This window comes from Carya illinoinensis, chromosome 8 (assembly GCF_018687715.1).
Source record: "Carya illinoinensis cultivar Pawnee chromosome 8, C.illinoinensisPawnee_v1, whole genome shotgun sequence".
Classification (NCBI taxonomy): domain Eukaryota; kingdom Viridiplantae; phylum Streptophyta; class Magnoliopsida; order Fagales; family Juglandaceae; genus Carya; species Carya illinoinensis.
This window is the reverse complement of record NC_056759.1, coordinates 5,238,976-5,356,396: the sequence shown is the minus strand read 5'-3', so window position 1 is coordinate 5,356,396 and position 117,421 is coordinate 5,238,976. Positions and strand designations below refer to the sequence as shown.

Sequence of the window (117,421 nt, the reverse complement as noted above, 5' to 3'; positions counted from 1 at the left end):
TCATTCAGGCTCCAGAGTTCACGCTCAACGGGAAGCATCGGATACTCTTGTAAGCATATACATGACTTCTTCTATGCATATTCTGGCGAAAAGAACGAGTTAAAACGCTGGAGAATTGATTTTTTGAACAGGCACAGTCTCTCTGAAGTCTGAACCTTTTATCAAAAAAGTTGAAAGATTCATGGGGTTTTCCTTTTTGTCAAAATGCGCTGCCCATCTTAAAAGCTCACGTGTTTTTCATTTTGTTGGGAGGGCAGGGAAGAAGTATCTGTGTCTCAGATGTTATTACACTTTTGTATTTACTTTGGACAATTAAAAAGATGCAAGATCCACGTGTGTTAAAAGCATGTTTAAGATTAGCACTTGGTTTCTAGGCTGCTGCAGGCTAAAGTTATTCCTTTCTTGTTTTTTGTAATCATTTGTCAAATCTGTCCAGTTTCTTTCATTTATATCACTTCGATGAGGAGTAGGGTAGTATAGAAACCTCACGGGCCTACGGCGGTCGAAGTTTGGAGTCGGTCGAAATTTGCAGAGAATTGATCGGCCGGCAATATAAATTTAATAAAGAGTTTTATTACGTATAAATAAAGTCACATACTAATTTATATATCAATATCGATTTATTTATATTTAAAATTTAAATTAATACTGTTTTCAATAAAATTTACTTTTTTATCAATCACATTATATTGATGCATTTATTAATACGCAGTTATACTTATAAGTAGATTTTTCCTTTAATAAAACTGATTTTGACCGATTCAGTCACAGTTTAAATCAGGTTTAAACCACCGAACCAACTAATAATATTATATATATTATGTAAAACGAAGTTAATTAATACCATACTTTAGAAAAAAAAAAATTATATGAAATGACATCGTTTCATTTTGATCTTTCTCTCTCTCTCCAATGCCATCACTCTTTCTAGCGCTATTGTTGCCCCATTGCCTTCCATCTCTCCCTCCAATCCATTTGGACTGTTTCAGGCTCCCTTTCTTTCTCTCCCTCCAATCCATATAGTCGCTCTCTCCGGCCCTATTGTTGTCTCTCTTGCTGCATCATAGATTTGTCAATGGAGTTTTTTTAATTTTCCTAGTTTTTATAATGATTTTGTTGTGAAATTTGTTTATGTATTCCTAGTTTTTATAATGATTTTGTTGTGAAATTTGTTTATGTGGTTCTAAAGGGCAAATCAACGGAAACACCAATGAACCGATCATAATTGGCCAAAACTACGTTGGCTAGTTCTGTCCCCCTTAATTGATGAGTTTCGGTCGGTACCACCCTCTGAAAAACATGTTAGTTTGATTTCGAGTTTAAACCAAAATCGTATCGATAGTGTCTGTTTTCACCCATAATGAGAAGTATTACAGACACAAACAAATAGATTTTATAAAAATAAACACATTAATAAACTGATATGATTCAATATGATCTTTTAGATCTATTTTACAATAAACATAATTTTATAATCTTATGTACTACATCAAGCCACGTCAATTGTGAGTTTTCTTTTATATAATCCCTAAATATTTCTCTACTTAGATTATCCTTTTCTTGATTCTTCGGCCATGAGCATAACATCAACCATTCTGTAGGAATAGGGATCCTAATTCCAAAATCCCTTCACCTTAAGCCTCTAAGATGAAATTGACCCGAAGTGCGAGCGATTACCCTTTCTGTCATGAACAGTCCATTTCTTACAGTATTAATGGGACCAAAACATCAATTTTGCTAACAAAAGGAGAAAGCTGTGGGTATATCTAATTGCCAACAACGTCCATTCTTGGTGGCTTTTCGACCATAACAGTTGAAGGAAAACAAAGGCAGCTCGGAAATTAAATAAGCATTGTCATGGTCAACTCAGAAGAAGATATCTTATTAATCCATGGCAAACCTTTTCCCATTGGCGGACCCCATTAAACAATCCATGACTTGAATGGTTCTTTCTAGCTCCACTTGTCCACCTTTGCTTCTGAAATCATTCATGAATCAACTAATTTTCTTAATTGACAATATTCGAGCTACCGGTGTGGACCAACTGAAAATTGGTGCATGTACCTTGCCTCGATGCTTCCCGTACATTCCTGTGATATTTCTAGGGGACCCCAAGCTACATATCAACCTGCTCAGAAAGTTCCAAGTCTTTGGGTCAGTGCGACTAGTTTTTATTCTAGAAGTATAGATCATCCTGATCTCCAATTTTGCTTTCGCTTTGAAATATCCCATTCTTTTAACAAATACCGTGATTAGAGTTAAATATCGTGACACCCACATGGGATGTATATCTCTCTTCAAATTAATACCATACAATTCTTTAAAAAAAAAAAAAAAAAAAAAAGAATAAGGTTGCTTGTATGGCCGTCACCCCATGTTTTAAACCAAATGGCCCGGCCACAAACCCGGGCATCCACCCTGGAAACAACCAGATTGTCCGCCAAGAAAACCCACTCATGCCGCTAACTACTAAGGCGGTGTTCAGCTACCAACTAATTTAACCAAAAAAACACTGCAGTTGGGTGTGAACGTCGGCCCAAAAAAAAAAAACTAAAACATGAAAGGTCAAGATGTTTCTTCTCAACAGCAATGAAAAGTGTGGTCATTTATTTTGAATTGGACGCGGTTCATAGGATTCAGTCATTCAGTGTTTGAGAGTAGTACGTAGAACCGACTCAGTCACTTCCCCCAAAACCCACCCTTGTGTCTTTGACCCACTCCAGTCCTCCTTGGCCACCAATAAAGACACTCTTGCGCTAAACGTGCTCCACTCTCTCTCTCTCTCTCTCTCTCTCTCTCTCTCTCAATAGATTAAATTTATTTTTTATCGTTTTATTATAAGTTAACGCAGCCATCATAAGTTTCCCACCACTTGTCACGCAAGTTCCTTCTCCTTCTCTCGTTCCTTATATAACAAAACGCATCACACCCTCCTCACTCTCACTCATAATCCATCCTTCAAAAATCAAAGGCTCTCTCTCTTTTCCTCTCTCTCTCAAGAGTGTTTTTAGCCATTAGTTAGAAGAGTTTCAGTTCCTTGGTTCAGAGTTTTCACTTCATTTGGTCTCAGTTGAATCAGAAGCAAAAGGACAAAAAAGATGGCGTTGGAAGCTCTCAATTCTCCAAACACAGCCACCCCTCCGTTCCACTTCGAGGACGCCAACCTCCATTTCCTTGAGCCATGGACGAAGCGCAAGCGTTCGAAGCGAGGACGGTTTGATAACCCACCCACAGAGGAAGAGTACCTTGCTCTTTGCCTTATCATGCTCGCTCGTAGCGGCGGCGGCGCAGCTACCACCTCCTCGCAACATTACCAATCTCCTAGTCCTCCCGTGGCGCCCGAGGTGGCGACTACATCTGCCCCGAAAGCTGTTTATAAGTGCTCTGTTTGCAGCAAGGCCTTCTCCTCTTACCAGGCACTTGGTGGACACAAGGCCAGCCACCGGAAACTCGCCGGTGCCGGTGGAGGCGAAGACTCTTCCACATCCTCTGCCACCGCCACCGCCACCGCTGCCGGGGCAAGCACCGTCACAGCCTCCAACAACATCAGCGGTAAGGCTCACGAGTGCTCCATCTGCCACAAGTCCTTCCCCACTGGCCAGGCCTTGGGTGGACACAAGCGTTGTCACTACGAAGGAGGCAGCGGCGGCGTCGCAAGCAGCGTCGTAACCACTTCGGAATGTGTGGGATCCACCCACAGCCGCAGCCACAGCCACAACAACCAACACCACCGCGACTTCGACCTCAACATCCCCGCTTTGCCGGAGTTCTCGCTTAATTTCTTCATCCCAGGGGAAGACGAGGTGGAAAGCCCTCTGCCAGCGAAGAAGCCGCGCGTCTTGATGCCACCAAAACTCGAAGTTTCTCATTAGTTAAATTATTACTTTACGTCCTGTAAAAGTAGGATTTCAGGGAATTTGGAATCGGATTTCTTATTAGTTTTTTCGTTATTTGTTTCTTAGTTTTGGGTGTATATATCCCTCTCTCTGTACATGGAACTTCAACTCTTTTCTTATTTGCTCATCTCAGTTTATGATAAGTGACAATTCAATTAATTAATGTAATTCCGTTCATAATTTTTCCCATATCTCGATTTGTTGAACTCTCAAAAGCTCCTCACCTGTCTTGCACACAGAATTGCCATGCCCACACTATCATCATGAGTTGGCGTAATAGCCTCGTGAGCGGCGCGGCAGGGACTGATGCCAAAGTCTGAACTTGTTCGAGTCATGCCTCTTGCGCACGTAAAGATTGTTCCCGAGTGGGGTGGGTATGTGACGGTTTTAACCTGTTTAGTACAATACCCAGTGTCCACCTCCACTTCCATGATCAGATGCACGAGCAAGTGCCGATCGACTAATAGTTGCCCGATATTATGATATTATTTTTAAAAAACTTTGTAATGTGGTGGGTTATGCTGATGAGGACGAGAGGTGGACTGCCTTCAGCTGGAGTTTGTGCTTGTCTGCGTGTGGATAAGAAGATGGCTTTGGCCTTTGGGCGTCGGCACGCTGTTCTCATCTGGAACCGATTAGGATGACAGACAGGTGGCCTTCCTGCAGTTGGCGTCCCTGTATTTTTTATAAATGTTTTGTTAAAAGGTCTCCTTTTTCAGGATGCGACTCTTGTTTTTCATTTAGTAGTGTCAAACTTCTTGGTAGCCACGACACCACTGTTAGCATATTCAAAAGAATTTGGCACGTATTCCATGCGTGAAATTGAATTCCTTTGCTGTGTTTACCTACTAATCATGTGCAAAGATCAAAGAAATATATATAATTTTAAGCTAGCAAAGGTCAGCTGGCAGCCTGATCGCCAAACTTTGCGACATATCTTCCTACGTACACAAATGCGACATTAATCATGCTCATTGCCTCATTCCAATAGGAGATCTATCTGGCGCACTCACTAAGATATGGTCGAAGGCAAACTAGTTTTCCTATGGGCGGATCATCAGTAGGCATGCATGCATCTCGGTGGCTGAGATTTTAGCAATAAGATTTCGTATGAAATGCAGAGAAGAGACGGCTTGAAACCACTAATATTAATGTTCAGTATGAGTAAAACTTTCCGAGCTTGCACATATATATATACTACACATATATACTGTTTAGTCGACGTTTGCTCAATTCCTTCGGTATCTATCATGCACGTAAAATTTAACGAATGGGTCCTTTTTTAGATCAATATAAAAGCAAATCAATTAAAACATGGTTCAATGGAATCAACTTGAGCTCTCTTCATCAAAATGCAAACAAAAAAACGATCACATGGTGTATTCAATTCCTTGTCTTTTCCTTTGATGCGGTTTCGGTCAATTCAGGGCAGCCTTTTGTGAATCATTTTATCACATAAATATTATATATATATATATATATATGCATACTTGTAAGATGAGTGCTTCGACCGCAAAAAAAAATATGATAAAATTAAACTTATAAACTGATATAATTTCATATGATATATTAGATTTATTTTACAATCTAATTTATTAAGTCAAACCACGTCATGAGTTTATGGGTTTACTTTCGTAAAATCTTTTTATAGTTAAAATATTTTTCTTTTTGAAATATTAACTTATTCACCATGAAACTTTTCTAGGATAATTTCAAAAACCACTTAATTATGTGTGTGTATTGTCAAATTGTAAGGGTTCAAAGCTGTTTAATTCCTAGTGACTAGTATTAGTTGTGTGTGAATGCCAAATTAGAGTATATCTGTATATGATCAAATTTCTATCCCACACGCAAAGACGGAAAGTCAACGACTACCTTTAAGCTGTATACTGAAAATTAAGGCCCTGGCCGACCGGGGTACTAAATATAGTGGGGAATATATATATATGATATATCACACCCAAACTCGTGTTTCACGAACCCTTAATAATTAAGCTAATTTTATTACTCATGAAATTAAAATTAGTTTATTAATTATTTTTCAAATTTCAAAAAAAAAAATTTCCATTGGTATAAAATTACCTATTAATATCTATCAATATTATGAATTAACTCGACCGACCCCATGATCTTTGATGTCTTATCTTCTTGTGGCCGCTGTCATTTTTTTTTTCCCCTCCCTGATTGGCGGTTGGCTTTGATATTATATAATAGAAGACTCTAATTGCATATATATTTGACAAAAATGTCTAAAACCAAGCTTCGATCGTATCCTTATATTTTATTAGTCGGTCGGCTAACTGATCACTTAAGCTAGTAGATAATGATCATATGGGTTGGCAATGGGATGTCCTACATATATATCTTTATATACGTAATATGTATGCATATATATATATAGGGCTGCTCCGATCCGGATAGACACTGAAAGAGTACGTATACTACGTAACCACCTAGTTAATGAAGACAGTTCCCATGATTCATTAACAGCCAGCGTATATTAATTGATTCATCAGTATTTTAGACATGACTGAAAGAACACCCACTCAATCAAGATAATTCCTATATATATATATATATATGAATAATCAGCTTGTAATTATGTCTATCTTATATATTCAACTTAATATCTTCCTAATGGTGAAGTACTGTCTGTCGACCTGAGCTGGTGATCGCTCGAAGAAAATATATAATATCATCAACAGTTTAACGTAATAGTTAGCGTTATTTAATAATAAAATATTATATATTTGTAACTATCTTTATCTGGCTCTGAGCTATCCCAAAGCAGAAACGTCCTCCCTGCATGCGTACGTGTTAAACTGAGAAATACTTGTAGTTGTGAATTTACAAGTTACCTATGATCACTTAAAAAAAAATAAATAAATATAAAACTTATATAAAAAAAAATTAAATTTTTAACAACAAACTCAACTTTTTTTTAAAATGACTATACAGTATTTACACATTTTATGATTTAGCATTACTTTTTCTATTTGGATGTTTTGTTTCCGCAGGAATAGTTAATTATGTACGTTGGCGTTTACGGTGTGCACGGATGCGATTAACTTTCGCAGGAGATCCAAATCACCCTTTTCTACGAAGAAAATGCATGGAAGTTTAGCTGCTCATGTAGCAACGCATTTCTTAATCAAAAGTACGGTACTTGATTATATTCAAAATTGGCACTATTGCATCTAAAAATTTAGTATGTACAAATAAAATCGTTTAATAATCTGCATACTAATATTGATTTATTTATATTCAAAATTTAAATTGATAATATTTTTAATAAAATATATTTTTAAATTAATCATATTAAATTGATGCACATATTAATGTGCAGTTGTGTGTACAATTAGATTTATATATATATATATGTTGATACGGATCACGTTAATTTGAACATGAGATACCTTCGTACTTACAACTAGTCCGAAGTCTTAAATTTCATAGAAACTTCTGAGTGTTCCCGCGGCAATGTCTGAGAAAGTATAAACGGACCAATCCGTAGAATTGGATTCTTCCAAGAAGCTTCGATATTTATAATGTGTACAACATGCAGTAGTACTTCAAGTCCCTTGTACCATGCATTTGGCATTTGATGTTACCCTCCGACACTAAAATGTACTTTAGGGAAACGACGTACGTACGTTCACATTTGGTAATTGCCAATACATGCGTAGGCAAAGAGAGCACCAAAAACAGAACGGTACATTTTCGTTGTCCAGCTGATTGCACCTTTCGCACTACTAATTTTAATGTACACGTTATTCACACCACTTTTTTCAAGTACAGTTCGGGCAAAATGTTAAAAACATTTGCAGAGTAAAAAATATTAAATATTTTATTTTTAAAACGTTGCAAGTCCTTGTAAAGAAAACACATTAAGAGAGAATTATTTATTTTCTACTAGTTATTTTTTGTTAAAATGATTTTATTTTCTCATCACAAATAATAATTTTTATCATAAACAACTCGTCACAAATAGTTATTTTTATTGTAGTGACACTAGTTCGACAATTTTACTAGCTACTAAGGACATCTTCATTAGCTTGGTCAAATTAGATGCTTGCTCAAATTTTACATAATTTGGCTCAAAAACCCTTCACATTGAATTGGGCAAATTCAAAATATTATTGACTTTTGCTATAACGAGTGGCTAAATATGAAAGATGATTTTCATTCACCAAATATTAAAATATTATTTTCTCACTCCAACCAAGGTCGAGGGATATGGGAAACTACTAGACGCGGGAAGAAATAAGCTGGCCCTCCATTTCAGTAACCGAACTCCCTTTCTCTTTTTCTCTCTCTGTCGCTCTCGATTCACATAGACGGTACCCCTCCACGACCCACGGTTGCGCCCCTCCTCTCTCTCTCTCTCTCTCTCTCTCTCTCTCTCTCTCTCTCTCTCTCTGTAAATTTTCTCAAATTATTTTTTTTTAAGCTCTCGGTTTTAATTGGTTTCATGTCTATCGATTTCTCAGTTGTTACTATACCTCAGTTGTCTATCGATTTCTCAGTTGTTAACTTGTTCCTATACTTCAACACGGATGTAGAAGTGGGATTGACAGTTAGGTTTTTTGATTTTGGGATTAACAATTAGGGTTCGCTTGATAACTCTATTTTTCGATAATTGGATTTGGATTGAAAAATGGTTTATGTCTCTCTGCTTGATAAGGTTTGATACTAAATTTGGTTTCAGTGTGGGATAATTCCTTTTGCATATTGAGTGAATGTTCAGACGAAAGAGTGGGTAGTAGCAATTTAGCTATGTTTTGTTTTGGGAGAGAGGAGATCCTTCTGACAATTTTTTTTTTAATCTTTCAAAATATCAGTGACGATGTCTTTTAGAGATAAAGAATGAATGACCTTAACTAGGCAAATTCAAGCATATACCAATATGTGTTCAACTCTATGAAGCCACAAGTGGTGTTGATCAAGTTTATTATAAACATTTCACATATTCTAACTACACACTCTTTTGGCATTGTTGGGAAGTTCTAATAAACAGATCAACTCAAGATGCAAAAGAATTATGTTATAGCTAGTATGTTATAGTTTGTATCGTATTATCCTTTTAGTATATTTTATAAGTTAAAATTATTGTTTTCAGAACCTGTTTAAACAAAATAGTTAATAGTCAACCTTTCTTTTTTTAAAGTATTGTGTGTGTGTAGAAGTCAGTAAGTATTTTGTGGTTAATAGTCAACTTGTATAATTTTTTTGCCTATTTCTTTTAGTCATTTTGGCTTACTGTTTTGACTGTCTCCCTTGCTTACTTGCTGAATATTTTATGAATGATGGATTCACACTTATTGGATGATCCTTTTTTCACCACACTCTTGTAAAGTGGTGGAGAAGGTATTAATAACCCCCCATGGCTCGTGTCTTGCATGATAATGTTGAGTTTGAGGTTGCAGTGACAGAACCTGAAGGGCAAGTAAGGGCACAAACTAAACTATCCCAACGGGGTGTGTCCTTCACCGTGGAGGAAGACAACCTCCTTGTATCAGGGTGGCTCAACATTAGCATAGACGCTATTAGGGGAACAAATCAAAAGTCCACCTAATTGTAGATAAGAATCCATGATTATTTCAATATTTATAAAAAACCTAATTGGCCTGAACGTTCTATAAGGTCGTTGACTATTCGATGGTCAACTATCTAAAAAGCCACAAACAAGTTTTGTGGTACTTGACCCAAGTTGAATCAATGCATCCAAGCGGTACCAATGAACAAGACAGTGTATATTTCTAATTATCATAAATTTAGATTGTAATATGTACTGATATTTTTATGATTGGTGTTTAGATTGACAATGCAAAGGTATTGTACCGATCGACACAAAAAAGTAACTATAATTTGAATTATTGTTGGAACTTATTGGGACACCGACTGGCAAGTGCATATGGATTATTTGCCAACAAAGAGAAAGACGGAAAGTGATAGGAAGATAACGATGATTGAGCAATGGGAGGAGGCAAGTCGAGCTGATAAGGACAGGGCTGAGATAATCTCACTTAAGAAGAAGAAGATGGAATAGAAATTATGATGTTGAATGTTGATAACATGAATGCAGTGCAGAGAGAATACTTCAAGTCAATTCAAATTGAAATCCTAGAGAAACATAGGAATGAATTGAATGAAATGTAATAGCTGGAGGAGGGAGAAGTGCTTTGAAGAGTTAATGTTTTGCATACCTGGTAATATATTGTCCATTGTAAAAATATTTGGTAGTTGCTGTTTTTGGTTAATATACTAAAGAGTTGATGGTTTTGCACACCTGAAATTCCTAGTAGTTGCTATTTTTGGTAAAATTTATGAGATTAATATTGCTTAATTCTATGTTTTGTAGCAGGTACTGATTTTTTTATGGAATACTATTTTTTGGATGGAAGACTATTTTTTGAAACTTCATGACTGATTTTTTGAATGTATTTGGTAATACTTGTAACTGCTGTTATGTGTAATCTAGGGGTTTCTTTTTGTGCTATTGTATATGGTAACGAAGTGCAGATTGTAACTACTATACATTGTAACTGTGAAGTGCAGATTTATGTAGGTGTTTTTTGTAATTAAGATGGTGTTGAAAGTGCAGATTTCCTCTAGACGTTTATGTAGGTGTTTTCTTGATCTTGATTTATGTAAGTGCAGATTTTTTTTTTACATGAATTCTCATGTGTTGCTAAATATTTGATTAAGATATTTAGTAATTAAGAAATTTCAATAGAATTTTATTACGATTAAATGACCTTAATTTGAAAATGTGTTTTTATAATATTAATTTAATTATAATATAATTATTAATAATATTAAATTGGTAGAATTATAAAATGTGATAAAAGTAATTTTTTTAAAAAATATTAATTTAAAAATATTTTATTATTATATAGAGAATAAATGATTAATTCAACATGGAGATTGAATTTAAATGGAATAAACAAATGTAAAAAAATATTAATAATAACTAAATTTAAAAATGAATTTGACCAAGCCAATACCAATATTCTAATCTTTTAAGAATACTACTATAAGATCATCTTAAACTTATTGCTCGTATGACTATCTTTATGTGACACCACCACGTGTTTATTATCGCTCATAGAGGGAATTTAAGATTTAAGTCTTCTTCTTTTATGTTTTCAGACATTCTTTTATTTTGAATATATATTTTTTAATAAAAAATCAGGTGAAATAACGGAGTCATACCAGGTGAAGAGAACTAAGCTCGAAGTATAATAGTATTGTTTCTTAAACCCATATATCAGTACTGTTTCTGGTGGCTCTTCCTTATCGGAAGTACCACTTGAAACGATAACTTTTGGGATGACAAATGACGAGAATTAGCAGCTGCTTTTTAACGTAGTCTTCTGTGGAAATTAGACCACTCGGGTTGGTTTTTGCCCATGTCGGATGGGATCGATGATGAGTCGGTCGACACGTGGACTCTGTAGTCACCACCTAATGTGCTATATATTCTCCGCACTTGAACCTCCATTTGCATGTATAGATTCCATTCATCGTTACATACGTGGGGCGGAGAAAATGCTTTATAATTTATATAATAATTTATAGTTTTCCTTTGATTTGAGTAGAATGAAAATATCTTTAAACTATATATTTATAAAAATGATAAGTGTCCATTAAACAAGTCATGATATTTTTCAAAAAAAACAATAAAAAAATCATGATATGCACAAAACTTTACCCGACCTTGAAATGGTTAATTACATTCAGTGCCACCTCGATCGGGCTGTGCTACCTCGATCGGGCTGTGCTATAGGGTTTAAAGAAAAAACAAATTTACTTTAATTATATAAAATTTATATAATTTTAAATAAATTGATATTAGTGGCCGGGCTTATTGTAAGCTCCAATAGAGAGCTAACACATCAGCTGTTGAGTGTAAAATACACGTACGTTTATTCCATATGTTGATTTTAGATTTTACAATAGGAAACCTCGGTATAACAAAATCATAAGACTAAGGATTTCGTAAAATTCTTTTAATTTACATGGGTGGTGTATTCATTAATTCGCCATGATGCATGTAGCGTAAAGTCACGTGGCCAGCTGATCAACATGCTACATGTAGCGATCGATAATCATGATGCATGTACGTGTGCTAAAACTCACAAAGCAGATTGAAAATTCTAGTTTTCCTTTTCTCAAAACAGAAAGATGTACGTATGACTATCGAAACTGTAATATCTCATATGATAAGGATAAATGTAGATGGTAAGTGAGATTCTATATTACTTAAAAATGAAAAAATTCTTACTCTTTATAAAATTTTTAATTAAGGTCTAATTATATCATTAACTAGTTTTTTTAAAATACAGGCCGTATAGTTTGAAACTTCCATTCGGGTATTATAGAAACAACCAAATTTTAACAAACAATCCAACAATAATTGTTAACATGCACGTGTGCAAATTACTTTTCAGAATAGTAACACATAATATATAGGAAAATTTTATTACATGCTCATAATATATGCATCACACTCATAATATTTTCATATCGTAATATATGATACATTTATCGCTATTAGATTGATCAATAGTAATAACTGTGCCACATCTTACATAGTAAAATAAAAGTAAGATAAGAATATGATGTATAACATTACTTAATAATATATAAGTTCCTAAATGACATCATAATAATTAAATAAATATTCTATTTTCAAAATGGTGTGCACAACAATTAAACGGTAAAATTTGATTTGTAAGATTTAAATTTTAAAATTTATTTTTCAAATCAAATTATGTTATGTAAGCACTTTACTAGTGTGCTTTACCTGCCAACTTAAGAATATGATTTTTTAATTAAAAATGACAAAATCTATATATAAATATATATTAAGTTGATAAATGTTGTTATTCATCTAAAAAAACATGTAAAATCAGCTGCTGCTGCTGAGAGTTATGCTTTACTTAGAGCTGTCCAATTATGCGTTAAGCTAGAGATGGAAGAAGTGGTGTTTGAGGGGGATGCAAAACTTGTCATTGAAAATGTAAATGTTGGTATTTCAGATTCCTCATGGCTGGGTCAAATTGTTGAGGATATTTGTGTAATCAAGTCTGCACATCTAAGATGGAAATTCACCTTTGTAAAAAGAGAGGCTAATTACTTAGCAAAGTATGGCTTTAATTTACATGTTGAAACTATTTGGATAGAAGAAGGTCCTTCGGAGATCCTTCCTTATGTATCCTTTGATAAGTCTTGTAACAACTGATTTAGTAAAGGAAGCTTTGAATGTTTTCTTCAAAAAAAAAAAAAAAAGAATACCACATTTGAATCGAGTCAGAACTGAAAAATATTTGGGTGTAACTGATGGAGTACAAATCAATTGAAAAATAAAAAGCCCAGCAAAATAAATCCGTTAAACTTACTAGTGGGCTCAAACTACGGGCCTTTGTTGCCACACCAATTCCCCCAACTAGAGTTTCTTATCCATTCTGGCTTCGTATATTTATCAAAAGAAAATGCTATATTATGTATATATATAAAATACGCAAATTATAACTTTGAGCTGTATGTTTGAGGTCAGAGTAGAGAGCCCATTTATTAAAGAATAATATTGTATATAGCTGTAGAATGCTTAATCGTGATTCAATCGTTTTGAAAAAAAAAGTATAATTTATTATTAAAAAATTATTATTTTTTTTAATATAAACTCCATATTTACTCACATTTTTAAAGAAATTATATCATGCTTATGAAATACACGACTGTAAATATTAATTCTCTTTACCAAATATTCGTTAGTCTTTCTATTTTGTTGGCGGACAACTGAGGAAAAGAAGCAATAAATGAAGACTTATACGCCCATCTGTTTTTTTATTTTTCTTCTTAATTGAAGACTTATATATATATATATATATATAACCCATCCATATCTCATTGATTCTCGATTTTTTTTTTAACTCTTAGACTTGTATCGTTGTAATTTGTTTTGCTACAAAAAGAAATCGAAAAAAAAAAGAAATTGGATGTTTAAATATAATTAAATTATTTTTATACAGATGCATGAGATTCTTTGTTCTCAAATAAATCTCAAGACGTCAGATTCAAGATTCAGCTTAATTTATGTTTTGCATTTCCTCGTTTTTATTTAATAATTTTACATAAAATTAAACATATCCGGGCCTACAAATTCAATTGGGCCTCTAATCAAATTATATTCGGCCCCTCAAAATTCATCCGAAACCCATTTACTTCGGCCCCCGTGATGGGAGATTATAGTTCCATCCATGTAGGTGCACGAGAGCTGGTAAGGAACGTGCCACGCGACGTGTGTTGTTGGTTGTGAGAAACGTGGCTCATTGTACGCATTAAGCGCACATAGCGCATGTCCAACATTTTTAGGGTCGTTTTGGCAGCACAAATGTTCCAACCTATTCTTAAATATTCTCAAAATTTATCAATATTTATTTATCAAACATTATTTAAATATAAAATATTTTATAATTTCAGATTCTCAATATGTTCATGTCGTCAATACCTAATCATTAAAACTTTCTAAACTCTCAAATAAAATATAAAAAAATATATTTTTTTAAATTTTTAAAAATAACATATATAATTATGCAACTTGGGGATCTTTGAAATACTTGAAGCAAGATGAATCTTTGGAATACTTAAAAGAGAGGTTTCGATAGTAAATTGAGATGAGATAAAAATTAAAAGTTAAATAAAATACTATTAGAATATTATTTTTTAATATTATATTTATTTTGAGATTTAAAAAATTTGAATTATTTATTATATTTTACGTAAAAATTTTTAAAAAATTATAATAATTAGATGAAACGATATTAGATGAATAGAAAAGTTTCTTGTATTCAAATAACTCCCGAAAAGATTTCTTTTCATTCTGATGCCCAAACCAATCCAATTTGCAAACCAATCCAATTTTGCAAAGTGGATTGGTTTGGCGCCATCGGAATGGTTCAAGAATCATTATGCAAATGAGTTCGTTGTAGGATGGTTTCGACCATCTCATAGGCTAAATATGTAATAAAAACATTATGTATTATCGGCTAGCTTTTGATAATTTCACGTACAATAAGTAATGTTATGAACAAGCTATAAATACACAAATTTCATGCAAATTTCTTTTGTAATAAAATGAGCTTCACTAAAAAAAAAAATTAATTTTTATATTTTTTTTAGTAAGATCTATTTTTTTACAACAAAAAAAAAAAATACACGAGATTTATACATTTAGGCTTATATATATTATTATTATTTAATAATAAAACCTAAGATTATGGGTGGTGTAAATAAAATTAGTGTGTATATATATATAATTTATTTAAACTCTAACAATTTGTAAACTCAACGCATGCATATGGAAAGTCTGGCTGCCAAATACCCAAGACAAGTGTCAAACACAAGAAGATGCTTTGGCATGCACCATAAGACGAGACTCGTTTGGCCAGTAATTGGCATCGTGTGCTGACCACGAGGCATTGCCAGGTGATGCCTCCGTAAAGATATGCACACCAAGTGTTCGAAATAAGGCTTGCAACGTAAACAGATGCTCACCCGTTGATTGAATAAAGATTCCTCCTATGCACAAAAGCGTACATACTACATATGGACTTCGTCAATGTTGGTCATGCACCAGTCATCAGGCCTGCTGCTGCTGATTCTTTAACATCCTTTTCCGCAATCAACAGCGAGACCACAAAAGCCAAGTTACGTCCGAATAGACTAGAGTTTGGAACACCAGCATACGGTCGTAGCCACGAGTAGGCGGACATTAATTGGGAAGAGATGGATAAAAGGGCCTTCCTCGTTTTCAATTAAGGGCTAATTTGGATTCAGTGAGTTTTTTAACTCATTTTATTATTATAATTTTTTAAATTATTTATATAAAATATAATAATTAATTTAATTTTTTAAATTTAAAAATATTAAAAAATAATATTTTAATAATATTTTATTTTATTTTTATCTAAGAGCATATCATTTTATCTCTAAATCTAAACGAGTCCAGTAATAACAGACTCAATTTCTTTTAAAACTATTTTCACAATAGAAATGTTTTCACCAAAAAAAAAATTCTTTATGATTATGTTATATTCCATAAGAGAAGTGCTAGTAGGTAAACATAAATCTTATATTAAAAAAAATTATAAGCTGAGTACTTAATATGATATTTAAAATTACAAAATCTTTTTTAAATTAAAATAGCTCTAACCTAATAAAAAATTAAACAAATAAAAATTAAAAAAAAAACATAAATCTTTAAAAAAATTAATATTTTATTATTAAATTCTAGAAAATTGTTAATGATCAGTAAGTCTATCTTTTCTATTGGAGTAATGCTACATACAGTTACTTTTGCGTACTCCTTACGTACTCTACTGATATGATTGGCTGGATTAATTTTTTTTAATATACAACCAATCATATTATTGGAGTGCACAAAAAAATTTATAAAAATAACTACACATAAAATTTTTGTATAAAAAATGCCTTCGCTTATAATATGCTTCAAAGAAATTGTAGAAAGAATAGTATTTTTAATAAGATATTCGAATGGTGAAAGGAAGAAGGAATTGTGCGGTGCACGTCAGACATCAGTCCTGCTGCTGTGGAAGTAGGTTCCACGGCATCCTCCACCAATTTTACTTTTTTTCTTTAACAAAAACGCTAAAAAGGAATAAATTATGTATTAGCCTCATGGAACAATTGACTCGCAACAAATAAAAACAGCGGCGGTTTCAATCCATTCGTTTTTCCGCTTCTCTCGCATCCCTATTCAAAGTCCAACCATCAATGGATTAATGGATTATTCAAGAAAAAAAAAAAAAAACCTTATTCTTTATTCATAATATAATCCAACCTTCAATGAATTATTACATTTAAGTAATTTTCTTATTTAATTAATGGACTATTTGACTTATACAATTTGAAGTATAGTTTTTCTTTAGTTATTCTATTATCAAGTTTGTGTGTATAATATATCATATATTATTAGTACTATTTAATTTGTAATATTCAAATTTTAAAATATTTTAAAATAAAATTATATCACGTAAACACTTTACTAAATTTGTTATCCATACCACCTTACAAATATATATTTATATTTTTTCTCCATTAGAATTTGTATACTCTAACCTCCAATTTGGTAAAATATATTTTTCAATTTTAATTTAACAAATAATAGTGTTATTTATTCCTTCAATTAATCGAAATAAATGCTACTGTCTATACTCCCCCCCCCCCAGTCTTCAAATAAATTATAGACTTTCATTTGTGTTAACGCCGTGTTTTGCATGCCTTTTAATCGGACTCTCATCAATTCAGATCCTTGGGGCCTGTAAACATAAACAGAACACCGCAAGACGATGGCTGTGGTGGTGGTCAATGAGCCTCTGATACCAAAATCAATATCGCCTTAGAGTTTAGTGCAAGAAAATTTGGAGTTCAGAGTACCTAGAGATTGCCTTTTATACTCGATTTTTGGGATCAATTGGCCATGCTCTATGTTATGGGGATGTGTCTTTTTAACAGTTCCATCAGTCAAATTCCTTTAATGTAGCGTGACTTGTTGTCTCATTCGTCCTACAGGTGCATGTCGTCAGTCTTTTCATTCCCCATCTGTTAGAAGATCAAGAGCTACTCGTGATTTACTCTCACCTGTCCGCCCAAAGCTACATTAGGTGGCATGTTTCCTCTTCTTTTGAGTTATGGTAGATTTTCCGCACGTTTGGAGTCGTAGGTCGACTTCTGCTCCAAGGCCAGGGTCCCTTGATGGGGTTATCTCTTTGAACTAAGATATATAGGCAAATTCCAATAGCTTTACTTCATAGAGCTTAATTTTCGATCGACCCTAGGAGGATGACTCTATTTTTAACAGCCCGAATAAAAAGGTGTCAATGTTTTTCTCAACTGATCACAGTCCACTCAAAAAGTACTTAGGAATCTCGACATTTTTACAAAAATTTTATACTTAACATTATTCATTTACAAAAAGAATATATGCAATAAATTTGGAAATTCGATATTGGAGAGATTATTATAAGTGGGCTATTTTACTTTGAATTTACGTCTAAATTGTCTATTAATATTACAAGATTAATTACAAAAAGTGCATACGCAAAATTTAATCATTGCTTTTTTTTAATAAAAATAATCTTATATAATTAGCCAAATATTTTATCTAAACTAAATGTATTAAAGAGACTTTAAAAGAGAACTGTTATAAATAAAACAGATTATATAATATAAATTTATAAAATTTAATAAATTTATTTTATAATAAAAATAATTTTATAAGACATACCACAAAAAGCGAGTTGAATATATAGATTCACTTTTACCTAATTACTTTTATTTTTTGCTCCAAAAAACTGAAAGTAAGAGGTACAAGAATCGATGCAAGTCCTTTAACAAAGACCAGAGGGTTTGTGGCAATACGGAGCCGCCCTTGCCCCGAGTTTGGAAGATATCGATATTCTCCCCCACACTTCCCACCTCGACAACCCCACCACCACACCCTGAGCTCTGGTGTGGGTCCCCGCTCGCACCGTACACTATAATCCATCGTCAACTCTCAAATTACCCGGTTTTTTCTCCTTAACTCGACCATGGTCATTTCTTAACACGACCAAACACAACCGCGAGTGTAATTTCTGGCTTTCTTCGATCCAATGTTTGTCTCTATATATCCACTTATTAATGGTTGGTTTTCTCCTTCAGTCTCACTCCCTCTCTTGGTCCGCAATCCGCAGCGTGAAAATCCGTCAAAACCATGAGCTGCAACGGTTGCCGCGTACTGCGAAAGGGCTGTAGCGAGACATGCGTCCTGAGATCGTGCCTTCAGTGGATCAACTCTCCCACCGCCCAAGGCAACGCCGTTCTTTTGCTCGCCAAGTTCTTCGGCCGCAGCGACCTTCTTTCCTTCATCTCCGCCGTCCCCGAATCCCAAAGACCCTGTCGGTTTTCCGATTTCTGATTCCATTTTCTATTTATTTTCCTTACTGCGAAAAGAAATTTGTTTGTCATGGTAATCGTAGTTGATTTTCCCTTTGCTTTTGTTTTTTTTTTTCCCTTCCATCTTCAGCTTTGTTCCAGTCCTTGTTGTATGAAGCCTGTGGCCGCACCGTGAATCCGGTGGATGGTGCTGTGGGACTTTTATCGCGTGGCATGTGGCACTTATGTCATTTGGCGGTGGAGACGGCCCTCGCCGGCGGTGATCTCACACCTATAGCGGATATTGTAACCGCTGGAATTTCCCCGGACGCATTCGGCATGGACGAATCTGCGTTTGAAACTCTTTACAGTCCATCCGCGCCGTCCATGAAAGAAAATCAACCGGCTGATCCTCTTACTCTCTCGCTGGCACCTAAGCTCTCCAACGATATGAGTGCCGCCCTCAAACGGTCGGTCCCATGGAGAGTCAAGCGCTCTATGGATTTGACAAAGTCGTTCAAGTCCGAGGATTCGGAGATGACGAGCCTTGGAAGCCCTGGCAAGGATCGGAAGCTTCTAAATTTATTTGTCTGAAAGAGAGAAAGAAAGGAGTTTGTCTCCGATGAAGTCCTGCGGTGTAGAGATCAGTGAGCAATGTGAGAGAGAGAGAGATAGAGAGAAATACAAATAAAAACATTTTAGTCACGTTGGCCGGAAATTTCTCCGGCGAGTTTTTGAACAAGTTTGTACTGTTGAGAATCCCGTTGTCGTTTTCTAGGTAGGTTGCCTGCTTGCATGGATTTGTGAGGGCCGTACGTGTCCACTTGGGGGCATGGGCACCTGAGATGAGTTGAAGCCGCGATTTTTTTTCTGTCAAGCATGCAAAGTGCTTCGATTCATCTCAGCGGTATATTCCCTTTATCTAACGGCAACGCTACTCGTTTATAATTTTTTTTTCATATTTTTTTAATATATTTAAATATTTTATAAAAATAAAATTACTTTTTTAATCATTAAATTAAAAAAATTTTAACCAACGATATACTGTAGCCGATATCTATAGACGGCATACAAGCTTTACTCTTTTTTTTAATGGATGTGCTTAATTTATGTCCATAAATACGAATAAAAAAAATACTCAAACATAATAAATAAATATTTTAATAATTTTATTTCGTACAATAAAAATACCTTGAAAGAGGAGATCGATGGAAGTGGTTATATGAGAGAGTAAGGACAGTCGCGTACTAATCTGTATACAAATACTGATTCATTCATATTTAAAATTTAAATTAATATTATTTTTAATAAAATTTATTTTTTAACCAATCACATCATATTGATACACAAATTAATACATAATTATACTTATAATTATATTTTTCCTATCTGAAATGCTGACGTGGGTCAACAAAACAAAAGGCATTAAAAACTAACGTTCCCAAATTTAGATATTGTAATAGCTATTCATGTTACACGTGTTTGATTGAATATTGTAATCTTTTGCATGCTTGTTTAAGCTATATTGCATATAAGACAAGTTTTCTCGAAATTGTAAACAAGCCTTTTTCATTATGAGTTAGAAGATTATTTTGTGTGATAAAATTTATAATATCAATTTCGTTCTAAGCACGAGACATTTTAGTCATTTCACTTTTTAACATATATAACGTGAAATGATCCAAGTAATTTATGTTTTAAACTAAATTGATACTAATTATAAATAGAGGGTATCTTGTAATAATAGTAGAAACCTCCCCGATCTACTTTAATAAATTTCGAGAAATACTATAAGGAAGTATTACATTATATATATTCATTTAATTAATATGTAATTTATCATTTTTATTCTTAAACTATTTAAATACAAATATTTAAATATTAAAATAAAATGTCAAAAATTACAAATGACATATTGATTATGTGGATCATGTGTGTAGTACTGTAAGATTTCAATATAAAATTTCTCATAAATCTTATGCCAAAAATCAACAAAATTGATATGCATTTTAGTGTGTAATATTTCATGAGTAATGATAACTACTCATCATTTTTCGTGATATATTTCATAACTATATTTTAATATGGGAATATATTTATAAGATGGTGTTATTTTTATAAGTTATTTTATAAATATACTTTCTATCTTAAAACATAATTGTAAAATATATTACAAAAAATGGTATATATTTATCATTTTTCCTTATTTCATTGTTGTATAAGAAGAAGAATACAAGGGTACATAACAAGACTTGAAGAATGAATTTTGGGGGACCGCCGGTGGGGGGTGGACCTACTGTCCTAACAATGAGGGTTTAGATTTTGGAAAGAAATGAAGATGGTGGGTCCGCAAGTGGCAAGTTATATAAGATTTTTGGCAAAGCACAAAATGGTGCGTTGAAAAAGACACTGCTATCCTCCACATGAAATGGGTTCCACGCCATCACCACCTATGGTCCTATTGCATTGTATTGTACCTTGAGCACACGAAAGGACACCCAATTAATGTCGGTTATGGTGTTCTCCAGTCCCTTTCGAATCGCCGCGTATGTTGTGGATCCCACATCTCTTCCTCCATTCGACCATGGGTCATATTTGCAGATAATGATCTTGTCTCTCGTACTTTAATTTACTTTAGTTAGTGCTACCATGCCGCGGGGATTTTGATCACTGGCGTCTTTACCGTGTAAATTGTATTTTTTAAATGTTTTTTAAACATATTAAACATTAGAAAAAAACTAATATTAATAGTCAATTTTTTAATTATTAAAAAATAAAATATTAAATATATATATAAATATATATAAATAGTCAAATTAAAAAGACAAATTAGCGACAATATCATTTTCTTTTACTTTAAAGTCAAAAGCAGCATCAAATCCTCCGTCAATTAATTAGTTTTATTTTAAATTTACTGTTATTGGAGTTGAACCAGCTCTTATCTTTGAGATGAATTATTCATATAAGTGCGTACTGGGGTTTCACTCTTAATTATTAATAAATTTTGTTCTTATTCATTAACAAGATCTCCCATCAATAATCAGATATAAGGTGTTTGGTACCTTATCTTCTTCGTATGCTCCTTTTAATTGGAACGCTAACACCATTGTTGCTAGTAATTACCCTTATTTGAAACGATTAATAATTATTATTTACTTTTGAAATACGGACAATGGTACTTTATTTTATTATAAGACTGTAGCGAGAGATGTAACTAGTCCATTTTGATTTGGTTTTATATAAAATTTAGAACTAAAATAGTATGTATTGATTTATTATTTTCAAAAACCAATAGCAAATTGGTCTGGTCGTGAACAGCATAGAACAGAAACCGAACCGCAGGGATTGATACAGGCCAATTTTGAAACTAACAGAATGGGTCCAAGACTGGACGTCCTGGACCCGTTATACTGGTTTTTCGATTAATTTTTACACCCCAATCCATATGTTATATAAAAGAGATATATATATATATATATATCTATATATTTACACAAACAATTTTAATGACATAAAATTTTATAATAAGTCAAGAGCATCATGCCATTAATATTTTTGGATTAGCTAATAGTTTTCCTATTTAAAGACAAAAAACCGTTCCACCTTTCTTACAAGATCATAAGTTCTAAAAAATAAAAAATTTCATATACAATCACTTTTGTATATAATTGTCTAGCAATGTTTTTATGCGGTATTAGCCAAAAAATCGAGATAGCAAGTCTTCTCTCTCTCTCTTTTCTCTCGGAAGGGGAGTGAGGTGAAGTGGGGTCCACGAATATTCTAACAGAATTAGGAGGTGGTGGAGTAGTGGGAAAAAAGTGTAACGGTTTTTTAGGGAAAAGTGAAGGCAGTGGCATGGTGGTGGAGTAGTGGAGCAGAGGAGGCACGGTTGTTATCAAGAGTTTGACAGGGTAGGAAGAGCAGCGAGAGGAGGAGGTGATGGAGCGATGGCTGAAAAATAAATGAACTGGAGAAGAAATGGAAGTGTCTGAAGTTAACAGAGGAAGAGATTCAGAGTATTGATATGGAAGATGAAGTATCGGATGAATTGAAATATAAGAGAGATTGTAGTGTGGTAGGGAAGGTATGGGTTGAGAGAAGCATTCATAAAATGGTAATAGAGAACACAATGACAAACGTCTGGAGGATCAGTCGAAAGGCTCAGTTCCAAGAGGTGGGACCAAACACCTTTGTGATAACCTTTGCAAATCAAGCTGACAAGCAGCGCATACTGGATGGAAGACCATGGTTATTTGACAACTAGATATTTGTAATAATGCAGCTGGATGAGTTCACTTCACCACAACAGATGGAGTTCAGAAAAGAAAGAATGTGGGTTCAATTGCATGATTTACCAATAGTGTGTATGAACAAGGTGAGAGGGGAGAAGTTGGGAGGGACCATTGGAAGAGTTTTGGATGTGGAGACGCAGGATGATGCTAGTGGTTGGGGGCCTTTTATGAGGATTCTAATAGAGATAGACCTGAGTAAGCCATTGGTAAGGGGGAGGACTATAAACATCAAAGGTAAGGTTTACTGGATACTTGTAAAATATGAGAAACTTCCACATTTTTGCTTTAAATGTGGATGTATTATCCATGGAGAAATTGGTTGTTTAGGGACTGAAGAGGGGGAGGTTCAGTTTGATGTGTGGATGAGGGCAGGCGTGAGAGCAAAATCATACAAGAGAGGGGAAAGTAACAATGGGAGGGGGGAACTAAGAAATATAACAAAAGGAGCAGATAGTGTAGGGGGGAGAGAGAAAGATACAAAAGTTGATGAGGAAAATTGGAGTAAAAGAGATCTAGTGCAAATGATGAAAGAGGGTCTGAGTAGGGAAGATGTGGTAGAAGAAGAGGGAATGGAAAGACTGGTGTCAGGAGTAATAGATAGAGTAAAAGAGACTGAAATTAATAGAGAGAATGGTAAGGAGAAGAAGGAAGGAGAAGGGGTAGTGGAGGGGAGGGAAATGGTGACTGATGGGAAAGGAGATAGCAATTTGGTGTTAAGAGATAAAGTGGTAACAAAAGGGGCGTGGAAGAGAAGAGCAAGGGAGCAAGGGGAGAGGGTTAATCATCAAAGTGGGTTGAGCCTATCAAAAAGAATGTTTAAAAATATGAGTGGAGGAAAGGGAGAAGAGAGGGAGGGAAAAAAGGCAAAAGTCAATGGGGGTGAGGAAAAAGAGATAATTCTAAATGAGGTGGAGGCTGTTGAACAGCCCCACCTATTATTATGAAAACATTAAGTTGGAACTGCCGAGGGCTTGACAACCCTCGGACAGTTCAAGACCTTTGCCAAATGGTAAGGGAGAAGAGGCTAAATGTATTTGGCAAAGGTCTTGTTCTTAATGGAGACAAAATTGAGAAGTGGGAGAGGAGAGAGGATAAGAAGAAGGGTGAATTGTGAGGGATGCTTTGTGGTGGAACCAGAGGGGAGGAAAGGGGGCTTAATGCTTCTTTGGGATCAGTCAATGAGTGTAGAAATTATGAACTATTCTAATAGTCATATCAATGCATGGGTTACTAATGAAGAAGGAAGGGAAAGATGGTTGCTAACTGACTTTTATGGACAGCCCAATTCGAGCCTAAGAGTTGAATCTTGGCAACTATTGGCTTCCATGAAACCTTCAGAGTGAGTGGGCTGGTGTGTGATGGGGGACTTTAATGAGGTGTTGACACATGATGAGAAAAGTGGAGGTAAGCAAAGACAAGAGAGACAAATGATGAGGTTCAGAGAAGCACTAGATGATGGTGGGCTTTTTGATCTGGGGTGGAGAGGTGACAAGTACACCTGGAGTAACAAGCATGGGGATGACACATTTACAAAAGAGAGGCTGGATAGAGCAGTTGCTAATCTGAAATGGAAAGGAATTTTTAAAGAAGCATGGGTAGAGGTGTTAGCAGCTAGATGTTCAGACCACAAACCACTTTTGTTATGTCTGAACCAAGAACCTGCAAGAGTATGGAGGGGGAAGAGACTGTTCAGGTATGAGACAAAATGGTCTCTTGAGGATGATTGTGAGGAAGTAATAAAGAGAGTTTGGCAAGTGAGGGCAACAGAGAAAGCATTTGGTAGGGGCTTGCAAAGGTTGCTGGAGAGCAGTAAAGGTGCATTGATGCAATTGAGCAAAATGGTTGAAAATGATAGAAGGAGAGACCTGAAGGACAAAACAGAATTACTTAAAAAACTACAAGAAGATGAAGGTTGGCATAACAGTGAGGAGATCAAGAAAGTTCAAGCTGAGATAGGGGTCTGCCTAGAGATGGAGGACCTAAAGTGGAGGCAAAGAGCTAAAGTGGATTGGTATAAACTGGGGGATCGCAATACTCAGTTCTTTCACAGCTATGCCAATCAAAGGAGGAAAAAGAATAGCATTAAGCAAATTTATGATGGTCAAAATGTGAGGCATACCAGTCATACTCAGATAGAGTTGGTGTTTAATAGTTACTTTCAGGACTTGTTTACTTCATCTCTGCCAAGTTCTGAGGATATTGATGAGTGTCTAAGGGGAGTTGAATCCTGTGTAACAGCTGAGATGAATTCTTCTTTAACAAAGCAATTCATTAGAATGGAGATTGAGGCAGCTATAAAATAAATGGCTCCACTGAAATCCCCTGGACCAGATGGGTTTGGGGCCTTTTTTTCCAAAAGCACTGGCAGGTGGTAGGCGATGAAGTGAGCAAAACAGTTCTTGAATGGTTGAATGGTAACTCCTTAATTCCCTCTATGAACCACACTTACATAGCTCTTATTCCTAAAGTGAAAGAACCAAGAATGGCCAGTGACTTTATACCTATCAGTCCATGTAATGTAGTTTACAAGATTATGTCTAAAGTGTTGGCTAATAGGCTAAAGAAATTTCTGAATGATGTAGTCTCACCAAACCAAAGTGCTTTCATACCAGGGAGGTTAATATCAGATAACATAATGGTAGCATATGAGGTGCTCCATACTATGAAAGCAAGGAAAAAAGGAATAGTTGGGAGTATGGCCATAAAGCTGGACATGTCCAAAGCTTATGACAGAATTGAGTGGGGTTATTTGGATGCTGTAATGGAAAAATTGGAATTTTGCAGAAAGTGGATAGATTTAGTCATGAGAAGTGTCTCAACAGTAAGCTACTCAGTTTTAATCAATGGGAAGCCTGGGTCAAAATTCTTTCCTAAGAGGGGATTGAGGCAGGGGGACCCTTTGTCCCCATATTTGTTTATACCATGTGCTGAGGGTCTTAGTTCAGTACTGAATTAGTCAGACAAAAATGGTAGCATGAGAGGGGTAACTTTGGCTAGAAATGGAACTAGAGCGAACCATCTGCTTTTTGCAGATGATTGCATTCTGTTTGGAAGAGCTAAAGCAGAAGAATGAGGAAAAATTCAAGAGATGCTTCTAAAATATGAAAAGGCATCAAGCCTGTTCCTAAATAAGGAAAAGACAGCAGTGGTCTTCAGTACAAATTCAAGTTCAGAAGAGAGAAAAGAAGATAATGGAGCTAGGTGGAAATGTAATGAGAGGGAGTTATGAGAAGTATTTGGGGTTGTCACCAGTGGTTGAGAAATCGAAGTACAATTCCTTCATGAGTATCAAAGAAAGGGTGTGAAAAAGAATAAGTAACTGGAAAAACTCCTTTCTATCCTTAGCTGGGAAGGAGGTGCTGATAAAGGTTGTCTTGCAATCAATACCAACATACATTATGAGTGTGTTCAAAATTCCAAAAAATCTTTGCAATGAGCTCAACTCATTAACGACAAAGTTTTGGTGGGGTAATTCAACAAAGACTAGTGGAATACACTGGTGCAGTTGGGGAAAACTTGGAAGACCAAAGGGGAGATGGGGGTTAGGTTTCCGAGACCTAGAGAGTTTCAATTTGGCACTGCTAGCCAAACAAGCATGGAGGTTCCTACAGAATCCAAGGAGTTTGGTGGCAAAAATTTTCAAGGAAAAATATTATAAATCAGGTTCCTTACTTGAGGCTAAATTAGGCCACAGACCTTCATATATTTGGAGAAGTGTATGGGGAGCACTGAAGTTACTGAAGGAAGAATTAAGATGGAGGGTTGGAAATGACAAGAGCATAAGGATATGAGAATATAAGTGGTTACCAACACCATCATCATACTGTGTTCAAGCTCCCATTTATGTTCTGGATGCAAGAGCAAGAGTAAGTGAACTCATTTCTAATGGTGAATGGGATGTACAGTTGATTAAAAGTATTTTCAGACAAGAAGATGTGGAGTAGATTTGCAGTATCCCAATAAGTAAGTCGAATGCTGATGATAGATTGATATGGGGGTGCATAACAACTGGCATTTTCACTGTTAGAAGTGCTCACCAATTGGACATGAGCAAAAAGGAAGCTTTAAAAGGTGAGAACTTAGGGAGAAGAGAAGGGGACAAAAGATGGCAGAGTATATGGGACCTGAACATTCAAGGAAAAGTCAAGTTATTCATGTGGAGAGCAGTGAAAGATTTATTAGCAACAAGGAGCAATCTGGTCATGCGAAGGATAATTGACAATTCAAAGTGTCCCATTTGCAAGGTAGATGAGGAAACAATAAGTCATGCACTCTGGTCATACCCAGCAGCAGCTGATGTTTGGGCTGAGTCCTTAAAGGTGACACAGAAATGGAAATCTGAGGAAACTGACCTTTTAGTATTTTGGGAGAAAATGATGGAAAAGACTAGCAGAGAAGAGTTAGAGGAGATTGTAATGGTGATGAGGAGTATATGGGTGAGAAGGAATAATTTTATTTTTGAAGGGAAATTTGCAAGCCCAAGTCAAGTAATAAAAGGAGCCAGAGAGGACCTAAGATTTTTTCAACAGATTAAGCTTAAAGTAAGGCAAGGTAATGATACTTGCTCAGATAGGAGGGATGTGAGGTGGAACAGACCAAAAGAGCTATCTGTTAAGGCAAATTGGGATGCGGCAGTTGATAAAAAAGAAAGAAATGTGGGTATTGGGGTGGTTATTAGGGATGAGGAAGGGGAGATTTTGGTAGCAACTAGAGAACATATGAGTTATGTGACAGATGGTGCAATTGCTGAGAGTTTTGCTTTAAGGAAGGCTATGGAAGTGTGTCGTGATCTTAATTTCAACAATATATTGTTCGAAGGTGATGCACAAAACATAGTGAATGTTGTCAATGTAGAGACAAAGGACATGACTAGGTATGGTAGTGTCATTGAAGATGTGAATAGTCTGTTAAAGGGCAGAGAAAAGTGGAGTGTGAGTTTTGTGTTCAGAGAGGCAAATGAGGCTGCACATGTATTAGCTAGAGAGGCATTACTTTTTCATTCCGAGATTGTTTGGATAGAGAAGGTTCCAGATTGTATAAGGAGTATCATAGTTAAAGAGAAGTCTTGTAGTGAGAATATAATTCAATGAATGAATACAGAGGTATTGTTTTTCAAAAAAAAGATATACTCGTATTCTTGCTTTAGTTTAAAATTTCAAATAAAAAGAGATAAAAGTTTACAACATTTAATACTAGAGTGAATTATATATAATGAGTAAGAGCATCCCCATCCGGGTCTGCATCCTTCCTCTATCCCGATAATTTAGGAAAATTAGTAGAGTTTTTCACAAAAATCCCTCCCCATTTTGTGGTTAGGGTATACGATCTATATAATGATTCCCCATTTTTGGGGATCTTTGAGCAAATATAAAATAGGCAATTGCTCTTTCACATTTTTGACTGTTCGGTGCGTTGGACTGTTGGTTTTGAGGAGAATTTGGTGGATTAGGTGCGTTGAATTTTTCAATTTCACATGGATATTTCTCTTGATTACGTTGATGATTTTGGGCACTTTTTTCAATTTGAGATTTTTGCTCAATCATTGCTTTGATATTCAGTTGGATGAGGATTTATGGATGTGGTTTTTTGCTTATTTTGGCGTCTCAATCCTTGCTCTGATATGTATGATTGCTGGAAATAAATTGTGCATGTTTTATGTGTAATCCCGTAGCTTCTTGTGGGATTTAGTGATCTTTCTAGTTACAGTTGGTTCATCTTTTTTATTTGTTTCTGCTTATTGAGTTATTGAAAGCAAAAATCAGCTGAGGAACTCATGTAAATATTCACAAGTGAGTTAAGGGAAATGAGTTGCTTTGGTGTTGTGAAATAACTAGTTAGTTGTTAAACTATCTGGAGGGGGTTTCTTACGAGACTCTTAAGGGGAGTTGTTTCTATGATTGAAGATATGAGACAACTTGATGTTTCATGTGTGTTCGATAATTGTATGCTAATTGCTCTTCGATTTCAAGGTTGGGATACATTACTTTGTATTCCAATTCCTAAACTGTAAGAGGTTGGTTCAGTACTGTTTTCCATCTTAGATTTCATTCTTTCTCTGTATTTATCTTCTGGTGATTTTGTTGTGTAATATCTTCTGCTCATTTGAAAGCCTCTCTTATGTTGAAGTAATTTTAATTGCCCTTTGGTTTGGTTCTAGGGAGAATTTAATTACTTGACAAAAAAATTATCCCTGTGCAAGTTTGTGTAAATTGATGTTTGTGTAAATTGCTGTTTGCATTTCATTTGAGAGCCTCTTGAAATCTGAACTTGCTGTTTGCAAAAATTGCCTCTCGATCATGCTTAATGCATTTCCAGTTTTCACTAAATTGTTGTGCCTTATCTCTACTCCATACTATTTTTAAATATATTTGAATATTTGGGAATTGGGATATATGGTTAAATTTTATCAACACCTTGATGACAAGGTGTTCATGCTTCTGTCTAGAATGTTATCATTCCTCTGGTTTAAGTGATTGTCTTTTTTTCATTTGTTTTTTTGAAATTGAAGATTCTACCTTTAATATTCAATATTCACATTGTTTGGCTTTTCTTTGTAGTTCTTCTTCATTTTTAAAATTTTTTTCTTTTAAATCGTGGCTAGCTTGTTCACTGCCTTGCCTTTAAATTTTTTTCTTTTAAATTGCTTTGCTTTTTCTTGTTTACTGCCTACTTTGTTTACTCCTTAGGTTGTTTGTTTGTGAAAATAATTAAAAGAGATTACCAATCTCTTTAGCTCATATTCCTAATCTAAATGCTTTTAAGAATGATAGACTTTTATAATATTTATTAATTAGTATGTTTGATGGTTTAACGAAGGGAGGGAATAGAAATGATGATTTGCATTTTGGGTAGTCATGTTGTTTTGGGCATTTCTTTTACAGCTATATATATATAGCTCTTCTAACATATATATATATATATATATATAAGATGTTTTATTTAGGTGTTGTCTTCGCCAAAAAATCCAGCTATGATATTTCTTCAATCTAGCTGTGATATCTCTTCAATCTAGCTGTGATATTGACTATGTAACAATCTACTTTTTTTCTTATTTTCGTGCTGTCTTTGACAAAATATCCAGTCCTGTATTGCTTCATTCTAGCTTTGAATTGGCCATGTAACAATCTACTTTTCTTTTTATTTCATTTGTGTCTTTGCCTCACAATTCATGGAGAATAAGTAAGATCATCATTAGTATTTTATTCATATTATTTTATTGTGCTTAAACACTAGTGGCAATAGAATATAAGGTCTCTGCTAGTGTATTACCCGTGCATGTAGAGCTGTCTCTTATGTATACCATTGGTTAGGCCCTTTTTATTTTATATACTCTTCATTGATCAGGTCCTTTTTTATTATCCTTTTAGTGGAATTTGCCGTGCATGAACTAAATAGGTCTCTACTACTTGTGTAAATCCATCTGTTATCATGATTACATAGCCCAACAATCTTTAATTGTTTGGATTCAATATAGGATCTGAAATTAAGTTTTGTTGGCGATGAAATTGATGGTGTTATATTTAATAGTTTGAGTGAGAAAATTCATGATATAATTTTGGTTACAATTTTTTTTTTAACATTTGCATTTAATTGGTTCAACATGACTTTCAATGATGTACATGTGGTCATTATTTAATTTTACTTTATCTAACAACACTTCCATTGCTCTTTCCAAAGGGTAATTTATTATGTGTTGTTGGGTCATTTGCAGTGTTTCTTATCTTTTGGGGGAGGGGGCTATTGTTAGGCTGTGATGATGGTGTTATAGTACAGTTCAAGTCACAAGTGTTAATGGGGCTCCATCGATATGGTAGGGTAATCCTCACCCGGATGACCATATTGCAGTTTGTGGTACTTTTCACAAAAGGCAATCGGGGTTCGGGTGAGGTTTTGTAGCCATTCGAACGGGAGGCTTCTTACTTACACATGCTGTTAATATTTACACAATTCTGAGTCTTTTGTCTTATTAATATATTCTATGTATTAGTAAATGGATGGGGATGCTCTTATTTAGCATTATTGTGATTTGCATGTTGTTTGGTTGATGTTTTGTATTATGTTGTGATAGAGAAATAATGTGTAAACTAAACCCCCTCGGCTGTGATGATGGCAACCGCATGTGGGGATACGGAGAATTGTTGGTCATTTTCTCAATGGTTAGGTAACCCGAACGATCAACAAATATTGGCAACTGGTAGTTATAGCTATAAGTGGGTGGCGGAACTTTTCCAGCTGTCACCATTCGGTTCTTGAGCTGGCGACCCCAACTAAACCCCAAATTTCAAAATTTCTTATTCTAACTTTTCATTCATATTTTAGAAATGGATTCACAAGACTCTGGATATATGTACTTCACCAACCTCCTTAGTCAAGATCCTCAATTCGATCACACTTACGTTGGGCAAAGTGGAACCTCTATTATGACCTTTGGAGACTCTCCACCCCTACCTCCTAACGAGCCTATCGGCGTTAGGAAATCAGTCAGGGGTGCGAACTTCATCCCCGAAGAAGACAAGTTACTTGTCTCCGCATGGCTAAATTGTAGCCTTGATGTCGTCCAGTGAACAGATAAAACACTCACAACTTTGAAAAAAAATCTTTAAATACTTTCAGTAATATAAAGAAATCACATATGAGTGGACAATAAAGTTTTTAACACATCGGTGGTTGGTTATTCAAAAGGCCACAAATAAATTTTGTGCGAAACTAACTCAAGTTGAATGGTTAAATTAAAGTGGCATGATCGAGTAAGGCAAGGTAGAATTTCCATACTCTTACTTATTTTATGAAATTTTTTTTTTTTTTTGTGGTTGGTTTAACATGGATTTTATTTATTTACATGCAAGTTTGACAAGGCAAATGTTATGTACCAATTGCTCCAAAAATTCAACTTCCAATTCGAGTATTGTTAGCACCTGTTGAAAGACCAACCTAGGTAGATTTGGCGCGCCACAAAGGAGGATCCAAAGCGAAGAAAAACGATGTCCCTGTCCCCGTCCCCAACCCCGACCCCAACTCGATGTTCTGCCACTACGGAGGATTCAATTTTTAATTTCGAGACGGAGAATGTGATAGAGAATGAAGTTATTGAATTTGACCAACCAAGGGAAAGGAAAGCTGAAAAGGGAAAAAAAAAAGACCCAAGGTAGGCAAGCAAAGGAAAATTTTCAACTCAGAAAAATGAAGTATACACTTTTGGAGGAGTGATGCGCTCAGGAGAAGAGTTTTATCGCCTTAAGGCCGAGAAGATGGAGTATGACAAGTAGAAATAGGAAAAAAAATTATGTCTTGAGGATGAAAGATTGAGGTTGGAGGCCGAGAAGATGATAATTGATCCGAAAAAAAAAAGCAAAGTAAAATTCGTCAAGAGGACGAAGGACTGAGGTTGGAGGCTGAGAAAGTGGAGCTTGCGAAGAAGGAATCAAATCAACGCATTATGATGATGGATGTGAGTGTGATGCCAGAAGTGCAGCAGCTATATTTCTAGCAACTCTAGAGGGAAATCATGGCGAGACGCAGTCATGCAGCAGATTTGGATTGCTTGTATATGGTTGTATTTCTTATTTTATGTTTTAGACAATGATATATGTATAAAAAGTAATGTAAATATTTTTTTGTACTTTTGATGATAGTGTAAATTGATATTTTTGTATAAGTAAATTGGTCATTACAATTTCAGAAACAATTATAAATTACCTCAAATATAGTCCACTATTATACTCAATGAAATACGAGGCCAAACTTGATTACCATTAATATAGTTACTACTAACATTAAGGAAATACAAATGCAAAGCAGATTAACTCAAACATAGTTTAAAATAACATGAAGGAAGTAATAAAATATAACGCGACCTCAACTAATGTTGGAAATATAATAGCCATTGATGTTCAATTAGATCTTCTTAAAGCTAATGATGTACCGATCTGTCTCTAATATGATGATGACGCTGGATGAAATTCGTAAACTCAATTGTATAATTGCGCGACAATTCCGGGAGGTAATCATCAAGTTGATTATACTCAATGTTCGGACTCTCACTATCATCACGCTCGTTTTCAATGATCATATTATGTAGAATAACACATGCTTTCATTATATTTGTTAGTTCCTTCACTTTTAACGTTCGGGAAGGTCCACAAATGATAGCAAATAATTGTTGAAGTACTCCGAATGCACGCTTGATATATTTTCTTGTGGATTCTTGTGCTTTCACAAAAATTTTCTTCTTATTCCCTCGTGATAATGGAATCTTCACAAAAGTTTGACATTTAGGATAAATACTGTCCGCTAGGGGTGCTGCCCGCATCATGCGGGGCGGGTGCACCCCTTCCCCGCACCCCGCCCCCGCCCCCATGAGGCATGGGTGGGGCCCCCCGCTCTGGTGCCAGGGGGCGGGGCGAACACGCCTCCCGCCCACTTCAAGAATCTCATATTTCAATGGGCTTAAAAAAAATTTTGTGTCTAAAAATATTATTTTTAGACCCAAATTATTATATAATTAAATCGTAAATTAAAATTTATATATATAATAATAATTTAAAAACTAATAACATAAAAATTATGTTATTAATTTTTAAATTTGTTAAACTTGTTCACAAGAATCACAAGAGAGTGAGACTTGTTCATCACAAGATTGCATATGCCATGTGCACCTTAGGCCTCATTTATATAGAACTCTAAGGCCATACAAGAGTCTTACTTGAGCAATGTGGGACTTAGTGATTCTTGTGAACAAGTTTAACAAATTGTAATATTATATATATATACAATTTGTAAAATATAAAATATATATTTATAAATATAAATATAAAATGCGGGGTGGGGGACCCAGCATGTGCGGTGCGGGGTACCCCGTCCGCCCATGCGGAGGCGAGGCGGATGGGGGCGGGGTCCCGCTGCCCACCCCTACTATCCTCAAGGTAATACCCCATAGTGTAGTCATTGTCATTGATTGTGTAATTGACTGGAGGAGCACATCCTTGGACAAGTTCCGTAAAAATAAAATATCTCTCAAGGACATTAATGTCGTTATATGAAACGGGCATACCAAAAAATTCATGCCATACCCAGAGATCATATGAAACAACTGATTCTAAAATAATAGTTGGTTCACGGATGTGGCCAGAGTACATACCTTTTCAGGCTACAGGACAATTTTTTCACTTCCAATGCATGTAATTAATGCTTCCCAACATTCTTGGGAATCCCCGTTGTTCACCAACGACAAGCAATCGGGCAATATCATTGGCATTTGGTGACCGCAGATATTCATCTGAAAAAATACTTAATATTATCTCAGAGAATTTTTTGAGGCTCTTCATTGCGGTACTTTCACCAATACGTATGTATTTATCCATAAAATCTCTAGTAATCCCATACGCCAGTATTCTAAGTACTACGGTTATTTTTTGCATAGAAGAAAAACTGAGTCTTCCGGCATTATCTCTTCTCTGGATGAAGTACGGCTCGTAAGACTCTACCTTATTTAGAACACGGAGAAATAGGGGACGACTCATCCGAAATCTCATTCGAAATAGATTTAAGGGATATACTGAATTTTCTGTGAAATAATCGTGAAATAGGCACTCATGCTCCTGAATATGATCACGCCGAATAAACTTACGATGTTAGCGATTGCCACAATGCCTTGATGACTGTCCATCTCCTAATTAAGAATATCGCTATCATCTTCAGAGGATACTTATGTCAACAATTTGCAAAAGAAGGTACGAGTCATTTGATGAAGGGAGTGGGAGATCAGAAGATATAATAGAATTTAGGTTCTATAGATGAAATGAGACTTGAGTTTGTGAGAATGTGAATGTTAGCAATATACATATTTATAGAGGAAAATGTTACCATTACATATAAGACAAAATATTACCGTTTAAGAGAAGACAAAAAAAATTATATTTGGAGAAAAGACAACAAATATTACTGTTGAAAAAAGGACAAAAAATATTATAGTTAAAAAAATGACAAAATTTTTTATCATCAATACGTGACTACGGATCTCCATTAGCTAAACTGATAAAGAGTACTAAATAAAAAAAAAAATACCCTATCACGTTAGAAAATGCACTAACTAAAAATAAAAAATTATTATTTTTATAATACGAATTTCGGTTTGAAAAAAATACTATATTGGATAGTCAAAATCATATAAATATTTAGTAGAAAATGATATTTGAAAAATAGATAATAAGACAAAAGAGTTAATGGTTAAGATTGTAAATGGAAGAGAGAGAAAAAAGTAATAAAAAAATAATAGAGAAATATTATTTAATAGAATAGAGATATGGATGAGGAATGAGATGTAGGAAGTTTTTAAAAAATGAATAAAATTTAGAGATAAATTTGAAAAAATGTGATTTTGAATTAAATTATAGGGATGGAGATGAAGAACCGGATGGAGATGCTCTAATGTTATACACCATACTACTATCTTACTTATATTTTACTATATATGATATGATATATTTAATACCGTTTAATAATAAAAAAATATAATAAATAATTATTTAATAATAATAAATATATTATATCTTATTTAATAAAATATAAATAAAATAATAATATTGTGTATAAAATTTTTTATATATAATAATTCTTTTAATAAAAAATTGATTGTTCTTTTAAGTAGCATTAATTAATTCCCATCACCTAAATTTTTTATAAGAGTGTACATCAATCATGTGTTGTAAAGTAACGAAAGAGATATACACTTATGACTTGCCGCGTAAGATTTTATCTGGAAACGAATAAACTATATATTTCTCTCCCAAGCCTAATAAATTCAGCTTCGCTCTCAACATCTTAGTGGGGTGGCTGACGCAAGTAATTTTGAAAAGAAAAAAATTTAGTTATAAATATAATTATGTATTAATCTGTATATTAATTTAATATAATTGATTAAAAAATAAATTTTATTAAAAATAATATTAATTTAAATTTTAAGTATAAAAGAATCAATATTGATATACAGATTAATACGTAATTTTATTTATATGTAGTAAAACTCTTATAAAAAATACAGAAAGTGAGAAAAGGGAAAGAAACTTTTTTTTTGTGACAGAAAATTATAAAATAAGTTTTTTATTAATCATTCTTATACATTATATACTATATTTTTAATTTTATTTTTTTTAATTTTTTTAAATTTATTCTTCTTAAATTAATTGAATTATTTTACTTATTATCTATATATCAAATATTTAATAAAAAAAAAGTATGGTTTGTGAGATTATGTTTAAAATTTTTCATTATAAAATTATTGTCCAAATGAAGAGCAACGTCACGTTACGTTTTTCAGCCACAAAAAGATTCTTCTACAACGATTTTCATTGGCCACAGAAGTAGATAAGAACTAGCTTTGCTTGCTTGCAGTATGCATGGCCTCTCAAGAGTTTATCCTTTTAGATTATTCTTCTAAAAGCATTCATTCATCATGGACTCATTGAATGGGAACTTCATCAAGAACTATTGCGTTAAATAGATCGAACTGCATGGAACCATTGAAATATACACACACACATTCCCTCAAGCCTATAAGAAAATTAATAAATGTGTACAATCTTAAGAACATCTATGAAGCTTCTGCCATTTATCATTGTAAATACATCATCATAACATACAATATTATTTCCTCTGGTTCCAAGGATCCTAGGAAACAAGGTGTACAATTATGTGGCAACTACCATTACCTGCATTACTGCAATTGTTGACTGAGGTTCAGTTGAGTTGGGATTGAGTTGAATTATATCCCATTGATGGTTTGCTGCATGTCCATTGCGTATGAGGACATTAAAGTGTCATGATAGCCAAGATAGTAGTGCACTAAGAGTAAGAGTTCCATGATTCAGGAAATCTAAATGCATTTACTACATATGAAAAGCCATTAGCCTCCGACACTAGATAAGAAGAATGATTGCCAAGAGAAAAAAAATATGTAAAAAGAGATAAGAAGAATGAAAAACTGTACAAAAAATATTTAAAAAGAGATAAGAAGAATGACAAACTGTACAGCAAATTTTACAGCAGGAGCCCCCAGTGGCCAGAGATAAAAAGATGAAAAATTCTTTTAGGAGAGAAAAGTGAATGAGCGGAAGTCATTTGCAATATCAAAGAAGAACATAGCACCCGTTATAGAAGAAAATGGCCTCAACATCTTCGCTGATACAAGTATCCAAAACGACCAAGATAGGACGATAAATAAATAATCTCTAAACAAATGAGTGCATCTCCATGGCCATAAAGATCTCACCAAAGCCATACCATGAGAAAGCACGGATCATTTTGCATCTAACCCTAGACCTACCACAATCCACCACCCACCAGGGCCACCACCACTCCAAGAAGGTTATGACCTGAAATATTTGGAAATTTCTGCATATAAAATCTGATTTCCCTTTCAAAGAAAAAGTTATATGCAAGACCAATTCAGAGGATTAGAAAAGGAAAATCACCTTCGATAACAATAAACAGATTGATGATCCCATTGCGCCAGCATAACATCTACAGCTGAATAAATAGTATTATTCGCATTTTGGACATCAGCCTGTAGAACCCAAAGAACCATATAAAAAAATAACTAAGCCACAAACACGCCAATTTTTTGGGCGGCAGACACGTTAGTGCTCACTTTTGCCCCCACCAACAACTGGAAGGCGGAGAGTGCTAGCCTTCAAAGCTTCAGTAGCCCCCAACAAAGAACTGAAGTAATCTCAGTCCATGAGAGCCCACTCTTCCAAATATGTCATCTGCACCCATAAAGCACAATTTGACTGAAACGCAACATTTAGTGAGAAAGCAGTACCAATAAAACCTCTTATGCACAAGCATGCAAGCATCTCAATATCTTCATGTCATCACGAAGAGATAGAAACTCTAAAGAGTCAGCTGATGTTACAATTTTTTCAGTACACAAGACTTGTGTAACAGTATTAAAACCAACTGACCCAGGAGAAATTTAGGTGTAGCATAGACCATACTACTATCACGAATTGCTTCCCTAGCTCGCTGCTCATCCACAATTATTCAAATCTTAGCTAAGAGTTCAGTCCCTGATCATGGCCTTTCCGGAAAGGAAAAGTCTAGTTGCAAGCACACTTGTGCACTAATATGTGCATCAATTTATTGTGATTAGTCAAAAAGTAGATTTTATTGAAAACAGTACTAATTTAACTTTTAAGTATAAAAGAATCAGTATTAATACGTAACTTTGCTTGTATGTAGCAAAACTCTTCCGAAAAAGATCCTGGACAATGTGCACGGAACGGAGGTGGTTCTCTTGAGTCTTGACAATGGAGTGAAATACAGCATTAAGGACAACTTTCAAGACTTGCTGCATATCTAGTAATTGAATCATTTGACAATCCACCAATAATGATGAAAAACATGGTTTAACCCAAATACTATTAAAACTTCTTTTAAATCTTGTACATTTTTAAACTTCTTTTACTTTTAAATTTAAAGTTTTAAAATTATGTTATATAATGTAGCATTTGATGTGACATTTGAATTCGACACCTTATTAGTCGGTGGAATTGAGGTGTACATGGGACACACGAGGAGTTTTTAAAGAGGTCTGAAATAAGTTACAACTCATGGTAAAAAGAAAAATGAAGTGTCAATTTGAAGAACTAAATAGGTACACTTACCTACAAAGTTTGTTGTTGGGAATTTGGAATCACATTGCTTTGGAGGATTAGCTTTTTAGATAGGCTCGTTGCTTATGTTGTCATAGGATAAATGCTTTAGCCACAAAAAGATTCCATATAAACAAACTCACAAATTGATATGACTTAATATGACCCGTTAGATTGTAAAATTATTTTTATTATAAAAGAGATTTAATGTATCATACGAAATCATGTTAGTTTGTGAGTTTATTTTTGTGAGATTTTTTTTATAGTTATAACACTTCTCTTATCATAGAGTTTCATCAAATCAAGCAAATACAGACTGGCAGAACCGAATCCTAATCCATTATCTTTCAGATGGTTAAGAAAACCAAAGCAGTTTCTACAGTTTATCGTTGAACCCAGAATAACATTTCAGTCAAATGCATCTAAAAAATATCACGAGGACTCGTACACATGTCATTTACCCGAAGACATTGAATTCAAGCGAGCTTTCTATCATGGAGCCAGAAATGAGCCTTTTATGATTCCAGGGAAAGGCAACTGCAATGCTGCATCATAGCTTCATTTTCTGAACAGGAAGTCGTCATACATTTGAAGACTTGAAGACTCATTGATTACAAGGAGCCAAAATGGTATAGAACCTTGAACTAAAAAACGGATATAGACTTATATCTGATAGTCACCAAGTATACCAACTTCATTGAAAAGGCACTTTTCTGCTTGTTTGATCATTAGCCCGCAAAGAACTAAATGGACGTGAATGGCAAATAGGGGTGAGCCAGCTGCAAATTGACCCCAAACTCCAAAGTTCCCCCTCCCCTCTCCTCCCATTTTTAAAGTTCCGATCAAGACTCCTGTTTCATCCAATTACAGGCTTCCAATCAGGGGAGTGAAAAGTAAAGCCGGCATTAAGCGAGTCAAGTGGTGTTCAGATGGCAAATGGGAAAGCAGGCCAGAATCACTTGCCCGCGCTAAATGGTACCAACTCAAACGAAAGAAAATCCAAGCCCCGACAGAGAGTTGGGGTTTTCCCATGCGCATTGTTTGAGACTAGATGACCGCATTTATCTGCATTTGCTACAGTTCTGAAAGACAAAGGGCAATCGCCTATTAATCTTGTATCTGATTCTACTTTCTAGACCTCTTGTTGAACTTCTGTCATGATTCCAGGAGTTTTGAGTAGCCCTGGCATTCCCAATTCTAGTGTCATTGATGTTGTACCAGTTACTGCAGGAAATAGGTACTGTGACAGACTTCGAGGTGAGACCCAAGTAACTAGATCATAGAGTAAGAGAGGACTGCGGACAAGAAACCAATTAGGTGCAAAGTCAATGCCTCAGAGTCGTGCATTTAGTTTAGTCAGGCTTAATGAGTCTGTACTCCATGCGGATGTCATATTTACCCTTTCCATCCCTTTGTAGGTGGCACTTCCACTTGCAGCTTGAGCACAAAGGTAAGACAGTGACTGCAGCCATGAAACTAGGCTGGGTTTGCGTGTGACATCGTCAGACTCTGCAACCTGTGAATATAGCTCATTGAGAACCATATTCTGACCATCTTTGGGTAGCTGGACGACCAGCTGTGCCAACAACTTCATCAAGTGCGGTAGCACCTGGACAAATAAGTAAATGCAAACATTAAATAAGTGTCTTTTCTCTCAAACAATATCAATATTTGTATCTTTTCAACTTTCTAAACAAGAGTGTCTTGTATGCAATCTTGTATACTTGAATCGTGTCTTTGCACTTTTGAATAAATTATTACTTTTTGATAGGTGCTTTTTAATAAAATTCATCACTATACATACAAGAACATGCAGAACAGAAATTCAGGAAAGAGGGAGTTATTTTCTACTTCTATCTCAAGCACATTCAATAGATCTGAAGTCAATTGATAACTTCAGCTGAAATATATAGAACCCGTAATTGGGACACAAACAAAATTGAAGGAAAAGAAACGGAGGGAATTGACACAAGAAGTTATGAGTAAGTGGCGTTAACTAAATAAATATAACCTGTATATCAACAAGGGAGATAAGCCGTAGAAGCAAGTCTAGAATTTTCTTGCAAGGCTCCGACTCTCCATGCCAATTCTTCCCCATACTGACCTCTTGAGAGAAGATGTCACTGCATAGTGTGTTGGCTTTTTCCACAAGACTGTGGACGCAATAAAAAATGGCTGGACTTCCAGCAGGAAGATAATGAACCAAGGCTGCAACACCTGAAGCCATACCCTCAAAAGGAGTGATGCTGGGATATCCCTACATTACATCAAAGTTAGTATCCAATCTTTTGCTGGCAAGTGCATGATATGCTTTCAATAGGTTTTGTTACCGATAAAGATCTCTGCATGTAATAGAAAGCAAGCTGCTCCTTTAATGATACTCTTTCATCCTGATCAGAATCCTTCCCTGAAGATATGAGTGCTGAAAACATGGAATGTGATGCTCTAGCTACTTTTCCATTTGGATGTCCCATATGTCTAATTGCATTTGATAAGGAAGTAAAATGTTCACCATGATATAGAATGCTGAGGTTCTCGTAAAATTTGATAGTTTAATTCAAGGATACAGAAACATAGTTGGAGCTACCACCTTCCTAAGTACAAAAATAGGCACACGTTCGATGCAAGTTGGAATGACACGTAGGTAAAACAATATGCGAGCAGTTTGCACACCATCCTTGTACCATACATATTCCATCTTTTGAGAGGAGCATAAATCTACAAAACAACAATTCAAATCTTAGCATGGATTACGTCTAAAGGGAGAGAGACAAAAAGAGGGTGGGGATCATTAGGGACCTTGAAATGGCAGATATAAAGTTAAACATGTAAACTACAGTTTAAATGGCATATAATCCATACCTGGTCCATTTGTCAAATCCGTGTAAGAAGGCATAGATTCCACAAAGGAGACTATAGCAGATTCATTCTCCTGAACACTCCCTACAACCCCTCGAATTGTATCCATATACTCTGGTAAACGAATGCGGCGGAAGTACTCTAGACAAGAAAATGAAACTAATATGCGTACCGGTATGTCCTTGTGTGTTTCCTGGCTGAATTTTGTATTTAATTTGTATTTTGTTACAGCCAACGCAAAAAATACAACCATAAGGAAAGCAGATTCAGCAATTTTCTCCATATCCCGAAGTAGCTCATCCTCTCTACCTTGAAGCAACAAAGCTGCCCGCCTATGTCCCAAGTAGATATCTTGACAGTAATCCCATAGAAGATTCTCCACCACACATTTGCTCTCTACATCTACTGAAGTATACAGATTGCAGAAAACACCAGTTATGACACCTGCTTCCTTAAAGGGAACACTATCCACATGTTTTTTTACCTCATCATGCCTCAGTCTTACTGAGTTGGCATGTGGGAAGTCAAGTAATTTTGTATATAATCGTCTTAAGGGAAAGATTTCAGTCAACAATGCAGATGCAAGGCATATAAGCAGAGGGGCCTTTGAAGAAACCAAGCCACTTCGAGCAAGTGCTAATGAAAAACACTGCAGTAGAAAACTGTTTGTAAGATCATTACCCAAATTAGTAACACCACTTCTGGAAATAATATTTCTTGCAACAGATTCTATCCGATTCTCTGCAGAAATCCTTAGTCCGGAAACAGTCTCTAGTCCCAGACCACTCATTGTGGATTTATTGAGAGCCCTCAACGCTCCAGCTGCAGCCATGACAACAACAAACGGAACATAGTTTGCCTTTGAAGTCTCTAAAGCTTCATGGGCAAAAACATTAATTTTCTCAAAAGAACAGACATTGATCAAACCAGATAACACCCATTCAATCAAATGCAGAATCATGAGCCCATGAGACACACTACCATGAAGCCCACCTTCTCTCCCCCAAATTCCCAATAGAAAATCTAAAATCTTAACATAATGAACATTCACAGAAGAAGATAGAGCATATCCCATCCCCGCAAGGATATAAGAAATAAGATCTTCTGATGAACCAATCAACTGGTACTCCTCCCTCAACAGCCTACAGATCATATCCAAGCAGACTATTTTAGAGCTTTCAGACACAGAAGGCACCAAAGATAATGCACCAAGAAGGAGAACGCCTTCAGAGAAGAAGAGTGGACTCTTTATAGAATCAGACTGAGCTTTGAAAAGTTGAGAAATGATGCCCACAGTGGAATCAATCATAGCCAGAGAGGGTTTGAAGGATTTCCTGACCCAGATATAAAGAAGCCTTAGAAAGAAAGGATATGATTCAGGCGGAAGAGAGAGGTTTGCAGAGGAAACGATGGAAAGGATAATCTTAGCTTGCGGGTCAGCGACATGAAGAGACGTTTGGGAGTTGAGAAGGGTTTTCAAAGACTGGAGGTGATGGGGACGAAATGATTGGTGTTGAAGGGAATCTCTAAGCTCAGCCCAAGCTTGAATAATAGCTCGGGCCGATGAGGGAGAGGAATATGAAGAGCCAACGTTGCTGCTACCGCCACTAATGCTTCTCAGCCATTCTTCAAGGAAAACGGTATTGGCTTGTTTTGCCATCTCACAATTTCCAACTGAAAAAATAAAAAAAATACTACATTACTCATCCCCACAAAAGAAAAAAAGGCTACAAATATCAAATTTAAAGATGTAATAATCCCGAATGTTCGCTACAGGTAGAGCTGGTTGAAGTTTTACAGTCAAGTGATCGTATTACTGAATAGCATACAAATTCGATATATTCAACGAAGCACGGTACAAAAATAACTGAATTTGTACCTTGTCAATAAAATCGCCCATAATAATGTCCTTGGAATCACTTTTATGTAACAGTGCTGGTGGAATACAGATATTACTTATTGGGTTTTTCCCATTCATCTCTTACTGAAAGTTCTATGATGATTAAAAAAAAAAACTCTTCAGAAGCATTTTAAACATTGTAAGGCTGTGCAGAATCGAAGAAAATAAGCAAAAAGCTTATACAAACCGATTTGAAAGCAGAAATATATGAACTGCATACCAGAGAAGAATACGCTATCTCAATAAGAGAGAGAAATAGAGAAGAATTACCCATCAGAACAACACGAAGGTGCAAAATAGGAAAATTGAGAGAGAGAGAGAGAGAGAGACCTTTGAGATTATACTGGGTGAACTTCAGTTCTTTCTGGGCTTCGTCCGAATTGAGTCGATCGGGAGGGAATTTCTTTGAAAAGAGGGGGAGAAAAAGGTCGTGGAGAACTTCAGATGTTGGAGTTGAGTAGAGTTAAGAACTCGGAGGACCAGATTGCATAAATCCTCGACCCACCGGAGTTTTTGCCAACAAAACTGCTACAGGTACCCGGGGTTGGGTACCTTTGGCGTAATCGGCTGATGTGGCCGATATATAAAAAATAAAAAAATAATATCAGTCTCTCAAGAAACCCAGCGGAATCTGCACCCAAGAAGAAAAGAAGAAAAACATCTACAGTCTCAAGAAGTCCAGTCGAATCTGCGCCCAAGAAAATTTCGTATCCGACTTTTATCCCAACTCCTGTACACCCAGAAGAAAATTTATCATCACTTAAAAAATTTCTTCACTTTCATCATCTTTCCCGGATTTCCAGGTAACCAAACATATAATATTGAACCCTTTACAGAAATTTCAAGGAGAAAAAATAAAAGAGAAAAAAATATTTTACTGTTATTTTATTACCAATCATGTTGAACTTTGAAGATAGGATGAGAATTTGTAATATAAAATACTCACTTGTGTTCGTAGAGAAGGTGATCCACGGTCTCACCGAAGAGAAAAGAGACAATCTTCAGACAGATACAGAGAGAATTAACGAAAGCTTTGGGAAGGAGATAATAAAGCTTGATCTCAGAGAGAGAGAGAAGCTTCGGTGAGAGTAGCAGCTATTATGTGAAAAATCAGTCTTGGGTTTTGTAATAAGGAGATGCAGATGAATAATAAGGCTGAGTTCTTGGAGAAGATTTAGCACTTCAATATGATGTATCTGAGTAATTACTTCAAGCTTTGATAGGTCATTATATCTTGGAATGGAGATTCCAAGATGTGAGAAGTAGATTATTACCCTGTTTGCTCTCTGTGACAAAGGGAAGAGAGGAAGAACTGGTGTACACGAAACACACCGTTTTATTTGTACACGTGGAGGGACGTGTACCCGGTGGGTTTCATTGCCGAGTGCAAATAGACTTCTTCTTTTGCCAATGGGCTAGCGTTTTCTTTTGCAAGTGGTCTTATAAGTGGCCTGGTGTCCTGGTATAATTGGCATCACGTCAGTTAACTTACCGAAGGTCTCCGGTTCGAGACTGGGCGACGTCATTCTTACTCACATTATGTATTTTTGTTTACATTATATATATTTTTAATTTTTTTTCCTTTTCTTTTGGGCTTTTTCCTCAAAGGATGGGCAAAGCCTTTTGACATGTAATCGGTCCGGAATTTTAGCTATCAGTCTAATGATTTGATTCGATCAATATGAGTTAAGAATTTTTTTTCCTTTTCTTTTTTTTTATAGATAAATTCATACGAAAAAATTAATTAAATTAATAAAATCAAAATTATGTAAATTCTTTAATGTGGCTTATGTAATTAATTTATTAAAAAATAATTAATTATATTTATAATGTTAATAGTTACTAACTTAATACTTTAGGAGAATATATATATCTATATATAATAACATATATTATCATATGATTTATTGTATGATATATTAGTTAATTGTAACATATATTATTTTACATTTTATATGGTTAATAGTGATAGTCTGATAGATTAGAAAAAGTACATAACTACAAATGCTATAAAATAATATTATATATATAAATATTTAAAAATTTTATAAGTAAGTGATTTGGTTGGTTTCAGTCCAGTCTAAAAAAACCACACCCCTAACCAGATCAAATACTGAAATTTGGAAACACCATAGATCGAGATCGAGTAGAGGTGAATTCGGTTCGGACCGAATCATTTGGTCTGGTAAGTTTTTCTGGTCCATACCGAAAAAGTTTAACCCCTATGACCATTAATCGAGTCTTTCCGACTTGAATGCATGTATAATTGGTAATTTGGTACTCTATGTTATTAATTATAAAGAAATAATATTTACAGTTATGAAATGTGTAAACGCTGTGCATTTTTTTAAAAAAAAATAAATATAAAACTCACATAAAAGAATTTGTTTTTCAATGACAGATCCTATTTTTTTCTTTAAAAAATACATAATACTTACACAACTTATGATTGTATCTAATATTAGTATTAATTATAACTTATATATAAATTGAGAATACGGGCTCAAAGTACAAACCGACACTTTAACAAAAATCGGTGGCACTGATAGTCTGATACAACTTCCGGTATAACTTTTTCGAGGACTGATGTGTTGGGTTAGTTAATTTTAAAAGCTTTGCTTGGTATGGAGAAATTGATCTAGTGCCGTAATTAGATGCGGGGAAATAGATCAAAACAGTTGGGGAAAATAAATGAATGTATTAACTATCTTACCTAGCTGGCTACTTAGGAAAATGCTTTTACCATCTCTTTTGTACGTAGTACCTGTGATCTAGTTATCTGTTAATGCTTGATAGTTGTTGATTACGTATGTGGCCGGCCATGCTAGTGATCACTGAGTAAACCGGTGGACTGACTTATTTCTTTTAATTTTTTCTATATTTCTTTGAAATGTTTCCCCATATATATGATTATTGATTGCTAGTAATAGAGCAAGCAATGTTGCTGCCTAAATAGAAGATTCTCCTGACAAAGGCAAAACCGAAATACATAACAGAAGATAAAATTGTAGAGTACTCAGGAATGATTCTTTGTAACTGAATGGGTGCAAATGTGTAATTTCCCTTATCATGTATAGGCTTGAGAAATGCCTATAAAACTGTATCAGCCTTTTGGCCATTTACTGTGAGAAGATGAGACTAAAATGGTGCTCTGTGAAAACAAATATTGTCTGTGGCATTGCATCGAATATGTATTGTGCATTGTCACTCTGTTGTTTTCTTCATGGTATCAGTTGACGTCTAGGACTCAAGTCCCTTTCTTCTCTCGATCCTCATGGCCTAGAACAAAATTCCCACCCTTAATCACATTTACTGTGAGTATATGAGACTAAAATAGTACTCTGTTAAAACAAATATTCTCTGTAGCATTGCATCGAATATCTGTTGTGCATTGTCACTCTTTTGTTTTTCTTCATGGTATCAGTAGACGTCTAGGACTTGCATCCCATTCTTCTCTCGATCCTCATGGCCCAGAACAAAATTGCCCCCCTTAATCCCATTTACTGTGAGAATATGAGACTAAAATGGTACTCTGTGAAAACAAATACTCTCTGTGGCATTGTATCGAATATCTGTTGTGCATTGTCACTCTGTTGTTTTCTTCTGCCCGAAACAATAATAAGAGGATTGGAACATGGAGTCTTGTCACGAGTCTGTCAATTTTATGGAATTCAAGGTATTTCATGATGTTTCTATTTATTTTTTCAGAGTTCACAGAGAGTGAAAGGCCTGCTGCATGGCAAGACGAAAAAAGTTGTTTTGGGGGGTATTTCTTGAGTTCGCTCTCTAATCTAAATTAAAAATAAAAAATTAGAACAAGGTAAGCTCCGGACCCTCTTGTTTTTTTCAAACGGAAAACAAAGGAATATTTCATGGTCGACCCAAATATGAGGAGACAGACTTAGAATGCAGTAGTTGCTTCTCCTTTGATCAAAGTCATGAATGCATGCACGAATGTTTAAGAGATCAGTCGAGGGAGTTTATGGGGTCACAAATTAATCACTTACTCGATCGTTTGGACTGCCCAATTTTATAAAGTGAAGTAATTCAAAATATTAATTATTCGGTGATAGCTAGCTAGGAGGACAAGTGCCGTTTGATATGTTTCTCAATTTATAATACTTTTGGGTACAATTGATGCATGCATGCATGAATGCAGACGTCGAGACTACTTCAATGCATGCGTGCGTGAGTGCTGACTACTGAGGGCTTTATCGTGGACAATATAAATTTACAAATTGATGTGACTTTATGTGATGCATTAGATCATCTACTTCACATTAAAAGTAACTTTATAATATAATGTAAAGCATTAACTACGTTAATTTATAGATTTATTTTTATATAATCTAAAATACTTTATATATATATACATGCACGCATGCATGACTGCAGGTTTAATGCATAAAAAATAAAAATAAAAACTACTACCATTCCTGCTGCTAGTAGTACTTGTTTAAACTGATAAGCAGGAATACTAGGTCAAGACCAATAAGAAAACTACTTTATGGAAAATATATACAGCTAGCTAGCTTTCTCCAAAACAGATATATAGTAATTTTTTTCATACGGAGAGAATTAATCATTTATAGGACAGCAAGATATCATGAATCATGATTACCTTCCCTAAATGAATGCATCAAAAGCTAAGCTAGCATATTTACCTTCAATTTTATCGCAAGTACAGAATGCACCAGCTCATGTGTCTTATGGGTCCTACGTACGTTCCTGATCTATTTTCACATACAATACGACTATTGCACTCGGACTCAATAGATTTACGTATTATCTATATTTTTCAAAATTTATTAATATTATTATTTTAATTTAAGTCGTTTCTATTATTTTGAAGTGATTTATTGAGGCGACCCCAGCCCTAGATCATAGGGCTGAGCAACCGGGTACCGGACCGGGTATCCGAGTATACCCGGCCCGGAATCCAGATTCCAAATTCGAGCCGGAGACCGGCCCGGATATAGCCGGGTTATGACCCGGACTGGAACCCGGATTGATCCGGATTTTTACAACCCGGAAATCCGGGTTCCGGCCTATACCCGGGTTTTTTTTAACAAAGCCTATATTATTAATTTTTTTTCAGGAAAAAAATATTTTGACACTCTTTTTCAGGAAAAAAAAATATAATGTTCCTTCAAAATTTCTTCCATTTGCTCATTACAAACTCATTACAAAATTTCTTCCATCTGCTCATTACAAACTCATGACAAAATTTCTTTCCTCTACTCATTACAAACTCATCCCAATTCATTAGAGAAGAGAGATCACTTAGTAGATCATTGGGCAATTGTTCAGACAGGCATGGTATCAATTGTATCAAGTCCTTCTCGATCCAGATCACGAAAAAGGCAAAAACAATATAAATTAAAAACAAATGATGATAATTAGTACAACCCAGTTAACATATTCATCAGCCTCATCTAATTAATTATGAATCTGGACATTGTCGTATTTCATGTCAAACAAAATCGGGTGGGTCATGTCTAGAAGAAAATGAAAAGAGCCAAGAATCACACAAGTTCCCATACCCACATCACTTTAGAAATGATTCCAAAGCAATACAGAGCCACTTGCTCCATACATATTGGGAATAACTGCACATTCCATGGATCAATCATTTTATCAAAAACCATAATAACACCTACATATTATATAAACAAGTACTTAACAAAGCTAAAGAGCACTCACTGCCCAGTTAGGAAGCAACGCCAGCACTCACTGCCCACTTAACAAATACAACTACCACGTTACTCAATTAAATTCATACATCAAAAAAGTCAATCCAGTGAAGCCTCAAAGGCTATGGTTCTATCAATATGCAGAACCAGGTCTTCAAATATCTGAGATATGGGGGCCCCTAGAACCAGCAAACAAGCACAAAATATGCAGAACCTACATGATAAAACCAGATCAATAAACTCTTTGGAACTCAACCAAGGACAAGCACAAAATCTCTTACCTCCATTGAAGATTAACCAAGGATAAACTTTTCAGCATGAATGGGAATGAAGATATTTTAAATGAGCAGTTAAAATTATATAGATAACTGCCATTTCATTTGGAAAATTCCACCAATACATGGAAAGACCAGCAGAGGAGCACAAATTCTATTTTTTATACTAGTCAAGGAACAACAAAAATTTTTTCCGTCAATAGCTGGGCTGTTAACTCTTAGAAATTCAGCTGACAAATTAAACACACTACCATCAGCAAATCCCACCTCTACCTGACATAAAGGTTCAGAAACTTAAATAACGGAAAGTAACATAATTCATCACGAGCCTCGACACATCAGAGAATTTAACATAGCCATCCTAGCCTAGCACTTTAGATATTATCAAACTTCCCACATCATCTTATAAAATCACGAGCCTCTCTTGAAGTTTTTGTGGTCCTGAAGTTTTTATTTCTTTTTTGAGCAACTTTAAAGTCGTGAAATAATTCATGGAAGTTGGAGGTTTCACTGTTATGGTTTTTGTTTTTGTGTTGGACCAAACTGTTAGCCAGAAATTTCTCACTGTCTTCTGCTTTGAAACTATAAAAGTTTTTTAAAGAAAATAGAAAACTGTAACAGGAATCACAAAAGTTGTAACAGATTATGGCTAATGTCAGTGAAAAGAAGCAAAGCTTCTAAAGAACAGGTACAAATACAAATACTCAGGGACAAAAGAAGTACAAATCCGAAATTCTGAATCCAAATCTTTTTCTTTCTCAGTACTTTTAACTTTCTTTCTTGAATCCCCTCCTGCGATTAACACGGTGAATGATTATATGTATATATGTATTCTTCCAGCTAATATATGCCAACAAACATCATATATAATAGACCAAAAATAAATCACACCCAAAAACAAATCACACCCAAAAACTAATCACACCCAAACAAATCACACCCTCTAAAAAAACCACACAATAAACTAAAGAACCGAAATGGAAGAGTTAAATCAAAAACTAACCTGATTTGTAGTGTTTCTGAGGATGACCAGATGAAAGCGACGACGGGATGGCGATGACCGGACGGCGACGACTGGATGACGGCGACGATGGGATGGCGGCGACGATCGGATGAGGCTAGGGTTTCTGGAAGATTCGTTGAGAGAGAGAGAGAGAGAGAGAGAGAGAGAGAGAGAGAGAATCAGATGGGGGGGATCGGGAAACAAGGGACCAAGGGTAATAACCCAGTGCCAAAATGACGTCGTTTTGGCACTGGGTTTGAGTTTAAAAAAAACCCGAACGGGCCAAAAAAAATCCGGCCCAGTTGCTTAGTCCTACTGGATCATGTATTTTGTTGTTAATGTGTCGATAAATAATGATTCATGTTAGGAGATTAAATATAAGATTGACGACATCGTCCCTTTAAAGCAAATATTATCATGAATTCATGATCCTCTATGTTTTTTTTTTTTTTTATAAAGGAATTAAAGGCAAATGAATAAGAAGAAAAAAGTACATCTCTCATGGATGAGTACTAGGATGTGATTAATTTGATGAGATTTTCAAAATACCAAAGTGTTCATTTAGGTGGTAAAGCATTGGATCAAGGATATTTGAGGAAGAACCAAAATGCATGGGTGGTACTTATGATTTTAGCTTGAGGAATAAGAAACTTCATTTTGGTTGTGGTGACTAGACCCGTCACGTACTTAAATGCTGGTCAATATTGAGCTAATTTCTGTGTCTTTTTCAGATTCCATTTTGGCAGTCACCCTCTAGAAATGGTTACGGGCCGATAACTTTATTCTAACAAGATCCCTACGGATGACCGAGAAATTAACTAAGAATTATTACATTTCGTTGGATTATATAGATGAGATGAGATGAAAAATTTAAAAATTATAAATAGATTTATCAATCATCAATTACAACATATTTGTAAATGGTAATGAAATGATTTAAATTAATATTTATATAGAGTTTTGAGAAAGTAGAGAAAAAAAATTGAATAAAAAAATTATAAAGTTAAAAAATAGTTATAATATAATTTTTTAACATAATTTTTGTTTTGGGATTTAAAAAAAATTGAATTGTTTTTTTTTTTTAGTTTGAGTTGTAATAATTAGATGAAAAAGTTAAAAATTTAAAAATTTGAAATTAAAAAATGTTTATGTTTGAATGACATTAAAATGTTGAGATGAGATGAGATGGAACAATATAGTTTGAAAGGTTTGTGAAACCAAACCATGCATATTCTCCCCATGTTTTTCGCTTGTTTTGTCCATTATGTTTTTTTAATGGGAAAACTAGTAATATTTCAAAAGTTAATAGCGTTAATATATAAAATAAATAATAAAATCCATATAGTCTCATTAACTTAGATTTTTGGGACATGTTATTTTATATGGCATCAAAATAGTGGTCCAGATCAAGCAAAACAACCTTTAACAGGGTATGTTTGGGTAATGAGATGAGATGAGATGAGAATTATGTTAATAGTAGTGAAATTGTTTGTAAATAATAATGAAATTATTTAAATCAATATATTTTATTGAGTTTTTTAAAAGGAGAAATAAAACTTGAATAAAAATATTATAAAGTTAAAATATTATTTAAATGTAACATTTGTTTTAAAATTTTAAAAAAAAAATTATATTATTTTTTGTGTTTTGTTTTGAAGTCTGAAAAAATTATAATGAATTCGGTAATGATTAGACGAAAAAGTTAAAAATTTGAAATAGAAAAAGATTTTATATTTGAATAATATTTGAGAAAGAAATTATTAAAAAAAATAAATCAAATGTTTTCATCTCATCTAGAGTGTTCAAACATGGCCTAAATCTACACCTCAGTGAACAAGATCTTTAGATGAAATGAAAAAAATAAAGCGTCTCGAAAGAGTTGAAGTTCTGATGTTCTTGCTTTAGTTCTCATGAACCACTATTCCGCAATATATACATAATAAGAGGATAGTATCATAGTAATTACCTCATTTCTCAAGAGTTAAAAATGCATTGAAGATTGTGATCCAAGAGAATAATTAATATAATCAACGTGCAGACATATATATATATGTACTGGTAGTACCAGTCATTCCGCGCGAGGATTTAGAAGAGATTATTCTAAATAGAATAATTAAAGTGAAAAGATCAAGGTGACAATCATATATTGAGAGGATGAAAGAAGACAACTACATGATCGATAAACACAGTGAATCAACAAGAGAATATGATTACAAGCTTCTTCATTTTTTTCATACTTCTTACTCCATGCATATCCACTGTTGAAGAACAGATCTACATCGTGAGTAGCCTATGCAAATCCTCCATTTTCAGGATGGGTAGGAGGCGAAGGTCTTGGAATATGTGGCACGAGAGGAGTCCCGTGTTCGATAGGTCCATGTTTGAAGGAAGCCTTTGAACTTGGTACCGGATCAATCGGGTGGTAATCACCCAGATTTACATCACCTATTTGGCCGCGCTTCTTCTCAGAGCGCGAATTGTGGCCATTTTCCTGCATTTTTTTTTTAAATAACAGATCCCATAATTTCAGTGGAAAAAGAAGAAGATCTGTGCCCGAAATATTGATTACGCCAAGAGGATTTCCGAGCCGCGCTCAAGAGTTACACTGAATGTACCTTCAGCCTCCTGCTCGCTGTGGTCATTGGCATAGCATCGCCGCCGACATGTTGGGCGAAGACCATTTCTGGAATAAAATCGATATATATATATTGTCAGCATTTAAAGTGGTAAGATCAGGAGAAATGAGATCCAATTTTTTAACACAGATCAATATTACCTCCTGCTGTCCATTGAAAGGACAGGCTAGTAGGTTATGATCATGTTCATAGTTCCAATTATAGCCAGTGATTAACGTTGATGTTTTATACATGCATTATCATCAAACTAATTCCATGTTGTTGGAAATCTGAAAGAGACAATGGTACATCTTTTTTTTTTAGCACTAAAAAACATGCATCTTTAAACAATAGCGAAATGAAACAGATGGAACTGGTAATCATGATAGTCCATATATTGGAGCCGGCCGGTGCAAACAACTCTGTGGTTAACTGAGCCCATCTTGTCGTCATTAATAATAGAAAGAGTGTTCCATCCGATTCATGATTGATCTTCTTTGTCCAAGTTTAAATGATGAAAGACTAAATAGATTCTTAGTCATGCAGAACAGGACATGCAACCATCGAAATGAACAACGAGAATACAATTGCATGCATTGCGTTATAAAGTGGCCTGGGGACCAAAACAAATAAACAAGAGACAAAAGCATCAACGAAATCATCATAAAATCATGACACCAGAATTTCAGCAAAAAAGAAACAGAACAATGCAGAAAAACAGAAGTAACACAAAGGGAAAGTATGTACCGTGAATAATAAAGGAACTAGTTCTTATACCACTTGAGAAGTTGAGAAACAAGAAAGCTGTCCCCAGTACCAAGAACAAGACGCATAACCCAGAAACCTTCATAATGTCCCACTAAAGGGATCTCAACACACCAGAAAATACCAAATGAAAGAATGAGCTCAGAAAAAGTGCTCCAATGGCTTAAGGACTACTAAAAACTCCCCCATTTTCAAGCAACTTAGCCCACTCCAAAAATTAGACTAGTAGAACGAGCTTTCATCTCCTAAAGATTGAGAGAACTCCAAAGTCCACCAGAAAATCCGGGGAGGAAAAGGACGAAAGAACCGCCTAAAGACACTGAAAATGTATTAATATGTATGCGTGTTTTTAAATAGGAGCAGTAAGTGAGAAATAAGTAAAGGAGACCATGTCATATGGATTTCCTTTGTCTTTCATTGCCGTGAAGATGCAGAGAGAGGAGTTATTGCCTACATTTAAAAAGTTGCAGAAACAGTGGGGAATGCAGCGCAGCAGCAACTTTAATTGCGCGGAGTCGTGGTGGAATGAGAGCCGTTGGGCACGTCTTTGAGGTTCTTACAGAAAAGCCCTCGCACCTCTGATAAAACTACACCGCCAGTACTTTCATAAAAGTTATATTTTTTGCCTCTTGGTTGTCACCGTCAGGGGGGTGTAGCTCATATGGTAGAGCGCTCGCTTCGCATGCGAGAGGCACGGGGTTCGATTCCCCGCACCTCCATCCCACCTCTCCATATTTTTGAATTTTTCATGCGGCACAGCGCCACCGTAGAAATGCTGAATGATGGGCGGACGCCTCTTGTTGCTTCGGGCTTTTTCTTATTTCCTACCGTAAAGAAGAGAGGCATCGGAGTATGGGATTGCAGCAAAGATGGGTTACATGTCTGATTTTTGTGTTTGAATTTTATGAATTTGGCACCGAAAAAGAAATATATAAAAGAGAAATGTTTAAATTTTGTTATTATAAGAAAATAAGAGTTAATCTAATTGGTAATTTTTGATAATAAGATAAAAATATAATATATAATATAATTCAACAGAGAATGATTTCACTCATCAGTAGTTTCATAATATTCAAAAAATTAATAATACTTAGTTACGAAAAATTAATTATTATTAATGATATTCAATGATAATCTCATTGCTAGGGGGATTTTGCTTGGAGGTGCAAGCCCAACCCAATTCATGGCGACACCATCTAAAGATAAGCTGAAGTCGACTTGACCCCTCGTCGGCCTACCTGGAAAGACCTCAGGCCAGCACGACACGAACCGACCTGATGGGTTGGGTCAGCTAGCATTCAGAGGACACCAGATCTTCCTCTGTCTAGACATAGAGCATAGAACATATCACATTTATGGGACTCAACATCCCAACGCCCCCCCAACTGCAGTGGTTATGCTATGTTAATTGTCTATATCAAGAAGCCACGTCACATTAAATGAGCTCTATCAACAAACGTTTTTCCACCCAATCGTAGGGCATGGGTTGCTGACCAAGTACAAGTATAAGAGCAGTCTTCTAGGCCCCATATTGCAGGTTGGTTTTTCTGAGAACTCACGGGACTCTTTATAAGACTTTACTCCATCTAAAACCTTTTGCTAACTTAAGTATTAGAAGTTTCGTCCAACCACCCCCCCGATCGCTAGATCCAAGAGTATTTCACTATATGTAGAAATAACTTAAAGACCTGAGTCGCCAAGGACTCAATAGTCAATTCAAAGGTATACGAAACACGTCGGGACACTCCTGTCATTAAAAATTAATATTTAGAAAAAGAACTGAAGAATTCCAATGTAACGAGAATTTTATATAAAATAGAAAATCATATTCGTGACTAGTAATTTTCCTTTTGTTTTACATAAACAGCTCTCTCTTCAGTCTTCTGCTCTCACCCAGATTCACCCGATCAGGTGTCTCTGAGATTAACATTCCCAAAGAGAGTGGCACATCAACAATATCATGGACCTTTCCATCATGAAGCCCCTCGAGGAAGGCGAGGTACCCTCTCTCTCTCTCTCTCTCTCTCTCTCTCTCTCTGGAATTTTGAAATTTTGAGTTTAGATTTCTTTTCTTCGTTGAAATTTGGATATGCGCGCGCAGGAAGAGAGTATGCATTAGGGGGCGGACGTGGAAGCGTTCCAGGCTATCCTAAACAGAGACATAGACGGAGATGCCTCCACTTCTAACAACTCTGATTCAGATTAAGGTGCGTTCTCTCGGTTTCTCAATTTCTCTTGTATGCTATGCAATTTTCTCATGTTCTTAATTCGAAGTGTAATTCATAAAATTTCAGGGTACGATGCGCTATATACACGAACATTTCGTTCTTTTTTTCTTTTTCCTTTTTTAAAAGTCCAAGATTGCTCAAATTCCCATCAGCACATGTTATCAGAGGAATTGAATATGATCAATGTTTGCTTAGAATTATACCAGAGCTCACTTATCAAAAAAGAATTATTCCCGAGTTCAACCGACAAACTAAAAAAATAGTTTCCAAAAACTTTAAAAATTGAGGATTACTGATATAAATTGAAGCCCGTAGCGGGCTTCGTCTATGGCTGACTATTAAATGAAAATCACGTTAATTAAGAACTACGTAGGTTTCAAATATTCTGTGGTGCAGATGATATATGCTCTGCCTGTGTTTAGTTGTTGGTTTTGAAGAAGCCATGTTCAATTCAGCATTTTTTTTGCCATCCACTGTTTGCTTTTAAAGGGAAATTCAGGCTTTAAGAAATCTAAATAATAAGTAATCTATAGAAGCAAAGGATGCACCTTTTGTAATTGTGCATCGCACAGCCACGTTCTAGAGTTCCAGTCGTTGTGAACTCTGTTCTTAATTTTTGTGCTAAATCTCTCTCTCTCTCTCTCTCTCTCTCTCTCTCTCTCTCTCCCCCCCCCCCCCCCCCCGGGGCGGCGCCCCCACCCCTTCTCTTTCCTGACAAGTTGATGTCGCAGGGACCCTTAGGAACTGGATTAAAAATTATTTGCATGATGGACATCTTTTGCTTAATATATGATAGGTCAAAATGTTCACTAAAATCGATTTGATTTCTTACCAAGTTGGATCGCGACCTAAATCGAATAGTTTTTTCAAACCTTTTTTTAAGTAATGGTATCTTCATTGACTTTCGACACTATTAGTCATTACAATATTTCTCACTCAAATTCCATACAGTCCAGTGATTCCCACTCATTTGCACAACTTCCTCGGAAGGGTGCTAGCTCCTTTGCGGATCCTCATGTTACCTCTTCAGTTGTTCAATTGCAGGCTGATTCAAGCTATCCAACTATAGAAAATAATGCGCAGAAACCTCAAGTGGTGAATTGCCAGTCAGATTCTCTCGGAGTGCTAGCAAGTCGAGTGTCTTCTTCCAGTTAGAGCACTATCAATCAAGAAGGGGAGCAGTCCTCAATTCCTACTCAAGGACTCAATAAGCAGCAGCAACAGCATTTGCACTTTCCTCCCATGTATGGAAATACTGGTAGTAATTTTCACCCATATGCTAGGACGAGTGTCCATTCTTTGACATCATCTGTCAAACCACAACCTCATGCTGCACAAGCAGCGTAAATCTCGCAGCATGAGATCATGAGTTCAACTCAGTTAAGTGGGACAACACAGGGCATTAACACAATGGACAAGCCTAAGTTTCAAAGGCAAAACTCTATGATTGATCTAAAGAGAGTTCAGGGTGGATCTGCTTCTCACTTGGCAAATAGTTCAACATCACAACAGAATCTAGTTCCTCGGCAATCATCCACTACTAAAAAACAAATTTCTGCCCCTTAACCATCAATGGCCAGTGTAAAACAGGAATCACTTGATCAGGTAACCGAGCTGCAGCACATGCCCCCAATGTTCCTCATCTACATGGATTGTCTTCTCATTATGCTGCGCAGCTTGAACAGGAAAATGCAGCTTCTGGAATTTTAATGGATGACGCTTTAGAAAAGCATCCTTCAAGGATGGGTCTGCCGACACAATCGGATCCTGATGTCCTGGTAATCTTGAGTTTTGTGTTTTTTATTTTCTGTGGTGCTTTAAATTAATGGGCTGCCACTATAGATCTTAATGGGTTGTATTTCCATGATTTTTCTCATATCTTTTTTCTATTTATAACTAAGTGTTCCTCCTGTATACGTTATGTGTACTTGGGCTACGTTTTTTGCAGTTTTCAATCAAATATTCAATTACTTATAAAAAAAAAAAAATCTTTTTCTTTTACATTTTATCGGTTAGGATCTCACATCACATCTGCAACCTCTCCTGCACGAACACCTTCCACAAAGCCTTCTATTGGCCAGAAGAAACCACTTGATACACTTGGTTTGTCACAACCTCTGCTAAGGTGGATAATTCTTTTTCTTTTGTTTTACACAGCCTGATGATGACTATCAATGCTTTCAAAGTGATTCTGTCATCCCCCATAGCAACCCTTTTATTGAATTCTTTGTTCATGTATGATTTGTCTGATACCGTACAGTAAGAAGCAAAAAGTATCCAGGGCCTTTTGGGATCAAAGCATTGAACAACTAAATGATGTCACTGCTGTCAGTGGAGTAAATCTTAGGGTATGCTATTTTTCCACTTTCAGCTCTACCTATTGGTATCAGCTAAATAAATTTAAAAAATTCAGTGTAAAGCAGACGACCTCAACACCTTCCTGATATTTTACTCTTAAATAGGAAGACAAAGAACAGTTATTTTTTGTGACCAAGGAGGACAGTCAAGTTTCAGAAGCATCTCGAAGAATTGTGCAAGAAGAGGAAGAAAGACTAATTTTGCAGAAAGCTCCCCTCCAGAAAAAACTGGTAGCGATCAGTTAGTACTCTAGTGAATAACTATTCTTTAGAGAAGTGTTACCCCTTTTTTTATCTGTATGCCCTTTGACTGCTTTTCAACAAAAATCGGGGAGCTTGAGATTTTGTCTGTATTCTCTGTATGGCAGTGGCCAAATGTGGCTTGAAGAGTATAAGCAATGATGTGGAACAATGCTTGTCATTGGTGATATGTTAGCTACTTGGTCCTTATTGAGGCTTACACGCGATCTCATGTACAACTAAATCTACAGTGTGGAGGAAAGAGTGCGTGGACTAGTAAGTAATCCAATCAGACTGTCAAAACAGGCAAGTTTTCTTTTGCCGTTTTCCCACTTCTGACTTGGGTTATCTGTAATTAAATAGCTCTGAATATTGGATCTCTATGGCGGGCTGATATTGAGAAACTAGGACGAACTGTTATCAACTCAGATGTTCAACATCAAATAATGACAATGAACAAGACGGCTAGGGAGGAATGGGGGAAAAAACAGGCTGAAGCAGAGAGGCTTTGGAGACTTGATGAAGTGAGTGCCGCTGCATTATATGAGATGATAAACTGAGGTCTTAAGAGTACGAATCTTTATAAATATGCATATCATATAGCGCGCACAATATCTTTATTCTTGACCCATTTCTCTATGCTTTTGATAATATATTATATAATCTCGCAATGCAGCCTGAGGGTTATAATGGACTTGATGGCGAGAAGGATAAGATGAAGTGCTAAATTCCTTAAGGTATGCAGGATAATTCAATTTGCTAGCCATTATATATTAACAACTCGACCAAATATCCAAAATTTTGATTATGTGCTTTGGTGCAGGCAAACAAAGAGGAGGATGACAAAACAAGGACAACGGCTGCAAAGGTGGCTGTCCGCGCTGCTGTTGGAGGAGATGATATGCTGTCAAGATGGCAACTTATGGCTGAGCAAGCCCCGCAGAAACGTGAAGGAGGGATGGATGCATCTGGTTCTCAGCCAGGCAAAGATGTGAGTCGCAAGCCTCCATCAACATCGGTTCCCCCTCCCCAAAAAGCAGGGGCTGTTAAAAAATCTGGAAGGAAGCAAATTATTGTGGCTCGAAAGTCGAAACATCTCAGTTAAGGAAGTAATTGCGGTCCTGGAAAGGGAACCCCAGATGTATTGGTCAAGTCTATATGATAGAATCGCTCTGATGGCATCGTTGAGTAAAGCAGGTGCAAAGATCGTTCGTTTTTCAAATGTTAGCTAGTCTAATCCGCGTTGCTGTTTGGAATGCAAATATACGCTGGAGTTGAAGTCTGTAATAATTTAATATCTCTATTGAAGTCATTTTGAAGTTAGGCATCGACCGGGAAAATAGATTGATTGTGACCTCCTAACTCTAGAAGATGGTATCTTGTGTTTTTCTCCCCTTTTGATATTTCAAACTTAAGAATTTGTTTGAGTAGATATGCAATATTCTATACTTCTAACTTCACTTTCAGTTCATTATGTTGACGTAACATTGTTCTTTAACCTTTAAATTTCTCCTTACACAAAAAAAAATTAAATGATCCAAGGATTATAGATAATGTCACATTAATGCAATATAATAAAAGTAGGATGAATATGGTATATATCATTTTTGTTTTACATGGTGTATATAGATATATATATCCGTGTATACTAATCAGGTTTGCAATTTAGTTGAACAAGAAGAAAATCCGAAGAAGGTACAGCAATGACTTAATTTTAGCAAGAAAATAATTTCAATAGCGGACTGGTGTAAATTAGGTTCTTCACACCAGTCCTGATTGAATTTTCACAAGTCACATTTTTTTTCATTTATTTTTTCGATTGTGTTTTTTTAATTATTTTTTTTAACTTTTATTGAAGGGTTTTATGTTTATTTATTATCTAATAGTAATAAATATATCACTTCTTACATGATGAGATGAAAGTGAAATAAGAATATAGTGTATAACATTACTTTTACTTCGTTCCTTCTAAACTAAGCAAAGCCATTAATGTCGATCACGTCAACCCGAGAAGTTTCATAACAAAATGCAGTGATCCTTGAACAATTATAGTAAATTTCTAGCTCTTTTACCCATATGTTCCAACTCACACATTGACACATGCCATATTAAAGTTTTTTTATTGTAAATTAAATCTGACATTCACATCAAACCTAGTCAATTTCTAAGTTTCCTCTTGTAAAATTATTTTTGAATCTAGCACTTCTCTTACGGTTTAATTAGTTTCAAGCATATCTAACATGCTGGTTGAACTAAGAAATTAAGGCAAAGGCATCGATAATAATACAAGATACTCCACAAACAGTTTAGATTCACAAACAGATTAAGCTTATGAATTGATATGGATGCAAAGCTTCGCGTTATTGGGATCTAGTTTAAAGCTTGTGAAAAGCGATCCTTCTGATTTGGGGTCTTTGATTTTGGTTTTTGGGCTTGATTATTCCCCCAACAAGTCTGGAAGACTGGAACGATTCTTTTGCACAAGCTTTGAACTTATAACAATAAGACATCTTAGATATAGGCTTTGCATCCATGTCTACAAGTACTTCTCAATGCTATATCATTTCTTAAGATGAGGAAAACAAGTATGCACATCAGATTTGGGGTGTTTTGCTTCAGCATGCTCCCTGCACTTCACCTCGGACGTGGTGCAGATGAACGTCTGCATGCAGACCTTGCACTGCAATCAACAACAACCACACATCAGAAACAAAAATGAAGATGGGAAAAACATGTTTTGTCTTCATATAAATCACCTTAAACGCTTCTCGGTCATCAATGCTACATCAATGAATTCAACACTGTTGTATCAATATCTTCATGTTGTAAAAAGAGATAGCTATCCGCTGATTTGTTAAACAGAACATATAAAATTAAGAATTCTGCTAATAATCACCGCATTACATGTAATTAGGAGTTAAAAGGGCTTTGTGCGCAAAGCATAACTATCAAACTAACATTTTATCCCATTTAGAGACATTACCCCAAAAGTTAATGGGAATTAATGCCGAAATGCTAAGAACGACAACAAAACTGCATTCAGAAGAAATAATCTCTCACGGCAAGTAGGATCATATGATATTGAGAGACCCACTTTATGCTCATATTCTCCAACCACCTCGAAGTGTCCAAAATCTGGATTATAAACATCTGTGCTAGACCTTAGATCATAATTTACTAACTTAATCTTCAATCAACCATAGCCAACAGACTTGCTTATTCTAACACTTTCCCCCCTTGAAAGAGGCCTTGAATGTAGCCCAGCATGTGTGGAAGGTTTTAACCTAAATAGATCCATCACTGTCAGAGGGTTCTTATTGTGTTTGAGTGACATTATCTATCAAATATTGAATATATTTTTTCAGAACATAAGAGTTGATCTAATGGTTAATAGGTAATGCCACAACAACCCAGTGTGCTGGAAGTGAGACAACGAAAATAGCGCAACTCTTCAATAAATTGACAAAAAGGGATAAATTTAACCCAATCCTTATCAAAAAGCCTTCAGATTAGGACATAGACATAGCCAATGCCAATGACTATTTGTTTTTGGGATAATTATCATACCGTGCCAAATTTGATTTAGTAGAGATTAATTATAAAAAAAAAAAAAAATCTGCTACTGTTTCTGTTGAAATGAATTTTTCTGCACGAACTACAAAGATAGTAACGAGCGGAGACATGGATTTCACAAAAATCATAAGGAGAAATCAAGTCCCATTAGAAGATCCATGGTTGATATATATTGTCCGAAACCGAATCTTAGAAATCTAATAACAACATCATAATAAACCTCGAAAAGCAGTGTCACCGAGTATTTACCTGTATCGTCATGGCCTTCTTGTTCGATTCAATTTGACTTCCTGCGCAGAGATCCGACCAGTTACTAATAAAATACGATGTAAGACTATAATTATAAAAACAAAAAAAACAAAAACAAAACATAGTTGTGTACCTTTAGCAGCTTTTTGCTTCTCCATGTTCTTTTCACGGGCCATCTTGGATTTCTGCCCATTGCCTCCTCCCATTGCTACTTGTGCTTCTTCTTCTTTCCGATCTAGGGATATACACAGGGGCGAAGCTAAGAAACCAAAAGAAAAGAAAAAGACCCTATCTCAGGAGTTACCAAGAAATTTCGTAGTGGAACCGATTTATATGAATCCCACGGCCCCCGGCCCCCCTCCAAGACTCGGTTGGAGCCAGCAAACAAAATAAAATAGTGTGAAAAATAAAAAAAGAAATCAATTAAAAGAAAATTATAAAAATATATATGAATTACATCATATATATATATATATACACTTTATAATAAAAGAATTATAAAAATAAAAACTTGAGCTTTTATTCTAATTAATATTTGACGAAAACGATGAGGCTTGTCTAGAAGCCATCGCATTATTTAAAACAAAGACGTATAAAATTCAGAGATCATTTTCGTTTCCGCCATTATCGTAAAGAGTGGTTGGTAATTGGAGATAAGAGCATAATTCTCATGTCACTCTCATCCTGTCTTCTATTGTCAGAACTCTTTGCCCATAAATGAGTTTGGAAAATGCTGGTATGGTAAGCTCCATTTTTTTTTTTTAGTTTTTTTCTTAGTTATTAAGAAATTATTATTTAATAATATTCTAATTTTGTTTTAAATATTTAAAAGTGTAAAAAAAATGATGTAAAAAAAAAAATACTGGAGCCCCCAACGGTAGGCGTAGCAATCCCAATGAGTTTTATTACTGAATTTATACAAGCCTTAATTATATTATTCATTTTAATACATATTAGTTATTTTAATTATTTTTTAAAAATCCTTAATCAGTAAGAAAAAATTAAAAAAATATATACAACTTCACTTATAATCATTTCTTTAATCATTAAGTAAAAAAAATTTAAAAACAAAAAAAATAAAAAAGCTAATAAAAAAATAATAATATAATAATAAACCTATCATTATTTTTATTTATTAGTTGCATTTTTCTTAGCAAAAACTGGTACCAGTACGGCCGCGATGTCTATCTAACATTAACAATGTACACTAGATTTACAAATGATTCTTATATAAATAAATTTATAATATGATATGACTTATCTAATTTACAATCTAATATATAATATCAAAATATATTAATTTATAATTTTTTTAATTTATAAATGTATTGTCACTCACTTTGAAAACATGTAAGTTATTTCAATAAAAATAATATTATTTGGCTATCTAAACTTATCGCGTAGATGATTTTCTTGATGTAATACTATTATGTAATGTCACGCTATTTATTAAAAAAATTAAAAATATAAATATAAAAGAATAGAAAGAATCTAAAATTTTAATCTTACTTTTTGTATTTCAAAGTCTCTTTGGGTTTGAATATATTCTTTACAATTTTTCTTTAGTAGCAATATTCTTCAAGAAATAAATTAGCTGGAGCTCACTTCGTGGCAATATCAGGCCGCTAGTCTCCGGTCGGCGGCCAGCACAAATTAGAAAACATGTGGTGGACCCATTACAGCTGACGCATAAACCACAAAATAAATGTTGCAGAGAAAGCAAATACATTATCCTATCTTACAACGTCACCCTTCCATTTTAATGAAGAAGAGTCGTTGTTGGTTAGATGGCTGTTTTGGACTTTAGAGACTTCTACAATAAATAGCCGAATGCCGTGGACGTGACACTAGGGATATGTACAGACACTATTGTGAAAGAAAATAAAATTGATAGACCACATTCTATCATTAATTAAAAATAGAGAATAAATTAAACAGAAATTATTAAAAATTGTATTAGAAAAATTTACTATGCATGTCTGAAGTATTAGACGTTGTCGAAAGGATTATCGAAGGCCAACCCACAAGCTGCCCATGTTCGGCGTCGAGGCCCATATTCCAAACATCGAATCCAATTTCTTCCATGACGTAATGTCACCAAAAACAAAAGATAAAAGGTAATAGTTCATGTGAGCTTGGGGCCAATAAGAAAACGACCGTGTATGGAGGGAAGTGAAAGGAGAAACTAATGCGAGAAAAATGAAGCTACAAACCCACCTACTCAATATTCACTACGGTGTCTGTCAGTGTCCCGTGAAACGTTTGGTATAAGTTTGATACGATAAATTTTGTGTAAATCTTAGGACTGGACAAGAACTAGACAAATCCATTGGGACCGATTCAGACCAGCCGTCGGAACTCGGAACCGGCTAAAACCAGCATAGAACTTATCGGTTGGAGATCCTTTTTTGCCAAAACCGACGTCTAGCAATGGCATCGTTTTGGGACTGTATGTTTTTAAAAAAAAAAAAAATTAGAACAACGTCATTTCATTCTACGTTTATTCTTCATTTCTTCTTCTTCATTTTTCTTTATTTTGAAATCACTTTTTTTTTCCTCAACAGTTAGAAATGGCTCTCTCTCTCTGAACCAACCGAAGTTGCGCAGAGACCGATATAGACAGTCTTTTCCATTTTTACTTGCCGGTTTTAGTCAAGATTTATAGCTTTCCAATATTTTGGTTGTGATTTAGTTTTGTTTAAAAATCACACCGAATGATTTGGTTTTCACCCTTAGTAAATTTTTTATAAAATAGTAAGTCTCATTAATAAAGAATAGTTTTTTTTTTTAATACTTTTTAATATGTAGCCTATTTTTTTACAAAAACTTACTCCAAGTTTATTTATTTGAAATTTATATAAATTATTTATCAAATTATAATATGGTTTTCCCGGTGACCAAAAGTCTAATGGCGATGAATATTTTCAGGTGAGTGAGGAGCAGACGTCTTACATAAATAATAGTAGCTAGCCAAAACAAATGAAGAGAGAGCTTCACTTTTAAACCCAAACACCCACGGTGCCATATACACGTAGCTCAGAGTCACTCCCACCGCCGATGCATGAATCACGTGTGGATGTTACTTTTAATTGGCCTTTCTAACTTTAAAGTCGACGTATTCTACTATGTGTGGAGACAAGGTACTGAAATTCTAATTCATTTTTTATTGTAAGTCTAATTCAATCTCGTGACTCTCCAATAAATTTTCCTTGCCCGCGTGATTCATTAATTAGCCTCATTTCTTTTAACTTTTAGACTAGGACGTGAGAATTACACAATTCTCCTTGGAGAAGTATGGAATCTATGCAATGTCATATTGCCCGATGAATCCTATTCATTTTGTTCACCATCATCCTCTCCTACCAGTCATCAAAAGGCAATGAAACATGAAATCTTCTTCAATCACTACCACTCATTCAGAATCTGTACAATTCTATTTATTGCAGTTTATCATTTGGGATTATTGTATAGAAACTCTTGGCAATCTTTTTGTTGATCTGCTAACCTCAAAACGGGCCTATGTAGCAGTTTAGTTCCAGATTTTTTTAATTATTCTTTTCATAATTATTTGGCTGCTGAAAAAAATCCCCCGATGTTTGGTAGCCTAAAGAGTGAGTCAGGAGATAATGGAGTACAATCTACGCAAAGAGAAGAGAGGACGATAGGGATACGAAACAGCATGGCTTTGGCAGTCTGAATTATTTTTATGGAATTTCTTTATAACTATAACCATTCTAATTTTAACCCAATAAAACATGTGCAGATCAATTAACATGCAGAGAGAGAGAGAGAGAGAGAGAGAGAGAGAGAGAGGCAAAGACGCCCACCATCATCAACGTGAGACTTGCGACAGTTAGCTGAGCGAAGTTCCGGATGCACTCAACCGTCAGCTCCTAGCTGGAACTGGCCACCGTGTCTCTCTAGTTTTATTTTTCATTTTTACGATCGGCCATAGCAAATCAAATTAATACACAAATAAATAAATAAATAAAGGCGGAAAAAGCAAATATGCTTTGCTCTGTTCGCCTGCCAAAAGATCGACTATCCCTTCCTCTCTATCTCTCTCTCTCTCTCTCTCTGCTCTTGCTTTTTCTTTCTTTGATCATCCATCTTCTTCGCCAACTCAATTTTCTTTCGTTTTCCTGCTCCTTGTTGCGATTTTTTCTAGTTTATTTTTTTCTTCCAATGGAGCTTCTTCACCTGCTCTTCCTGACTGCCTCTCTTGCTCTTCTCCTCCCTTTCCTCGTCGCTAAGCTTCTTTCCATTGCTTTTCCCCATGACGCTGGTCCCCCCCATTCGCTCTCTAAATCTTCACCAATCGTTGATGAGCGGATTGTTATGGAGGATATACGATCATCCCGAGATAGATTGACCGTTCCAGTTTCCGAGAGCGTTACGAAGAACGTCCACGAATTCCTCGACGAAGCGCCTCCGGTGAAGGTCGCTGAATTTGAAGGACTGCAGGTTCCGGCCGAGGAGATCGTGGAAATTACACATCGCTGTCATGACTTGCTGGAAAAGTTACCCGAGTGTGGTTTGCAGGAAGAACCCGACGTCGACAAGTTCCCGGAGAGCGTTGGATTCCCGGATAATCTATCGGAGGAAAATATAGAGGATTCGGCTAGTGTAAAAGAGATCTTAGAGAACAGAGTGGGCTTCGAGTCGGCAGCAAACAATCAAGTTGTTGCTGAATCTGAGGAGATTAATCGGGTTGAGGAGTGTGAAGTAAAGGAAACAAATGAAGAGAAGCAGGTGAGGTTTGATAGCGACGAGGATGATTGGGAAGGGATTGAAAGGACTGATTTGGAGAAGGCTTTCGCGGCGGCCGCCACTTTCGTTCTTGAGTCGTCATCAGGGGATAATGAGGATCCTTTGGCGATGGCAGGTGTTGGGACTGATTTGCAGATGGAGTTGTACGGGCTTCACAAGATTGCCACCGAAGGGCCTTGCCGCGACCCTCAGCCTATGGCTCTCAAGCTCTCTGCCCGTGCCAAGTGGTTCTAAACTTTCCTCTGCTCCCTGCTCTTTCATTTTTAAATTGAAATTAGATTTCTTAGATGTTGATTTGTATCTATGCCTGTTGAATCATGTCAACCAATAGAAAATGCTTGACTGAGGCCGAGAATGAGTTGTGTTCTTCTCAGTCGGCATTATATCATATCTATGCTCGACGAATTGTCCGAAAACAATAGAAATTCATTAGATCTAAGGAAAAGAATGGAAACAATTAATTAGGAGTTTTGAAAATACTTGTATCCATAATTCACGTGAAAGACTAGGATAAATTAGGAAGTGATACAGCAGAAAACACTAATTAATCTGCAATTAACATGATTAACTAGTTCACTAGCCCGCTAAAACCGAGACAAAATTAGCGTTTTGGCTCAGTCCTACACATTCTTTTCCTCTCTTTCAACTTCTTAGCAGTTAAGTTCCCCAGTAACTCGCACAAGATCTGTCACATTTCATCTAGTGCTCAAAAAGAGTCTGACAGACTGACACAATAGCACTAGTAAATCTTTTACCAGAAACCTTTATCAAAGTCAAAAAATAAAAATAAAAAAACTGAATAAGGAAAACACTCTAGGGAGTACCATAAACCAAATTACACGGTATAGCTTGATTGGTAGTCATAATAACAGGGTTGAAAGCTGCTATGTGTGAGTGATCGAGGGCACTGGTTACGTTGTGCAAGGAATGCTTGGCAAAGGCTGGGGCGAATGAGTCCAGAGGTGGCAATGGAACAGTATATCAAAATTCTCTCTGATAAAGTTCCTGCCTGGATGGAAGGCGAATTGGCAGTGAGTCCTTTGCTGTTGATCAATGTGTATCTCTGGATCTCTCAATGATGCTCCCATGGAATGTTTGGCGCAATTAATTTGTATGTAATTATTTATGCAGGGTGGCATTAGACCTGAACCCCCAGAAGCAGGAATATCCACCGTTGCCGTTGACTTGAGCACATTTTCATTTCATCAACCTAGTGATGTTGATGAAAGGTAGTCTACAAGACTTGATGCCTCCATCTGCTTTAACGTCTCGTCATTGTTTATTGTAACTCTGTTTTCTGCACATTCTTCTCCCACTTGCAGGAAGCCAGAACAGAAGGCTGGAACTGAGGAAGGTTGTAGTACTGGGGGCCCAAACTCTAATTACAAGGTATAATTGTAAAGTTTAGCACACTTTAGTTACCTATCCCGCATTTTATACATCTGCTTCTCGGCCGCCTCAAAGTACCATTCAGAATGTTAGGTTCACTGTAGAAAAGTGCATAATTTATTAATTTGCATTAGTTCATTTCAGAGCATCTACAATACACAGAATTTTTTATGCTTTTGTGGCTAGACTTGGAGTTTTCTTTCTTTTTTTTGAAAAAAAACAAAATAATACAAAAAAAAGAACCATATTAAGAGCTAATTATGTTAATATTGAACCAGTACATGAAAATTTCAGAACTGAACTCTAAAGAAAATATCGCGATGTTGTAGGAATCTTCTAAAATAGGCAGCTGTTGTACTCCAAAGATATGATTCCAATTTTATCACTACCAAATGATTGTATTTTTGGAGTATACATGTAAAAATTATATGCCCACGTGACCGTTCTTAGAAAAATGAAGTATGCCTGCTAATCATGTTGATTGTACTCTTAAGAATATGATTCAGAGCAACAAAACTAAAAGGAACAGAGCTTTTACGTTACTTGTGCTTCTTTAGCTATTGGGTTCTAGCTAAATAAAATAAATGGACGGGCCAACCATTGAAGTATTGAGTCAATGGTTCTACCAGCATATGATTTCACATAGTATCATATTAAAGGTCATGACTTTGAATTCTGACTCCACATTCTATCATATTTAATTAAATATTCCACGTATTGGACTCACTCATTGAGAGAGTCTGACCCACACGTGAAGAGTATTAAAGACATAAATACAAATAATAAAATCTACCCATTTCCATTAACTTAAACTTTTTAGGATAAGTAGTGATTTTATACTGTATAGTTTTTCTAGCCTTGCGGATGTCAGTTCATAATTTATGCCTCCCGGCATCAGTAATCTTTGATTGTCCCATGTCCCTATCTAATCTCCCGGTTTCTGACATTTCTTGATGCGTATGTGGAGTTATTTTTTGATAGTATAAAATCATGTATAAGACAATATATACTTGTTAACTATAAAAAAAAAAAGTGTAAGACAATATATAACATCGTCTAGTGTGAAAATTCCAGGCCAAAGAATGACAGAATTGCTCTGACCTCCCCAACCACAGTGGTCATTCTCCTGGATTTGCTTGACTAGATGCAGGTCTGATTTTAATCTCCAAGTCTAGAATAAGCTTACAGTCTGAGAGGTTCTTCATTCTTGTGCTGTTTACGCTTACCATTTATGTGTCCTGGGTTCATCATGATGTTGTGTTATTATAAAACATCTTATGAATGTATTGTGCATATGTTATGGGTGTGAATATAATTATCTGGGGTTCCTTAGATTCATTACATGCTGATCTATATAGAATTGACAAAGAAGTTATTGCTGATCTACCGACTTTACGTGGAAGTTTTTCCGTGGATGCTTTTCCTTGCAATGTTTTGACTTTTTTTTCTTTTTTGATTGACGCGGCTTTTGGATAATGAAATAGAACGATAGTGTTCTTGATAGCAAAACAACATAGGGTACGGCTTCTAATTTATTCCCATTTTATGAGGCATATAAACAAGGGTAGCTTGACGTGTTTTTCTTTCTTACAACTTATCATCCAAAGAACTAGAACGATATTTGGCAGAGATGAGTTTTCCAAAAAAGAGCAAAAAAGAAAAAAAACACACACACACAAGTATTCTCTGCGAAAGCAGGTTTGCAATTGATAATGATGAAGGCAGCTGGCATTAGCAAATTAATAAGAGACAGTTACTTGATTTATTACATAATATAGCTAAAGCTTTATACTTGAACGGCAAGCTAATTAAAACCCAAAGAGAATTGAAACATTGTTTGGGCCTTTATATCCTAGAGAAAAGTCATCCTTATCATCCATTTTAAATCAGAAAATTCATCTAGTTTGTTCCAGGAGGATTGTAGGATCCCCCACCATAGCCTGAGCCATATTTACCTCCGCCACCATTACCGCCCCCATACCCAAACCCAAATCCACCACCTCCTCCCCCTCCCGAACCAGACCCACCATTACCCCATCCACTACCAAAACCACCACCATTGCCACCATTGCCACCATTACCACCACCTGAACCATACCCTCCACCTTGGCCAGCACCGCTGCCATCACCCGAGCCCCCTCCCTTACCAACCCCTCCGCCACTACCACCAATGCCCGACCCATTACCACCACCACCACCATTACCATAGCCGCTCCCACCGCCGTATCCTCCGTCGTAACCACCAGCTGTAATTCCTAGATGGCCTGCCTCTTCATTAAACCTACTCCGTACCCCATTGCCCAAACCATATCTCTCACTGCTCGTGAACCTCCCTTCTCTGCTAGCTTCGACCAGTACGTAGCTAAAGAGCCCCAAAAACAAGAAACTGAGATTCCATGAAGCCACGTTATTTCTTCCCATGGCTGCTCTCGCTCGAAATGCAACTGCACTTTTGCAAAGCAACGAAAGAATCTCTCAAATAAAAATGGACATATATGGAAAAAACGTAGCAAATTGAAATAAGATTAAATGCTTCTCTATATTGGATACATATGTCAGAAAAGATAGAATCAAAGTCCAGTGCTTACCGCTGAATTAATATTCCTCGCGCGCGGTCTTATCCTTATCGCTACGTGTATCGGTGTATGTAGTAAGCTGGGAGTGAAACCTCGGAATTATATCTATAAATATATATAGGTCGTAGTAACTATAGGTCCGGAGGTGTTGCAGGCTTGCAGCAGATTAGGAGACGGGAATCCCCACGGAAAGCGGGCGCCATGAGCCGGCGCGTGTGAGCTGATTCTGGTGACGAGAGCGATCTGCATGATTCCAAAGGTGCCAAGTTGGTGAGCAAGCCAGTTGGTAGTTTTAGACGAAAAGTGAATATCTGGAAAAGTAAATTTGGGATGAAGGTAACTAATTATATAAAATTATGTAAATTTATAAATTTATTTTTATGAGATGTTTTTATAATTAAAATATTTATGTTTTGAGATATTAACTTCGATAAATGATAAAAGAAAAATATCAAAATATTTCGTGGTAAATTTTGTTACCCCAAATCATACTAGTTGATATAATATATCATAAATAATTTTGTATTTCAGTTATTTAAATGAAAAATTATCTAGATGTATAATATCTTTAAATATGGCTGATATAATAAAATCTTAAAACAGAGATTAACATTACTTTTAAAATAATATCGAGATAATATCAAATAAAGTTTTTAATGCAGAATATATAAAGATAAGTATGACTATTGTATTGTTTTAATCTCCCATATAATGGTTGGCCTAGAAGGTCAAGACAATCTAAAATATAAATTCTTTTTGTATTTATAAAATTTAATTTATAACTTAAATTATATTATAATTTAGGTCTAAAAAAATATTTTTAAACCTAATGGATTGGCCTTTGCAGATGACCTTTTCGATCCCGCCTCGCCCCATGCGGATGTTACCCTAAATTACCTTATAGCTCTAGTAGAAGTTAGCAAGTAGCTACTCCACAGAGTGGATTGTGAACCGCAAGGCTTTGAGCCTACATAATGGGCCGAGCAAAGTTACTTTCAGCCTTTTTGAACAGGGAAGGCCCATATAGAAAACTAGCTGGGCTCGCTGAAAGTTTCAACGTTTCTTGGATAGTTCAAGTTTAGTATTTCTTTAAGGAAAAATATAGTTATAAGTATAATTGTGCATTAATCTGTATATTAATATAATGTGATTGATCAAAAAGTAAATTTTATTAAAATTAATATTAATTTAAATTTTAAATATGACAACCTATCCGACCAAACTATATTATATATTTTATAGCAATAACGTGACTACGCATTGGATATGTAAAACCGCCCCCCAAGTGAGAGAAAAGATACGTCTAAAGCATTTTAAAGCAAATATTTCTGACACTATAAATTATAAAATAAATAATATAAAAAAATATTTTAGATTTAGATTTAGATTCTTTAACCTTAATATTAAAATTCTTAAAGCGATAGATAATATTTATAATTATTTAAAGTGAATTTTATAAAATTCATTTCATAAGTTCGTTTGGTTAGAAATTGTAAAGATTGTTAATCAAAAAAAAAAAAAGATGAGTGGATTCCACCTCCAAGTGCTTTAATAATGGACGCAACGTTCAAATCAGATACAAGTTGTCCAATCAGACTTGACGACTCCAAGACTTCGTTGAAATTATTCAGACAATCCTCATGCATGGGACAGAGACTATTATTTCCCTTTTAATATTACCTTAAATTTAAGAATAAATATTGGAAACAATCTTGTTTGAAAACATCCAAAATACCCGAAACACACCCTACATGACATATTGTAAATGATGAAATAGTCCCTTATTGCGCAGCTGCACGTTTCGTCATTTTCATATCATTAACCTGTTTTGAAATCGTTAATCAGAGCTTCAGCCTCCCCCCAACCCATTTGCTCCGTATCACCAACAGATCTCCCTCATTGTTTCGTCCCACTCCCAACCCAGTTCGTTTAGTGTTATTTTTTTCTTACATTTGTACTCTCTCTCTTTTTTTTTTTTTTCTAATTTATGACTTGTGCTCCCCACCTAAAGCCATTTCGATCTTCTTTTTTTCTCATTTTCTCTCTTTGTATGAACTGTTTCTTCTAGACTTGTGGACTTCTTATTTCAGTGTGACGAGATGGTTTATTTCAGACAGCAAGTACAACCGTAGCACCACATCTAGTCACCATCAACGGTAGCCAAGCACGCCGCAAAAGACCACGCAAACCACCGTGCTAGCCTCTGAAAACCACTAGAGGGAGTGCTCTGTTTTTGCTCTCTGAAACAAAGGATTTTTTTTTTCTCACCGTGAGCCACAGAGCTCCTCCAAAACAGTGTCGTTAGTTTGCGTTAAATGAGCTTGCGGGGAGGGACGGTGATGGGCAGATGGATGAGCTTCACGAGGTGGTGCTGAACAGAGGGACGGCGTCTCGGGGTGATGCTGGGAACGACGAGATAACACCGGTGACCTGAAGCAAATGAAGAAATTTTCATGAGAATTTGCGTGTTTACATTGGTTTTGTGATTTATTCTGTTGCATTTTTCAAGCCAATAAAAGAAAAATGTCGGTTATTTCGTTTGAAATCACTCAACTGGCTATGGCCTGCACGACCAAGCTGCTTTTGAAACCTTTGTATCTCACGTGAACTCAATAATTGCCCTTGCTTCCACTTCCAGCTTGTATTTATATTGTTTTCAATCTGTCTATTCTAAGCTGGCCTTTCATCGACCTATGTTGTTGGGTTTCTCTCAATTTTTTTTCTCCCACCCTCTGGGCGCAAAAAAAGAAAAAAGAAAAAACAATCTGGCCTTTTGTCTTGTTTCTACAAAGCCAGCCAAGTCTCCATTTACAGGTCCCTTTTACCAATCTTTTAATATGCGGAGATATGCCGTGAAAGCTTGAATTGTGTTTGAGTGTTTATCGTCGGTTTTTTTTTTTTTTAATATCTTTTTGGTGTTAGTAGTTATCGAGAAGTTTCAAGCCAGGTATCTTAGTTGGAATGTTGTTACGTCAATTGGCTTGGCTTTGTAGTTCAGAGGGACGACATCTCGGGGTGATGTTGGGCAGAGGTCAAACGTGAGGTGGGTTGCTTTGCGATGGAGGAGAGGTGGTCTTCGTGGTCCATCTCACTGGTTTGCCCCGTTAAATGATTTCTCGGGGAGTGGCGGCTCTGGGAAGATGGAGGAGAATCGCTTGGTGTCTCCAGGCAGAGAGACGGCGTCGCCGGTAACATTGGGCAGAGGAAGGTGACGCGCATGCGAGGGTAGAGGAGTTTCGCGGGAGGAATTCAAATGGAAAGAAAATGAAAATACTGACTTTTGTTTTCAAAAACACACGTTTTGGTTAAAAGAAAGAAGAAGAATAAAAAGAAGACACGTAGGGTGTGTGTTGTGTGCAACTGCTATAGTTGCTGATCCGTAGCAAAGCTCTAAATTTAATAGGGATGGTGCTAGAGTGACCCTCACTGCCACTTGGCTTAAAAATATATATATATTTTAATTAATTTTTAATATTTTATAAAACGAAAAAATATTTATAATAAAATTAAATAATTTTTTCTTAATTATTAAAAAAATAAAAAAAACTAACGGTGGTCCCTAACTGAGACACCAACGGTGCCAAAACATTTTCCATTTAATAAATGTCAAGGGGAGGGACAAAGACACATGAGCAACTCCCAATAACTCTAGCAACCGATCCTAATCATTGTATCCATCTTAGCCTCAGCCTCAAAACAAGCGCCATCCATTACAAGGCAATCAGCAACTACTTAATACGCTCGTAGGGTCATAACAACTAATAATAATGCCATGCACCGTGTTACCATTATTTATATTTTATTATATATAATATAATATATTTAGTATCATTTAATAATAAATAAATATATAATAAATAATTATTTAATAATAAAAAATATACCAAATCTTATTTAGTAGAATACAAATAAAATAGTAATATAGTATATAAAAATTTTTATTTTTATTAGAATAATCTTATACACCACATTATCATCTTACTTGTATCTCACTATATATAATATGGAGTATTTATCATCATTTAATGATAGAGAAGTATGTAATAAATAATCATTCAATAATAATAAATATATCACATCTTAGTTAATGTGATTACTTAATAAAATGTAAATGAGATAATAATATGCTGTATAGAATTATCCTTTCTATTATAATAAGTGACTATTTAATTATTAATAGTAATTTTTTTTTTCCGTTAAGTTTGTTAACTCCTATTTTATCAAAATGCCCTCAACATCATTGATCATTTGACGTGTAGTTCTATTATAAAATTTAATGAATGATTATTTTGCTATTATTATATATATATATATATATATATATACCCCTTAGTGTTTAAGACGCGACCGAATGGTTTATAGACTAATGGTTTACATGGGCTTGATTTCTTTGATGAGTTAAAGTTTTTACAAAATTAATAAATTATTTTATGTTGGAATTAGACTCACGTGATCTTTATTTTTATTGGACTTATTTTAAGTTAGTTTTATTCCGTTGTAGACCTTGTCTTAAGCCTCAATATTTGTATTTGCATAAATAATAGTTTTATTTAATTTATAACTTATATTATTAACTATTATTCTACTACAACTAAATTCAGTTATAATGATAATAAGAAATTAAAAATTGTTTGAATGGATTAGTCTATTTTGTTAAATGAGATCTTTATTGTATATTTTAATGGAATTGATATAATTATTTACTATATTATTATTTAAAAATAATCATTTCATTCAATTAGACAGACGTATTTTATATGTTGATAATGTCTTAATATATATATATTTTTGTGAAGGGTCAAATGGAATTGATATAATTACCCCCCTGCGAGATTCCATCAAGACATTATTAAGCAATGGAGAGTGCTCTCTCATCTCATGATCATCAATTATTAGTGGGGGCGGCCCCATTCCAACTAATGTCCATGAGGATAACCGATACAGTGGGAGAAATCTTACACTTTCGACCTAACTTACGATGAAAAGCAGCAAATATAATTAATTAATCACTTAAAAATAGATTACATCTATATAAATATCTCGTAAAAATATATTTATAAATTGATATAATTTCATATAATACGTCAGATTTATTTTATAATAAAAATAACTTTATAATTTAACGTACTACATCAAGTTATGTCATATTTTTTTATGATTAAAGCATTTCTCATTATTTAACTAAAATTTGAGTAGAAAAATTTAATCATCTTTACTTAATCATCGTGTGACGGAATACAATATATTTGTTGTTATTATTTTTATTATTATATATTTAATCACCGATTGATTTATGGATGCCGACAAGAGGCACAATTATTTGTTTTTAGAACATATGTGTTTTTAGGTGTATATTTATTGGGTAATTTACATTTCGAAGGCATGACACCTCTATGATTATGGGATCGCCATTAGGTACAAGGATAAGGAAAATTCTATATACCATTCCACCATTTCATTTTCATCTTATTATATAAGATGGAATATATTTATTATCATCAAATAATTTTTTATTGAATAAATATGTCACATCTTATATAATAAGATAAAAATAAAACGATGGTATGGTGTATATTAATACTAATAAGATAATTGGTTTATGGATGGAGTAAAGAGTGTCCTAAAAAAGGACCAAAAGCCTTCTTTCCCCATTATTCCTATTACCTAAGATCAAATAATTAATCCCACTAAACCTTTATGGATAAGAGTTTTTAAGTGGTTTTTAAGTGAGTGGGTGGTTGACGGAAAGGCATAATCGATTAACCCTAAAGGAAGCATAACACTTTACATTCATCTCTGAAATTGAGTTAATTGCAACTTGTGATTCCAATTCAGCTACTTTATGACTTTATTTCCTCCTCAAAATTCGGTTTTTCCCCCCCTTTGTGAAACATGATGATGAGAAGAAAGATTACCTTTAAGTTTTCACTTTCTTTTGGTGTCAATTTATTAAAAAAAATCATGATGAATTTAATCATTTTATTTGTCAATTTAATCATTTTGAAAAGAGTTTTACTATATATAAATAAAATTACATACTAATCTGTATATAAATATTAATTTATTTATATTTAAAATTTAAATTAATATTATTTTTAATAAAAATTATTTTTTAATCAATCACATCAAATTAATAAATAAATTAATACATAATTATTGCAAGTATAATTCTCCTTTTGAAAATACACGTTTTATTCGTACGTCAAGGCCTGCATAATGGCATCTTCTTTGGTCATGCGCAGAGGCATGAATTGAGTCGAATACTGTGATTGGCTGAGATTTTTCGTTTTCACTTTTCACACCGTCCTGTCGATGATATGAGGTATTTACGTATACAACCCCACACGTGTCACGATCCAAAAGCTTAATCAATTACCATGTAGGATTAAGAAGTGCTTGAAATCTTCGATGCATAATTATAGCATTTGAATTGTAAGTAACAAGCAACCTAATGTCATTGGCTCATCCAGACACTGACCTGTAAAGTTTATGTCTGTAGCTGGGTGCGGTTCTCCATGTACCATTAAAACAAATGCCATTCTTCTGCGCCTTGTCAAATAGATTTTGACCTCTGTATATTAGATTCTAGATTTTGTCTGTGTTAACACTAAACCCAGTACTTTTCTATGGATGATTCATGACTAGCCCGTCTTTGTCTTGACCTGTAGCGTCTACGTTCATATTCATTTCCGTATTGCATTTCAGAAACAGAAATAGGCAAACATCTATACTCTCTGAATAGCCTGAAACTCCACCTCACTCTCACAAAAACACTGCGAGAGGATGAAGATTATGGCTTTCGGGTTTCTACATATGGTTCTTGTGCTCGTAATCTTTGCTTGCGCGTACGCCGCGGCGGAAGAGCAAAGCAGGAAAACAAAACAGACTTACATAGTTCGGATGGACAAGACGAGCATGCCAGCGAGCTTCAATGATCATTCTCAGTGGTATGCAGCATCTTTAAAATCCGTATCGGACTCGGCGGAGATGCTTTACACTTACAACAACGCAATACATGGCTTCTCCACAGCGCTAACCGTCGAGGAAGCCGAGTCACTTGAACAGCAATCGGGAATCCTCAGTGTCCAGCCTGAAGTGAGATACGAGCTGCACACAACTCGGACGCCAGAGTTCCTCGGAATAGAGAACACCGAGGCTCCTCTCTTTCCCACGTCCAACCAAGAGAGCGACGTGATTGTTGGAGTGTTCGACACAGGTGTATGGCCTGAGCTTAAGAGCTTTGACGACACAGGGATGGGGCCTGTACCGAGGGGCTGGAAAGGTGGATGTGAGGTTGCGACCACCTTTTTGTCATCGAGCTGCAACCGCAAACTTATTGGCGCAAGGTTTTTCTCGAAAGGGTATGAACTTGCAATTGGATCAATTGACCCAAAGACGGAATCAAAATCACCTAGGGATGATGATGGCCATGGAACTCACACCTCAACCACAGCAGCTGGATCGGCCGTTGCAGGAGCTAACCTCTTCGGCTATGCTTCTGGGATAGCTCGTGGTATGGCCACACAGGCCCGAATCGCCGTATACAAGGTGTGCTGGCTTGGTGGGTGTTTCAGCACCGACATCGTGGCAGCAATGGACAAAGCCATCGAAGACGGAGTCCATGTTATATCCATGTCTATTGGGGGAGGGATATCCGAGTACTACAATGACATAATTGCCACTGCAGCTTTCAACGCAACGGCCCAGGGTATCATTGTATCGTGCTCGGCGGGAAATAGTGGACCTGATCCCGGAAGTCTAACCAATGTAGCGCCATGGATAACCACTGTGGGTGCCGGAACTTTGGACCGTGATTTTCCCGCAGTTGTTAACCTTGGAAACAGGAGGAGTTACACTGGTGTATCACTCTATAACGGGAAACCGTTACCTGATTCACAATTACCACTTGTTTATGCCAGCAATGTAAGCACCGAATCATACGGTCATCTGTGCATGAGCAACACACTAATTCCAGAAAAAGTTGCTGGGAAAGTTGTAGTATGTGATAGAGGATCAAATGCAAGAGTGGAAAAGGGTTTGGAAGTTAGAAAGGCTGGTGGCGTGGGGATGATATTAGCTAACACAGATTCTTATGGGGAGGAGCTAGTTGCAGATGCGCATCTTTTGCCTACAGCAGCTGTAGGTCGGAAAGCCGGTGACGCCATAAAGAATTATATCCTCTCGGGTCATGATCCCACAGCTACAATTGGTAAAGTAGAGACAAACTTAGGAGTTCAACCATCACCGGTGGTTGCAGCATTCAGTTCTAGAGGTCCGAATCCGCTCACTCCAGGAATACTCAAACCAGATCTTATAGCGCCAGGAGTCAATATCCTAGCTGGGTGGACAGGCAAAGCCGGACCAACAGGGCTGGAAAATGATACCAGGCATGTAAGCTTCAATATCATTTCTGGTACATCCATGTCGTGCCCGCATGTTAGCGGGTTAGCAGCCCTCCTCAAGGCTTCTCACCCTGAATGGAGCCCCGCAGCCATTAGGTCTGCCCTCATGACCACAGCTTACACTACATACAAAAATGGGGAAACCATAATAGATGTTGCTTCTGGAATAGCCTCGACACCTTTCGACTTAGGCGCGGGACATGTGAATCCAGTTGCTGCTCTTGATCCTGGCCTAGTGTACGATGCCACGGTAGATGACTACCTAAGCTTCCTATGCGCCTTAAAATATAGTTCAGATCAGATTAAGAAAGCTACAAACAGAGACTTCACCTGTGATTCAAGCAAGAACTACAGCACGGGAGATCTTAATTACCCATCTTTTGCTGTTCCACTAACGACAGCTTCAGGCAAAGGGGGTGGCCTTGGCGTTTCAAGCACAGTTAAATACACTAGGACACTGACTAATGTTGGCACACCGGCTACATATAAGGTTGTCGTGTCACCATCAAAGGTTCCCTCTGTGAAGATTGTGGTTGAGCCAGAATCACTGGCGTTCAATGGTGCTTATGAGAAGAAGAGTTACACGGTGACGTTCATTGCCACTTCAATGCCATCTGGTTCGACCAGCTTCGCTCAATTGGAATGGTCGGATGGGAAACACTCTGTTCGTAGTCCGGTTGCTTTCACCTGGACATGATAGTCTCAGGAAATGAAGTGCCAACAAGGTCAAGATGCTCTCTATAAGCATAATGAATTGGTTTCTCTATTAGATTCTCTCTATCTGTATAAGGAAATCTGGGGAAAATAATTGTACAGAAAACCGTGCAAGGTTATTGCCCTTAATCTTATGGATTTAAAATTGAATCTAGATGTCTTAATATTCACAAAACTTGCTCATCATCTATCATGGCTCATATAATCGAAGAAAGTAAAACAGGGATTCGCTACACAGCTTCTATGATTTCGTCTTCCCAGTAAAAAGTTATTGTTGCCAACTGCTATTATGAACGGGAAGCACAGGGATCATCTATTTTGCTTAAACTCATTGCCCTCTCAGAGTTCAAACAAAATCAATACAGATAACAGAATGCCATTGAAGCCTCAGTAATTATGACTGGGCATCCAACTGATTTTTGGTCGACGTGGATTTTGTAGGATAAGTAGTACCTGTCTTTTCTAACTGTATTGCCGATAATTGATTGCATTTACCGACCTTTTTTTTTTTAATAAGTAAAAATATTATATATATATATATATATATATATCAATAAGAGTAATCAAATATACTAGACATATACAAGAAAACACCTAGCACATACTAGAGTGCCCCAAAGCCCGTGAATACTATTCTAAATACACCAAACCCGAATTGGAATGGAACACACATTCCCAACCCCAGCCCCTTGATCCCGTACAACTAACTCAAATCTCTCTACAAGACCGTCTTCACAATGCTCTCCCTTTAGCCTTCCAAAAAAGTATCATCTGCCGACCTATTAAGGTATCATCTGCTTCGTTCCCCCAAAATGAAAGCCATGGGACCCCTTCCATTTCTGTGACTACAACTCTAAGCATGTATATTAAATATGCTGCAATTTTCTGCCTGTAATATAATCCTATCTATTACATCACATTTGCAATTTTTGTAATAGGAACATTCTTATATTAAAGGAGAAATCGAATGCCTATACATTTCTTTCATGAGCACAACGGAATGAAAGAGAAACTTGCATCATTCCAAATCTTTACTTTTATAATGGAATCCAGCAGGTAAGGAAAAACTAAGAAGACCAGTTGCTGCTGCTTTATTGCAGTTAGGTTGTATATGTTATGCTCGTTAAAGAGACCAAGGGAATTATGTGAACCTTATCATCTTGTTTGAGATATTCTTTTTTTGGGTTTGTGAAAGTGGATATAAAAAATTGAAGAGTCCCCTCGATAAAATTGTAGTTCTTTAAAGATTTTTGTGAAAGTTGTATTAGTTTTTTTGTTCTTTTTTTTTTTTCCCACAGAAATTTAGGCAAATAGTTAGATAGCTATTTTGGAGGTAAAAAAGTTATTTTGGTGTTGAAAAATGTTGAGATTGAAATTGAAAAAAAAAAATATATATATATATATATATATATAGTGTTAATAGGCATTCATTCGAATCATTCCTGTCAAGAATTTCTCACATCTTTCAGAGTAAACATCCCCAGAAAGTTGCTTGAACTGCAAAGGTGACTGGCCTAATTAAACATTCATATTCGATGTAGAGGTTGTCTCGGTGACTAAGACGTACAACTGAAAGTACCACTTATGTTTCCACTACAGCTTCGGATCTCTAACATACTAGAGCCCATTGTTAAATTGCCAATTTTAGTCAAAAAAAGAAAAAGTTTCATTGCCAACACAGGCTCAAATCAGTGAAAATAAGAGGCAATATATAGTCCGATATGAAGAAAATTTTATTATGATTATCCGTTACGGGATCCTAACCCTACAAACTCAAAAACCACTGCATAATGCAAGCATTAAACGATACTGACTTGCAACTTGTTATCAGCACTTCCCCAAATATCTTCTAAAAAAACAAAATCAAGAATCATTCAGAATCTTGTATTGACTGGCAAACAGGAAGATAATATGTATCAAGTTGCCAATATTTCTGTTTCACACCTTCCCAAACTTCTTCTCCTAAGCAATCTTTAACAGGCAATGGAATTAACTGCGTGGAGTAGCCCAAATTCTCCAGTTCCAAAGAAACTAAATGACAGTAGACAACATGGAAGAATGCATTACCTCCGCAAAGGCCATTGAAGAATGAGTAGATTCCCCCAGGCTTCAACAACACAGGAAGATGTTGGTGGAACTCTCTCAGGTCTTCATAATACTCTCCGTAAGTATCAAAGAAAATACCTGAAAGCCAACGTACCAAAGAGCCACCATATCATATTATCAGCACAAGCTTATGCACCAGCTAAAAAAAAAACAGATTTCCAGATTGCTATTACAGATTGGGAAGCAGGTGGAATTAATCTGCTCAAATGCAAGACATGAAGAACTGTATCAGTTCGTGCAAGATTTTCATGCCATAGGTAGAATAATCTCAGATACATTGAAGTATGCTCCATAACAACCACCCCCCCCTCTCTTCTCTTCCCTTCTCTCTCTTTTCCCCTTCCCTTCACTTTCCCCCTTTCTTCCTCTCATGCACAGGTAAGTAACTACACCCCAACACTAGATCAAAAGCTCAAAGCTCTCTTCAATATTACCTCCTCTTGCATCACCTCCACTTTAATCCCATATTCAGTATTACACACGGCACATAAACATTTATAAATTTGCTCTTCAAGAATGGATGTTAGGCTAGAATGTAGATTTGGGCATGGATAAATTTTAATTGAAAAAATTGTTACCTGGTACAGAAAACCAACCATAAATTGGTATAAGGAAATAGCTATAACTTAAATTCACTGAAATTTTGGGAACCTCTGAGCTGGTGGAGATACAAATGTATGCTGGCTATACAGTTTAATCATGGCTGTCAGGCTATAAGAAACACTACCATCCCACTTTCTCATGTATATTTTAATTGTAGGAGATACTAGAGAGAACATTTGAGTTAGCCGTCATATAATGGAATTACACATATGGTTCTAACATAAAATGCATAGATATACATAAGTAGCTATGTGTGTGTGTGTGCGCGGGCGCACACATGCACATGGGTGTAAAATAAAACATAAAGATGTATAGTTTAATCTGATTATAGAAAAAAACACGGAGTTACCATCATAAGATTTGAGTTGAGGAAGAACATCTTGCCAACGGCCAAATATTATCTTTACATTATCCTTCTCACCCCAACCAGTATGAAGCATTCGTTCATAAACTTCTGGGTGAGCCTCAATAATAGTGTGCTTGACTGGCGCATATTGCTGAATGGCAGTATCCACAAGACCCATTCCGAATCCAATGTTCAGAATGTGGCCACCTCCTGAGCAAACTGCTTTGGCATGAGCCTCCATTAAAGGTTTCTCCCAAGCCATCATGACAGCCTTGTTTTCAGAGTCCATCAGCTTATCCTCACTAAAAATAACCCTATCTTCCAAGTAATCTACATCGAGATTACCCTTTTTATTTTCTGTTCTTGCAATTGTTCCGAGGACCAATTCAGCCTGGATCCCTGTTCATATACAGAGTTATATGCATATCAATATAGTTTTTATGAGTATATGCATATAAATACACACACCCACGAATGTAATTAGATTCTCGTACCAACGAAATCAGGTACCCTCCATCAAATGCCTTGAGCTCATTAGCTCCATATACAGACCTAATTGAAGAGATTAAATCCATTTTTGGTTGAAACAAAGGATATCCATTGTTTAAAGAAGTAAGAATTTTGCTTCATGAGGAGTTACGGTCACTAAAATCCATTAGAAATTTTGAATATGCATACAGAAGTAGCAATCAAGGGTACATACAACAAGAATGAAGAATGCTCATCAAGAACTGCCTTTATTTCACAGTAACGTTTTATAATCCTCGCTTGTTGGTGACTAACCGATGGTATCAGCTACAAGAGATTTTAGTGAACCATTTCTCGAAGCCTTCAGAAAACAGCAATTGGATTGGGACACCATACATCCATCTATGGCATTTAAATGTTGTCGTATCTCGACATTATCCGGACAATTAAGTAAAAAAGAAAAAACGGAGAAAGGCAGAACAGAGATGAATGAAGAGGGAATGACATTGAAGCACGAAACAAGCAAGCAAAGCACCTTACCGGCATTGAGGAGTGTATCAAAAGCTTCCTGGTGGCCTGCTTCCATAGCGAAATCGCCAGCAGAGAGGTTGGAGGGGGAGAGGGCGTTCCAGGGCGCGCCGGCTCCGAGAAGGATCTTGACAACGTGGGCGTGGCCGTGCTTGGACGCATGCATGAGCGGAGTGAGGCCTTGCCCGTCGAAATAGGACACGTCCGCTCCGGAATCGATCAGAACTCTCAGCTCGTTCGTGTCGGCGCCACTCTTCGCCGCCTCGCATAGTTGCTCACCTAATTGGTCCATGACTTGCGCGATTGAGTATGAAACCCTTGCTCGGACCTGCAGAATCCCAGATACAAAAAATCTAAAGGATACGTTAATTAAACTTTCCTCCACTGAAGTTTCCTATTATTGACGTTTTCCCCTGAGGTTTCTAAAACTAGACTTTCTTCCATGTATGGTTTTTCCTCGTTTCCGCGAATTTGTTCAGTGTCAAATTCATTAATATTTCAATTATCAATCTTTTATCATCTTCTACATTACAATATATAAATGATTTTTTGCAAGTTTAATACCGCCATAGATGAATATCACGTATTTATTCATAATTTTATTGATTAACTTTTCAAAGTTCAATTTTATCTATATTCAAATTTTAATATAAACATCGAAATTATACGTGAAACATTATATTAAAATGGATAAAATTACAATTGTTAGATACAATAGTATCATCAAACATCTCGGTAGAATAATGTATATCCGATTTATTAAGAGAATATTGATTATCATCAGCTTCTTATTTTTTCTTATTGATAAGATATTATTAATACAAAAGATAGTTAAGTAACGACATTGTCTAGCGATCCATCCATATAATGCAGCGAAGGCTCTTCCCTGCTTGGAGCAATTCGAAGGCTTTGTTAATTTCTTGAAAGCTCAACTCGTGTGTTATGAACCCGTCCAAACTAAGCTCCTGCAACACAAACACACACTAATTATTGTACCTCATCATGTGTATTCAACATTGACACTACATTCTACAACAACATAAATGTTGTATTTGGACTTTAAAAAAAGACCAGTTTCTTCTCAAAAAAATATAAAATAAGAGTGCAATCGGTATAAAATAAGCGAGATTATGTTGCCTTGAGTAATAATCACCTTATCAAGGTATTTCTTGATTAGAAGAGGAATGTCAAATTTGGACTTGAGACCTCCGAAGAATGTGCCGACGACACTTTTGCCTCTCAGAAGCTCGTAGGAACTGATGGTCAACGGCAAGCCATGCATCTCCGCACCAATTATCACCGTCTTTCCCCAACCCTGACCTCAGAAGACCAACTACCGAATCAACAAATTTCTTTAAACACATTGAAGACCAAAACGAGTCGAAATTGAAAGGATACATATTGCATGCATCCATGCATAAATTAAGGCGAGGAGAGGGAGAGGGAGAGACGAAGAACCTCTCGACTGCTTTTAAAAGCGTCTTGCATTAATGATGCCAACCCGACACACTCAAAGCAATAGTCAGCACCCCCATTAGTCATCTCCTTAATTACCTGTTTTATCAGTTTCACCGGATTATAAACTCAGAGAGAGCAAGTCCGGCAAAATAAACTTGATGGGTTTCGTTATTTTTTGAATTAAAAAATAATTATATTTTATTTAAAATAATTGTGTTTGTTTTTGAAATCCAAACAGTTGCTATAATCATTTCAAATTTTCAATACTCTGACCACGCTGATTGGCTTTTCTGCAGTACAGGTTGCCGGGTTGACAAAATCAGTGACTCCAAATTTCTTTCCTGCATAGTTAAAATTAAAATATAATGGCAACCCATGACATTGATTGAAAAATCAATTCATCTTATTTTATCTTATTATGATAATTTTTTTAATTTATAAATAAAATATAATAAATAATCTAATTTTTTTAAATTTTAAAATAATAATAATATTAAAAAATAAAATTCTAATAATATTTTATATAAATTTTTAATTTTCATATAAAATTATGTTATCTTATTTCATTCCAGTCAATCTCTAAACATCCTTTTAAAGGAAAAAAAATCCTTCGACCCATCAAAGGAAAGGGAGATCTCAAGTGAATAGACAGTTACGTACCTATCTCGAACTTTTCAGGATTCAAGTCCACACCTATAATCTTCGAAGCTCCGCGAAGTCTTGCTCCCACCGCAACCTGTTATCAAGTTGTGCTTCTATAGTTCATCAAAATTTCCAATGATTTATTGTGAGGTAGTAATTAGTTTTACTTCCATTAGTTTGGAACCAATAAATAAGTGAATGATTTTGACTATTTGTGTTATGTCATTTTAACTTTTTGAGTCTACTTGATTTCGAGAGCATTTTGAACAGTGCTACTTTTTATCTTACGTTACTCTTAGTCACGTGTATAAATTTTTAAAATATGTTACATCAATTAAAGATAATAGTTCCGTTTGGTTATACAGATGAGATGAGATAAAATATTTTAAATAGTAATAAATAAAATATTGTTATAATATAATTTTTAAATATTAATTTTGTATTGAGATTTGAAAAAATTAAATTATTTATTATATTTTATATTGAAATTTGAAAAAATTGTAATGATGAATTGAGATGAGATGAGATTTTTAGTTTTGGTTAACCAAACAAGAGTTTTTGGATATTAAAGTTTAAATATCACTCAAATATAAAATATTTTTAATTTTCAATTTCATCATCTAATAATTACAACTTACTCAAACTTTTAAATAAAAGACACAAAAAAATACAATTTGTTTAAATTTTAAAACAAAAATAATAATATTAAATAATAATATTTAAAGAAATTTTTAACTTTATAATATTTTTATCTAATTTTTTTATTTTAATTTTTTAAATTTTAATAAAATATCTTAATTTTAATTTTCTGACATATTTTAACTATTTTAAAATATTATAAGTACCCAGATAGGCTAAGAGAAGGAAAAAGAAGAAGCGCCGATGAGGCCAGCAATGGACTTGAAACATGGCCCACTCTGCCTGGCTGATCATTGCGTTCAATTTTCATACCGCAAGTCCAACAGCACCGAGCCCAAAGATAGCCACTGTGGATCCTTCTTCAACCGCTGCCACTTTCCACGCTGATCCCAACCCTGCAATCCCACTCACATTTTCACAACTGACCACGTGAATTAGTGGACCTTAGGGCAATTAAAGGCAGAGCGCATGTCCCCAAAAATGTCAGCAATAATCCCCACATGTGTGGACGGTGTTTCGATAATGAAAGCACCAACACTTTTTAATATATTTTTTTATTTTTATATTTTTTTATTAATATTTAATATTTTATAATTATTTTATAATTCCTTTTTTATTAATATTCATAATATATTTCAACACCCCTCAATACTCAAATCCAACCTAAACCCATGGTTAATGGTGCCGTTGTCTACATCCTTTTCTACTCCATTTTTCAACTGCTTACTTTCAAATTCAACAAATATAATTGAAAGAAAATAATTCTTTATTTAGTCGAACAAGAACAGGCCAAAGTTATCCCAATACTTCGGCAAAAATGACGGACGGAGAAATGAAAGGAAGTGGGGGGGGGGGGGGCGGGAAACTGGAGAATGGAGATAGAGATTTCCACAGACTAACCGGTTGAGACGCCGCAGCTAAGCAAGCAGGCTTTATCAACAGGAATGTCGGGAGTAATTTTCACGGCATGGGCTTCATCAACCACGGTATACTCGGAGAAGCTGGAAACCCCAACGAAATGGTGCAACACTTCTCCCTTGAGATCCTTAAATCTGCTGGTTCTGTCCCTGGGCATGTCGGGGATGATGTTTTTCCCGAAAACCGAGCAGTCGTTGCTCTTCTCCGACATGCAATCCCTGCATTTCCTGCAGTTTGGTTGGAACACGGGCAACACTAGATCCCCCTTTATCAGCTCTTCTACATGCTCTCCCACACTTTCAACGACACTATTACCCAAGACAAGCATGACCAAATCAAAAGCCAAAACAAGCCAAAAAAATAAACAAACCCAGAACGATGATAGTAATTAATGAGCTGAACAGGAGAATTAAGAATATTCAGTGAATTAGAGTCAAATTACCCGACAGCTTCGTGCCCAAAAATTCTTGGAAAAAGTCCAATGGGTGCCTAGAGGGGATAGTGCAGTTGAGTTAATTCCGTTCAAAAAGTCCAATGGGAACCTGGATTTTTTTTCTTGGAGAGCTTACCTTCATTTTCCAAAAGGTAAGATCAGTGTGACAAAGGGATGTGCAGATAATTTTGATCCGAACCTCCCAAGCTTTAGGTGGGTCAACCTCTATTTCCTCGATCATGAGTGGCTCCCCCGGGTTTCTGCAAACTGCAGCTGTTTTTGAATTACAAAGAAAGAAACACGATTCTGTTAATAAGAGATCCAAACAGCCCAAATAAGAGATAGATATATAAATATATATCGTACAGAAAAACTGAGTGATAGATTTGAGGATGAGAGAGATAGAGGGAAATAACCTTTGCATCTGATTACTTTTCTTGCCGTTTCTGGGGTGCAGTGGCTCTCCATGGCAATGAATAAATTCACCACTTCTTTTTGGGAAAGCTTATAAGTAGTAGAGAAAGTTGGTTGCCCGATCTTCTTCCTGCCTGCCTTCTTTATGCAGGTAGAATTTTCTCTCTCATCACAAATAAAACAGAAAAGCTTGTATGCCGCCCACCGCTACAGTGTCCGCTGAGTAAAAAAATTTATTTATTTATTTTATTTGATGATTAAAGAAATATTAAAAAAAAAAAAAAGACTAGCGGAATAAAATAAGGCCCGCCTTTAGAACTTCCCCAAATAAAAAATGAACTGCACCCCAGAATGAGATTCGGAAGTTTATAACTTTATTCTGAGTCTTTCTGCGAGTGACAAACACGCAGACGGAGGGTTTTATAAAATTAATGATTCTTTTTATTAAATGCTTTAGCCAATTTCATCAAAATAAATGAAATTTTAAATTATTTTTAATGTAAAGTAAATTTAAGATTATTATTTATTTATAAATTTATTTTTTAAAAATTTATTTAAAATTCTCAAGGGTATAACCGCTCTCATTTTGTATATTTTTTTAAAATCGAAAAGGTATAATTTTAAAAATTTAAAAACCAATATCGGAATGATTAACTATCTAAATTGAAACTTCCAATCGAAAAATCAGAATTTTCAATTTTTTCAATTAGAAGTTTTGATTTCAATCATGTCCGGTTTGAATTTTTCGGTTTTACAGATTAATTATGTTAGTAATAACATAATGTTTACATAAACTAAACTATTAGTCTATTTATATTATAGTATAAGTATATTAGTTTATAATAATTGACACATACTTGTATAATATTGAATTTAATTATAGTATATATAAATTGTAAACTTTTTATATAGATATATATATATATATATGATTAAATGTGTAAAAATTTATTTAAGAAAAGAATATATATTATTATTTATTATACCAAAAACTTTATATAATGTAAGTTTACATTAATAAGTTAATATTAATGTTTATGTTTGAAATTAAAATTTTATGTTATATTAATTTTATATTATAAGATTAAGATTTATATATATCAAATGTTATATTATAAATTATAAGATTAATTTTATGTTATGATATTAGAAATTTATGTTATATTAATTAAAAATTTAACATATAATATATATAATATAATAAAATATATATATAATATCGGTTCAATTCGGTTTAATCAATAATTATGAAAGTCAATACTATACCGATTTAATATTGATTTTGAATTAGTTTGAGTCAATCCGATTAATCGATGAGTAATGCTATACATTACACTATTATTTTTGTTGAATCTAAATTTTTAAGATTCGTATAACTATATATCTATACATAGATTTTAATGATAACAAATGAATTCAAAAAATAAATTAGTCTTAAATTCAAATTGTCTACACAATGGAATCAAGCATATCAAGGAACCAAGCATGAGCAAGAAGGGAACAAGTTAATATTAAAGTCATAGAGTAATGTTGTAAATATCTTAAAAATTTAAAATTATGATTAAGGTTCAAAATTAATATTTTATCATAAAGTATTAAAATACATTTTCCACATGTGCATAAATATTTTAAAAATTAAATTTGAAAATTTTGAAAGATTATTGATTGTCATCTTTCACATGTGCATGACATGATTAAAAGTTTAAATTTTGAAAATATTAAAGATGATTGATTGTTATGTTTCACATATGTATGGTTTATTTGAATATTTTCAAACGTGATTAATATTCTTTTTGACTTATGCAAAAAGTAGATGATTTTGTTTAAAAATTTGAAAATATTAAAGATGATAGATTGTCATCTTTCACATGTGCATGCTTTATTTGAATATTTTCAAAAGTGATTGATACTTTTTTTGACTTATGCAAAAGGTAGATATTTTGTTTGAAAAAATTTGAAAAGTAAAGTATATTCATTTTGTCATATGCCAAAAGTAAAAAAAATTAGGTTTGAATTTTTTGAAAACTAAATAATGTTATCTTTGACATGTGAATCTTTTTAAATTTGAATGTGAAATCTCATGTGCCTATAAATAGATCATTTGAGAGTTTCAAATTTACAACACCAAGAGTATACAACATTCATTCAAAACTTTCATTCTCTTTTCTCTAAGTATTGAATCTTAAATCTTGTTAATTTTGAGATGTATATAGTTTGCGCTGTATTGTTCTTATTTCACTCATTGAGATATGTTTTCTGATAATTTACCCACTATCAGTTCTTGTATCAATAGAAATATGTGTATAATCCTTGCGCGTGTAGAAAGTGTTCTACACAGCTAATAGTTGAATAATTACGTGTAAGGTGATTGCAAGTGTAGAGGGTATTCTACACGGATCATTTGTAGTAGTGTTATTCAAAAGTGTAATAGGTTTCTATTTCCATCTGAATGAGGTTGAATAATGAATTTAGGGATCTTCAATGGGTATCTTAAGTCGAGGACGTAGGTAGTGGAGTCAAACCTCATTAATATACTGAATTTGTTTCTCTTTTATCCTTACTCTTTATATTTATTACTACTTCGTTTTTTTTTTATATTTTATATTGTGTATTTGATTTATAATTGTTAATTTTTTAAATATAACTCAATTCACTCCCCTCTTATGTTAGTAATTTGGGCAACAATTGGTCTCAGAGTAATGACTTTGTTATAACTGGTACAAGAAGTTTTTCAAAATTCCTTTTTCCATTCGTAAAGTTTTCAATAATATTTTCTAAATCAGTTATTTTCTTCTTCAACTCAAGATTTTCATCATTCAAAACGATGCTTTCTTTTCTTAAAACAACAATTTCGATTGTTAAAGAAAAATTTTTCTTTTTCAAAGTAGCATACCTGATATCCAATTTTTCAATTTTCTCATATACATCTTTTAAAACATTTTACAATTCTTCATATAAAGTATCTTCAATATTATCAAGATTTGTCACCTCAATATCATTTTTAGCCATAAGACAAAAATTTGCTGATACTTCATTACTTGCTTCACTATTTGAGTTACTTTCATGAGGAATAACTTTAAGTGTCAGGCTCTGTTTTAGCTTTCTTTCTTCTTCTCCTCTTTTCAATATGTACTCATGGGTGATAAGTGACCTGATGAGTTTATTCACTTCGAGCTTCTTGAGGTCTCTAGTTTCAAGAGTCGCTGTCACTTTTGATTTCCAGCGTTTTGGTAAAGAGTTGAGAATTTTTCTTACTATCTCAACCTTGGAATAAATATTGTCAAGAGCTGTTAAGCTATTTATGATATTAGTAAAACACATGTATATACTAGAAATAGATTCATCATCATTTATCTTAAACATTTCATATTCATAAGTAAGAATATAAATTTTTAATTCATTTACTTGCGAAGTTCCTTCATAAGTAACTTTCAAATTATGCCAAATTTCTTTTGAGGTAGCGTAAGCCATTATTCTATTAAATTCATTTCCACTGAGAGCATTATATAATAAATTCATAGCAGTTAAATTCAATGTATAAAGTATATCATCTTCACGATTAAACTCTTCTTTTTTCTTTTTGACCTTTACTCCATTAATTACTTTTGTTGAAATATAAGATTCATTTACAATACATTTTTAGATTTCTTGACTTTGAACCTGAATGAATATTCTCATTTTAATTTTCCAGAATAAATAATTGTCTCTACAAAAGAGTAGAGGCTGGCTGTTAGATTGACATTTACCAAATTAAACTACAATATTAGCCATAAGATCTTAACTCAAAAGATAGTTAATTTTATAATAGAGTCCTTACTCTGATACCAATTGTTTCCCAAATAACTAACATAAGAGGGGGTGAATTAGGTTATATTTGAAAAATTAATAATTATAAATCAAATATACAATATAAAATATAAACGAAATAGGAAACAGAATAAATATAAAGAATAAGAGTAAGAGAGAAGCAAACTCAGTATGTTAAGGAGATTCGACTCCACTGCCTACGCCCTGGCCTCAAACTACCCATTGAGGATTCTCAAATTTACTATTTAACCTCTTTCAGGTGAAAATAAAAACGTATTACACATCTGAATAATATCGCTACAAAAGATCTATGTATAATACTTTATACACTTGCAATCACCTTACACGTGGTGATTTAACTATTTCTTGTGTAGAACACTTTCTACACGCACAAGGGTTATACACACAATTTTAGTGATACAAAAGCTAATTATATGTAGGTTATCAGAAAATACTAATCAATGAGTGAAATAAGAACAATACAGCGCAAATTATATCTCTCTCAAAACGAGCAAGGTTTAAGGCTCAATACTTAGAGAAGAGATAATGAAAACTTTGAATGAATGTTGTATGTTCTTGGTGTTGTAAATGTGAAGCTCTCAAATGATCTATTTATAGGCATATGAGACTTCATATTCAAATTTAAAAAAATTCACATGTCAAAAACAAAATAATTCACTTTTCAAAAATTTCAAATCTAATTTTTTTATTTTTTGCATATGACAAAAGAAGCACACTTTACATTTCAAAATTTTCAAATAAAATCTACATTTTGCATTAGTAAAAAAAAAGCGTCAATTACTTTTGAAAATATTCAAATAAAACAACTACATATGAAAGATAACAATCAATCATCTTTAATATTTTTAAAATTCAAACATTTAATCATGTCATGCACGTGTAAAAGATGACAATTAATTATATTTCAAAATTTTTAAATTTAATTTTAAAAAAATTCATGCACATGTAGAAAATATATTTTAATGCTTTATAATAAAATATTAATTTTAAGTCTTAATCCTAATTTCAAATTTTTAAGAGATTTACAATATTGTTGTATGACTTTAATGTGAATTTGTTTCATTCTTGTTCATACTTAGTTCTTTGATGTGCTTGACTACATTGTGTAGACAACTTAAGCTTGAGACTCCTTTATTTTTGAATTAATTTGTTATCATTAAAATCCATGTGTAAATATATAATTATACGAAACTTAAAACCTTAGGTTCAACAGGTTATAATTATCATGCTTGTCCACTTAGAAGAAAATATACAACGACTATTAGGGCCATATGTGTGCCTAAAAATTTTATTTTTTCTAATACTAATAAATGAAGGACCCAAAGAATTTGGGTACCAAAAAATATTATTTTAATTATTTTTAGAAGTATGCATCAAACAAAAATAAATTATTTTTAAATAGTGAATGTTCAAAACATATGACGAGAGATAAGATTAAGTTATTTGATCTTAGATATAAAGAAGAAGGACATGTAACATTTGGAAATAACTCGAAAGAGAAAATCATGGGAATAGGTAAAATTGGTAATGAATCTTCTCTCGTAATTGAAGATGTTCTACTTGTTGAAGGTCTAAAATATAATTTTTTGAGCATAAGTCAATTATGTGATAAATGATTTACACTTAATTTCAAAATGGATAAGTGCATTATTTTGAATAATCATTATTGCAATGTTTGTTTTATTGCTTTTAAAAACAACAATGTTTATACAATCGATTTTGAAAAAATTATCTCATAAGACGTTATTTGTTTTTCAGCTCAAAATGAAACTAGTTAGCTATGGCATAGAAGATTAGGTCATGCTAACATGTAACTTATTTTCAAATTTTCAAAAAATGATCTTGTGAGAGGTTTACCAAATGCACATTTTATTAAAGACAAAATTTATAATGCATGCCAATTTAGTAAACAAATAAAAACTTCTTTTAAAACCAAGAAACATATTTTCGCTACTAGACCACTGCAACTGATACACATTGATATTTTTAAAACAAATAGGATTACAAGTTTAGGAGGAAAATATTATGAATTTGTTATTATTGATGATTTCTCTAGATATATTTGGGTCATTTTTCTTGCTTATAAAGATGAGACACATAATATCTTTATCAAGTTATGCAAGAGAATTTAAAATGAAAATGGTTATATTTTTTCAAGTATCCGAAATGATAGGGGAAAAGAGTTTGTTAATAAAAATATTGAAACCTTTTGTGATGAAAATAATTTTCTGCATAATTTTTCTATTTCTCGAACTCCTCAACAAAATGTGGTAGTAGAGAGGAAAAATAAATCTATTCAAGCGATGGCAAGAACAATGTTTAATAAGAACAATTTGCCTAATTACTTTTAGGTCGAAGCGGTAAGTAATGCATGTTATGTTATAAATAGAGTTATGATAATGTCTAAATTAGATAAAATCCCATATGAGTTTTAGAATAAGAAAAAACCTAATTTTAGTTACTTTCATGTATTTAGATGCAAATATTTTATTTTGAATGACAGAGATAATTTAAGCAAATTTGATGCAAAATCTGATGAATGTATATTTCTCGAATATTCTACTAATAATAAAATTTATAGAGTATTCAATAAGAGTCCTTTTTTATACTAAAGTATTTTTAAATATCACTCAAATACAAAATATTTATAATTTTCAATTTTATCATCTACTAATTACAACTTAAACTTTCAAATAAAACACACAAAAAATACATTTTGTTTAAATTTTAAAACAAAAATAATAATATTAAATAATAATATTTAAAGAAAATTTTAACTTTATAATATTTTTATCTAATTTTTTCTCTTTTATTTTTTAAAATTTAAATAAAATATCTTAATTTTAACTATTTCACTATTATTTATAAATATTTTAAAATATTATAAATACCGTGACGGGCGCAAAATAGCTATAACTTAAATTCACTGAAATTTTGGGAACCTCTGAACTGGTGGAGAAACAAATGTATGCAGGCTATACAGTTTAATCATAGCTGTCAGGCTAAAAGAAACACTACCATCCCACTTTCTCACGTATATTTTAATTGTAGGAGTTACTAGAGAGAACGTTTGAGTTAGCCGTCATACAATGGAATTACCCATGGTTCTAACATAAAATGTGTGCGCGCACATGCACATGGGTGTAAAATAAAACATAGAGATGTATAGTTTAATTTGATTATAGAAAAAAACACGGAGTTACCATCATAAGATTTGAGTTGAGGAAGAACATCTTGCCAACGGCCAAATATTATCTTTACATTATCCTTCTCACCCCAGCCAGTACGAAGTATTCGTTCATAAACTTCTGGGTGAGCCTCAATGATAGTGTGCTTGACCGGCGCATATTGCTGAATGGCAGTATCAACAAGGCCCATTCCAAATCCAATATTCAGAATGTGGCCACCTCCTGAGCAAACTGCTTTGTCATGAGCCTCCATTAAAGTTTCTCCCAAGCCATCACGACAGCCTTGCTGTCAGAGTCCATCAGCTTATCCTCACTAAAAATAACCCTATCTTCCAAGTAATCTACATCGAGATTACCATTTTTATTTTCTGTTCTTGCAATTGGCCCGAGGACCAATTCAGCCTGGATCCCTGTTGATATATAGAGTTATATGCATATCAATATATTTTTTATGAGTATATACACATAAATACACACACCCACGAATGTAATTAGATCCTCACACCAACGAAATCAGGTACCCTTCATCAAATGCCTTGAGCTCATTAGCTCCGTATACAGACCTAATTGAAGAGATCAAACCCATTTTTGGTTGAAACAAAGGATATCCATTGTTCAAAGATGTAAGAATATTTGCTGCATGAGGAGTTACAGTCACTAAAACCCATTTGAAATTTTGAATATGCATACAGACGTAGTAATCAACGTTACATACAACAAGAATGAAGTATGCAAATCTAGAACTGCCTTTATTTCACAGTAACGTTTTATAATCCTCGCTTGTTAGTGACTAACCGATGGTATCAGCTACAAGAGATTTTAGTGTGTTGTGCTTCTAGCCTGTCCAAAAATCACACAAAATAATTTTAAAGTGATTCAGTAAATTGCCTACGTCTACTGGAGCCTCTTTTATAGAATTTGTACAAGATTTACAAAAATCTACAAATTCTCATCTCTCCCTCACGTCCATCTTTCTCTATTTTTCTTTCTCCCACTGTCCTTGATCTCTCACCGCAGTGAGGATGAGTTTTTCTGCACACTTAAGCTCTCCTATTTATAGGAGAGCAGATCACTACATTGCAACAATTTGCTGCATGATGCTTGGGGAGGTGCCTAACAATACAAAAACACCGAACGGTGCCTAATAAGCCAAAAGAGAAACGGTGCATGTTTCTCACACACGTAGGGTGGCTTTTTAACATAGTGAACCATTTCTCAAAGCCTTCAGAAAACAGCAATTGGATTGGGACACCATACATCCATCTATGGCATTTAAATCTTGTTGTATCTCGACATTATCCGGACAATTAAATAATAAAGAAAAATGGAGAAAGCCAGAACAGAGAGGAATGAAGAGGGAATAACATTGAAGCATGAAACAAGCAAGCAAAGCACCTTATCGGCATTGAGGAGTGTATCAAAAGCTTCCTGGTGGCTAGTTTCCATAGTGAAATCGCCAGCAGAAAGGTTGGAGGGGGAGAGGGCGTTCCAGGGTGCGCCGGCTTCGAGAAGGATCTTGACAATGTGGGTGTGGCCATGCTTGGACATGCATGAGCGGAGCGAGGCCTTGCCCTTCGAAATAGGACGCATTCGCTCTGGAATCGATCAGAACTCTCAGCTCATTCATGTCGGCGCCACTCTTTACTACCTCAAATTGTTGCTCACCTAATTGGTCCATGTCTTGCGCGATTGAGTATGAAACCTTGCTCGGACCTCCAGAATCCCAGATACAAAAAATCTAAAGGATACGTTAATTAAACTTTCCTCCACTGAAGTTTCCTATTATTGACGTTTTCTCCCGAGGTTTCTAAAACTAGACTTTCTTCCATGTATGCTTTTTCCTCGTTTCCACCAATTTGTTCAGTGTCAAATTCATTAATATTTCAATTATCTACGTTATAATATATAAATGATTTTTTGCAAATTTAACACCGCCTTTGATGAATATCAAGTATTTATTCATACAAACCCCCCTTCTCTAACGTCTCTTTGAATCTGACATCTGCCTTTCTGGTCGTTGTTTTCTCCTATATTTCTCATCATGAGGTAGGATTTCATTAAAGTCACCTATCACACAATAGCCTTTATTAGCCTGTGGTTTTAATGAGCTTAAAAGGCTCCATGTTGCTTCTCTTAAGCTAGAATCAAGCTGACCATAAAAGCCTGTTAACAACCATTTTTCTGCATAATCTGGTTCTTTGATCCAAGCACTTATATGCCAAACAGAAAAATTCTCCACCTCTAGTACTTCTACCATATGGTCCCACATCAGCATCAAACCCCCATTCAACCCTACTGATTCAACTACCATGCATCCCTTGAATTTTAGTCTCCTCCTTAGACTTTCAGCTTTTATTTTTTTAACTTTGTTTCTATTAAAAACACTACACTGGGCTTCTTTTCCTCCACCATATAGCAGGGATCCACCTGGAGCAACAAGCACGAGGATGAGACATTTACAAAAGAAATGTTAGATAAGGCAGTTGCCAACTCAAAATAGATGGATAACCATACAGAAGGATGGGTGGATGTGCTGGTGGACAAGTGCTCAGATCATAGGCCTATCTTGCTAAGTAAGAGTCTGAGAACAGGCTTGGGAGGTAGACAAAAGAGGCTATTTAGATTTGAGGCCAGTTGGGTACTAGATGGTAACTGTGAAGAAATTGTTAAAACAGTTTGGAAAGAGGGCACTAAAGATGGGATACCTACCATGAAACTCTTAAACAAGCTGGCTATGACAGAAGGAGCCATTTCGAGGTAGAGTAAGCAAATGGTTATTGATCAGAAGAAGCTATTAACAGAAAAGACTGCTCAATTGAGAAAGTTACAAGAACAAGAAGGAAGACACAATATTGCAGCTATAAAAGACCTTCAAAAGCAATTAGGGATCATGATGGCAAAAGAGGACTTGAAGTGGAGGCAAAGAGAAAAGGTGAATTGGTATCAACTTGGAGATAAAAATACTAAGTTTTTTCACTGTTGTATAAACCAGAGAAGGAAGGTCAACACGATTCAAGAAGTAACTAATGAGATGCATAAAAGACATACTAGTCAAGAAGAATTGGCAGGGACTTTCAAGGCATATTTTGAGAGTATGTTTGCCTCCTCTAAACCTGGCAGTGAGGATATTGAAAACTGTTTAAGGAATCTAAACCCTTATGTTACTAGTAGAATGAATGAACAGTTATCTAAATTTTTAACTAGAGAAGAAGTTGAGGCAGCCATTAAACACATGGCGCCATACAAGTCACCTGGGCTCGACGTCTTTGGAGCTTGCTTCTACCAGAAATATTGGCACCTTGTAGGAGAAGGAGTCAGCAACTCAGTTTTGGCCTGGTTGAATGGTAACTTTTTATCCTTTATGGCAAATTATACTTACATTACCCTTATTCCCACGAAAAAAGAATCCAAAATGGCTAGTGACTATAGACCTATTAGTCTGTGTAATGTGGCTTACAAAATTATGGCAAAAGTAATGGAAAATAGATTAAAAAGAGTGCTAAATGATATCATCTCCCTTAATCAAAGTGCTTTCATACCTGAAAGATTAATCACTAATAACATTCTGGTAGCTTTCGAGGTGTTGCACACTATGAAAGTGAGGAAGAAGGGGAAAGAAGGGCATATGGCCATCAAACTTGACATGTCAAAAGTCTATGATAGGATTGAGTGGCCTTTTTTGAAAGTTGTCATGGAGAAAATGGGGTTCTATTCTAATTGGATCGAGTTGGTTATGAAATGTATGTCTTCAGTTTCATACTCATTTCTTGTTAACGGGAAACCAAGAGAAAAGATCATGCCATCGAAAGGCTCAAGGCAAGGGGATCATCTATCCCCTTACCTGTTTATTTTGTGTGCTGAGGGGCTTAGTTCCTTGCTAAACTTCTCAGACCAGAAAGGAGAGACTAGAGGTGTAACTGTTTTTAGGGGAGAGACTAGAGTTAACCATCTCCTCTTTGCAGATGATTGTATTTTATTTGGGAGGGCCAAGTTTGAGGAATGGGAGAAGATCAAAGGTATACTCTGGCAGTATGAGAAAGCTTCAGGCCAGTTTATGAACAAAGACAAGACAATAGTTTTCTTTAGCTCTAACTCTAAGGAGGAAGAGAAAAGGAAAATCATGCAAAGTGGTGGAGCTGTCATGAGAGGTTCCTATGAGTCTTATTTGGATTTACCTCCACTAGTGGGAAGTTCTAAGTACAATGCCTTTAGGTGCATAAAAGAAAAAGTATGGAAAAAGATAAATAATTGGAAGAACTCCTTCTTGGCTGTAGCAGGGAAAGAAGTGTTGATCAAAGTAGTCATTCAGGCTATGCCCACGTACACTATGAGTGTATTCCAACTCCCAAAACAGTTATGCAAGGATCTTAATGTCATGTTGGGTAAGTTTTGGTAAGGCAATCACCAAATAGGAAAAGGCATGCAGTGGTGTAGTTGGGAAAAAATGGGAAGACAAAAGGGGTTAGGGGGCTGGGCTATAGGGATTTAGAGAACTTCAATATGACTTTCTTGGCTAAGCAGAATTGAAGATTACTTCAAAATGACAAAAGCATGGCTGCTAAGATAATGAAAGAAAAATATTTCAAGGAAAAGTCTCTTTTGACAGCAAAGTTGGGACATAGACCTTTTTATATATGAAGGAGTATGTGGAATGCTATGAAGTTACTTAAAGAGGGTCTGAGATGGAAGGTGGGGAATGGGAAGAAGATCAAGATATGGGGGCATAGATGGCTTGCCTTACCTTCATCTGGCATGTTGCAGTCACCAGTTAAAATACTAGATAGAGAAGCTTCTGTGTGTGAACTGATGAATGAGCAAGGGAATTGGAAGGAACCTTTAATCAAGAGCATTTTCAATGAGCTGGAAGCAGACAATATTTGCAGTTTGCCTCTGAGCAAGTTGAGGGTGGAGGACAGAATGATTTGGGGACCTTTTAACAAAGGACTGTTTTCTGTTAAAAGTGATTATCATTTAGATAAGGAAAGGAAGCAGGCCATCTGTGGTGGTTCTTCAAAGCAAGATGAGAGGAAAAGGAGCTGAGATAGTTTATGGAAGTTGAATGCTCCAGAGAAAATTAAAATTTTCTTCTAGAAAGCTGCATATGAACTTATGGCTACCAAAAGGAATCTATTTGCAAGAAAGATTACCAGCAATCTTTTATGTTATATCTGCAGAAGGGAGGAGGAAACAATGATGCATGTTACTTGGCAATGCCCAGCAGCATGTGATGTATGGTCAGAGTATTTGAAGAAGATGCAAAAAATGAAGTCCAATGAAGTTGATTTATTGGTTCTCAGGGGCAAATTAAGGGAATCATTTAATGAGAATGAACTAGAAGTTATAGCAGTAGTTATGAGGGGGTTATGGTTGAGGAGGAATGAAAGCATTTTTATGATAAATTTAAAACTCCAAGCCAGGTCTTAAGAATAGCAAAGAATGATATAGCCGAGTTTCAGCAGGCACAACAGTTGACCAAAGCCAAGAGTAACAGAAAGGAGGAGGTTAGCAGAAGAATCCAAGGGTGGATAAAACTAAGCTCAGGTTATGTTAAAGTTAACTGGGATGCAGCAATTCAAAAGATGGAAAAGAAGGTGGGTATGAGGGTGGTAATGAGAGATGAGGATGGAGACTTCTTAGTGGCAGTGGAAGAGCAAAAGCTTCACATTGATCTACTTGTGGTTGCAAAGGCACATGCTCTGTGGAGGGCTATGGAAGTGTGCAGAGAGCTTCGTTTGGCAAAGGTGCAGTTTGAAGGGGATGCTCAAGCAGTGGTTAATGCAGTAAATTCGATTACAGAGAACCTATCCTTCCATGGTAGTTTAATTGAGGATATAAAAATCTTACTAAAGCAAAGGAGTGGGTGGACAGTACAATATACACATAGATCCAATAACGAAGCTGCCCATTTATTAGCTAAGGAAAGTCAATCTTTACAGACTAGTTTGGTATGGATTGATAACATACCTGATTGCATTAAGAAAATTGTTGATAGTGAGAGTTCATGTAATGATCAATGATTAATGAAGTAAGTTTTTCCTTTAAAAAAAAATAAGTATTTATTCATAATTTTATTGATTCATTTTTCAAAATTCAATTTTATCTATATTCGAATTATAATATAAACATCGAAATTATGCGTAAAACATTATATTAAAATGAATAAAATTACAACTTTTAGATACAATAGCATCATCAAATTTCTTGGCATGATAATGTATATCCGATTTATTAAGAGAATGTTATCATTGCAACAAAATGAAGGGTGATCTTAGTTTAAATTGTGAATCATATATTGATTATCACCAGCTTCTTATTCTTTTGTATTGATAAGATATTATTAAGCAAAAATCTTATTATAAGTAATTATGCACTACATGTATTTATCTAATATGATTGGTAAGAAAATTAGACTTTAATAAAAATTATGCTAATTTAAATTTTGAATATGAAAGTAGCGGTATTGATAAGCAGATCGGTACACAAATTTATTTGTATATAGCAAAACTCTATCATTAATACAAAAGATAGCTAGGTACCAACATTGTCTAGCGATCCATCCATATAATGCAACGGAGGCTCTTCCCTGCTTGGAGCAATTCGAAGGCTTTGTTAATTTCTTGGAAGCTCAACTCATGTGTTATGAACTCGTCCAAACTAAGCTCCTGCAACACAAACACAGACTAATTATAGTGCCTCAGCATGCGTATTCAACATCGACACTACAATAAAATAAATGTTTTATTTTGGACTTTTAAAAAATACCATTTTCACCACAAAAAGTATTATTTAGTGCAACCATCATCAAATAAACGAGATTATGTCGCCTTAGTAACAATCACCTTATCAAGGTATTTCTTGATTAGGAGAGGAATGTCGGATTTGGGTTTGAGACCTCCGAAGAATGAGCCGACGACACTTTTGCCTCTCAGAAGTTCGTAGGAACTGACGGTCAACGGCGAGCCATGCATCTCCACACCAATTATCACCGTCTTTCCCCAACCCTGACCTCAGAAAACTAACCACCGAATCAACAACATTCTTAAAACATACTGAAGACCAAAACGACTCGAAATTGAAAGGATCCATATTGCATGCATCCATGCATAAATAAAGGCGAGGATAGGGAGAGACAGAGAACCTCTCGGCTGCTTTCAAAAGCGTCTTGCATTAATGATGCCAACCCGATACACTCAAAGCAATAGTCAGCACCCTTATCAGTCATCTCCTTGATTACCTGTTTCATCAGTTCCACCACAATACAAACTCAGAGAGAGAAAGTCCGGCAATATAAACTTGATGGTTTCGTTATTTTTTGAATTAAAAAAAATAATTATATTTTATTTAAAATAATTGTGTCTATATCGTTTCAATACTCTGACCTCGCTAACTGGCTTTTCTGCAGTACAGGTAGCTGGGTTGACAAAATCAGTGACTCCAAATTTCTTTCCTGCATAGTTAAAATTAAAATATAATGGCAACCCATGACATTGAATCCGTTTGGATTGAAACTCTCTGATTCATCTTATCTCATTTCGATGTTATATTTTTTTTTTTTTTAATTTGTAAATAAGATATAATAAATAATTCAATTTTTTTAAAATTAAAAATAATAATATTATTAAAAAATAATATTCTAAGAATATTTTATATAAATTTTTAACTTTCATCTAAAATTAATTTATCTCATCTCAACTCACTATTTAAACATTCTCTTAAAAGAGAAAAATCCTTCTACCCATAAAAGGAAAGGGAGATCCTCAAGTTAATAGACAGTTACGTACCTATCTCGAATTTTTCAGGATTCAAGTCCACACCTATAATCTTCGAAGCTCCGCGGAGTCTTGCTCCCACCGCAACCTGTTATCAAGTTGCGCTTCTAAAATTTATCAAAATTTCCAATGATTTATTGTAATTTGTGAGTTAGTAATTAGTTTTACTTCCATTAGTTTGGAACCAACAATAAATAAGTGAATGATTTTGACCATTTGTATCATGTCATTTTAACTTTTTGAGTCTACTTGATTTCGAGAGAGCATTTTGAACAGTGCTACTTTTTTATCTTAGGTTATTCTTAGTCACGTGTATAAATTTTTAAAATATGTTACATCAATTAAAGACAATAAGAGTCCTTTTGAATACTAAAGTTTATATAAATATCACTCAAATATAAAATCTTTTTAATTTTCAATTTTATCATCTAATAATTACAATTTACACAAACTTTCAAATAAAACACAAAAAAAAAAAAAAAAAAACAATTTGTTTAAATTTTAAAATAATAATAATATTAAAGAATAATATTTAAAGAAATTTTCAACTTTATAATATTTTTATTTAATTTTTTTCTTTTATTTTTTAAAATTTAATAAAATATTTTAATTTTAATTATTTCCCTACTATTTATAAATATTTTAAAATATTATAAGGACCCGGATGGGTTAGGAAAAGGAAAAAAGAGAAGCGCCGATGAGGCCAGCAATGGACTTGAAACATGGCCCACTCTGCCTGGCTGATCATTGCGTTCAATTTACATACCGCAAGTCCAACAGCACCGAGCCCAAAGATAGCCACTGTGGATCCTTCTTCAACCGCTGCCACTTTCCACGCTGATCCCAACCCTGCAATCCCATTCACATTTCCACAACTTACAGCTGTCAATTTTTTTATTATTTATTATTTTATATTTTTTATTCCTATTCAATATTCTATTATTACTTTTTTAACTACTTTTTTATTACTATTCGTTATATATCTCAACACTCCTCAATACTCAAATCCAACCTAAACCTAAACCCATGGTTAATGGTGCCGTTGTCTATATCCTTCTCTACTCCATTTTTCAACTGCTTACTTTCAAATTCAACAAATATAATTGACAGAAAATAATTCTTTATTTAGTCGAACAAGAACAAATATAATTCTTTTCTACTCCAATACTTCGGCAAAAATGATGAAAGGAGAAATGAAAGGAAGTAGGGGGAAAAAACTGGAGAATGGAGATAGAGATTTCCACAGACTAACCGGTTGAGACGCCGCAGCTAAGCAAGCAGGCTTTATCAACAGGAATGTCGGGAGTAATTTTCACGGCATGGGCTTCATCAACCACGGTATACTCGGAGAAGCTGGAAACCCCAACGAAATGGTGCAACACTTCTCCCTTGAGATCCTTAAATCTGCTGGTTCTGTCCCTGGGCATGTCGGGGGAGATGTTTTTCCCAAAGACCGAGCAGGCGTTGCTCTTCTCCGACATGCAATCCCTGCATTTCCTGCAGTTTGGTTGGAACACGGGCAACACTAGATCCCCCTTTATCAGCTCTTCTACATGCTCTCCCACACTTTCAACGACACTAGTACCCAAGACAAGCATGACCAAATCAAAAGCCAAAACAAGCCAAAAAAATAAACAAACCCAGAACGATGATAGTAATTAATGAGCTGAACAGGAGAATTAAGAATATTCAGTGAATTAGAGTCAAATTACCCGACAGCTTCGTGCCCAAAAATTCTTGGAAAAAGTCCAATGGGTGCCTAGAGGGGATAGTGCAGTTGAGTTAATTCCGTTCAAAAAGTCCAATGGGAACCTGGATTTTTTTTCTTGGAGAGCTTACCTTCATTTTCCAAAAGGAAAGATCACTGTGACAAAGGGATGTGCAGATAATTTTGATCCGAACCTCCCAAGCTTTAGGTGGGTCAACTTCAATTTCCTCGATCATGAGTGGCTCCCCCGGGTTTCTACAAACTGCAGCTGTTTTTGAATTACGAAGAAAGAAACCCGATTCTGTTAATAAGAGATCCAAACAGCCCAAAATAGAGATATATATATCGTACAGAAAAACTGAGTAATAGATGAGAGGATGAGAGAGATAAAGGGAAATAACCTTTGCATCTGATTACTTTTCCTGCCATTTCTGGGGTGCAGTGGCTCTCCATGGCAATGAATAAATTCACCACTTCTTTTTGGTAAAGCTTATAAGTAGTAGAGAAAGTTGGTTGCCCGATCTTCTTCCTGCCTGCCTTCTTTATGCAGGTAAAATCTTCTCTCTTATCACGAATAAAACGGAAAAGCTTGTATGCCGCCCACCGCTACAGTATCCGCTGAGTAAAAAAATTTATTTATTTTATTTGATGATTAAAGAAATATATATATTTTTTAAAAAAGACTAGCGGAATAAAATAAGGCCCGCCTTTAGAACTTCCCCAAATAAAAAATAAACCGCACCCCAGAAAAGAGATTCGGAGAATCGGAAGTTTATAACTTTATTCTGACTTTCTGCGAGTGACAAACACGCAGACGGCGGGTTTTATAAGAGGAAAATAATAGGCTCACAGATGATTTCTACCGAAATCATCTACCGAAACTTTTATTTATTTATTTTTTATTTTTACTTTGTGATTAAGTAAACATTTTTAAATGAATAAGTAATTTTTTTTAAAACAAATATCTAAATAATTTTAAAAAATAGTGAAAAAAAAAAAAAAGATTTGTAATGATCGGTAAAACTTTTGTGTAAAAAATTTCTGTGGACTTAGCAACGTCTTTTATAAAATTAATTATTCTTTTTATTAAATGCTTTAGCCAATTTCATCAAAATAAATTAAGTTTTAAATTATTTTTAATATAAAGTAAATTTAAGATTATTATTTGTTTATAAATTTATTTAAAATTATTAAGGGTGTAATCGCTCTCATTTTGTATATTTTTTTAAAACCGAAAAGCTATACACCCGTTTTAAAAATTTAAGAACAAATATCGGAATGATTAATTATCTAAATCAGAGCTTCCAATTTTTTTGATTGGAAGTTCAGGTTTCATTTTTTCGTTTTACAGATTATTTATGTTAGAAATAACATAATGTTTACAAAAACTAAATTATTAGTATATTTATATTATAGTATAAGTATATTATTTTATAACAATTGACACGTACTTGTATAATATTGAATTTAATTATAGTCTATATAAATTCTAAACTTTTTACATAGATATATATGATTAAATGTGTAAAAATTAATTTACGAAAAGAATATATATTATTATTTATTACACCAAAAACTTTATATATATATATATATCTCAAATGTAAGCTTATATTAATAAGTTAATATTAATGTTTATGTTTAAAATTAAAGTTTTATGTTATATTAAGTTTATATTACTGGATTTAAATTTATATATTATATCAAATGTTATATTATAAATTATAAAATTAATTTTATGTAATATCATATTCTATTAATTTTATGTTATAATATTGGAAATTTATGTTATATTAATTAACAATTTAGCATATAATATATATAATATAATGTAAATAAATATAAATATATATATACAGGTTCAATTCGGTTTAATAAATAATCATGAAAGTCAATATTATACCAATTTAATATTGATTTTGAATTAGTCTGAGTCAATCTGGTTAATCAATAAGTAATATTATACATCACACTATCATCTTATTTGTATTCTACTATATATGATGTGGTGCATTTATTACTATTTGATGATAAAGAAGTATGTAATAAATAATCATTCAATAATGATAAATTTGTCACATCTTATTTAGTGAAATGTAAATGAGATGATAGTATGGTGTATAAAATTTATTTACACAAAATCATTGAATGCATACATGCCCCGACATCAATATGTCAAGCTAATCTCTTTCACTCGAGTTAACCCAATTACTAAATTCGATGACAAAGATATGAAAGTCAAATAAAATATTATTAAAATATATTTTTAAAAATATTATTCTTATTTTAAAATTTTAATAAAATAAATTATTTATTATATTTTATATAAGATTTAAAAAATATTATGATGATAAAATCAGATAAATACCTAAATTCATATATATTTTTAATTATTTTAAAATTTTAAAAATTAAATTATTTATTATATTTTATATGAAATTTTAAAAAAATAATAATGATAAAATCAGATAGATGCCTAACTCCATATAGGCGAAGAGATAATGCAAGATTCCATTTCATCCAATATCCAATCCTATACATCTTTTGATAAATATTTTAAGATAAAATTAATATTTTTATTATATTGAATAATTAATATTTTTATATCACTCTTGTTAATAATTCAATATATTTTTAATATTAAATAGTTAAAATTGTACAACATCATTATTTTTAATTTTTAGATTTTAAGGAAGGGGTAAGTTAAATATTTTGTATTTTTTAATTTTTATTTTAAAAATTAATACAGTCACAAAAAGATATTATAAAAATAAACTTATAAATTAATATAATTTTATATAAGATGTTAGATTTACTTTATAATAAAAAAAATTATAATCTAGAAATTTGTTATATACTGTCATTTTTATATACTCCTTATCTATTCTATTAATGTGATTAGTTAAAATAATTATTTTATATTAAAAAAATAATATAATCAATCATATTAATTAAGTATAAAAAAAAATACTCAAAAATAACTTGAGAGAGAGTTTTCGTTGAGGAGGATAATAAGCCTAAGAAATTACGAGCAGCGGCCCGATTCACTCAATTACGGGCTGCTTTGTCAGGTCACACACATGGGCCTGGCCTGTTTGTCGCTTTTAAACCATTACACAATCATACATGCTAAATGACAGAGACAGAGTTGGATGTCACGCTTTTCATAAATTGGCCCGCAATAAAGAAAGGAAAATACCATTCTTCTTTTTGTATTACATCATTTTTATTCATACCGGTTGATCTTAACTGCCTATTATTTAAATAATATTAATTTATTAAAATAATGGGATTGATTAAAGTTAAGATATATATGGAGAATAGTATTACGCATCAAAGAAAGCTTATATCATTCAACGTAAAGACTAGAGACTGCATTACGATCAGTGAAGTTTCACCCAAGCAGGAAAAGACCGATGCTAAGCTATTTTCAGTTTCGTTAATTACACAGAAGTTTTAGCTTAATTTAAGACTCGTACAGGGCATTGAGGGTATGGTGATCAATCTCATTCTTCCAAAAAAAATTGATGAATCTGGTACCAAAGATCCTCAGTTCTTCAGTTGGAAGGTATATATATATATATATATATATGTAGTCAAGACTTACGGTTAACTATACACACTATACATAAATATATAAAGAACTACGTTTTTGTTTTTTTTGATAAAAAAACAGATAAAATTGCTGTTGTGTGCATTATTTATAGGAAAAGTCTAGTTGTAATTACACTTGTGCACTAATATATGCACTAATTTATTGTGATTGATCAAAAAATAGATTTTATTGAAAACAATACTAATTTAACTTTTAAATATGAAAGAATCAGTATTGGTATGCAGATTAGTACGTGACTTTACTTGTATATAACAAAACTCTTATTTATATGATGTGGTTCGAGAATAAGCATATTACATCAAAATACCATTCAACGATCGTCGTTGATCAGCCCTTTTTGTCCATACTTTTATGGGTCATTTTTAAGTCTCCTCCATTCCACCTCGTGAGTAATTAATACTTCTATTCACTTACGTTTGAACGTTTTAGAGATGCCCCACTCCCTCGTTTCAATTCTTTCACATTTGCTTTTTTACTTTTCCCTATCATATTGCTTGGTGGAATAACAGATGATCTAATATAAAGCGCAAAGATGACCATTGACCTCCACTTAAATAAATAAATAAATAACGAGTGATATGGCCCCTACGAGTTGTTGACTAGAATAATACCCTCAAAGATGCACAGAGTGGTCAGGCAAATGTGAAAGACAACAGTCAGGAAATCCAGTCTTGCTACAAGTATGGTGTTTACTGTTTAGAGGCTTGTATTCGTGTTGGTCCAGAAAACTCGTGCGGCAAAGCACCTGAGCTTCATGCATTAGTACGCTGACGTCACTTTCACGTGAGTCTCAAATATGTCTTAAGTATAGATAAAATGAGATGAGATATTTTGTTAAAAATTAAATAAAATATTTTTATAATATAATTTTTTAATATTAATTTTATTTTAAAAATTAAAAAAATTAAATTATTTATTATATTTTATATAAAAATTTAAAAAAATTATATAATATAATATGATATGAGATAGTTTGATTTTTATTATCCAAACCAGTCATAAAGTTACCAATATTATGTTTAGGTTGGTTTAGATGGTATTATCTCATTTTATTATTATAGTTTTTAAAATTTTTTATATAAAATATAATAAATAATTTAATTTTTTTAAATTTTAAAATAATAATAATATTAAAAATAATATTTTATTCAACTCTTAACTTTCATATAAAATAATTTCATCTCATCTCGCTATCCAAACCACATCTACACCTTAAATTTAGTTTGGATAGTCAAATTATTTTATATCATCTTATTTAATTATAATAATTTTTTTTAAACTTTCAAATAAAATATAATAAATAATTTAATTTTTTTAATATCGAAATAGAAATAATATTTTATTTAACTTTTATCTCATTTAAACTCACTTATTCAAACCACCCCCCCGGAAGAAATAGGCAGAATGGATTATACAAAATCCAACATACAAGAAGGGAGAAAACACGAACAAATTATAAACAAGGATTTGTGGATTTGTGAGGGGATGAGAGATGAAAAAGGAGAGGAGGAAGAAGCCTCTTCTCTCCCGGCGGATCATATACAGGAAGAGGAAGATCGGATTCTAGCCATAAAGACAAGTCAATCTGAGAACAGAACGACATAGGCATACGAGTAAAAATATAAAAGTGGGTCCGACGTAAAAGAGATATGTCCATTCTTAAACAAAAAAAAGGTGTTCTGAACTTTGACCAACAACAGGGAAATGACTCGGTCACTCATTTTTGAAACCTCGGCCCGTGAGCCTTAAAGCAGAACTTAACACTGGTTGACGCAACCGAACTTGATAAAACTCTCAAGAGTAGGAAGTAGGGAACGCCATTAAGATTAAACAAGACAGCATTGACACTTCACAGTCATAGATCAAGATATAATATATGCATGCCTTCGTTTACGGGTCATGTTCCATTGTCTTCTTTTCAGCCTCAAAGCATAAAGAGACAAAGAAGATAGAACCGACAGACAAATTCCTCTTCCTCCCATTTCTCTTTATATCAGTCTTCGGACCATGTCTCTTTAATCCCAGAATAAGAAGAAGATTTACAACCCCCCCCCCCCCGGTCACACACAATCAGACAAACATAGAGGCATAGCCGCTCAGTGCTAAGTGTCTTTGCGTGAGATGGTATGATGGATAAAAGCTGTCAATCCACCACCATCCCTGCCGCTACTACGTCTGCTTCCACAAACAGCAGTGGTAGCAATAATAATATCAACAGAGACCAATACCTCAGACACCTCAACATGCTTTCCCACAAGATCTCTAAACCCATCATCAAAAAATCCCCTAGTGATCCCGCCAATCAAAGTCAAAGTCTTAATCAAAATCACCCTCAATCACAACCAGCCTCACAACAGCCACAGGTCCAGCAGCAGGTACAGGCACAGGCGCAGCAGCAGCATCAGCCGCCGGTGTACAATATCAACAAGAACGACTTCAGGGACGTGGTTCAGAAGCTCACAGGCTCACCAGTACACAAGCGTTTCTCGACGCCGCAACCTATTCAAGCACCCAAGCCTCCCAGCTCCCGACTCCATCGTATTCGCCCTCCACCACTTGCGCAAGTCTGCAATCGGCCCCCTCCCCTGCTAGAGAGCGGCGATCTCCGTGCACAGCAACCCATCATGAACCAAAATTTCCCCATCACTGCCCCGACTTCCAGCTTTGTTCAATTTGGACAATCCATAACGCCGTTATCCCCTTTGCCGCCGTTCCCATCCGTCCACACGGTGGCCGAGTCGCCCGTCTCGGCCTACAAGCGATACCTCCAGAACCCAGTCTCCACCGTCGATTCGAACCCTACGCAATTCTCGGGATTCTCGCCGCTAGCACCTCTAGTCTCGCCCCGCTGGAACAATTTAATTCCACCTCCGCATCAGGGATTAACTCCTCCGCCATCGGCTACGATACCGTCACAGCCGCAGTTCCCGATACCGATCTCACCGCTTCCATTCGGGTGTTTTAATTCGCCGAGGTCACTGTACTCCTTACTTTCCCCAGGCCTGCTGTTTCCGCCTTCGCCCGATCAATTAGAGTTTCCGCAGCTCCCGCTTTCGCCCACAGTACAGGTTGAGAGCCCCAGATGGAAGGCCGTTTGAGTTCCTTCTTCAGGGGAACCTTTCTGCAAGACGATGTCGTTTAGGTTTTATCATTACGGATATGTAAACGATCGGGGCGTTAGGGATATTTAATTACTGATAACAAACATGATAATATAAGGCAAGAGAAGATGTAGAATCATGGTTGAAAGTTGCCATTTTGAGTTAACGGGAACATGTCAGCCTTTGCTGATCAAGTTTTATGCATTTGCAGATTATTTTTTTTAATGGCAATCTGTGTAACGTCTGCCTCATCGCACATACTATATTTATAATTAATAATTAGATAGTTATTGTAGTAATATTGGTTGCCAAGCTAAAAATTCAGCAATTTTTCTTTCATGAATTGGAATTTGGGCACCCCAACGAGGTATTTTATAGTCTTCTTAATTTTTTTAATGTAATTTTAGTTGTGGTCAGTGGATACCTTTTATGTCTTCTTGTTTTAGAAGGAAAATTTAATTATAAGCAATTTTGTACATTAATACGGACACACGATGCAATTAGTCAAAAAGTTAGACTTTATTAAAAATAGTTTCAATTTAAATTTTGAATATAAAGGCAACAATATTAATATACAGATTAATATGTAATTTTGCTTATACATAACAAAACTCATATGGATATATACTACACGATTTTTTATCTTTTTTTGTTTGAGGGATAATACCCTTAAGAGCATTCTTACTAGGTTATGTATTTTAAAAATATATTATACTTTTTGACTATTAGATATAAAACACACTTGCAATGGATTATCTATTAACAAAATTTGTAACTTTTGGATACAGTATCAATAAAGAAAAGATCAAATTTTATTTTATAATGAGCAAATCTTATTTTATTATTTTTTTATAACACTCTCTTCTCTTTATCTACATATGCAAACTTCCATAAATTTCTTTAAATTAAATAGCAAAATGTGATAAAATAAAATAAATTAATAATTAATAATTAAAAAAATTAAATATTTTTTAAATTATTAGTTACTCATTACTATATAATAAATAAATAGATATTGTGAAGATTTGATGTAAATAGTTAAAGTTAAATTTATCTTATATTAATTTATTATTATATAAAAAAAATAACAATTCCAATGTAGAGACTTATATAAATGAAATAATTAAAATTTAAATTTATCTTACATTCATAAGAATTGTCCTTTACATATGTATAATCCATTAACAATGCTCTAACATGACGTGGTTATGAGTTGTACCGAATCACATTGGATAAATGAATTTTAACCCTTTATTATTATATTTTTCTTGGAAGTATTTGATGCTATATGACTAGAGTTTGATGAATATGTTTAACCCATTATTAGTGGGGTTAGGTGCAAATTCTAACAATACATAAATAAAACAAATTTTATTATCCAATTGAACATTTGAAAATTGGGTGACGGGGGAAGTTCACAATTTACATAGGCTTCGCTCTACAATAAAGTAATCGACCCTAATTCAGTAACTAAATGGAAATTTTTTAGAGAAGTAAGGCCTTTTGTTTTTTACATTGAAACTACTTTGAAGCATTTAAAAAAAAAAACTTGTATTTTTCCTAAGACCTTTTTTCCTGGTTACAATTTTAGATAATGATATTTGTAATTATAAAATGCGTAAATGTCGTGTAATTTTATTAAAAAATTAAGTAAATATTAGGCTTACATAAAAAATTAATTAATTTTTTAATCATAAATTCTACTCCTTTTTAAAATAATTATACTGCACTTACATATTCTAAGATTATACGTTGAATTACTCTAAAATTTTAAGGGGTTGTCGTAATTGATTCTTTTGTGGGTGCAACCATAAAAAGTTTTCATTATTGACCCAATAATTTTTTCAGTGGATGCCGTTTCCGGAAGTTAATTTCATGGATAGGCTTGGATACTTGTAACGTACCAATTCTTTTAATGTAAAAAATATAATTTTTATTTTTATTTTTTGGAAGGAGAATTCAATTTGGATTAAGATAATCTCAACGTGAATAGACAGGTTTATGGTAGTCAGTGGCATTATCCTTCCCTTCGTTTTCCAGAGTCCTTCTTTCTTACCGCCAAACATTGGGGGTGTTCATGATCGTAAAGCATAACTGGCGGAGTACACCGAGATCAGCAGCTGTCTGAGGGGTCGTTCTAAACGGCAAGGACTCGGCTATTTGCTTGAGGTTTGAGAGAGATATTTTTGTTGTGGGTCACAAAAAAAAAAAAAAGTTGGGTCAAGTGTCAAGCCGCTCGATCAATTCATATTTTTGGACACAGTGAAGGATGTCAAAATCCTTTTTTTAGTAAGGTTACACTCGAACTTTTTTTACAATTGTAAGTACAATTATGTAAACTTGAAATAGTTAAATCAAGAGAGTTTTAGCATCTTTGATGAGAGAGTACCATTATCTTAATTTATTATAAGAGTTGTATATATATATATATATATATATATCATTTCTCTTTTTCTTAGAGTTTCAAGCCCGTAAGCATATACTAATATGGAATTTCATTATGTTTCTCGCATTAATGAGAATCAAGTGTTGCCTATACACAAATATGGATTAATTCAGGATAATCCTATTTTAAGATTTTGTCAAAATGTGGGAAGCAACCAAAGGAGCTAACACACAGTCAGCAATATCAACAAGGCATGAATCATCTGGTATGCTGGAAGGAACAAAAGGTACTAGAGAAAGATGAGATGGAGGAACATTCTAGAGACTCCACCTAATGAAATTCCACTCTGTTTTGGAATCTTTTCTGTTATGCACGATTTTGTACAGCCAGCTGTTAATATTCCTTCTTTCCATTTTTGTACAGAATATGCTTTAAGATGCTATTTCATTTGGACTATATATACGACTATGAATAACCTTTGCTGAATGTAACAGTTTTTATAGAAATGAAAAGTTTATTCTTGATTTCCTCTCAACACTACTTTTCTTAGTACTCTTCATTTCTTTACTTTCCTTCTTTCCTTCACTGCATCAGTCTTCTTTATGTTTTTCTTATATGGTATCACAGCCAGAAAAGTGAAATCTTATGGATGAACCTGAAAATCCAATCACAAATACAAACCCCATCGATCCCCCTCAACCAAACACTCAAAATCAAAATCAAAACACAAATATTTTTTTAAACCCCATGGATCCTTCTCAGCCAAATAGTCCATTCTTCATTGGCAGTAATGATAATTCTGGATCCCTACTTGTCACACAAATGCTAGACTCGAGCAACTATCATTCATGGGCAAGATCCATGAAAAGGGCTCTTAGAATCAAAAATAAGTTGGGGTTCATTGATGGTAGTATTTGTGAACCACAAGATCCAAACAGCCCTTTAATTGACCATTGGCTTCGTTGCAATGATATTGTCATCACTTGGCTGCAAAATACCATGTCTGTTGACATCAAAGCCAGTACTCTCTATGCTGAAACAGCACATCAACTTTGGCTGGATCTTGAACAACGCTTGGCACAACAAAATGCTCTAAGAATTTATGAGGTGAAGTAAGGAATATCAGCTTTAATGCAAAATCAGGACTCTGTAAGTATGTACTTCTCAAAACTGAAAACTCTTCTTGATGAACTCATGAATTATGAATCCATTCCAAACTGTACCTGTGGAGGTTTAAAAACAGTGGTGAGTAATCAAGAAAGAGATTGGGTGATGAAATTTCTTATGGGTCTCAATGACTCATTCAAAGGCATTAAGGCCCAAATACTTTTAATCAAACATTTTCCTAGTTTAAACGAGGTATACTCACTCATTCAACAAGAGGAAAAGAGAAGACACATTTCTCTTGATGTACCAACTGCTGAGACCATGGCTTTAATGGGATGTTTTGCACCAAGAGAAGCAGGAAGACAAAATGGGGGACCTCAAAAGAAGTATTTTTGTACCCATTGCAAAATATCTGGTCACTCCATTGAAATGTGTTTTAAAGCTAACCTTGAAAAACCAGTGTGTTCACATTGTCATATACCAGGTCATACAGCAGAGAAGTGCTTCAAAATCCATGGCTATCCCTCAGGTCATAAACAATATGGCAAACCACGAGCTGCTGCAGCTGCAAATCAAGCTTCAACACTTATGACTACTGACCAGGAGCAAACTAATAACAACAGCCAAGTGTCACTAACTCAAGAGCAATATGGTCAGCTCATGGCATTGCTACAGACACAGAACACTCATTCAGCAAATCATGTCCAAACCCTCATATCATCTTCTTCAAGTGAGCCTAATATGCCAAAAATTTCTAGTATTTCCTTTTGTCTCTCTACTTGCAACACCAAGCCAAAGCATGCTTCTAACATTTCATGGATCATGGATACTGGAGCTACAGATCACATGATCTGCTCTCCTTCATTTTTTACAACCATTAAGGAAACCATTTCACACTCAGTTGCTCTTCCAAATGGACATATAGTCCCTGTCACTCATATAGGAACAGTTAAATTGACAGAGACATTGTCTTTGGATGAAGTTTTATGTGTTCCATCTTTTTATTTAATCTTATCTCTGCTCGAAAACTAACTGAAGCATCAAAATGTTGCCTTATTTTTTCTTCTCAATCTTGTTTTGTGCAGAACCTTTTGACTTGGAAAACGATTGGAGTGGCTAAAGTGAGGCAAGGTTTGTACCACTTGCTGCAAGAAGAAGTCTCTCCTGCAGCTTTGATTGACTCCTTACCTGTTTTTTCCAACAAAACTACCATATCAGCCTCTGTCATCACCAAACCAGAAGTTTTTAATCTATGGCACTATAGACTAGGACACCCTTCAGATTCTAGGTTGAATTCATGATCAAGCCCACAAGCACAAAAGAACCATGTTCTATATGCCCTTTAGCCAAGTTGCATAAGCTGCCTTTTAATGTTAGTCACCACAAATCTGAAATCTGTTTTGAACTTGTTCATTGTGACTTGTGGGGACCTTGTAATGAAATAGCCTATGATGGATCAAGATACTTTCTCACCATTGTGGATGACTTTAGCCGATGCACTTGGATCTACATGCTTAAACATAAATCTGAAGCCTCTAATGTCTTACAAAGTTTTTGCCACATGATAGAAACCCAATTTGAAGCAAAAATCAAGATAATTAGGAGTGACAATGGTGGAGAATTTAACATGAATGAATTTTACTCAAAGAAAGGCATCATTCACCAAAGGACCTGTGTAGAAACACCCCAACAAAATGCCATAGCTGAAAGAAAACACCAACATATACTAAATGTGGCTAGAGCCTTAAAGTTTCAAAGTGGAATTTCAATGAAA

General features: G+C 34.7%; 15 protein-coding genes, 1 non-coding gene and 1 pseudogene across 27 annotated transcripts; 10 read left to right on the top strand and 7 right to left on the bottom strand.

Moving 5' to 3' along the window:
- The first annotated feature begins 2,883 nt into the window (after positions 1 to 2,883).
- On the top strand, positions 2,884 to 4,085 carry LOC122317851 (zinc finger protein ZAT10-like). The gene has a single exon (XM_043134894.1). The coding sequence runs from the start codon at positions 3,099 to 3,101 to the stop codon at positions 3,870 to 3,872; it is 774 nt and encodes a 257-aa protein (XP_042990828.1). The 5' UTR covers positions 2,884 to 3,098; the 3' UTR covers positions 3,873 to 4,085.
- A 14,516-nt stretch (positions 4,086 to 18,601) lies between these two features.
- Positions 18,602 to 19,581, top strand: LOC122318231 (LOB domain-containing protein 37-like). The gene is made up of 2 exons (XM_043135435.1): positions 18,602 to 18,862; positions 18,991 to 19,581. The coding sequence occupies exons 1-2, from the start codon at positions 18,679 to 18,681 to the stop codon at positions 19,431 to 19,433; spliced, it is 627 nt and encodes a 208-aa protein (XP_042991369.1). The 5' UTR covers positions 18,602 to 18,678; the 3' UTR covers positions 19,434 to 19,581.
- Positions 19,582 to 24,489: 4,908 nt separating this feature from the next.
- On the top strand, positions 24,490 to 25,434 carry LOC122318763. The gene has a single exon (XM_043136363.1). The coding sequence runs from the start codon at positions 24,490 to 24,492 to the stop codon at positions 25,432 to 25,434; it is 945 nt and encodes a 314-aa protein (XP_042992297.1).
- A 1,743-nt stretch (positions 25,435 to 27,177) lies between these two features.
- LOC122318762 lies at positions 27,178 to 28,221 on the top strand. Its single transcript, XM_043136362.1, has one exon. The coding sequence runs from the start codon at positions 27,178 to 27,180 to the stop codon at positions 28,219 to 28,221; it is 1,044 nt and encodes a 347-aa protein (XP_042992296.1).
- Positions 28,222 to 39,098: 10,877 nt separating this feature from the next.
- On the bottom strand, positions 39,099 to 44,890 carry LOC122318447. Of its 3 annotated transcripts, none has more exons than XM_043135805.1 (8): positions 44,487 to 44,890; positions 43,871 to 44,270; positions 43,520 to 43,633; positions 41,644 to 43,314; positions 41,349 to 41,499; positions 41,112 to 41,259; positions 40,793 to 41,038; positions 39,099 to 40,390 (listed from the first exon to the last, which is right to left on the bottom strand). In XM_043135805.1, the coding sequence occupies exons 4-8, from the start codon at positions 43,298 to 43,300 to the stop codon at positions 40,115 to 40,117; spliced, it is 2,478 nt and encodes an 825-aa protein (XP_042991739.1). In that variant the 5' UTR covers positions 43,301 to 43,314; positions 43,520 to 43,633; positions 43,871 to 44,270; positions 44,487 to 44,890; the 3' UTR covers positions 39,099 to 40,114. The 3 variants fall into 3 exon arrangements, with proteins under 3 accessions (XP_042991739.1, XP_042991741.1, XP_042991738.1); XM_043135807.1 differs by lacking the exon at positions 43,520 to 43,633 and having other exon boundaries at positions 43,871 to 44,107; positions 44,206 to 44,270; positions 44,487 to 44,886; XM_043135804.1 differs by lacking the exon at positions 43,520 to 43,633 and having other exon boundaries at positions 44,487 to 44,886.
- A 7,734-nt stretch (positions 44,891 to 52,624) lies between these two features.
- On the bottom strand, positions 52,625 to 54,631 carry LOC122318264. 3 transcript variants are annotated; one of them, XM_043135489.1, is made up of 3 exons: positions 53,904 to 54,363; positions 53,127 to 53,194; positions 52,625 to 53,002 (listed from the first exon to the last, which is right to left on the bottom strand). In XM_043135489.1, exons 1-3 carry the CDS (start codon positions 53,974 to 53,976, stop codon positions 52,802 to 52,804), a joined length of 342 nt encoding a protein of 113 aa, XP_042991423.1. In that variant the 5' UTR covers positions 53,977 to 54,363; the 3' UTR covers positions 52,625 to 52,801. The 3 variants fall into 3 exon arrangements, 2 of the variants coding, with proteins under 2 accessions (XP_042991423.1, XP_042991422.1); XM_043135488.1 differs by having other exon boundaries at positions 53,874 to 54,356; XR_006244777.1 differs by lacking the exons at positions 52,625 to 53,002; positions 53,127 to 53,194 and adding an exon at positions 53,201 to 53,739 and having other exon boundaries at positions 53,874 to 54,631.
- TRNAA-CGC lies at positions 54,538 to 54,610 on the top strand. The gene has a single exon. It is a non-coding gene; the product is annotated as a tRNA-Ala (tRNA).
- Positions 54,632 to 55,652: 1,021 nt separating the features above from the next.
- LOC122318761 lies at positions 55,653 to 60,176 on the top strand (annotated as a pseudogene).
- An 800-nt stretch (positions 60,177 to 60,976) lies between these two features.
- LOC122318613 (uncharacterized protein At2g23090-like) lies at positions 60,977 to 62,891 on the bottom strand. The gene is made up of 3 exons (XM_043136139.1): positions 62,672 to 62,891; positions 62,539 to 62,579; positions 60,977 to 61,396 (listed from the first exon to the last, which is right to left on the bottom strand). The coding sequence occupies exons 1-3, from the start codon at positions 62,742 to 62,744 to the stop codon at positions 61,277 to 61,279; spliced, it is 234 nt and encodes a 77-aa protein (XP_042992073.1). The 5' UTR covers positions 62,745 to 62,891; the 3' UTR covers positions 60,977 to 61,276.
- Positions 62,892 to 66,324: 3,433 nt separating this feature from the next.
- On the top strand, positions 66,325 to 70,079 carry LOC122319099 (acyl-CoA-binding domain-containing protein 3-like). Its single transcript, XM_043136999.1, has 5 exons — positions 66,325 to 67,535; positions 68,234 to 68,339; positions 68,440 to 68,537; positions 68,631 to 68,697; positions 69,772 to 70,079. The coding sequence occupies exons 1-5, from the start codon at positions 66,547 to 66,549 to the stop codon at positions 69,781 to 69,783; spliced, it is 1,272 nt and encodes a 423-aa protein (XP_042992933.1). The 5' UTR covers positions 66,325 to 66,546; the 3' UTR covers positions 69,784 to 70,079.
- Positions 70,080 to 70,396: 317 nt separating this feature from the next.
- On the bottom strand, positions 70,397 to 71,425 carry LOC122319102 (glycine-rich cell wall structural protein 2-like). 2 transcript variants are annotated; one of them, XM_043137005.1, is made up of 2 exons: positions 71,286 to 71,425; positions 70,397 to 71,146 (listed from the first exon to the last, which is right to left on the bottom strand). In XM_043137005.1, the coding sequence occupies exon 2, from the start codon at positions 71,116 to 71,118 to the stop codon at positions 70,597 to 70,599; it is 522 nt and encodes a 173-aa protein (XP_042992939.1). In that variant the 5' UTR covers positions 71,119 to 71,146; positions 71,286 to 71,425; the 3' UTR covers positions 70,397 to 70,596. The 2 variants fall into 2 exon arrangements, with proteins under 2 accessions (XP_042992939.1, XP_042992938.1); XM_043137004.1 differs by having other exon boundaries at positions 70,397 to 71,141; positions 71,286 to 71,384.
- A 6,404-nt stretch (positions 71,426 to 77,829) lies between these two features.
- Positions 77,830 to 80,539, top strand: LOC122319098 (subtilisin-like protease SBT1.7). Its single transcript, XM_043136998.1, has one exon. The coding sequence runs from the start codon at positions 78,057 to 78,059 to the stop codon at positions 80,370 to 80,372; it is 2,316 nt and encodes a 771-aa protein (XP_042992932.1). The 5' UTR covers positions 77,830 to 78,056; the 3' UTR covers positions 80,373 to 80,539.
- Positions 80,540 to 82,101: 1,562 nt separating this feature from the next.
- On the bottom strand, positions 82,102 to 84,918 carry LOC122319101 (protein arginine N-methyltransferase 2). The gene is made up of 3 exons (XM_043137003.1): positions 84,453 to 84,918; positions 83,448 to 83,843; positions 82,102 to 82,573 (listed from the first exon to the last, which is right to left on the bottom strand). The coding sequence occupies exons 1-3, from the start codon at positions 84,730 to 84,732 to the stop codon at positions 82,260 to 82,262; spliced, it is 990 nt and encodes a 329-aa protein (XP_042992937.1). The 5' UTR covers positions 84,733 to 84,918; the 3' UTR covers positions 82,102 to 82,259.
- A 184-nt stretch (positions 84,919 to 85,102) lies between these two features.
- On the bottom strand, positions 85,103 to 89,174 carry LOC122319100 (alcohol dehydrogenase-like 2). Of its 2 annotated transcripts, XM_043137001.1 has the most exons (10): positions 88,947 to 89,171; positions 88,667 to 88,803; positions 88,540 to 88,586; positions 88,080 to 88,405; positions 87,492 to 87,574; positions 86,559 to 86,634; positions 86,172 to 86,239; positions 85,899 to 85,994; positions 85,594 to 85,755; positions 85,103 to 85,405 (listed from the first exon to the last, which is right to left on the bottom strand). In XM_043137001.1, exons 1-10 carry the CDS (start codon positions 88,996 to 88,998, stop codon positions 85,289 to 85,291), a joined length of 1,164 nt encoding a protein of 387 aa, XP_042992935.1. In that variant the 5' UTR covers positions 88,999 to 89,171; the 3' UTR covers positions 85,103 to 85,288. The 2 variants fall into 2 exon arrangements, with proteins under 2 accessions (XP_042992935.1, XP_042992936.1); XM_043137002.1 differs by lacking the exon at positions 85,103 to 85,405 and having other exon boundaries at positions 85,630 to 85,773; positions 88,947 to 89,174.
- A 6,928-nt stretch (positions 89,175 to 96,102) lies between these two features.
- On the bottom strand, positions 96,103 to 106,134 carry LOC122317995 (alcohol dehydrogenase-like 2). 6 transcript variants are annotated; one of them, XM_043135107.1, is made up of 11 exons: positions 105,839 to 106,124; positions 105,569 to 105,705; positions 105,442 to 105,488; positions 104,982 to 105,307; positions 104,496 to 104,578; positions 103,742 to 103,817; positions 103,340 to 103,407; positions 103,099 to 103,194; positions 102,800 to 102,961; positions 102,501 to 102,640; positions 96,103 to 96,370 (listed from the first exon to the last, which is right to left on the bottom strand). In XM_043135107.1, exons 1-10 carry the CDS (start codon positions 105,888 to 105,890, stop codon positions 102,506 to 102,508), a joined length of 1,182 nt encoding a protein of 393 aa, XP_042991041.1. In that variant the 5' UTR covers positions 105,891 to 106,124; the 3' UTR covers positions 96,103 to 96,370; positions 102,501 to 102,505. The 6 variants fall into 6 exon arrangements, with proteins under 6 accessions (XP_042991041.1, XP_042991043.1, XP_042991040.1 ...); XM_043135109.1 differs by having other exon boundaries at positions 96,107 to 96,370; positions 102,501 to 102,622; positions 105,839 to 106,114; XM_043135106.1 differs by lacking the exon at positions 96,103 to 96,370 and having other exon boundaries at positions 102,372 to 102,640.
- Positions 106,135 to 110,849: 4,715 nt separating this feature from the next.
- LOC122317954 (VQ motif-containing protein 9-like) lies at positions 110,850 to 112,379 on the top strand. The gene has a single exon (XM_043135041.1). It carries the CDS (start codon positions 111,180 to 111,182, stop codon positions 112,149 to 112,151), a length of 972 nt encoding a protein of 323 aa, XP_042990975.1. The 5' UTR covers positions 110,850 to 111,179; the 3' UTR covers positions 112,152 to 112,379.
- A 2,908-nt stretch (positions 112,380 to 115,287) lies between these two features.
- Positions 115,288 to 115,656, top strand: LOC122318759. The gene has a single exon (XM_043136359.1). The coding sequence runs from the start codon at positions 115,288 to 115,290 to the stop codon at positions 115,654 to 115,656; it is 369 nt and encodes a 122-aa protein (XP_042992293.1).
- The last annotated feature ends 1,765 nt before the right edge of the window (positions 115,657 to 117,421 follow it).

Bases quoted from the DNA above. Each gene is read 5' to 3' on its own strand.
- LOC122318613 (XM_043136139.1), bottom strand. From the start codon at position 62,744: ATGGGAGGAGGCAATGGGCAGAAATCCAAGATGGCCCGTGAAAAGAAC. The intron at 62,580-62,671 runs GTACACAACTAT...ATCTCTGCGCAG, and splicing joins GAAGCAAAAAGCTGCTAAAG to GAAGTCAAATTGAATCGAAC. The intron at 61,397-62,538 runs GTAAATACTCGG...TGTTGATTGCAG, and splicing joins AGAAGGCCATGACGATACAG to TGCAAGGTCTGCATGCAGAC.
- LOC122317954 (XM_043135041.1), top strand. From the start codon at position 111,180: ATGATGGATAAAAGCTGTCAATCCACCACCATCCCTGCCGCTACTACG.
- LOC122318759 (XM_043136359.1), top strand. From the start codon at position 115,288: ATGGATCCTTCTCAGCCAAATAGTCCATTCTTCATTGGCAGTAATGAT.
- LOC122318762 (XM_043136362.1), top strand. From the start codon at position 27,178: ATGAGCAAAAAGGAAGCTTTAAAAGGTGAGAACTTAGGGAGAAGAGAA.
- LOC122318447 (XM_043135805.1), bottom strand. From the start codon at position 43,300: ATGGCAAAACAAGCCAATACCGTTTTCCTTGAAGAATGGCTGAGAAGC. The intron at 41,500-41,643 runs GTATGGATTATA...GTTGTTTTGTAG, and splicing joins GGATTTGACAAATGGACCAG to ATTTATGCTCCTCTCAAAAG. The intron at 41,260-41,348 runs GTATCCTTGAAT...AAATGCAATTAG, and splicing joins GTAGCTCCAACTATGTTTCT to ACATATGGGACATCCAAATG.
- LOC122318763 (XM_043136363.1), top strand. From the start codon at position 24,490: ATGGGGGACTTTAATGAGGTGTTGACACATGATGAGAAAAGTGGAGGT.
- LOC122317851 (XM_043134894.1), top strand. From the start codon at position 3,099: ATGGCGTTGGAAGCTCTCAATTCTCCAAACACAGCCACCCCTCCGTTC.
- LOC122319100 (XM_043137001.1), bottom strand. From the start codon at position 88,998: ATGGAGAGCCACTGCACCCCAGAAACGGCAAGAAAAGTAATCAGATGC. The intron at 88,804-88,946 runs GTTATTTCCCTC...ATTCAAAAACAG, and splicing joins AAAAGTAATCAGATGCAAAG to CTGCAGTTTGCAGAAACCCG. The intron at 88,406-88,539 runs GTAATTTGACTC...CTTGGGTAATAG, and splicing joins TTTGGGCACGAAGCTGTCGG to TGTCGTTGAAAGTGTGGGAG.
- LOC122318264 (XM_043135488.1), bottom strand. From the start codon at position 53,976: ATGAAGGTTTCTGGGTTATGCGTCTTGTTCTTGGTACTGGGGACAGCT. The intron at 53,195-53,873 runs GTACATACTTTC...ATTTTATTCCAG, and splicing joins TAGTTCCTTTATTATTCACG to AAATGGTCTTCGCCCAACAT. The intron at 53,003-53,126 runs GTACATTCAGTG...AAAAAAATGCAG, and splicing joins CAGCGAGCAGGAGGCTGAAG to GAAAATGGCCACAATTCGCG.
- LOC122318231 (XM_043135435.1), top strand. From the start codon at position 18,679: ATGAGCTGCAACGGTTGCCGCGTACTGCGAAAGGGCTGTAGCGAGACA. The intron at 18,863-18,990 runs GTCGGTTTTCCG...TTCCATCTTCAG, and splicing joins CCCCGAATCCCAAAGACCCT to CTTTGTTCCAGTCCTTGTTG.
- LOC122319101 (XM_043137003.1), bottom strand. From the start codon at position 84,732: ATGGACCAATTAGGTGAGCAACTATGCGAGGCGGCGAAGAGTGGCGCC. The intron at 83,844-84,452 runs GTAAGGTGCTTT...GTATATGAACAG, and splicing joins TGATACACTCCTCAATGCCG to GGATCCAGGCTGAATTGGTC. The intron at 82,574-83,447 runs GTAACTCCGTGT...GTTGGCTTTCAG, and splicing joins TCAACTCAAATCTTATGATG to GTATTTTCTTTGATACTTAC.
- LOC122319099 (XM_043136999.1), top strand. From the start codon at position 66,547: ATGCTTTGCTCTGTTCGCCTGCCAAAAGATCGACTATCCCTTCCTCTC. The intron at 68,340-68,439 runs GTGAGTCCTTTG...TTATTTATGCAG, and splicing joins GGATGGAAGGCGAATTGGCA to GGTGGCATTAGACCTGAACC. The intron at 68,538-68,630 runs GTAGTCTACAAG...TCCCACTTGCAG, and splicing joins CCTAGTGATGTTGATGAAAG to GAAGCCAGAACAGAAGGCTG.
- LOC122317995 (XM_043135107.1), bottom strand. From the start codon at position 105,890: ATGGAGAGCCACTGCACCCCAGAAATGGCAGGAAAAGTAATCAGATGC. The intron at 105,706-105,838 runs GTTATTTCCCTT...ATTCAAAAACAG, and splicing joins AAAAGTAATCAGATGCAAAG to CTGCAGTTTGTAGAAACCCG. The intron at 105,489-105,568 runs GTAAGCTCTCCA...TATCCCCTCTAG, and splicing joins TTTCCTTTTGGAAAATGAAG to GCACCCATTGGACTTTTTCC.
- LOC122319098 (XM_043136998.1), top strand. From the start codon at position 78,057: ATGAAGATTATGGCTTTCGGGTTTCTACATATGGTTCTTGTGCTCGTA.
- LOC122319102 (XM_043137005.1), bottom strand. From the start codon at position 71,118: ATGGGAAGAAATAACGTGGCTTCATGGAATCTCAGTTTCTTGTTTTTG.